At 35.4% G+C, this 112,156-nt stretch overlaps 10 protein-coding genes, 5 non-coding genes and 2 pseudogenes across 18 annotated transcripts; 8 read left to right on the forward strand and 9 right to left on the reverse strand.

The window, feature by feature from the left end:
* The first annotated feature begins 3,397 nt into the window (after nucleotides 1–3,397).
* On the forward strand, nucleotides 3,398–8,499 carry LOC145591439 (thioredoxin-like protein HCF164, chloroplastic). Its single transcript, XM_081647888.1, has 5 exons — nucleotides 3,398–3,548; nucleotides 4,476–4,682; nucleotides 5,325–5,543; nucleotides 7,677–7,780; nucleotides 7,893–8,499. Exons 2-5 carry the CDS (start codon nucleotides 4,503–4,505, stop codon nucleotides 8,173–8,175), a joined length of 786 nt encoding a protein of 261 aa, XP_081504014.1. The 5' UTR covers nucleotides 3,398–3,548; nucleotides 4,476–4,502; the 3' UTR covers nucleotides 8,176–8,499.
* A 1,649-nt stretch (nucleotides 8,500–10,148) lies between these two features.
* On the forward strand, nucleotides 10,149–13,867 carry LOC145593025 (uncharacterized; annotated as a pseudogene). Its single transcript, XR_014102520.1, has 3 exons — nucleotides 10,149–10,240; nucleotides 11,517–12,427; nucleotides 13,689–13,867. The product of XR_014102520.1 is annotated as an uncharacterized LOC145593025 (transcript).
* A 1,264-nt stretch (nucleotides 13,868–15,131) lies between these two features.
* Nucleotides 15,132–19,078, forward strand: LOC145593026 (uncharacterized). The gene is made up of 3 exons (XM_081649536.1): nucleotides 15,132–15,269; nucleotides 16,483–17,426; nucleotides 18,781–19,078. Exon 2 carries the CDS (start codon nucleotides 16,520–16,522, stop codon nucleotides 17,402–17,404), a length of 885 nt encoding a protein of 294 aa, XP_081505662.1. The 5' UTR covers nucleotides 15,132–15,269; nucleotides 16,483–16,519; the 3' UTR covers nucleotides 17,405–17,426; nucleotides 18,781–19,078.
* Nucleotides 19,079–19,459: 381 nt separating this feature from the next.
* LOC145591767 (thioredoxin H9 pseudogene) lies at nucleotides 19,460–19,879 on the reverse strand (annotated as a pseudogene).
* A 3,724-nt stretch (nucleotides 19,880–23,603) lies between these two features.
* LOC145593027 (uncharacterized) lies at nucleotides 23,604–25,702 on the forward strand. Its single transcript, XM_081649537.1, has 2 exons — nucleotides 23,604–23,738; nucleotides 25,057–25,702. The coding sequence occupies exon 2, from the start codon at nucleotides 25,103–25,105 to the stop codon at nucleotides 25,568–25,570; it is 468 nt and encodes a 155-aa protein (XP_081505663.1). The 5' UTR covers nucleotides 23,604–23,738; nucleotides 25,057–25,102; the 3' UTR covers nucleotides 25,571–25,702.
* A 1,419-nt stretch (nucleotides 25,703–27,121) lies between these two features.
* On the forward strand, nucleotides 27,122–27,208 carry TRNAM-CAU (transfer RNA methionine (anticodon CAU)). The gene is given in 2 exon segments: nucleotides 27,122–27,159; nucleotides 27,173–27,208. It is a non-coding gene; the product is annotated as a tRNA-Met (tRNA).
* A 1,393-nt stretch (nucleotides 27,209–28,601) lies between these two features.
* Nucleotides 28,602–28,724, reverse strand: LOC145593353 (small nucleolar RNA snoR98). The gene has a single exon (XR_014102696.1). It is a non-coding gene; the product is annotated as a small nucleolar RNA snoR98 (small nucleolar RNA).
* A 102-nt stretch (nucleotides 28,725–28,826) lies between these two features.
* On the reverse strand, nucleotides 28,827–28,919 carry LOC145593347 (small nucleolar RNA R24). Its single transcript, XR_014102690.1, has one exon. It is a non-coding gene; the product is annotated as a small nucleolar RNA R24 (small nucleolar RNA).
* A 125-nt stretch (nucleotides 28,920–29,044) lies between these two features.
* Nucleotides 29,045–29,122, reverse strand: LOC145593376 (small nucleolar RNA snoR138). The gene has a single exon (XR_014102714.1). It is a non-coding gene; the product is annotated as a small nucleolar RNA snoR138 (small nucleolar RNA).
* A 168-nt stretch (nucleotides 29,123–29,290) lies between these two features.
* Nucleotides 29,291–29,420, reverse strand: LOC145593359 (small nucleolar RNA U19). The gene has a single exon (XR_014102701.1). It is a non-coding gene; the product is annotated as a small nucleolar RNA U19 (small nucleolar RNA).
* A 30,293-nt stretch (nucleotides 29,421–59,713) lies between these two features.
* Nucleotides 59,714–64,318, forward strand: LOC145593028 (ferrochelatase-2, chloroplastic-like). The gene is made up of 9 exons (XM_081649538.1): nucleotides 59,714–60,057; nucleotides 60,786–61,119; nucleotides 61,219–61,362; nucleotides 61,492–61,593; nucleotides 62,155–62,258; nucleotides 62,345–62,471; nucleotides 62,596–62,748; nucleotides 62,969–63,069; nucleotides 63,846–64,318. The coding sequence occupies exons 1-9, from the start codon at nucleotides 59,972–59,974 to the stop codon at nucleotides 64,153–64,155; spliced, it is 1,461 nt and encodes a 486-aa protein (XP_081505664.1). The 5' UTR covers nucleotides 59,714–59,971; the 3' UTR covers nucleotides 64,156–64,318.
* An 8,027-nt stretch (nucleotides 64,319–72,345) lies between these two features.
* LOC145591768 (uncharacterized) lies at nucleotides 72,346–73,306 on the reverse strand. The gene is made up of 3 exons (XM_081648270.1): nucleotides 73,110–73,306; nucleotides 72,668–73,022; nucleotides 72,346–72,588 (listed from the first exon to the last, which is right to left on the reverse strand). Exons 1-3 carry the CDS (start codon nucleotides 73,304–73,306, stop codon nucleotides 72,346–72,348), a joined length of 795 nt encoding a protein of 264 aa, XP_081504396.1.
* Nucleotides 73,307–74,362: 1,056 nt separating this feature from the next.
* On the forward strand, nucleotides 74,363–75,814 carry LOC145591770 (protein FAR1-RELATED SEQUENCE 5-like). The gene is made up of 3 exons (XM_081648271.1): nucleotides 74,363–74,413; nucleotides 74,950–75,776; nucleotides 75,808–75,814. The coding sequence occupies exons 1-3, from the start codon at nucleotides 74,363–74,365 to the stop codon at nucleotides 75,812–75,814; spliced, it is 885 nt and encodes a 294-aa protein (XP_081504397.1).
* On the forward strand, nucleotides 75,788–77,694 carry LOC145593030 (uncharacterized). The gene is made up of 2 exons (XM_081649539.1): nucleotides 75,788–76,972; nucleotides 77,059–77,694. Exons 1-2 carry the CDS (start codon nucleotides 75,823–75,825, stop codon nucleotides 77,682–77,684), a joined length of 1,776 nt encoding a protein of 591 aa, XP_081505665.1. The 5' UTR covers nucleotides 75,788–75,822; the 3' UTR covers nucleotides 77,685–77,694.
* Nucleotides 77,695–81,294: 3,600 nt separating this feature from the next.
* On the reverse strand, nucleotides 81,295–88,667 carry LOC145591440 (uncharacterized). 2 transcript variants are annotated; one of them, XM_081647889.1, is made up of 7 exons: nucleotides 88,341–88,667; nucleotides 87,228–88,192; nucleotides 85,974–86,257; nucleotides 85,673–85,762; nucleotides 85,525–85,596; nucleotides 85,310–85,423; nucleotides 81,295–82,522 (listed from the first exon to the last, which is right to left on the reverse strand). In XM_081647889.1, exons 2-7 carry the CDS (start codon nucleotides 87,487–87,489, stop codon nucleotides 81,434–81,436), a joined length of 1,911 nt encoding a protein of 636 aa, XP_081504015.1. In that variant the 5' UTR covers nucleotides 87,490–88,192; nucleotides 88,341–88,667; the 3' UTR covers nucleotides 81,295–81,433. The 2 variants fall into 2 exon arrangements, with proteins under 2 accessions (XP_081504015.1, XP_081504016.1); XM_081647890.1 differs by lacking the exons at nucleotides 85,310–85,423; nucleotides 85,525–85,596; nucleotides 85,673–85,762.
* A 1,099-nt stretch (nucleotides 88,668–89,766) lies between these two features.
* Nucleotides 89,767–94,356, reverse strand: LOC145591441 (uncharacterized). Its single transcript, XM_081647891.1, has 2 exons — nucleotides 93,876–94,356; nucleotides 89,767–90,359 (listed from the first exon to the last, which is right to left on the reverse strand). Exons 1-2 carry the CDS (start codon nucleotides 94,274–94,276, stop codon nucleotides 90,125–90,127), a joined length of 636 nt encoding a protein of 211 aa, XP_081504017.1. The 5' UTR covers nucleotides 94,277–94,356; the 3' UTR covers nucleotides 89,767–90,124.
* An 840-nt stretch (nucleotides 94,357–95,196) lies between these two features.
* LOC145591442 (serine/threonine protein phosphatase 2A 55 kDa regulatory subunit B beta isoform-like) lies at nucleotides 95,197–107,393 on the reverse strand. 2 transcript variants are annotated; one of them, XM_081647892.1, is made up of 14 exons: nucleotides 106,786–107,393; nucleotides 103,768–103,871; nucleotides 103,561–103,659; nucleotides 103,337–103,456; nucleotides 102,386–102,574; nucleotides 102,083–102,174; nucleotides 101,659–101,777; nucleotides 100,674–100,797; nucleotides 100,431–100,554; nucleotides 97,593–97,661; nucleotides 97,383–97,474; nucleotides 97,212–97,289; nucleotides 96,992–97,062; nucleotides 95,197–95,925 (listed from the first exon to the last, which is right to left on the reverse strand). In XM_081647892.1, exons 1-14 carry the CDS (start codon nucleotides 106,916–106,918, stop codon nucleotides 95,789–95,791), a joined length of 1,551 nt encoding a protein of 516 aa, XP_081504018.1. In that variant the 5' UTR covers nucleotides 106,919–107,393; the 3' UTR covers nucleotides 95,197–95,788. The 2 variants fall into 2 exon arrangements, with proteins under 2 accessions (XP_081504018.1, XP_081504020.1); XM_081647894.1 differs by having other exon boundaries at nucleotides 102,389–102,574; nucleotides 106,786–107,392.
* Between the last annotated feature and the right edge of the window lie 4,763 nt (nucleotides 107,394–112,156).

Consider the following 112,156-nt stretch of genomic DNA (forward strand, 5'->3'; position numbering starts at 1 on the left):
GTTAATTTTGGTTGAAGTTGTGACTTTGATTATGAGATGTGTTTGACTTCCATGGGAGGTAGCTTGCTTTGAGGTGCCCCTTCGATTGAAGAAATTATTGATGAAATCATGAAATTCTAGAGTGAATATTGACTAAAATCTAGAAGTTATTTAGTGTAATTGAGGATTGTGGTAAATAATTGGATATGTAGTTACTCCCTCCATTGATGAATTCTTGTGATATGAGTATCATGAGAGAGAAATATGAAGCTTCATAAGGTAGCTATGGTGTTGAAAAAAAAGAGAAAAGTTACAGATGTGTTTTTCCTTTAATTTTTCCCTCTTTTTAATATTTATTGATTTTTCCTTTTTTATGTTTTTAATAAAGATATATAACTCTTATAAGTGAACGTATTTAACTTTATAAGTGAACATATAATATTTTGTAAATGAACATTTTTTTGAATAATGGTTATAAATAAACATGTAATTATTACATAATTGAACATATAATGTTTTTCAAATGAACATATAATTATTTATAGGAAAATTTTTAAATTACCACCCAAAAATGTATCCATTTTTAAAATAACCACCCGTTTAATTTTTTTATTTTATTTTACCACCTCTTAAATTAAAAAATTACTCATATTACCACCCATTGCAAAATTCTGGTGGATTTCTGGTATGTTGACCTACCCAATGGTTAGTAACGACTATGTCTAAGCATTACAATCAACCATGTCTTCACTCCACTCCCCTTTAAACCAGTTTATTAAGTACAAGACAACCTAAAACCCTGATCATCTTCTCCCTGTTACCACTAAGAGTCATTAGGTGGGGCCTACATAAGAGAAATCCGCCGGAATTTTGAAATGGATGGTAATCTGAGTAGTTTTTGAATTTAAGGGGTGGTAAAATAAAAATAAACATTTAACGGGTGGTTATTTTGAAAATGGATACATTTTTGGGTAGTAATTTAAAAATTAACCTTATTTATAATCGAACATTTTAATTGTGAACCATTATTATAGAAAAATGTATGAAATTTATATGTTTTGTACTTATTTTTTAATTAATTTGTGGGGAAATGGTAGATGTTCATGGAAAAAAATATTGATTTATTAGTTTCTTTCAAAAAAAATTCTTATCGCGATTAACATGTCTTTTTCAAATAAATTAATAGATTGAAAAAATAAACAAGTTTCTAATGATTATTATTAAAAAAAACAAGTATTTAAAGATTTAACATTTTCTTTTTTTGAAGAACGTTTATTGTTGCATTTCTAATTTGTTGTTTAGGAAATTTGTTCATCTATGTAATGATAAATGAACATTTTTTAATGTAGCTATGTTTTGGTAATTATTAGATGTTTGATTTTCTGTAATTGATTTTGATCATATGCTTTTTGGTTCATGAACATTGTATCATTTATTATTTTATTGCTAAGGTTATACGAGTATTTCTTTATTGGTTTATTACTAATTTTGTAAATGAACATTTATTATGTTGATAATGATTAATAAACAACACTTAATATTGTATGAATTATGACATACAAAGTATAACTTGTTTCTCAAATATTCTAATATATATAGTTAGTGAAGGTTTAAAATTTACAATTGTTAATGCTCAATCACCAATTCATGTTGTTAGAAATATTTAGTTTTTTGTTTATGAACATGTTGCTTTCCTAATATGAACATTATATATATACACTATCTATATACTACCTCCGGTCTAAATTACTCGCAACTTTGGAATATTTTATATATCACAAATAATACCCCAAAGTTGCGAGTAATTTGGACCGGAGGTAGTATTTTCTTTTGAAGGACGTGATTTATAGTAGTACTTAAGGAAAAAGAAAGGTTTATGTCCTTCATAAAAATCAAAATGGAATTGTATATATCACCAAAAAATGAACTATTGGGTATTAATCTAGGCCAAATTCGAACAATTCAAGATAATTGTGTTATTGGTTTGAGTTGCTTGACGACTCCATGCCTTCTTGATTTTTTTTTTTTCTGTTTGCCATCTTCATTTTTTCATGCTATTGCATGATCTAATTTAATTTATCCACGATTCATAATAGACAAAAACATATAAATCACTAGATTTGAACAAGAATATATAAGTGTTGAAATGAACCAATTTTTATCTGCATATGAACATGGATGAGTATAACAATTGACATGATCAATATGAACATCAATATGAACATCTATTAATATATAAATGAACATATATTAATTTGGAAATAATCAACTATTTTTATGGAAACGAACATTTATTAATATATAAATGAACATATATTAGTTTGAAAATGAATGTGAAAGATAATGATCAATGAAAATGAAATATATACGTGAATAAATCCTTGAAGCTATCAATATGGGATTGACCATATATATTCACATGAGAAAAAACATATATTGAAATTCAAAATTGAAATGAACATGAAATATTAGGAAGAAGATGACACAAATATAAACTTTTATCAAAATGTTAATATGTAAAATTGTGAATGACTATATACTAATATGTAATTGAACATCTTACAATAATAAAAATGAACATTCATCAAAATAATTTTCCACTCCAAACTTTGAAAAAGAATTAACATTATTATGTGAATGACAATATACTATATATAAATGCACATTTATCAAAATGAAAATGAACATTTATCAAAATGAAAATGAACATTTGTCCAAAAAAAAAAAATCACTACAAACTAATTATTAATACTACCGTTTCCTTCGCTCTGTAAAAAAAAATTAAGAATGTACTGGTTTAATTTACTAGTTTTTGGCCAAAAAAAAAAATACTAAAACAATAGTATGATACTTACAATGATACATTTACCAATGTTGATGTTTCGATTATGTTTCTAAAATACGATCGCAACAAAAAAAAATAATAATAAAACTATACTTTTTTTGTTCCAAATTTGAACAAATAACTTATTCTTTCAAATTTTGTCTTGTTTTGTTGAATTTCATAGTGATAGAAAGACTTCTTGTGATAATTTGTGATAATATTGTAATAATTTTGCCATTAAAGTTTTTGATGAGAGAGAAAATGGAAGAGAAATGATGTAAAGAGAGAATGGGTGAAGAGAGAGAATGTGCAGAGAAATTGAAATGAATAAATGAAAATGGTGGATTTTTTTTTTTTTTTTTTAAAAAAAGTATTGTAGTAGTTGATGTGTAGTAGTGAGTATTATACTATTATGCGCATCGTTTAGGAGGGGGTGTAGGTATATGTGTCTAGTCTTGGGTCAAGGGATAAACTACTAAATCTGATCTGCTTTCAACCCGATTTCATTGAACCCGACCCAAATATCCAAATTAACACCTTTAATACACATATCCTATATTCCTATGTGGACAATGTGGCAATATATTGGTCTAAGATTGGTTTGAAAGTTATTTTTACATTTGACTAACTAACAAAGTAGTGTAACAAAGAAAAAATACGGAACTTCTTCAAAAGTGGTGTAACAGAACCTCATCCACAAATCTCCAATTTTACCTCACTTCACACGTAACAGAACTGCACTACTGTGAGCTTTCTCTTCTCTCTCCTCTTGCTTACTGGATTTCTGCTTGTTTTTGTCTTCAATCTTTGATTCATTTATTGCTTATTACATATGAACTTGAATATCTCAATTGAATCCAAAAAAAAAAAATCATATGCAGCTGTTAATTCTAGTATAGAACCTAAATATTGATACCTGTGCTGAATTTGTTTGAATTTAATCGATTTACCAATTCAAATTCCAAGTTTTTAGTCGATTTTCGGTTAAGAAAGTCAATTATGATATTCCATAATTTACTTGTTTGAATGTTTGATGAAGTATAAATGTATAATTTGGTTCTTAGGGTTTTAAAATATAATTTGGTAATTGGAATGCAAATAATGCGATTTGAAGTTATCATGTATTTTAACATATAATGGAGAAAGCCAATTAAGTTTGGGTAGATTAAAAGAATATGGATAATGATTATTAGTTGTTCGTTTGTTGAACAAAGAACAGAGAGGTGTCGCAGAGTCTATGAGGAGGTATGATGTTAGTTGATTGATCATGCATTTGGGTAGTTAAAATGATTAGTGAATGTTTGTTGGATTTAAGTGTGTGAATTGTGATATTTGGAACTTAAACTGTTATATATGTAGGATAGGCAGTAAGAAATGGGGATCGAAAGTTCCAAGGAGTGCAGAATTTAGGGTTTGGTAGTGTTTGCTCTCGAATTTTAAGAAATTGGCTATTCTCTAAGTTTGCATCATAGTAACGATTGCATTAGTTTTTCTTAATATTAAACCATGCTCTTAAAATCCCATATCAACCTAAGCTTATTGGATGATGATAGTTCTATGGTTTAGTAATGTTCCACCGTAGTTAATGTTGCCAAGTGAAATGGTTAGATTCTAGGTATTGCTCATCTATTAAATTTGACACTGATATTTCAGCTTTTTTATTCTTTACCAGTGCTCGTAGGAGGCCCTGCTGCCACAGATGGCTGCTCGTGTTTCTCCGAATTTGGTCAGTGGTCAGAGATTCTCTCCTATTGGTAATTTCAAACACTCTTCTCAGATTCTCTACAAATCCCCTAGGCCATTTCTACTCAGACCGCGAAGACTGCCATCGATTGCGTGCCAAGCCGACCCTACTCCCTCAGATTCTTCTCCTGTAACGGTAGGTATGTCTGAATGCTATCTGTGTCGTTCAGCATTTATTAAGGTTGAACATTTGGGAGTTTTCTTGGCATCAACAAACAAATATTGCAGACATGTTAGAATTAATATTAGGTATAGTTTCTATTATCTCATAGATACTGATAATGCCAAATGGATTACTGTCATAAGCTGAGGTGGTTTGTAATGCTAGCAAATATAATGTTGCTGAATGATGTTTGGTATTTTTTGGCACTGTATAACTTAATTCTTCAAGTCCTGGAACCATCTAAAGCTAGTCGTAAGTTCTATTTTGGTAAATTTTAATGGAACCTTGTCCAATTTCATAATCTTACTCTTTGAGTGTTTCTTAGTTGCTAGCCAAGGTTCACTATCGATTCTTACTCATTTCACATTTACCCTTCTAAGTCATTAGCCAACTGCATCTGCATGAACGATGCTCTGGTTAAGCAATGTTTTAAACCTACAGTGGAAAGTCTGAATTATTGAAGTCTTGATCAGCCAGAAAATCAAGCACTTTCTGGCTCTTGTTCTAGTTGTGATGGAAAATTTGGAAATTTACAACCTTTTTCACATTTGACTCTGTGGCCACTGCTAGCTTATATCTAATTGTACTATTCTTGTGTATTAAAACTTTTTCCAGGAGAAGCCACCTGCTGAAACTAATTCAGTCAATGAGGAATCAGGCCAAGTTGTGACTTCTTCCACTGATGCTAGCCTTCCTGAACTTCCAACCAAAGAAGTGAACAAGAGAATAGCTGTGTTATCCACTGCTGCAGCATTAGGGCTTTTCTTATCAGCACGTTTAGATTTTGGCGTTTCATTAAGAGACCTCACTGCCATGGCACTACCTTATGAAGAGGTTTGTCTTTTCTGTTGTGTTACTTCCTTTAGTTGTCTCTAAATTTAATAACACTTTTGTGCACTATATGTGCCAAAGTAATGTTAAGCACTCCCTCCGTTTTTAAATACTTGCTCCACTTTCCTTTTTTGACCGTTTTTAAATACTTGCTCCATTTCCTTATTTGGAAAGTATTTACAATATTTAATTAATTTCTCTCACCAAGTGGACCCAACAATATTAATTCCATATTCTCTCTCCTTCAATTCTCTCCACTACTTTTAGTTTTTTTACAATTTTTTATTCTTCCACCAACCCCACTATCTCTATATTTTATTACTTTCTCCAATTTCTCCTAAAACTCCGCGCATGGAGAAATGGAACAAGTATTTAAAAACGGAGGGAGTAGATGTAAAAGCTATGTTTCGGACCTTACTAGTCATTAGAAGTATTTTTGAATATGTCTGACAACATAAACCTGTGAAAACTCTGAAGCTTTGTTTCAACTCAAGTATCTGTGTATCTGTGTCAAATGCTTGAGTTGGCAGGATAAATGAGTGATAGACCCTTCTGGCCACATTGAAAACTTGTCCCTCTTAAAACCTCGAGTTTAAGCACTCACAACCATGTCTCCATATCTCTTTAAGCTCAGTGTTTGTCTAGTTGTCATGAAAAAAATGGGAGGTGGAGGAATGTGGAGTTATTTGGTTGGGAAGAACATAGCAAGTTGCTTCCTAGGACCTTTCACTTCCCACAAAATAGAAGAAGCTGCTTGCCTAGGTCCCAAGTGGAAGTTTAGATGGGAAACATACCTTCCCATGATTAGCCAAATAGCACCTTACACCTAGGAATGTAACTGCATGGGACAAGCTTCCTAGGAAATATTACTTTTTATGTTCACCACCACTTAGAAGCTTTCGCATCAAGGTTTAAGCTCACTTTTTGAGGCATTTTACAGCTGAAGCAAGTATTAGATTCTGAATGATACTGGTCATTCCTTAATTTTTCTGCAGAATTTTATATGGATGATTCTAAAGAGAAAATGATGATTTTGACTAATGAAGCTTATGAACTAGAAACTTTAGCAGAAATTAATAAGAAGAAGAAGAAGATGAAATTGACATAAAAATCTAAAAATATAAGAAAGTGAGTACAAGCTTTCGAGAGGCTTGTTCTCTCCCTAACCAACATTCAAGAGGTTGGAGATATTCACCATAACCCCTATCCCTAATCTTCTCTTATTTATAAAGCAAGCTCACTGCTAGCTTCCTCTCCAAGCCAATCCTAACGAACTTTTTATGCCGTTACCTATGTCCCTCCCCTGAAGTCAATTCATAAGTTCATTACGAGTTTTTGTTCTTTGCCTTTTTTACATGGGCGACCGCGTGTCTTTTAAATATACTTGCTACTTGTATACTTAAAAGGCAAACAGAAAAAATAAAATCATTTTCAGTCCTAAGACTTACCCTCGTATCCAAGTCCATACATCATGGACAAAGTTTTTGCAGAATTAAACATGGAGTGGTTGTAAAAAGTTTCTATTGCCATCTCAAAATACTGGGCCACAATTGTAGTTTAAATTGTCCCTTTAATTGGCCATATTTTAAATTTAGTTTATTCCTTTATTGTATTTTCCTTTTGTACTATACCCTCAATGATACCTTAACAAATGTATTTCAAAGATATACTACATCAACATGGTGAAGTGGTGTAAATTCTAATAATGAAGAATAGTTATATTAGTTTTTAACTCAATTCCTTAAGAAAGACCCCCAATCAACGGGCATTGAGGCCATTGACAGCCTCCAAAGACCTAGGTCCTCTTGAAGGACTCTCAATAAATTAGAGTGTAGGGGGGCCACTAAGCATTTAGCAAAACTATACCATTACTGAACTTAAACTTGATGCTTTTGAATGCAATCATGCAAGTTCACGAAACAAAACTAGAAAGAGGCATGAATATCTAATACCTTCACTTAATCTTAAAGTCGAGTGCAAATGAACACTTTTTTTAATAAATTTTTGTGAATGAACTACCTCATAGCTTAAAGTCTGATGGTGAAAAAAATTGATGTTTGGCGTGTTTCACAATGTTCAATTTGGCTTTCAGTGGCTTATTATCCATTTTTGCACATGGACATTTTTGTTGTACAGGCTTTATCAAATGGAAAACCAACAGTTGTGGAGTTCTATGCGGATTGGTGTGAAGTATGTAGGGAACTAGCACCAGAGGTATACAAAGTTGAGCAACAGTACAGGTGAAATTTTTTCTTTGTTACTATTTTTCCTGAATAACCTTGATTGTTGCTCTGGTTTGTGAGTCGCTTTACTATATTTTAATGACCTTACTTTCGTAATGAATTCTCTCAGGGATCGTGTTAACTTTGTGATGCTGAATGTTGACAACACCAAGTGGGAGCAGGAGATTGATGAATTTGGTGTTGAGGGCATCCCACATTTTGCATTCTTGGACAAGGAAGGCAATGAGGAGGGGAACGTGGTTGGAAGGCTTCCTGGACAATACTTGGTGGAAAATGTGGATGCTCTAGCACGTGGTAGAGAATCTATTCCTCATGCTCGTGTTGTTGGGCAGTATTCAAATGCAGAGGCTAGAAGGGTTCACCAAGTTGCTGATCCTAGAAGTCATGGATAAATTTTGCCATGATGAATATTATTGATATTGTACTATATCATTGTACATCCATGAGGTACTATTATACAAGTGTTGTAGATTATACATCTGCTAGTTCCATTAAATGGGTATATGGGATCTGTAAAAATTTGCATTAGCAAAATAGTTTTATTTTATTAACACTTCCCTTCCACAGAAGTATACTTGGTTAGAAATGGTTGTATTAGTCTCCTCTTTCACATTCAAGGGCCCTAGGTTGTGAATGGCATCCTGTCATATGCTCATGTTGCTTGAATTATTTGCAAAAGTTGAATGTATTACAAATAACCATAGTTTCTTGCTGTTTATCGAGGCTCATACACAGCACAGTTATTCATATTCGGAATGCCATTGGATGCTGCTGTAACTCATGAGCAACCCTATGTTTTGTAGTTGTGTTATTAAAGAGTAATTGTTTACTTTCTTGTGGTGATCAGCCATAAAATTGTTCATCTTCTGGAGTAATGAACTGCTATCTGATTCGAGCTTAGGTGCAACATTCTTATAGCAGAGCATCCTGTTGCAAGTTTTTAAGAAAGCTGAAGTGTGAGTTCAGTCAAAGGGAAAGGAAGCTAAGGTTTACTTGGCAAAATTTGTTATAATTGGCTTCTTTTTGTGAATCCTAATGAGATTTCACTAACTAAATTATTCGAATTTGAACATCTACCAGTTCGTTGTATAACATGGGTGATTGTAGTAGCAACTTCACTTCCTACCTAAGAGTCCCATAAAAGGATATCTCTGTGCTTAATTGTTGTTGAAAATTTTGTATACACCTACACCTGGATATAAGGTGTACTCAAAGTTATTTTTTGCTTATTTAATGATTAAATGAACAATAATTATTAAAATTAGAGTAATTTTAAATTATACTAGTCTAGTTGATATTGGGTGAAGTTTGGGTTTGGACTTTTAGGTCAAGAGGGACTCTTTAGTTTTGATCAATGAGGTCATATTTTTTGTTATGGTCATGCATTATTATCATATTCATATAATCACACACCCAAATAGGACAAAGTGAATAAATGATCCAATAATATGTACGTATGACCCATTTGACGCAAGATACTCACCAAATATCATTTAGCTAAATTTCTAGCTCATCTAGCTCCCCAAAAAAGCTCAAACTATCAAAATTGACCCTAGACTCCTTGAGTCATATTCGCTCTACCCAAGTCATACAAGTATAATTGTACTGTAATTCTTCGTCATACATGCGCAATCAAACGCGGGTATAAGCTGTATAAGTGGTGAGGACATTATCCAAAATTAAAAATTACGACCCAACACAATAGATAAGACGGAGAATACTAGTTTTTCATGATAGCTTGCATGCACTATTGTGGGATATAATTATATCCTCCTCTCAATTTCAAGTGTCCAACCTATTACATTTATTTAATTTTTTTTTTTAAATGCCCAACCGATTCACCAAAACTTAGCTCCGACTATATCTAGATTCGACCCGGATAGCACACCTAGCTTATGGTGGGCAAGGGCGAATCTAGAATTTATTTATAGACCGGGCCAAAGTTATAAAGTATTTCAATTAATAAAGCCAAAAAAAAAATGTGCAAACAAGGGAAATTGAACCCTTGACCTTCCAAATCTATGCATCAAGTAACTAATCAACTATAAAACTTATATACTTTGCACAAGATTGTTTATATATATGTATCAAAATCTGGGCAGTGGGCATAAGGGGGGCCTTTACACGATGAGGTTCAAACCCGATACCTCTTTTAAGGGACATCAAGTTGCTTACCACTTGAATCACCTTGTTGGTGTCTCCAACCTATAACGAGTATAATTCAATGCACAAACTAATTTAGGTTATATCTCTCGAATATCAATATAATATACCCGACTCAGGGCCCATACTTTACTCATATCAAACCTATAAAATGAGCCTAAAATTGTTGTAGTAAAAAAAAACCAAAAGAGAGCCTCGTTGTTCTGCACTTGTAGTAGTGCAGTGCTCTGTTAAAACAAGGAATGCTGCTGCATTTGCCGTACTTTTTCTTCGACGCTACCACACTGCTCTTCGGTAACACTCTCTTCTCTTTTTCTCTCTCCTCTTACGTTATTCTTTGTATTTATTTATTCTCTGAAATTGCCCATTTATTTTCACGATGATGATTCAAATACCCTTTGAATTGATTTGTTCTCTGTGAATTGGGGACTATTTTTGGTTTTTCTGAAAACATGTTGTAATTTGGTTGCTTAATTCTTAATAATTCTGTACTTGTTTGGTTTTTGATGCGAAATTTTTGTTGATTGGCATTTTATAAGTTGAATTTCCCTTCTGAAGAACATTGCATGCTATGTGTTCCGATTAAATGCTGGTTAAGTTGTAGGTTTCATAAAAAATGCTGGGTTGTTGATTTGATTGAATGTTGTACATGGTTTTTTTTATTTGTTGCATTCACTGTTTTTTTTTTTTTTTTTTTTTTTTTTTTTACTATTGTTATTATTTTTCTAATGATTTAGGTTTTGCTGAGAAGCTTAATGATGCCCTTTAATCTCAGTATTAGGTTTATCAGGGTTGTTTTTAGTAATTATAAGTGCTCTGAATTGACTCTTTTCGTTGTTTGGGGTTGAATAAAGGGAAATTTTATTGGGTTGTTTGCACTTGTTATAAGGGTATACTATTGTTTGCTTAATGAAAGTTTCTTTCAAGAGCAAAATTTGACAACCCGTGTTGTTGCTATTTTTCTGTTTGAGTAAACAAGATAGAAGAGTAATCAAAATGAGTGATTGAAATTTAAAAAGAAATTTGTGTGTGTGTGCGCTCTTGATTGCTTAATGAAATCTTTCAAGAGCTAAATTTGACAACATGTGTTGGGGTGCCAATTTTCTGCTTGAGTAAAGAAGATAGAAGAGTAATCAAAAATGAAAATGTGTGATTGAAATTTGAAAAGAACTTTTTTTTTGTTTTTGTTTTTGTTTTTTTTTTTTTATTTTTTTTTTTTTATTTTGTGTGTGTGTGTTCTTGATTCCCCAAATCATTATGGGACTAAGGCTTTGTTGTTGTTATTGTTGACCTTGTTGTTGTGTGTGTTCTTGATTGTTATAGAGTATTAGGGCGAAATCTAAATGTTAAAAATTCATGGTAAAGAATGATTGTCTTGTTTTGAATGATAAGGTAGCCAGCCACTTGATTTGTAAGCTTGTTTTTTGTGCTTGAGTGGTACAGAATTCTTTTGTCAATCAAGAGCGCTTAGAAAAGTATATTTTATATGTATAGTTATGTTGATTGAATTGCTGAATTTATGTTGAAGAAAATATACTTGGGATATTAAGGATTCGAGGAATATGTGCAGGTCATATTGGTGTTTAGAGTTTAGCAAATCGATCACCATGTCTATGTCTAAAGGTTCGAAGATGGTCCAGTTTATCAATTACCGTATGCGTTTTACTATTCAGGATGAGCGTCAACTTGTGGGAATATTCATGGGTTTTGATCATCATATGAACATTGTCATTGGTGATTGTGAGGAGTTTCGGAAACTGCCTTCCACTAAGGGAAGCAAATCCAACAAAACAGACCTTAATCAGGATAGAGAACGCCGTACCCTTGGCCTTGTCATCCTTAGGGGTGAAGAGTGGATTTCCACGGCTGTTGAAGGTCCTCCTCCTCCTGACAAGTCACGTACCAAGTCCATGAGTGCCAGTACCGTACCAGGTTCTGGTCTTGGCCGAGCCGCTGGACGGGGTATTCCAACCGCACCTCTTGTTCATGCTCAGCCTGGTCTGGCTGGTCCAGTTCGCGGTGTTGGTGGTCCAGCTCCAGGCATGATGCAGCCTCAGATCTCTCGACCACCAGTCCCTGCTCCTCAGTTCTCAGCTCCTGGGATGACTTACCCAAATGCACCTGTAATGCGGCCACCTGGTCAGCAGATGCCAGGATTCCCACCTCAAAGTGGGCCACCACAGATGCCTCCGAGAGGCCCACCTCCCCCGGGGCTGTACCCTCCTGGTTCAAAGCCTGGTTTTGCTCCACCTGGGAATTTTCAAATGCCTCCTCCTCATTATGCCCAGCGTCCTGGCATGCCAGTATTACCTCCTCCAATGATGTGTGGCCCGCCACCTCATTCTAGACCCGGCATGCCACCACCTCCTGGGGGACAGGTGCCAGTCTATGGCCCTCCTCGTCCGGGGATGCCACCACCTCCAAATTCTCAACAGCCACCTCAGAATCAGCAGCAGTAATTAGACTAATGCAATGCTTTGGGTATGTTTGCTGCTATTTGATTTTAATCTGCATATGTGCTTGAATCTGCAGCAGCAACGTTTTTCCATGTGTTTGCATGAATCATTGTCTTTATGTCTGGCTAGTCAGGAATGTGCTATGAATTAACATAGCTTTGGATATAATTTACTTATTGTGCACTACCTTAGTTGCCCCTTCCCCTAATATCAATTCGAATGAAATAGGTTTGTGGAGTTAGTGCTTTGAGACTTTTATGAAGGTAACTGCTTTGTGACTCAAGAAATGACTTTTATGAGTACGATATGTCCTTTAAGACTATTCCATGATTTCCATACAGTCATATTGGCGTTCCCTAGTTGTTCAATACTCGATAGTACAAGATTGGAGTTTGGTTTTCGATGTTGTTTGCACTTGTAGACCTGACATTATTACAAATGATTTGTTTTGAATTGAAAAACTTGTGTGAAGTTTGTGAATGATAGGCATTGACACTGGATACCTGCTTAGCCTTATTTGATTTTGGTGGAGTTGGTCATTTAAGAGGCAATAGTAATATATAGAAGGTCATTTTGGTATCTTTTATTGTCGTTCATTTGGTGAAGAATATGGTTTGTGCAATGAAACCTGGGGCAGGTAATTAGTTTCTACTTTATGAAGGCGTATTGATGTATCGATCTAGCCCTTTTTGTCTAGGATATGAAGTAGGTTTGATTTTAATTGCATTAAATATACTAGTATGCTTTGTTGTTGTTGGGACTAAGGCTTTGTTGCTGCTGTTGTTGTTTGCTTTGGATGTTATCCTTGTTTAACTACTCAAGTAAATATTTATCCAATTTGTATTGGATCTTGATGTCGAAAGGTTTAATTCATTTCTCCTTGTTTCTCAAGCTCTCTTGTTTTGACCCCTTTGTATGTCAAAAGGTTTAATTCATTTCTCCTATTTACACGGCCTCACCATGTCAAATTAATGACCAGTTTTGGGTTCTCCATTCTCTTTGCCCCCAAAGTTATTATGTATTCTCATTTTCTGATGCATTTAGTCCAAGTCCCCTTTTGTTGGGTTGTTAAGCTACTTATATCAACTTTCAAGTAGGAAACTCCACTTGTTTTGCCTTAGAAGGAAAAAGTTGCGGTTAGTTTCCAAATTATGTCATTAAATTTTGAAATTGGAAAGTCCATGACAGAGAATAAATACAATTGTAAAAATGTGTAGCATTTTTTTTCTGGTGTCTGATTCTTCATAATCAGATTTTTTACATTTGTCTCGTATGTCGTCTGGCAGGTATTCTAGGACGGTGATTATGTTGCAGTATTGTGTTTTCCCTTGATCAGCTAAGTTATGGTCTGGTCCTATGATAGGAGAGGAAGTGAACTTTTTCAGAGGGTGTTACCGACTTACCGTTGCTGAGCTTGCTCATTTGGGTTTTTTTTTTTTTTTTTTTTTTTTTTTTTTTTTTTTTTTTGTGACAACAGTGACTAAATAAGCTCATTGGATATTTTAGTGTAGTGTTTTGCACCTCTAGACAGATTCGTTTTTGTAGATTTTGCTAATTTTATTTTTCTTATGAAAGAACTATTATCTATCTGTTGATTCTTGTTTATATTCTAGTAGACTGAAAACCTTGCCAACTTGTGTTTTCTGGTTACAAATTACTACCCTTTTTGAGCTCCATGTTTCTTAATGAACGAACTTCCCCCCTCTTCAAAATAACAATAATTAATACTTCGTAATAAAAGGCAAATTCATTATAATAATAAGTGAAGGTTACTTCCTAAATGGTAAGTTACTTAGCTTTTCAAAGGGTTTTCACCTCTCTATTGTTTTCTATCTACAATATACTCCCCGAAAAAAACTCAAACAATGATGAATCTTTAATTAGGTCAATCCATGTTTGAGCAAAACAAACTTGGAGAGCTATTGTCCGTCAATTCGTCATGGACACATATTACACAATTAATGATTAAGGGCCTGTTCATATTTACTGAACTGAACTGAACTGATTGGAGCTGAACTGAACTGAACTGATTGGAACTGAACTGAACTGAATTGAACTGAATTGAGCTGAAATGAATATTTTATGTGGGAGGGAAATTAAGAGCTGAACTGAACTAAACTGAACTGAACTGATTGGAACTGAACTAAACTGAACTGATTGGAACTGAACTGAACTGAAATTAAGTAAATGTGAACAGGCCCTAAGTGGTTCTATAAATTGACTCTAGTTCAAGAGTCAACCATAAGTCGCTCTCCATAAAGAATCAACTAATTCTCAACAATTTTGGTATTCAGATAGATATTGCTACTTTTGATTTTTCTCCTATGAGAGCCAATTGGAGAGTACTTAATGTACACGTCCTAATGAGTAATCATATATAAACTATGATAAGAAGAGTTTAATTTAATACAAGTACTTTCCTCGTTTCAATTTGATATTTACTTCGTATTATTTACATTCTATAATTATCGAAAAAAAATTTGTAGAGAAAGAAAGAGAAAAATAAAGTAAAATCACTAGATAATTTTCCGTCAATAATATAATTATTCCTAGAATTAAAATTTATAAATATCCATTTTGGCAAATACTTTTATTAAATTAGTCATTCTGATAAAACATCCATAAAAAAAAAAAAAAAAAAAGAGAAGATATAGACCGTTGATATTATATAGATCTGACGGATGACATTATACGCCTCCCATTAATCTTCTTTCATTCAATTTAATTTCCCTCGATTCTCACTTTCACGCTGCTCCTCTCTCTCTCTCTCTCTCTCTCTCTCTCTCTCTCTCCTCCATTGAAGCGCTCCGCCGTCCCATTGAAGTGGCTTCTTAGCTTTATCTCCTCCATTAAACCAGCCTTCTGAGGTAAGATTGATTTTCATAATCTAGGGTTTTATCAACACTATCGTTAATTTAATTTCCAGTATTGTCAGTTTAGGGTTCATATTAGTAGGGATTCTGGAACTATTGTTTATAATTACTGAAGCTATGAAATGGTACAACGAATGCTTTTGTTTCTAGGATTCTTCTGTGTGCAATTACATTGATATTCTTAATCCAGAAGTATTTTAAGTGATTTTTTAGCTTAATTTGATTCATAATTGTGTCAAATTTGATTGTTATGAGTTGCATTTTTTCGACCCTAATCTAGCCTTCTCGCTTAGTGGAAACTATTTGAGGCCATTGGAACCCGAGCTTCGGATTCGTGGCTTGTTCGCGTCAAACTCGAGTCGAGCTTGCTTAAAACCTAAACCCTAAACGATAGTACTTGACCGGGTGTTGTAAACCCAGTTTATTATGTAATTTCAGCCGTTTTCAAAATAAATAAAAAATTAAATTAACTTACAAACAATTGATACAAGCTTTGGAGTGTGAAAATAGTATTTGAGTAATGGAAGGATAATGGAAAACTAATACTTTTTAAAACAGGTTTCTAGGGTTTATCTTTGATCTCATCTAATTTAATTGTCAGTGCATTAAGTGTAGGGTTCGAAAATCTCTACTCTTGGTTCTAAATTCTAAGATTATGAAACCATCATATTCAGCGATTATTTTACCAGAAAAGAAAATTATGAGCCTAATTTGATTATTGAGTCAAATTTCCCTAAAATCATTGATTTTTTTTGAGATAATTGAATCAAATTTGGTTGCTAATGTATTGCACAACCCTTTAATGTTGGGATTGAACTATGAAATTAGACCTTTTTTCCCTCCTGACCTGCCTCAGGGATGGGCCTGATCAAAATGTGTGCTTAAGATTTGAAGAGAAGATAATTTAGTCTATGTTGCTTTCTTGAATGTGATAGTGCGCTTAATATTATAGTGTTGGCATTTAAATTTTACAATTCATGGAAAAGGTTGGTTGTCTTGTTTTGTCTGATTAGGTAACCAACCCACTTGAGATCAATTGTGAATTTGTTGTTGTTTGTGCTCGAGAGGGATTAAATACTTGTGTTAATCATGGGTACTTAGAAATGCGTATTTGTTTGTATAGTTATAGTTATGTTGATTAGATTGTTGAAATTACTTTAAAGGAATTGTTGTCCTTGGATTATAAGGGTGTGAGGCATTTGTGCAGGTCATATTGGTGTTTAGAGACTAGACAATCGATCAACATGTCGATGTCTAAGGGTTCAAAGATGCTCCAGTTTATTAATTACCGCATGCGGGTCACTATTCAAGATGGCCGTCAACTTGTGGGGAAGTTCATGGCCTTTGATCGTCACATGAATCTTGTCCTTGGCGATTGTGAGGAGTTTCGGAAGCTGCCTCCCACTAAAGGTAGCAAAACCAACAAAACAAACCCTAATGAGGAGCGAGAAGAACGCCGTACCCTTGGCCTTGTCATTCTTAGAGGTGAAGAGTTGATTTCCATGACTGTTGAAGGCCCTCCCCCTCCTGAAGAGTCACGTGCCAAGTCCATGAGTGCCTCTGCCGTGGCTGGTTCTGGTCTTGGCCGAGCTGCTGGACGGGGTATTCCAACCGCACCTCTTGTTCATGCTCAGCCTGGTCTGGCTGGTCCAGTTCGTGGTGTTGGTGGTCCAGCTCCAGGCATGATGCAGCCTCAGATCTCTCGACCACCAGTCCCTGCTCCTCAGTTCTCAGCTCCTGGGATGACTTACCCAAATGCACCTGTAATGCGGCCACCTGGTCAGCAGATGCCAGGATTCCCACCTCAAAGTGGGCCACCACAGATGCCTCCGAGAGGCCCACCTCCCCCAGGGCAGTACCCTCCCGGATCAAGACCTGGTTCAGCTCCTCCTGGGCATTATCAAATGCCTCCTCCTCAATATACCCAACGACCTGGGATGCCTGTCCCCCCTCCTCCAATGATGCGTGGTCCACCAGCTCCTCCCAGGCCTGGGATGCCAGCTCCCCCACCTCCTCGCCCAGGAATGCCACCACCTCCTGGAGGACAGGTGCCAGTCTATGGACCTCCTCGTCCGGGGATGCCACCACCTCCAAATTCTCAACAGCCACCTCAGAATCAACAGCAGTAATTAAACTACTGCCATGCTTTGGGTATGTTTGCTGCTAATTTTATTTTACTCTGCATATGTTCTTATATTAGAGATTTTTTTGAAATTTACATTATTTGCTTCTAAAATGTTTGGAATTAAGTAGTCGAATTGCTCTTGATTAGATAGTAGATATTTTTGCCAGTCTGCAATGAGGCCAATGACGAATGTAGAATATCAATCTTGATCACCAATCCACCATCATAAATGCATTTAGTTATGAACTTTTCAGAGAGTGTTATTTTTTTTGAACTTTTTTCTGTTTGCTTTGCAAGTATTTAGTCATCTAACTCTAACCAGCCAGGAATGGTATTTGTTTGTGAAGATACTAATAAACTTATCTCGGATAAACTATTGAGTGATTGCTTTGTGACTCAAGAATTGGCGTTTATGAGTAAGGTTTCTCCTGAAAGACTATCTCATCCAGTCACATTGGCTAACTTCGTTATTCAATACTCAGGAGTATGTCACTGTATCTCTACAATCAATCCATCAAAGCCTTAATCTCAATCACTGTATCTCTACAGTGGTATAAAAAATGAGTCTGATTCTAGGTATAGATTTTGCTCTTGTAAGATCTGGGTCATCTGACCTCTTTGCAATTTTTATGTTTTGCAATCAAATATTTATGCTTAGTTTGTGAAGACTATGATTGGCTTATGGAATGAATAATACTTTTACCCCAAGCCAAGGGTTTCAAAGAATTGGTATTGTTACTGGATTTCCTGTGTAGCCAGACTTTGTTTTATGGAGTTGGTCATTTGAGAGGCAATAGTATTATAGAGAAGTTCTTGCAAGGAGGATGCTGCATTGTTTTAAATGTGCTGATATTTGAGTTCTTATTAGATGAAGGTTTATTGGTGCACCTATCTTGGCCTTTTGCCTATGATGCAAAGTAGGCTTGATTTTCTTAGCAAGAAATATGTTTGTTTGCGTTGGGTGGTATCACTTGTTTAACCACACAAATAAGTATTTACCCTTTTTTTATTTGGATCTTTATTTCTATCTGGACAGGTTCAATTCATTTCTCTTAGTTTCTCTAATTCTCTTTTCAAAATTGCTTAGAGCCCTTCGTATGTTATGTGCTGTATTGGATTCTCAATTCTCTTTGCCCCCAACGCTGTTATAGGTTATCTCATTTTCTTATGCCTTTCGTATAATTCCCCTTTATTTGGGCTGTTAAGCTACCTCTTCTGGCTTCTGAGTAAGAAACTCCGCCCGTTCCTGCCTAAGAAACAAAAAAAATGTACCTATTTGTTCCATTTATTTTTTGAAATTGTACCATGCATTTGATTATTTGCCTTGATTTATCTTCATGATCTGTTTTTCATGCTCTTAACATATATTTGCATTGGCAGGTATTTTAGGATGGTGATAATGCTGTAGACATGCATTTTCCTTTGATCAGCTCAGTTCTTGCTTCGTTCCATCTATGATAGGAGAGGAAGTAAACGTTTGCGGAGGGGTGTGTTTGTTAATGAGCTTGCTCATCGGATGTCAAGTAGTGCTTTGTACCTCTAGACAGATTTTGTAGTGTAGATTTTGCTAATTGAACAAAAGAACAGTTATCTATCTGTTAATTCTTGTCTATTTTCTTGCAGACTGGAAACCTTGTCAACTTGTGTTTTCTGGTTACAAATCTCGATATTGGTTAAATGGTTACAACTTGTGTTTAGGGTTTATTTAATACTCGTTTCAGTTTAATACTAGTAGATAGTTTGCTTTTCACAGTTAGAAAATGATTCAAAAGTAACTTGTAGGGGCCTCTTAGGGAAAGTGTCTACTATTATGAAATGGAGCCTCTAAGTGAGTACGACGTATGAACTTAATGATTGCATAATACAATTACAGGCATATAGCCATTTTTTTTGCCTTGAGCTTATGCAAATGTCTATAATGAATAAGTGATATATGAATAATGCATCATCCTCGCCTGATAAATTTACCGAAATTACAAACAAACAAGCTAATGGAGCAAAAAAATGACTACTATAACATTAAGTATAGGTGAAATTACAGAGTGATATACATGATATGTTAAAATTCTTGACCATATAACTCAATGACAGAAGCTACCTTCTTTTGTAAGTCTGCTTTATTTGAACCAACCATCATATCAAGCTCCTGTCTATCCATAAAAAAGAAAAAAACTGGTGTGGCTTGAATATTAAATGCATCACTTAGGTCAGGCACATCGTCGACATCAATGCTAACGAACAAGGAAGAAGCATATTTTCGAGACAAGTCACCATAAAAGGGTGCAATTACCCTACAAGGTCCGCACCATGATGCCTTAAAACATGCTATAATAATCTTGCCTTTTAGGTTCAACGTCTCCTCCCAAGCATCAAGCGTGAGAATATGTTGCACATTTCCATTTGCGTGGAAGGAATCGTCGTCATCATCATATGATCCACATATACAACCACAACACAAGTTACTAAGGATGGATGTCATGTTTCACCTTACGAAAATCACCTTCGTTCGTTGGGGGAAGGCCAAAAATACGGAGTTATGGCCGATCCCCCGTCCCCTTTGAAAGGTTCTTTAGTTAAAAGGATGTTATCAACTACTTGTGTTGATAAAATGTAGAACCCTTTTTGAGGCAAGAATATGTTAATGAAGAAGATGGAGGATCAAAGAGAAATTTGGGGTGGAAGATGTGGAGAATAAATATTGGAAATAATGCACTATATTTGGCTTTTTTTAGATTGGATTGGATTGGATTATAGCTAGAAATTTCGAAATAATTAAGACAAATAAATTTGCCAACAAAAGCCAGCATTTTCTTCTTTATCTTTTAATCTATATTAAGGCACATTTGATTAATACTACTCTGTACAAGTCTAAATAGAAAGGTTACATAATTTGTAACTTCTCATTATCTTGATTAAAAAAAATCTTTAACATTAATCAATATTTCATCTCTTCTCAATGTATCTCTCTATTGTGTATGAAGGAGTGATTATATATTCCAACACTAATCCATCCACACCCCCTCCCTTCCTAAATATTTGTCTTCATTTACCCACAAATTACGACGCCAAAATTTAAGCATTTATATCTAAAAAACCCACATATTACCTAAAATTAATTAGCTAAGTAGGAAAATTACAAAATCTTATATGAGACTATCTCAATTATATTTCATATAGAGTGTGAAGCAATTATGTACACTTGCAAGTGAAAACTAAGATAAGCCTTTTGTTTTAAAATAGGATATAAGTTTTTACATTCTTCAAACATTTTAGGATAATGACCCTTAACTCCTTAAGGCTGTATAAAAGAAAATTAAGTAGAAAGATAAAGAATTATTATTATGTATTAGAAATCTAATTGACTCGTGAATTTTTGTCAAAAACTTCCAAATTTATACTTTCTCGATCAATTTATTTTATATTAATACCACAATGGAGAGTTATAGCATTAATTTTGGGAATCATCAACAATACCAATGAATGATATTGGAACCATCTCTTGGAGCTTTTCACTACCAATACAACAAAATTCCGAAACAGCTACATAGTTGTTTGTTTTTACAAGACAAAACAACTACATAGCTGAACCAAACTCTTCTTTAGATTTTATAAACAAATTGGTAGGATTCTTATAGTTCAAACGAATCAAACCCAACTCAAATGAACTCAAAGGTCATCTCACCAGGGCCGTAGCAATGATTTTGGGGGCCCTGTTCCAAATCGAAAAAGAGGCCCTTAATAATGTGAAAATTATATAATTATTTTCATGTGTAATTTAGGCAATACACAATTTCCCTACATATAAATTACAAATTGTGAATGCTTTTATATAACAACTAGGTTAAGTCTCGTGCCATGCACGGTAATTTTAAATACTTATCATTAGTTTAATACTACTATTTAATTATAAAAAATATTATACCTAATTGCAAAATAGGATGAAAGTTTTGTAATTACAAACAAAATAAAAAATAAAAATAAAAATTTATCACACTAAAGAAAACAGAGAGAAAAATATATGCACGACTAATAAAAATAACTATGAATTACGTTACAAAGTTATAGATAGAAAACCTATTATTGCATATATAAATAAGATATACTGTACTTATCAAATGGGAAGTGAATTATTATTGTATAGTTTATATTAAAAACTTCTCTAAGAAGCTTTGGCCAAAAAAATAAAAAAAAAAAAAACTTTTGGAGGGAAAATTTTTAACCAGGAAATGACATGTGTCAAACCTAGTTTCGCCTTTAGTATAAAGTTATAGATGATGTAACAATGAAATTGACCATATGCAATAGATGAAAAGATTATACCCAATACGGTATAATACTATCATAATTATAATAATAGTGTAACATATACAATGATTACAATTATACTAGACCCGTACAACAATCAAGATTTTAACAGATATACGATGTACAATCTAACATTCTAACCCAAAGGCCAAAGCAAAAAATAGCAGCCATCAATATAAACATGCCCTTAGAAGAATTAATAACTAGCAGACCCTTATAAAAACAAAATATTGCTTCCATTGACATTATCAAAATATATATATATATATATATATATATATATATATATATATATATAACATCAAAAATTTACCTTTAATCAATGTGCAAAGCAGTAAAATTAATTGCTTCAATTCGTTTTTGTTTGATTGTTAGATGAATAGACGATTGAAGAATGATGGAAGATAACCCACCGTTTGATAAGAATAGTTATGGAAAAATCAAAATTAATTGCTTATTGCTATGGAAGAAAAATCGTTTGAAGAAAAATCCTTGAATGGAGAAATAGGAAATACAATATTCCATGGAATTAACTGATGTAATTATGATAATACTAAATTAAATTGATGGAGGAATTTGGAAAATTGTATAAATTAATATGGAAGTTTGAATAAAAAGAGGAAAATAATGAGCGTGATCAACAAGGAGACCTAACGGATTTTTTTATTTTTTATTTTTTTAAAAAATAGAATAGATAAAAAAAAAAAAAAAAAAATGGGCCCCTTTAAATTTGGAGGCCCTGTGCAAGGGGGCACCTTGCACTTGCTCTTCTACGGGCCTGCATCTCACGCATCCACTTCAATTTTGGTCGAATTTTCCAAAGTTAGCCTAACACTGTGGATATAGCCTTTAATTTTGGACAATTTTTTACTTTTGTGAAATCGGAAATGTAACAAGTTCGGGTGTTTGCCATAGATGCCAAGACACCACAGGAGTCCATTTGTGTGGTTGAAACTGTCCACTTTGTCTTTAAATTGCCAATTTGCCCGTTTAAAACCTATATCTCCTTTCATTAACTCAAGGTCACAACGAGCCTTTACATAACCGACCCGTGCTCAAATATGGTTACAAACAACGGAAGGAAAAAGTGATTGGGGCTCTTCCCATGCACCCAACGTTACCATTTGAATAGTTGCAGTCATCCACTTTACCCGTAAATGTCCCTCTCTTAATTAACTCATCAAATTCCAACTACATTACATAATCCCAAGATATTCCCCAACATTTCTTTGTTTTTTCACCAGCGATTCCGGAGACTTTGTCCAAAAGTGTATAACTATGTATAATTATTAATTAATAACCTTTTTTTTTTTTTTTTCTTTTTTAAAAAACCCGAAAAGGAAAATGGTCATGGTACTCTTCATTGATCTCACAATATTTCGAGAGGCTATTTGACTAGTTGAAAGTTGGAACCATCCACTTAAGCCGTCAACATAGCTATTTTAGTGTACTTGTCCTTTTATTGGCTAAAGACTACCGCATGTCTTTATGTGATTGAGTAATTACTGTATATGGTTCAAAACCACATTATATGACCATGAGATATATTCCTTATGTTTCTTTTCAACATCGGATTGCAAAAGCTCCGAAATTGGTCCGAATTCGTGTATTATAATCTTCAAATTTGACTTTTGGAGAACTTTTTTTTTCCCAACAAAGGTTATCCATCGACATCATTTTTGAGGTATAAATCGAGATGAATGTTACAAAATCTCACATTAGAATAAATTTTTTCTCATCAAAAGTTAAAAACTAGTCAAAGTGAAGTATCCTATATAATTTAAATAGTATAAAAGTCAATGGGTTACCAATAAAAATAACATCCTTTCAAAAAAAAAAAAAAACTTTTTCCTGTTTTGATATTTCCTCGGTTGGAGGCTTGTAGACTTTCACTTATATTTTCCCTTATATCATACGCTGCACTTCTCTGTCACACTCACCCTCTCTCCTCCATTGAAGCGTACCGCCGTACTTTGAATTCCCCATTGAAGTGGCTTCCGACCTTTCTCGCCTCCATTAAAGCGGACTCTGAGGTAAGATGATTTTTCATATTCTAGGTTTTTTTCACACTATCGTTAATTCAATTGTCTGCATTGTCAATTAGGGTTCATGTATTTTTTAGCCTAATTTGATACTTTATTCAAATTAAACTTGCTAATGTGTTGCATATTTCGACCCTAATCGAACCCACGAACTGAACTAAAAATGTTATTGATTATCGTGCTGAGTTTGAAATTTGATGCATCTCGAATTGAGCCTGCTTAAAATCCTATTGAGCTCGAGTCGATCGGGCTTGGCTCGTAATTATAGTTCCTTAATGAATCCCTCTTAGAGGGCGTTGAGTTCGGAAAATGGAAACGGAGTGGAAATGAAACAACTAAAAGGGGGGAAAGTAATCATTTAGCTATTACCGTTTCATTTGTTTGGTTATAGAAAGAGTATTTGTTAAGAGGAGGGTAAGGGTATGTGTTACCCCGACTTTTTTAGAGGTAACAAATGAGGAGTATCCTTAGGTAATGGCAATTGTTTCCATGCCTTCAAACCAAACACACGTTAACGAAATTGGTTTAATTGAATCCGTTTCAATCCAAGAAATACACTAACCAAACGCCCCCTTAATGTTTATATATGAGGGTGGAAAAAGCTTTTGAATTTTTGAGGCAAATTTGTTGGATTTGTGTATTTGGCATATGGTTGAAGTTTTAAATTGAAATGTTGGAATTGTGTATTTGGCATTTGGGTTGAAGTTTAAAATTGAAATAACACAGAGTGTTTTTGCCAATGATTACCACAAATTCATTTCCATTTTTTTGATTTATGACTGCCAACCAAACAGATCGTTAAGGTATACTGTAGTCAAGTTGTTAGAAACCTTAGCATTTGATCATTGCGCGCTCGCTCACTTTGCTTCCTTGCAAGTCTGCATAGCTTCATTTGTTTCCAAGAGCTTTAGAGCAATATCTGAACTCTACACCGACGTGTATTTATGAACTCTGGAACTTTAGTTGTACCTGTTGTCTATACCTTTTGTATATTGTATTTTGGTAGTGTATGCTAGATTACTAGTTAAGAACAATTAGCTGGTTTGATTTATTTGTATAGCTGATGCAATTGTTGGTAGGCAAGGGAGGGGGCTGTGAAATAGTCCTTTGTAGTGTCAAAAAATGAGCTTGACTTTCCTTTCACTCTAATGAATACACATGTTGCATCGGAGACACCATTCCTAACCCCTCTTCTTTTCTCTGGATGAAATTTTAGCACTTATATGCTGTATGATGTATCATCATCTATTGCATTGCGATACTATGGTTTCTGTTTACCATTCTGCATTTAATACCTGTGGAATTTCAGGATAGTTGATTGATAATCTACTACATACAGCACCCAACTGTAGAAAATGCCTAAAAAGAAGTCTTCAAAGGCGTCCAATGCTCCAAAAGAAGAACCTGATATGCAACTAGTAAAACTATCTGCTAACTCAAAAAAGGCCGACGAAACTGATATGCCTAAAAAGAAGTCTTCAAAGGCATCCAATGCTCCAAAAAAACCTGATGCTCAACAAGAAAAACCATCTGTTGGTTCAAAGAAGGCCGATGAAATTGATAGTATCTTTGCAAGCGCAAAGAGGAAGAAGGCTGAGCAAGAGAAGGCTGAAAAAACTAGCAACACAAATGAAAAATCGAAGAAAATAAAGAAAAAGATGAAGAGGAGCCTAAAAGAAAATGAAGCTTTGAACCCTGACTCCAAGCCTAGAAGGAGAACAAATGACGGACTTGCTATTTACTCGGAAGAAGAGCTGAGACTTAACAGTCAAGATGGTGGTAACACTGGAGAATGCCCTTTTGATTGTTCTTGTTGCTTTTAAGATCATACTTCTAGGAATTTGATTTATGATTGTTCTGTTCTTAGTAGAAAATTTTCAAACAGTGTGATCCACCTTTGCATTCTGTTTGTCAAACCCAGTAGAACACATTTGACATCTGTACAAGCAATTTTGATGCAGTTTTGTTTCACAATTTTTCCTGGCTTGGCTATTGATTCAAATGCAATTTCGAAATGCTTAATAGTCGTCTTTCTCTCAAAAAAAAAAAAAAAAAAATGCTTAATAGTCGTGGATCTTTAAGGGATACATTGAAGACTAACAAACTTTGAATAGTCGTGGATTCGTAGTTCATGTTATTTTTGTAGCTCAGTTCAAGATGATGCCTATTAGTATTACACACTTGAATGTATCATGCATATGATAAATCTACATTCTTGCTTATTGAGCTACAGTTTATTATAAACAATGATGTAAAGTCCCTTGTAAATGTTATTAACCAGATATTCTTGAACTAAAATCAAGGTCGAGGTTTTTTTATATTTTTTTAACATCATTTTTTTCCGTAATCTGAGAGGGATTGACCAAAAGTCAAAAATAATATGAATCCCCTTATTGATAAAATCACGGCATTAACATGTAGTAGAGATGCATATGTGATGATTTTTTTTTTTTTTTTTTTTCACGGGGCATATGCTGTGATATAAAGGAGAGATACACTAAGAATTGTAAAGAATTAGAATTGTGAATCGCTAAACGACGCCCACAAATTTATCACATCGCCCGCATTTAATGAATGAAATTACAATGTTACCCCTAGTGCCAAACCGCCAAACAACTGCCACTACTGCCCACCTCCGCCTAATAACCACCCTCACCACTGTCCACCACCACCCAACAACCACCCCCACCACAGTCCACCGCCGCCCAATAACCACCCCCCAAATGTCGCATCTCCACTGCGGATGACTAAATAATTTTTTTTTGCCGGAAAATGCTCCAACCGCCCTAAAAAAGCGATTTGACCATGGTCAAACCGCTCAGGCAATACGGTTCGACCATGGTCAAAACGCCCAGGCTAGGCGGTTCAACCATGGTCAAACCGTATTGCCTGAGCGGTTTGACCGTGGTCAAACCGCCCAGGCAATACGGTTTGACCATGGTTGAACCGCCTAGCCTGGGCGTTTTGACCACGGTCGAACCGCCTAGCCTGGGCGGTTTGACCACGGTCAAATCGTTTTCCCTAGGCTGTTTGACCATGGTTGAACCGCCTAGACAGGACGGTTCGTCTACTTTGCCGGCGAAAAAAAATAAAGCGGTGGTGGTGGTGATTTAAAGTGGTGGATGTTGTTTTACGTCGGTGGCAGTGGCGGTGGTGGTGTTGGGTGGTGGTGGTGGTGATTTTAAGTGAGGAGAGAGAAAGAGGTTAAGTTAGAGATTGGGGGTAATAACGTAAATTCATTCATAATTTGCGGGCGATTTGAGTAATTTGCGGGCGTCGAATAACAACCCCCTTAGAATTTCAGCAATAAATTGATAATAAATTGGAGAATTGCTTTCTATATAATGCTAAAAACTAAGTACACATCAAAAAATGGGGTGGTGGCGCAGTTGGCTAGCGCGTAGGTCTCATAGCTATGTTGAGTGATCCTGAGGTCGAGAGTTCGAGCCTCTCTCACCCCATTAATGTTTTTGTTTTTCAAAAGCTATTTTTGAAAACGATCCATTCAAAATCCATCTTATATTCTTAATTACTTTGAGCCCTTGGAGAATCCAACTTTGAAAGCTATTACTCGTGCGTTTAAGACCCTCCTAAAAACTGAAGTGAGCAAGGTAATGGCACGGTCTTAAGGTCACCCTAAGGTTCTCTAGCAAAACCTTGGTACTAGCAAGAACACTGGATGGTGTCGAAAGGCCTCATCAAACCCTAAGAAAGTTAATGGTTCACAAGTATGCTGTATGCAGCAAATGAGGGATGCCCACAAAGCGGGTTTGTAAATAAACAGCTTTGCTTCACTAAGTTCAAATTAGCCCTTTGGTGAACCCAACTGAAGGCTACAATTCACAGCCCCAAAAACCTCTCATATTGAACAGAATTGTGAAAGAATAGGTAGCAGAGGCCCTCCAACTTGAGTGAGAAAAAGATGACTACAAAAGGCCTTGGACCCACAGCACACCTAGACTAGACTGTAAGTGACGAGATATGAAATAATATCGTACATTCGTACTCAATGGGAGCCAACACACAGCCATAGAGGCTCCCAACACTCAAAACACCCACCAAGCTAAGCTTGTTCCAGTGGTGAGATTGTCACCTTCCAACCTTGAGGTTGGGGGTTCAATCCCCACTAGGGACACTTTGAGGGTGGGGATCCCTTACCCTTTCCCCTCACTCTTAAAGCGCAAATTATATGCTACTCTTGAACATCTTATTATTTCAATTTATATTATTTTAGCAAAATAACACAAGGTTTTAAACAAAATAACCTAAAATTAGTATATAATACTAATTGCTCTAAAGTGTGACCGCAAATATCGGACCAAAAAAATCGTACTGATTGAGATACGGATAGGGTCTTTCTCTTTATTTTAAAATAACACTCAAAGACGATAGTCATGTGATCATCAATAGGTTCTACCGTTCTAGTGTTCTACCATGTACCAAGTTTCAGTTATGTGGCACTTAACCTAATGAGGATGTTCATTGTACTTGCACAACTGGCCACATACGAGTTTCAGCACAATGGTACTGCTTGACAGTACAGATTACAAAAGTCATAAACTATAATTTCTTATAATCAAACCTGTTACATCTATTCAAAATTTGGGTACAACAGCAAAAAAATACCAAAACATTGCTGCAAATATATCAAATGGCAAAAAAGTTCTCCTTTTATTTCATTTCAATATAGTTTAGTACAAACTACAAAGCATCAACTAGTACAATTGTATAACTGCAACAAAACTAAAAGACTTCGCCTGCTCAAGAAAGCAAGAACCAACCTTGGACCTGCATCATAAAAAAGATACAAACTAACAAAACTAAACATCAACTTAAACACAGCATTAGTAGAAGACATGTCACAGAAAAGCCAAACTCGCTAACCACAATGAATGGTGTACAAGCATTAAATCCTGCAGCTATCATTTTCGGAGAAGAAACTAATGTCAAAGGGAATAAAAACATCTGATATTGCACAATAGTCAGACATAACTATCCCTCCTCTCCAAACTCAAAATTCGATCTTTCTAGTGTTTTAAGTTCATCAAACATTACTTCAATTTGTTTAAAGTTAATAGTTTATCTCAGAAGCCAAGCGTTAACAAGAGTATTGCATCGAAGATCCGACACATAGTCGGACCATCTTATATGTTAAGGCCTCATCACTGATCATTAACAAAAGATTTCTCAATAGACAACTACCAAATACTTGTAACAAATGTCCGAAGACATCAAGGTGAAAGGAATGAGGCAATTAACACATTCCTTGTCATAAAATGATTCATTCGATTCGAGGGATATAATCCCAATTTTAATCTAAGCCTCTGTCTGAACCAAATGGTTCTTGACCAACCATTCCGTTATTCGAAGGCTAAGTATACATCTACTATAACACATAACAAAAACAAATCTTACATAACATCTCTATTTCTTTTTATTTGCAACAAAAGGGTATTTTATACGAGACACCAATCGTTGCAAATAAAAAGAAACGGAGGTAATATAACACGAAACAAATCAAGACGAGCTCGGACATTTAACATAAATGTCCAAGGCTGCTTGGAGGACAATCAATAATGAAAAACAATAGTCCCCTCAAAAAGGCCTTGGCATAATAAGGATCAAATATAACATTTGACCCAAATTAATTTATGCCCCTTAACTAAACCAATATGAAACCATAATTCATTCATAAGGCTACTCTTTAGAGGCAATAATGTCCTTATTATACCATCAATACATTCAAATTTAACACTTCTAATAAACTCTAAATTACAATAATTAAGGCAAAATTTGATTTAAATGTGGTAAATTTAGGCAAATAATTGAAGCATGAAACAATATATAATTTCAAGCAAATGACAAAAATTTGACTAGTTTTAATATTGGCTCCTAGCGGCAGTCAATTTAACCATTAAATTGGCATATGCTGCTGACTCTTTGAAGGAGCCGTGTAATAAATCTTTCTTCTTCAATCAATTTCATTCATAAAATAAAGATAACAATTAATAATTTTTCTGGGAAATTTTGGAAATTAAATATGAAATAAAAACAAGATTAATATAGCTAGTTTAAATTTGAAGGGAAATTATAGAGAAAAATAAAAGAAATTCCCTCCAATCGTGATGAATAGCATAAGTATTGGCACCGTGCAAAAGGTATATAATTATTGAACTTTAACTAATACCCGTGTCTGAAATATGCCAAATTTTTTACCCTAAATCACAATTTTTTGAATCAAAATCATAAAAAACAACGATTTGATAATTAAGAAGATACCTGAAAATCAAAGATGGGTTTTTGGTTTTGAGAAGATTATATAAATAACAATAAAATGGGGAAGTTTTGTAGAAGTTGCTGTTAATAATTGAGCAATTTAGATGCGAGATAGAAAGGAGGAAGATGAGATGAGTGGGTGTTGATAGTGAAAAACGGCGTCGAATTATATAGATGAAATTTGGGAACTGTATAAACCCTAATGCATCAAGGCCCAACTCGTTCATAATCCTCTACATTCCATTTTTTTTTTTTTTTTTTTTTTTTTTTTTTTTCCACAAATTTTCATTTTCATTTTTTTTTTTTTATAAAAAAAAATGGTCGGGGTTATTTGGTTAGGGATTACTCAGTCGATCATGGGTTACTCACTCAATTAGGAGTTACTCACTCATGGGTTACTCAGTTAGGAGTTACTTGGTTACGGTGATTTACTTTGTCGGTCAAGAATTACTCGTGTTTTAGCTGGCCACATACAAAAGTTGTTTAGAAATAACCACCTTGTTCATCTATTGTTTTTAACGTTTTTTTTTTTAAAAAAAAAAAATTTACCACATACGATTTTCAAAAATATTAACGTATTGTATGATTGAGAATTTAATTCCCATAAGAATTTATATTTCATGGGAAATAAATTCCTTAATGAAATTGAAATTCCCATAATTTTGTTTACCAAGGGATTTAGGGTATTTACTTCCCATGATTTGTGGAAAATAAAATTACCTTGAATTCTCACGTCCCCCATTTTTAATTTTCTTTTTGCGCCAACTAAATAACTACACATTTTATCAATTTACATAAATTTTTATATTTATCAATTTTCATAAATTTTCAATTCCCCATTTTACAATGTCAACCAAACAAGCTAAATATTCCCACCAAATTGCCCAAAGTCATCTATATGACGTCATTCTAGGTCAAACAATATATTTTTCCTTCATTATTATACCTTTTGTTGTTCAGGTTTTTTAATTGCAAATTCAAATTATACAATTAAAACAAAAAATTGGTAACCTAATTTATAAAATTAGGCTTAATTATATGATGGTGTTCTTCATTCCAGTAATTAATTTGAATTTGGGTCTAATTTGCATTAATTTCATATATTATGGATGGTTCCACTAACCCAATTGAACTCCCGAAGGGTATTAGGGACCATGGTAAATATTTCAGCAATTTTTATTTCCGGGCGAAAAAAGGTCAAAAAATTAAGAAATTGAAGGCTATAATCCACGCTTTATATATGAGGAAATTTTGAGGTTTCGGGGCCCGGTGGTGAAAAGCCTTGAGAACCTAACGGATACATTTCGGAGTCATATAATGTCGTTTGAAACCATATATGATCATTATATGTTGTCATAAACGTCCGCGGTAGGCTTGAGTTTACGAAATCACTGCAAGTTCTAAACAGGTAAAATGACTGTTTAAAGGCATATTGGATGGTTCCGCCTACCCAATTGGACTCCCAACGGATATTGGGGACCATGGTAAACATCTTGGCAATTCTTATTTCCGTGCGAAAAATGGTCAAAAAATTACAAAATTGAATGCTATAATCCACGCTTTTTGAGGAAATTTTGAGGTGTCAGCCTGTAAGGGCCAGGTGGCGAAAAGCCTTGAGACCCTAAGGGATACATCTCGGGTTCATATAATGTCGTTTGAAACCATATATGATCATTATATGTTGTCATAAACGTCCGTGGTAGACTTGAGTTCGTTTACGAAATCACTACAAGTTGTGAACAGGTAAAATGACCGTTTAAGGGCATATTTGATGGTTCCACCGATCCAATTGGACTCCCGGAGGGTATTAGGGATCATGGTAAACATCTTGACAATTTTTATTTCCGGGCGAAAAAAGGTCAAAAAATTACAAAATTAAAGGCTATAATCCACATTTTTTAAGGAAATTTTGTGGTGTCGGGCCCGGTGGCGAAAAGACTTGAGACCCTAAGGGATACATCTCAAGGTCATATAATGCCGTTTCAAACCATATATGATAATTATATGTTGTCATAAACGTCCGTAGTAGGCTCGAGTTTACGAAATCATTATAAGTTGTGAACAGGTAAAATGACCGTTTAAGGGCATATTGGATGGTTCCACCGACCCAGCCAATTGGACTCCCGGAAGATATTAGGGGCCATGGTAAACATCTCAGCAATATTTGTTTCCGGGAGGAAAAGGCTTAAAAATTACAAAATTGAAGGCTATAATCCAAGCTTTTTGAGGAAATTTTAAAGTGTCGGGACCCGGTGGAGAAAAGCCATGAGATCATAATGGATACATCTCGTGGTCATATAATGCCGTTGAAACTATATATGATCATTATATGTTGTCATAAACGTTTGTGGTAGGCTTGAGTATACGAAATCACTACAACTTGTAAACGGGTAAAATGACCATTTAAGGGCATATTGGATGGTTCCACCGACCCAATTGGACTCCTGGAGGGTATTAGAGACCATGGTAAACATCTCGACAATTTTTTTTCCAGGCGAAAAAAGGTGAAAAAATTACAAAATTAAAGATTATATAATCCACGCTTTTTGAGGAAATTTTGAGGTTTAGGGGCCTGGTGACAAAAAGCCTTAAGACCCTAAGGGATACATCTCAGGGTCATATAATGCTGTTTGAAACCTTATATGATCATTATAGGTTGTCATAAACGTCTGTGGTAGTTTGTGTTTACGAAATCACTACAAGTGGTGAACAGGTAAAAAGACCGTTTAAGGGCATATTGGATAGTTCCATTGACCTAATTAGACTCACGGAGGATATTAGGGACCATGATTAACATCTCAGAAATTTTTATTTCCGTGCGAAAACTGTTCAAAAAATTACAAAATTGAAGGGTATAATCCACGCTTTTTGAGGAAATTTTGAGGTTTAGGGGTCTGGTGGCGAAAAGCCTTAAGACCCTATAGGATACATCTTAGTGTTATATAATGCCGTTTGAAACCTTATATGATCTTTATATGTTGTCATAAACGTCCGTGGTAGGCTTGAGTTTACGAAATCACTACAAGTTGAGAACGGGTAAAATGACTGTTTAAGGGTATATTGGATGGTTCAACCGACCCAATTGGACTCTTGGAGGGTATTAGGGACCAAGATAAACATCTCGGCAATTATTATTTCCGAGCCGGACGAAAAAAAGTCAAAAAATTACAAAATTGAAGGCTATAATCCATCTTTTTTGAGGATTCGAGGTCTGGTGGTGAAAAGTGTTGAGACGCTAGGGGATACATCTTGGGGTCATATAATGCTGTTTGAAACCATATATGATTATTATTTGTTGTCATAAACATACGTGGTAGGGTTGACTTTACGAGATCACTACAAGTCGTGAACGGGTAAAATGACCGTTTAAGGGTATATTGGATGGTTCCACCGACCCAATTGGACTCACGGAGGGTATTGGGGACCATGATTAACATTTCGGCAATTTTTATTTCCGTGCGAAAATAGTTCAAAAAATTATAAAATTGAAGGGTATAATCCACGCTTTTTGAGGAAATTTTTAGGTTTAGGGGCCCGGTGGCGAAAAGCCTTAAGACCCTATGGGATACATCTCGGTGTCATATAATGCCGTATGAAACCTTATATGATCTTTATATGTTGTCATAAACGTCCGTGGTAGGCTTGAGTTTACGAAATCACTACAAGTTGAGAACGGGTAAAATGACTGTTTAAGGGTATATTGGATGGTTCAACCGACCCAATTGGACTCCTGGAGGGTATTAGAGACCAAGGTATACATCTCGGCAATTATTATTTCCGGGCCGGACGAAAAAAAGTCAAAAAATTACAAAATTGAAGGCTATAATCCATCTTTTTTGAAGAAATTTTGAGGATTCGAGGTCTGGTGGCGAAAAGTGTTGAGACGCTAGGGGATACATCTTGGGGTCATATAATGCTGTTTGAAACCATATATGATCATTATTTGTTGTCATAAACGTACGAGGTAGGGTTGACTTTACGAGATCACTACAAGTTGTGAACGGGTAAAATGATCGTTTAAGGGTATATTGGATGGTTCCACCAACCCAATTGGACTCTCGGAGGGTATTAGAGACTATGGTAAACATCTCGGCAATTTTTATTTCCGAGCGAAAAAAGGTCAAAAAATTACAAAATTGAAGGCTATAATCCACGCTTTTTGAGGAAATTTTGAGGTTTAGGGGCCCGGTGACAAAAAGCCTTAAGACCCTAAGGGATACATCTCGATGTCATATAATGCCGTTTGAAACCTTATATGATCTTTATATGTTGTCATAAACGTCCGTGGTAAGCTTGAGTTTACGAAATCACTTCAAGTTGTGAACGGGTAAAATGACCGTTTAAGGGCATATAGGATGGTTCCACCGACCCAATTGGACTCCCAGAGGGTATTAGGGAATATGGTAAACATCTCGGCTATTTTATTTCCGGGTGAATAAAGGTCAAAATATTACAAAATTGAAGGTCTAAGAGTCTGTTCACATTTACTTAATTTTAGTTCATTTCAGCTTCAATCAGTTCAGTTCAGTTCAGTTCAGTTCAATTCAACTCCAATCAGTTCAGTTCAGTTCAGCTCCTAATTTTCTTCTCTTTTAAAATATTCATTTCATCTTAGTTCAGTTCAGTTCAGTTTAGTTTATTTTAGTCCAGCTTCAATCAGTTCAGTTCAGTAAATGTGAATAGGCCCTAATTTGCATTAATTTCATATATTATGTCTTCAATTAGTACTAAAATTGATATTATTGTTTAAAACTTATGCTTTATTATTACTCCCTCCGTCCCCAAATGATAATCCCTTATGGGAAAAAATCACGGGAATTAAAAAACTTACATAAAAGTAGTAAAATTACATTAAAAAGATAAATTTTACATTGGGTATGTAAATTAGTAGAGAGAAAAAGTAATAAAAGTACATTGAAAAACAAAATTTACATGTGAAAGTTAAATTTTCTCGAATATTATTGCAATTGGAGGGAGTTTTGATAAAAAAAAATTGATATTAATGGTGTTTGGAAAAAAATGGGACTATCAAGGTGACTAAAAATAGGTCATAAGGGACTATCATTTAGGGACGGATGGAGTACTATGAAGAATTAGGGTTTATATGTATTTTAATAATTTTCTTAAATTCTATCGTTTTTCTAACTTATAGTTTACAATTCTAAATTAAGCATCTATATTAGTTCATTATTGAGTTAATCAATGTAAATAATGACATTTGTTTCTCTAATAAAAATAATGTAAATAATGTTAGATTTAGATAATTATATCAATTTTTTGAAAAATTTCCCAAAGAGATAAACTAAAGGAAGAACAACAAATTATAACTAATACATGTTTATTGACTTGATTATCTTCGTATGAGATTGAATTATGTTGAATTGGCTACTTAATACTTTATCCCAACTCAATATGTATGTTTGTTGTGAAAAACGCAATTGAACATTTGAAAGAGAATAACGTACAATGACGTCATGAGAGAATCGGGAATCTGGTGAAAAAAATTAATGTTTTTAGATAAAGTAGGTGGTAAAATTGAGATAAACTAAAGGAAGAACAACAAATTATAAGTTTATAACTAATACATGTTTATTGACTTGATTATCATCGTGTGAGATTGAATTATGTTGAATTTGCTACTTAATACTTTATCCTAATCAATATTCATGTTGTAAAAAATGCAATTGAACATTTGAAAGAGAACATACAATGACGTCATGAGGTAATCGGAGATCTGGTGGAAAAAAAATTAATGTTTTTGGATGTGGTAGGTGGTAAAATTCAAATAAAAATAAAATTGTTCTTGGTTATTAGTGAAATGGGAATAAGAATTGGTAATAATCGTTTTACATTTGTTTCATAATAATTACGGAGTATTCTTTCAAAAAAAAAAATAATAATTACGGAGTATAACACATTAACACTTCTTAAATTCGTTTAAAACCACTACTATTTCATTATTTCTCTCCCACTATAAATTTTATATAACTTTGTAAAAAACCTACTATTGTACATGATCTTTTTAATTAGATTGTTTATGATCAGGATCAGTGTATTAATCAGAATCAACTAGAATTTGTTAAAATCGACTACAATTGTATGAAAAATAACACAACTCAATGAACACAATAACTTCTTTTCAAAATCTGTGTCACTCTTGCGAAGATATCTTTAACTTTGTAACATCAATATTATGCGAGAAAAAAAAATATTATGTGAAGAACTATTGCTTGAAAAAATGTGCATTCGAGACGTAATACCAACTTTATGATATAGGAGTATAGGACAATAGGAGAGCCACCCCAAAAGGTAGCTCAAGGGAAGGAGAGCCCATTGTCCTACATAAATCCCACATCAACCACCCATATGACCGATATGAGACTCAAGTCCTATACCTTGCAATGGATAGTCCTAACACTTTATTATTCCTTTTTTCAATTTAGTAGGATCATATGATTCAATTTTGTCGAATTAATCCTACCCCTTTTCTCAATCTAAAGTGGAATTCTGATCATGACAACCTTAATAATAATGTCAATAACCATTTTTTTAGCTATAGTTAAGACGTAGGCTAGTCATTTTCTAGAAGAAATTCATCATCTCGAGAATACGCTATTCCACTATTTCCACTCCACCCTTTTGCCTGCTTATGAAACATCTTTTTTTGTTGGATAATTTTTGTGACTTGTGAGTATCCATACCATCATTTTTTTTTTTGAAGGTTTGGTTCCACGAATAATGGGGGCAATAATGTGTTTTATTGTTCGTCACCTATCATGGTTTACTCCCTCCGTTTGTATGATCCTACCTGCTCAGTTATTCTGCTTGCGATTAGGATCGTTCACTCGTTCAGGTGATATTGGATCGTTCGATCCTACAAGATTATAACATTGATTATCATGATATCCTTGGAGGATGGGTTCCTCCAAGATAGACAAAACTTAAAACATACAGAGTGGCAGAGTGCATATTTTAAAGAATTGTATGGAATATTTGGTAGCGATAAGGTAGGCATACAAAAAGGGAGAAAGGCAAGCAAGTTGTCGAAGCCAAAACATCTGAAACTCCTAGTTGATGTCAAAGCTGATGGCATACGCCATTAGAACTTTGGAAGAGAAAGCTACCTTGGGAGGATAAGAAGATTTGGTACCAATAGAAGTTTTGAAACTCACACTGTTTTGAATGTCCAAGGACTAAAAAGAAATACTTTTTAAAAAAATTTGAATGTCCAAGGGAAAGGCAGGGTAGTAAAGAAAAAGGAAATAAACAAAAATAAAAAAAATAAAAATAGTAGTGCTTAGAAATATACAGTATAATTTTGATAAACACAAGTTTCAAATAATTATGTACAAAATTCAATTATTTAGTAAATATCAGCATTGATAAAATAAATTAATTTCAAGGAGTACAGTGTGCATATTTCTAAAACTGGTTTAGTCCACCAAAGTCATACAGAGTACACAAGAACACAACCCATTCAACTTTTTTTCCCTCTACTCTACTTCAGTAAACACCTCGTCATTTAGACTAGCCCAAACACAACAGTAATAACCATCAACGAAAAATCAATCTAGCATCCTATATTCTTCACAAAATTTAAGCTGCCTATTATAAAACAAGCCTTAACAAGATCACTCCATGTGTAAGTCCATCTACAATAAATCACCCCTTAGTTGCAAAACATTCCCTCATTTATCAATCTACAATCAATCACAACTTTATACTCATTACACAAATACAATAATAACCATCACCATGATAATTTGGCTTCCAATAATCCACTCAAAAGCTGCCTAATATAGACTCTGTATATAATAACAATCAACAACATAATTTGGCCTCAAATAACCTATTCAAAAGCTGCCTAAAATTGTACTCCGTATAAAATAAGTCTTCACAAGATAACTCTAAGTACACAAGAATTAGTCCAATCACAAACTCCCTGATTGTGAGCAAAATATTCCCTCCAAGTCAGCTCCTCACATCATTTCCACATCATTAACACATACAAAAGAGAAAAACACCATCAAATCATTATAAATCACTATGAAATAGGCGGTTAACCCTTAGCGCATAGCTTTTATTGGTTTAGCAAACATATAGGATGAAAAATGTACCACTACATGCATAATAGGTAACAGGTGGTAAGTATTTTGGGGGAAAATATTCAACCTATAGGATGGTAAAAAATACCACTACATGCATAATAGCACACAAAAAGTACTATTTAGACAACTTATACTTTAATGATACATTACACATGCATAATGGTACATAATTGTACATTATAATGTACCACTATAGAGTCAACTTTTTCCAAAAGCTTGCCAAATTTACATTTCTGCCCTCCTATATGTTTTGTAAATACATAGGAGCTATCCGATGAGATACACTCGAAATTGGCTTCCCATATTCTTCTCAACAATTGCCTAATAGTAGTATCAATCGTCCTTACTACAAGTACTTTTAAAAAAACATTCTATAAACCACAAAATAAAGACTACTACTAGACCGCATAACTAACTCTCACAAGCCAAACAAGGGTTCAAATGGGTCATTGGACAAGGGAATGAAGCTCGTATTTTACCGGACAGGTGGATAGGACAAGGCTTGGTGACCATGAACCATACCCAAGTGGCCCCAGTTTAAGTGGGGGAGCTGATTAATGAGAATGGCATGTGGAAAGCTTCTTTAATTTGGAGACTCTTCGATAGGAATACAGCGGAGGAAGTCTTAGCCATTGCACCAGACATTAGACAAGGAGGATCAGCAGGAGTGGAGCTCTACAAAGATGGGAATCCCTCTATAAAGGCTCTATATTGGCATAGCTTGTACAGTAGGAATCCTCCTGCCTCTTAGTCAGAGGGTGTTTGGAAAACTCTATGGGGAAGTATTCCAAAGTGGAAATTGTTTTCCTGGAAAATACTTCATAATGCAATCCCGATAGCAAGCAATTTGTGGAAAAGAGGGATATTGGTATATCCTGCTTTCCCTCTCTGTGGCTTGGAAGAAGAAACAGCAGAACATCTCCTCAGAATTTTGATATATCCTAGCACATTTGGGCAGCAGCAGTGCTAGGCCTAAACCCAAACTCTGCGCATAATATTCAGAATAATGAGTGGTTAGGAAGTCTCTTGTGTAAGTTCAAAGAGGAAGATAGGAAAGATAGCTCCAAAATCATGGATTTGCAGCAACCATGTGGGCTATTTGGCTTCATAGAAATCATGTTAGATTTAAAGGAGGACTGGTAAACCCTGATGCAATAATGGATATTTAGGTGGAATGGAGAGCTATATCAACGACGGCAGTCTATTCTTGGCCTTCTCCAAGGAATCCTACAGAGAACTCCAATCATGCCCTACCCAAAGTGTGGCGGGTGGGAGTACTAACAAGCCCCCAATTACTCGTGGTTTGTGTAGATGCAGGCTGGAGATGAAGAAAGAAAAAAGGTGAATGGAAATGGGCAGTTGCTTGGACCATGAAGACAACCTACTCAGCTGATCCCACAAACTAGTATAGAGTTTTTGCTATGTGCCCCTTACAGGCAGAGTGCATAGCAATTAGTAATGCTGTTGAAGAGGTGCCCAAAGACGAGAAATCTTATTATTAAGACGGACTGTGCAGAAGCAATCAGTCCAGTCAAGTTCGATTCCAATATCCAACGACAAGTAAAGCTAATTTATAAAGCAGCCTCTAACAGGGATAGTTTCAAAGTCCCAAGGGAGCAAGTAAGGATACCTCACATCCTAGCTGGCAATGCCAGAAGGGGAATTATTTAGTTGATTCTGTTACTTAGTCCTTTGCCCAAAAAAAAAAAAAAAAAAAAAAAAAAAAGCTCTGCTAATCACTAACGAAAAACACAATTTAAAAAGGTTTTGATGATCAATAATCTATAGTAAAATAAGTCGTATCCAAAATAAATCAGTTTTAATAAAATAAAAAATAGCTAAAATTGGATTGCACGGTAATAAATTACAACTTCCCTAAACGCTCTTGTTGTCAACATAACATTCCCTTCTTCAACCTACACCCCTCATCATTTAAACCAATAAATCAAACATATTTCATAACCAATAAGGTATACTAAACTTAGTTTCCAATTGACCTCATAAGGGTTGCCTAAGATTAATGAATCCTTCACTAAATGACTCCAATCACACTCTCCAAAATATAATTTTCCATAAAACCACATAATCACCAAAACCTTATAAGAGAACTTAGACTTTGATCTGTTTTCTAAGAAAAAGAGTGATCAACAAAGAAATACTTTCAACAAAAAAAAATAAGTTTGTAAAACAAGACATATCAAGTAAAATTCAGTTTTACTCTATAAAGAGAAGTTTCAAAAAAAAAAAAAAAAAAAAAAAAAAAAAAAAAAAAAAAAATCTACTTTTTTCATTAAAAATCAGATCAAGAAAACAGACATGACTAATACCCCTATAAAAATTATGCCCTGAATATATTTTCTCCATTAGTAACCACCTCTCATCATCTATAAGCACAAACACATACATTAGTTACCCTCAAAACATGATAAACTTGGATTCCTAATTCCTCGATATAGTAAAATAGTATAAAAGATGCCTTCATAATATCACTCCAAGTCTCCAAGTACACTTCCCAACGAGTGATTTCCCTGAAAAATGCTAAAATACAAATTAATTCCCTAAATAAGTTGGTTTTAAAACTATTTCCCACAATACCGTCCACATAGGATCGGTTCCTAGGTTTGAAATTTAACAGTATAGAACCGCTAATACCAATAGAGGTTCTATCATAGAACCGCTAATACCATTAGAGGTTCTATCATAGAACCTTTACTTTAGCTCACTAGCAACTCTTTATATAGAACCGCTAATGGTATTAGAGGTTTTACATAAAGAACCGCTAATACCAATAGAGGTTCTATGCATAGAACCTCTAATACCATTAGAGGTTCTATAATAGTTAAAACCGCCAATAATATTAGCGGTTTTATGCTTGCAAATACCGAACCTTGAAACCGAGCCTACGTGGACGGTATTGTGGGAAATAGTTTTTAAACCAATGTATATAAGGAATTAGTTTATATTATTACATTATTTTGGGAAATCACCCCTTCCCAACTAGTAAATTTCACAGGCTACAAAATAAATACATCCAATAGAGCAGCAACAGAATAATTGAACCACAATTGAAGAATAAAGCTATATTCCTCTCATCTTCTAAGCATTCAAATATAAAATAAATCAAACCAAGTTCACAAGTTTTAGTCCATCAATAATAAATTACAAACGCCCTTATTACACTTCTATTCTTGACACATCATTTCCTCCATTAGTCAAAAACCTCATATAATATACACGACATATGACACAATAAAAATCATCGAATCTTCTCACATTCCTCTCAATAGTTTGCCTTAAAGAATCCTGCTTAGAACTCTTTCAAAAATAGAACTTTCCGCGAACCACATAATATACATTACCACTACAACCTCAAAACTAACCTCTTCACTAAAAAATAATAGTAAAAACTGTTGTAAAAAGAGAGCAATTATTACTTTTGATAAATTAGAAATTCCCCTATAAACTTTTATTGTCAGCAGACCACAATACCCTCCTTCGGCCTATACCTCTCTACCCATTTAGACCAATATATTAAACATGATAATAACCATCAAAGCAAAATATACATAACAAAAAAATTGCCTTACACAAATGAAACCTTCACTAAATCATAATAACTACAATTATCAGAATCTAAAATATAAAACTTAAGCATTGTTCAAAGTCACCAAATAAAGCACAGTTTTATTCTTAACAACCAGATACTCTCCACTAATAAAATTAGTATTCAGACACTACAAGTTTTAAATCAGTAAAAAAATGCTTAGTTCAATGAAAATCATTTTTCTTTTTTGCAAATGTACATTTTAATTTCTAATATAAACATCACTAAAATAATTCGGTCCATAAAATCAGGTCCATGCATTACATTCTCTTGTCATCAACTCCTTGACTCAACTACTCTCATCAGATAGACCCAATAATTACACAAACAACAAATCATCAACTCCTTTCTTCAACTACCCTCATCAGTTAATCCCAATAATCACCCAATAATAATAGTGAATTGGATCCCCATATATCTCTCTCAATAATTGACAGTTATAAATAGCCCTAAAGCTTCACATGTGTACTCCAATTATTATTATAATGAAAGCGTCTTTCAACTTCATAACGAACATAACCACTAGAACATCAAAATAAAACTGAATCAACACTTGATCTTAAAGACTTAATCATTGACTATAAAAACCATTTTATTTAAGTAAGACTGACTTTTATAGCTAAACATTACAAAGTACATTTAACAAGTACAATTCACTTAAAATAGTTTTGATCTACTAGAAGTCAAATGGCCCCTCTCCCATTACAAATTAGCTCTCAACATACTTAAAATCCCACTTTCAGTCAATACCTCTCATCAGCTCATTACCCAAACAAAATAATAACCATTAACACATGAGTTTGCTTCCTATATTCTCCTTAAAAGTTGCCTAATAAGAAATGGAGCTTAACATGATCAATCCAAGTACGCACTTTTAGTCCATTAATCCATCACATACTCCCCTATTACACTTAAGTTCTCTAACACAATATTTCGTCCTTCGATAAAAACCTCACATCAATTACCCACAAACACTAAAAACCATCAAATCATTATGAACTTGCTTTCCCTAAGCTCTTTAACTAAAATAAATTGACACAACTTCCCTCAATACACATATGCTGTCGACACATAATTTTCTACTCACAAGCTGTCTAACATGTAATAAGACTTTACAAGATCAAAATTTAGAACATTTGAAAACCCGCTACATATTCCCTTACTACACCTTTGTTCTCAAAACAACATGTTTACAACTCTCATCATTTAGCCACATAAATCACATACAATAAGACCATAAAATCATTATACGATTACTCGAAGTACTCATTTAGAATAAAACTTTCCCTAAAACCAAATATTATACATAACCACAAAAACCTGTAAGGTAAAACCAATTTCTTCATCAAAAGGAAAAAGAGAGGGAGTAAAAATTCTTAATGAATAAAATATCATAATTCTTTAGTAAAACAAGTTGCAATCGAAATAACTCTGGTAATAATAAATAAAAATTGATAAAATGAATTTTAACACATTAAAAATACATTACAAATTCCCATATCAAACATATGTTGTCAACATAACACTCCCTCCATAAGCCACACCTCTCATCACTTAGATCAACATACCAAACATAATAATAAACTTGGCTTCACATTAACTCAATTGCGTAATTACAAATGAAGTCGTCCCTAATGACTCCAAAATCTTTCAAATTAAATTTCCCATAAACTACATAATAACTCAAATAATTAGATCCTCATAAATGAAACTTTGGCCAACTTCAAAAACAGAAATTTATTTTAAGTAATTTTTAAGTTTCAACTCATAAAATATAAATAAAATAGGCATTTTTAAGTAAAATTCAGATTTACTTAGTAAATAACATTTTCATATAATATAAATTATTTTATTAGATTTCAATTCATAAAAAATGAAGAGAAGAATCAAACATCACAAACCCACCATTAAACTTATGTCCTCAAAAAAGAAACTCCCACCTTTAGCCAATAAAATCTCATTATTTATACCTAGAAGTCCTAACCCTTGAAAATTGGTGGGCTTCGATTCCTAATTCCTCGGAAAAAAAAAATAAAGAAAGAAAGAAAGCCTTTATAAGATCACTTCCATGTATACTTCCAAACTAGGACTTTTCAAATTATGACTTTGGTCATAATTTAGATTGAACAATACACGGAATAAATACCATCAAAACATGACATTGGCTTTCCAAATTCATCTCTAGAATTGACTAACATAAATAAGTCTATGCCTTCATAAGTCAACACCAAGCATTCGACGTAGAACTTTCTAAAAACAACATAATGAAGAAAACCACTGAAACCTTAATATTAATATCTAGAAGAAAAAAAAAAATTAGTAAACTCGTCTTCGGTCATCAGCTCTCATATATATTAGACTCATAACCACAACACACTAATCACCATAAACACATTTAGAATAAGGCTTCATACAAACTTCTTAAAAGCTTTCTGAACATGACTTAGCTCAAATCATTAAACTTGCTCTCTTTATTCCTCTCAAAAGTTGCCTAATACACATACGGCTTTATAAGATTACGAGAACTACTCCTTCAAATTATTACTTTCCATAAACTACATAGATAAATATAACAGCTAGAATCTCAAAATTAGTTTTTCATTAAAAAAAAAAAAAATCATAATCAGTGAAATAAATAAAACCGATAAAAAAATAGTTAGGATCATAAAATATCAATTTTTAAAGATAAAATAAAGTACAACCAAACAAATCACTCCTAAAATTACAAAATGGTTTTAAAAAATATTATGATAAATTAAAAGAAATCACTAATACCCCTGACACAATAATGACCATCAACACATTAAACATAAGGCTTCATACAAACTTCTTAAAAGCTTCCAAAGATAAAATAAACCTTTACAAGATCACTCCAAGAACTCTCTTTTTAGCCAATAAACAACCACTCAAAAACTCCCAAATTACAATTTTGTTCTGAGCATAACTTAGCTCAAATCATTAAACTTGGCTCTCCTTATTCCTCTCAAAAGTTGCCTAATACATATACCCCTTTATAAGATTATGAGAAGTACTCCTTCAAATTATTACTTTCCATAAACTACAAAGGTAAATATAAGTATATAACAGCTAGAATCTCAAAATTAGTTTTTCATTAAAAAAAAAAAGGAAAGAAAAAAGAAAAAAAATCATAATCTATGTAATAAGTAAAAACCAATAAAAAAATAGTTAGGATCATAAAATATCAACTTTTAAAGGTAAAATAAAGTATAACCAAACAAATCAATCCTAAAATTACAAAATGGTTTTAAGGATATCACTAATAACCCCGTTACACTTCTGTTTGTCAACATTATATTGTCAAAAGACCGATTCTCACGCAATATAATTACGATTAATTAACACTAATTTGGAGGTAAGCTTGAGTAATTTGATTACTAATGGAAATTGAAAGGTTACAAGATAACAATAGCTTTAGGCTATTAATCTCTAGTAGCTTTAGGCTACAACTCTCATGGGAATTCACTTAACAATCTTCTGGATCAGTGGCTACTACTCTCTACATTACAATTTATACTCAAGCACTATCATAACCTAAAACTAATAATGGTTGACCTCCAAGGCTTAAGGGAACAACAATCTTTTTGCCATTGTTACTAAAGTAGCGTATCTTCCTTTTCAAGCTTGTCTCTTTCCTTAATTAGCTTCCTTGTCAAAAGCTACTGCTCCTCTTGTTCCTCCAAATCGATTTCAGCTTCTGTCCTTTCCTCTTGGTTGCCGTTGCTGTTGACTTGCTCTTGACCATGACCCACTTTGTGAACTTGACCCATCTTGGACCTTCGGTGATAGACCTTAATGGGCTGGCCCAAATTCGGATCCATCACATTACCCACCGCCTCGAGATTCACCTTGTCCTCAAGGTGGAAAGCCGGAAAACGCTCCGCCAGGGTAGCTACATCTTTCCAAGTGGCTTCGAAGTGGGGCAGCCCGGCCATTTGATCAACACCTCAGGTTTGGCGCCCTGCCTGCTGCTCTAACTTCCAACACTTCTTCGGGGTGCACCACCAACTCCATCTCAGCTGTGAGTTGCACAGGTATGGTCGGGTTCACCGAAGTGTCCCCTATCGCGCGCTTGAGTTGCGAGATATGGAACACTGGGTGAATCTTGCAAGTGGGAGGAAGATCTAGGCGATACGCCACCTTCCCAATTCGTTCTACCACCCGAAACGGCCCATAGTAACGAGCTTCCAACTTTTCGTTAGGGCGGTTGACTAGAGACCTCTGCCGGTACGACTGGAGCTTAAGGAAAACATCGTCTCCCACCTCAAATTGCTCATCCTGCCGCTTTCTGTTCGCATGCTCCTTCATTAATTGCCGAGCCTTCAATAAATTAACCTTTAATTCATCGAGCATCTCATCTCTTTCTTTCAAAGTTTCCTCCAATTGATCCACCGGAGTCTGCCCTCGCCCCAATCGCCAGTGGGAGGGTCTCGCCTATACACCACCTTGAATAAAGTGAGTTTGGTGGATGTGTGAGGAGACGTATTATAAGCATACTCCGCCCAATGAAGCCAATAAGCCCACTTCTTGGGCTAATCGGAGACGAAGCACCGCAAGTACGACTCCAGCCCTTTGTTCACAATTTCAGTCTGGACATCTGACTGTGGATGGTATGTCGTGCTCCACTTAAGGTGGGTGCCTTGTAACCGGAAAAGCTCTCGCCAGAAAATGCTCATGAACACCCGATCCCGATCAGAGACGATTATGGAAGGAAATCCGTGCAGCCGCACCACTTCCCGGTGGTCAGCCACCTTGAGGGCACTGTACGAATGCTTCAACCCTATGAAATGGCTATACTTCGATAACCGATCCACCACCACGAGCACCGAATTAATTCCCTTAGAGAGGGGCAACCCCTCCACGAAATCCATAGATATATCCTCCCATATGGCCTCGGGGATCGGTAAGGGTTGCAACAACCCCAAAGGACTTTGCTGAACCGCCTTATTCCGTTCACAAGCTTCGCACTTCCGCACATAATCACCCACGGCTCGTCGCATTCCAATCTAGAACCAATCGGCGGCGAGGCGTAGGTAAGTTTTGACCTCCCCGTCGTGTCCGCCGGAGGCCGTGTCATGATATTCATTAAGCAGTATGGAAATGAACTTGGAGGATTTGGGTAACACAATCCGTCCCTTGAACAGTACTCGGTGCCCATCTAAATGGAAGCCTGTTGGGCTCCCTTCTCCATTCAATAGGCCCTTTCTGATTTGGCCAGCCATGTATCCTTCTCAATCTCCCCTTCCAACTCTTTCCGGTCCACAACTTGAGAATGAATCATCACACTTAGTTGCACCTTGCCTTAATCCCTTCGAGATAGAGCATCGGCAACCCGATTAGATGCTCCCGGTCGGTATTACACCTCAAAATCGAACCCTACTAGCTTTCGCATCCATTTTTGGTACTCAACCCCCACCTCTCGTTGTTGTGTGATATAGCGGAGACTTTGTTCGATCGGTTCTTACTATGAAATGCCTATCAAGGAGGTAGTGCTTCCACCTTACAATAGTCAAGCAAATTGCCATGAGCTCTTTTTCATAAATCGATTTCTCTCTAGCCCTCACTCCCTAACAACTTGCTAAAGTAGGCTATAGGCCTTCCATCTTGCATCATCACTGCTCCAACCCCAAACCCGGATGCATCGGTTTCCACCACAAAATTCTTGGTGAAATCGGGCATGGCAAGGACGGGGGCCTTCACCATGGCTCCCTTAAGACTCTCAAATGCACGTGTGGCTTCTAAAGTCCACCGAAAGCAATCTTTCTTTAATTGTGAGGTGAGTGGTGTCGCAATTTGGGCATAATTTGCCACAAACTTGCGGTAATACCCGGTTAATCCTAGGAAACCCCTAAGTTCCCTCTTGGGAGTTTCCCACTTCATGATGGCTTCAACCTTCTCTCCATCCATTGCCACACCATGGGCCGAGATAGTATGGCCAAGGTAGGCCACTTCTTTTTGCCCAAACTCACACTTCTTAAGGTTGGCATAAAGGCTATTTTCGGCCAACTTCTCTAGCACAACCCTCACATGCCCTTCATGTTCCTTCTCACTCTTGCTATAAATCAATATGTCATCAAAGAACACCAATAAAAATTTCCTCAAATTTGGCCGAAACACATCGTTCATTAACGATTGAAAAGTCGTCAGGGCATTAGTCAACCCAAAAGGCATTACTAGAAATTCGTAATGGCCCTCAAGGGTCCTAAACGCCGTCTTATGTGTGTCTTCGGGTTTCACCTGAATTTGATGGTAACCGGACTTCAAGTCCAATTTTGAGAAGATCACGCTCCATGTAGTTCACCGAGGAGCTCATCAATCACCGGAATAGGATATTTATCCGGCACCGTTTCCTTGTTCAAGGCACGATAATCGACACAAAAGCGCCAAGACCCATCCTTCTTCTTCACTAGCAAGACCGGGCTACTAAAAGGACTAGTAGATGGTCGAATGATGCCGGCATCCATCATTTCCTTGATGAGTTTTTCAATCTCATCTTTTTGTGCTTGAGGATATCGGTAAGGTCTCACACTCACGGGGTTACTTCCTCCTTTGAGAGTGATGGCATGTTCATGGTTGCGGTTTGGCGGCAACCCGGAAGGCATGTTGAACACTTCCTTAAACTCCTCAATGACTCCCCCTAGAAACCGTGGCACCTCACTTCCTTCTTGGGCCGCACCTTTTTCTTCCACCCGATTAATCTCCACGAGTACACCCCCCTCATTCTTGCAAAGAATACGTATCATGGCTTTAACAGACACTCGAGTCCTCTCTAGATTAGGATCCCCAACTATAGTGATCGGCACACCCGCCACCTCAAAGCTCATTACATGCGTTTTCCAATTTGTAGTCACTGCCCCTAGCTTCTCTAGCCATTGTACTCCAAGAATAGCATCGACATTTCCCAATCCTAATGGCAAAAACTCCTCCACTATCGTCACTACACCCCTCAAGCTCAACCTTACCCCTCGACACACGCCTCTCCCCCTTATTGTCTCACTGTTACCCAATGACACTTCAAACTCCCCTCTCTTCTCTAGTGGCACCTTAGCCTCATCCACCAACCAAAGTGACAAAAAATTGTGAGTTGCCCCCGGGTCGATCATGACTACCACTCCCCTTCCTAGGATGCTTCCCTTAAGCTTCATGGTTTTCGGGTTCGTCAACCCCACTACGGACCACAAGGATGCCTCCACCGCCTCTTCTTCCCCTCGTACTCTTCCTCCACCACCTCTTCTGGCCCTTCGGCCACCATTAAAACGCTAAACCCCTTTTTATTGCATCGATGCCCAATTCCCCACCGTTCATCGCACCGAAAGTACAACCCTTTTGCTCTTCGATCTTGTAGCTCGCATCGGTAAGCCTTCACGATTCATTCACTAACTTGGTGGAATAACTAGCACTGGGTTTGTTAAAGCTCACAGACCCTTGGGACTTATTCATTCTGGCCAGCTATTGTTTGGGCCCGGATTGGTGGGTAGCCCATTAGTGGAGATGAGTCCTCCACCCGACTTGCTACTGGATCCCCCCAAACCCGACCCGGTCGAAGTGGATCCGCTTCGCCACGGCCCAACACCTGCCTTCCCTTTACTGACCCGATCGAGCTCATCAATTTTCCCAGCCAAGTCCATGGCCCGATCCAAAGTGGCTGGGCTCAATAACCGAATTTCGGCTTTGATATTCTCCTTTAGCCCATTTATAAATTAGCCTTTCATGATTTCTTCTAGTATGTCATCGAGAGGGAAGGCCATTTCAATGAATTTCCTTCTGTATTCTTCAACTGAGGCGGTCCGGGTCACGGCCAGCCACTGCTCTTGCAGCATGCCGGAGTTGGGTGGTCGGAATTCCTTCAGCAACCTACATCGCAAGTCCGTCCAGTAGGCAAACGGCCGATGCCGATTCTCCCAATGGTACCATTGTAAGGCGGGGCCATCCATTGCAACCACCGCGGCGGTTACCCAGTCCTCATCGGAAAGTTGGTAAAAATCAAAGTACATCCTCGCTCGCATCACCCAATTATCCGGATCTTTACCCTCAAACACCGGCATTTCCAGTTTCTTATGTTTCCACCAGACCTCGCCACCACCACCTTCGTCGTTCCACCCACGTGGGTCCCTTCGCCTCCATTCTGGCATTCCAAAACCCCCATTGCCGGGAGTGCGCAACTCATTCTCGCCATGGGCTTGGCTGTTTTCGCCGTGCTCTGGTTGAACCAGTGGTGGTAGATTTCTGGGCGCCGCAGCCACGGCGGCCTTCAACTCCTCTCTGAACTACTCATTCTCTTTGGCCACCACGTGATCCTGGACCTCCTGATTGTTCCAGAAACGGTCAATCCGCCCTTCCAACTGTATCCTATCTTCTTCCTGTCGCTTCTTCTCCGCCTCAAACAACGCCGTGAAGTTGTCAATGATGGCCTTCTGAGTATACATCATGGCTTCGCTCACTGCCTCGGCCACCGCGCGCCCAATAGTGGCATCCTGGCAGAGAGCTTCTCTTCGATTGACTTCAACCGTGACTCGACTTCTTCCAGCCTTTCATCCGCTGCGTCGGCGCGCTCACTCAACAACGCCCCCCCGGCCATGACCGCCATACCAAGTTGTCAAAGATCGATTCTCACGCAATATAATTACGATTAATTAACACTAATTTGGAGGTAAGCTTGAGTAATTTGATAACTAATGGAAATTGAAAGGTTACAAGATAACAATAGCTTTAGGCTATTAATCTCTAGTAGCTTTAGGCTACAACTCTCATGGGAATTCACTTAACAATCTTCTGGATCAGTGGCTACTACTCTCTACATTACAATTTATACTTAAGCACTAACATAACCTAAAACTAATAATGTTGACCTCCAAGGCTTAGGGAACAACAATCTTTTTGCCATTGTTACTAAAGTAGTGTATCTTCCTTTTCAAGCTTGTCTCTTTCCTTAATTAGCTTCCTTGTCAAAAGCTACTGCTCCTCTTGTTCCTCCAATTCGATTTCAGCTTCTGTCCTTTCCTCTTGGTTACCGTTGCTGTTGACTTGCTCTTGACCATGACCCACTTTGTGAACTTGACCCATCTTGGACCTTCGGTGATAGACCTTAATGGGCTGGCCCAAATTCGGATCCATCACATATATTTTTCCTCTTTTCACTAGATGACTCCAGTTACACTTTAAACTTATTCAAGATTTTCAACAATCCGTTTCAGCTCATTAAAATTCAAGTGCCTGCATCACACTTCCTTTCTCAACAACATCAACATTGCCTTCCCATATTCCACATTCAATAATCAACTAATATAAACAAAAGCTTATGCCTTAACAAGTTTACTTCGAGCATTCTTCAATATAGAACTTCCCATCATTCATAAAGAACATCATTAAAAACACTTATTAAACCTTCAACAAAAAAAATAGTAATGACTAAACACCTCTTAGGTCAACGCCTCTCATGATAAACACCCATTACCCAAAATCAATGATCACCATCAATGCATAACGACTTTGGCTTCCTGTAATCTTCTTAAAAGCTGCCTTATACAAAAAAAGCATGTACTATTACTCCACTTACACTCATTTTAGACTATTAATGATCAATATAATCACAAACTCTTTTAAAGCACTTTCATCCTCAACATAACATTTCCTCCTGTATTCAGCACCTCATTATCATTTACAATCAATAAAAAAACGTCAAATCATTATAAACTTAGATTCCCATACAAATTTGGATTCCATTGTTCCCTTATGAAATTATTATGCACTTGAATTTGTTTTGATCATTAAATATCAATTTGTTTTAGTAAAAATAAAATATCAGTAAGCCCTTACAAGATTACTCCAAGTACTTCATAAAATATTAATGTTAAGTAAAACACGTATAACACTCACTCCTATAGTCAAGATCTCCCATCATTTACACCAACATATCAAACATAATAATAATAATAATAATAATAATAATAATAATAATAATAATCAACCACCCATAAGAAACTTGGCTTCTAAATAACCTCATAATTTGCGTAATATAAATGAAGTCTTCCCTTAATGACTCCAATTACTCTTTCAAATTACAATTTCCCATACACTACATAATAACTCCACTTATTAGAATCTCAAAATTTTAACTTCAACTAGCCTCAAAATCAGTAATCTGTTTAAGTAATTTCAGCTAATTAATTTTTTTAATGTGTAAAATTAAGCTCAATTTAGGAAAATTCAGATTTAACTAGTGAAAAACAGTTTCAGATAGTAGAAAATCACTATATTAGATTTTAATTCATTATATATAAAGAGAAGAAACAAACCTAACAAACACCTATGTCCTCGAAAAAGAAACTCTCACCTTTAGTCAAAAAATCTCATTATTCATACAAATAAGTCACACAATAATAACCCTTAAAATTTGGTGAGCTTGGAATTATACTTTCTCACAACAGTTAGAAAATTAAAGAAGTCTATGAGATTACTCCATGTATGCTTTCAAATTAGGACTTTTCACAAGCTATACAATAAACATGACCACCAAAACCTCAATAGAAACTCTTTCCTCAGAAGTCAGAACATCAAAATTCCGTTCAGTGTGTTTGCTTCTAATAAAAATTTAAATTCATAAAAACATCTTGCACGCATTACACTTCCTTTCTCATCAACTTTCCTCCTTCCAACCAACAATTGTCATTTAGACACAATAACCAAACGAAATAATAACCATCAAAACATAATGAAATTGTCTTCCAAACTCCTCTCTAGAATTGACAATAGATAGGTCTAGCCTTCATTTGTCTACTCCAAGCATTCATCAACATAGAAGTTCCTAAATACCACATAATGAACAAAACCATTAGAACCTCAACATTTAGTCAACTCATCTTCGGTCATCACTTCTTGTATATTAGACTCAATACCCAAACACAATAATAACCATCAACACATCATGAATTGGGCTTCCTACATACTTCTTAAAAGCTTTCAAACATATAAATAAATAACCCATTAACAATCAATCACCTAAGTCCCTAATTACAATGTTGTTCTCAGCATAACTTTGACTCCTTAAAAGCACCTCAAATCACTTTACACACACAAAACATCATAAACTTGGTTAGTTGGCTCTCTTTATTCCTCTCAATAGCTGCCCAATATATATGTGCCTTTATAACATTGTAAGAAGTACTTCAAACTATTACTTTCCATAAGGCACATAATAAACATAACAGCTAGAATCTCAAAACTAATTATTCATTACAGAAAAATCATAATGAGTAAAGATTGTTAAAAGCTAGTTTTGATCATTAAATATCAATTTGTTTTAGTAAAAATAAGTATAACCAAACAAACCAGTCCTAATATATAAACCATTATAATACATTAATATAACCACAAATACCTCTTTCACTAGGTGACTCCAATTACACTTTCAAATTAAAAATGTCTATGAACCACGTACTAAGTCCTAACTTTAGTTCATTTAATCAATAAAAATAAACATCACAAACTCCAATTAAATACAAATATCCTTAAAAAAAATTTAGAAAAAAAAAAAAAAATCCCACCTTTAGTCAACAAGTCTATATTTAATACTGGAAAGCACACATACTAATAGCACTCAAAACTTGATGAGCTTGGATTCCTAATTCCTCAGAATAGTTGGATAGTATAAAAGAAGCCTCCAAAAATCTCTCTATATATGCTTTCAAATTAATATTTTCCACAAGGTACATAACAAACATAGCTACTAAACCTACAAAGAAAACTTTGCTCCAAGAATAACAATGTTTGAAATATATAAATTTATTAATGTCCAAAAAGTTTTGCAAAAATATGTTTCAATAAACACAACCATAGTCCTTTTCAACTCATTAGAAATCAAGTGCCTCCATCACACTTCCTTTCTCAACAATTTCAACATTGCCTTCCCATATTCCACTCAATTATTACCTAATACAAACAAGCCTAGCCTTCACAAGTTTACTCCAAGCATTCTTCAAAATATAGAACTTCCATCATTCACATAAGGAACAAAACCATTAAAAAAAGATATAGTAATGACTAAACACCTCTTAGATCAACACCTCTCTAATAAACAACCATTACCCAAACATAATAATCACCATCAATGCAAAATGAATTTGGCTTCCTATAATCTTCTTAACAGCTGCCTTATACAAAATAAGCTTTTACTAAATTACTCCACATACACACATTTAAAACCATTAATGATCAATCACAAACTTCATAGCAACCCTTTTGTCCTAAACATAACATTTCCTCCTTTATTCAAAGCCTCATCATGTATAATCAATAAAAACCATCAAATCATTATAAACTTATCCCAAACAAACTTTGATACCATTATTCCCTTATCGAATCATTATGAACTTGGATTCCCTTATTCTACTCAATAGTTTTCCTAACATATACTTCCTCCAAACTTCTATTATTAAACTAATTCATCATACGCTTTCAAATTATGACTTTCCACAAGCTACATAATAAATATAGCCACTAGAATCTAAAACATACTGTTCAGTAAGAAAATTAATGTTCAGTTAATGGTAGTCACCAATAGTAAGGGAGAAAAAAAAAAAGATAAAAATCAGTTTTCTTTTGCAAAAATCTGTTTCCATTCTGAATTATCACCAAAATGAATATCAACATACTTTCTTTCTAAACACTATATTCCCTCTTTGATTTGATTACTCTATAAACACAAATGATATCATGATAAAAGCGGCTTCCCATATTTCTTTCAATGATAAACTAATAGAATTATAGAAATAGGCCAAAGAGATCACTATTTGCTCCCAGAATTCTTCAGAAGAAAGCTCTCCATCAACCACATAGCAAACACAGGCCTAAAATCTCAAAATAAACTCTAAATAAAAATTATTATATTTGAGTAAACATCTCTTCGGTCACCTACAGTCTTCTCTAAGGCCAATTAATAAAACAAAATAAAACCATATTCTGCCTTCTGTCTCCAACTTTCCACTCATGACATTAAAGATAAACCCATAAATATCTCTTCGGTCAACACATAGTGACTTTGGCTACTTACAGTCTTCTCTAAGGCCAATTAATAAAACAAAATAAAACCATATTCTGCCTTCTGTCTCCCAACTTTCCACTCATGACATAAAAGATAAACCCAAGAATATCACAGCTGAGGCCGTTACCAAAATTTTAAACACATCTTACATTCCCCTAAATTTAAGTGAATGAAAAACCAGCATTCACAAAATTGCTCGTCTCATATCCTATATACAGCATTTCACTGGCCATTACTCATACAATACACAAGACAATAAGGGCATGCACTAAATACTTCATAATTTATGTCTCCCATAATATATTGTCCTCTTTACCAGCTTACAAACCAAAAAAAATAGGTAGACGATAGCTTTACAATGCTAACCGAATCTTTCTGCTGAAAAATTGCATTAATTCTTTCTACAAAGCCTTTCTAAGACAATAGTGACAGGCCTAATATCTTTCACTCATCCCTTTATTGCAAGATTCCACAAGTATTGCAAAAGCCATGGACCTTATCACAAACGCAGTAAGCATCACCATACACCCCTAAAACTATAATTCTCAAATCTCTTAATCTCACAAAAGGCCAAAATTAATTAAGTTTCACAATCACATCCATAATTCATTAGAAAAACAAAACTTGACATCCCATGGTTCACTTTAAACTTGACTTAAACCAAATAAAGACCCCACTTTCACCTTAAATTAGCTCTTATCAAATGGTACACACATCACTTTAATTTGCATTCCTACTACAGTAATAAAGAGCATAGTCACCTTAAGTTATTTACGATTCGCTTCTCTGCTCAAGCACAGACTGCATACAACCCAAAGGGAGAAACCCAACTCAATTACGATAACGGTCTATAAAACTAACACCCAGAAATAGTCCATATTCTACATGAAAATATGAAACTTTATGAAGGTAGATTGGCCAAAACATTGAACTATATCACTTAATTATACTATATAATACTAATTAGCATAAGCATTCAAATCAAAATTATACAAACCAAACCAAAAGATTGTTACACTACTTCCCCTATACATGAAAACAAACCTACATCAAGCACACCAACACGAAAAAAAAAAAAATAATAATAATAATAATAATAATAATAATAATAATAATAATAAAAAAACGGTAAAATAGATAAATTAGAAACCCTAAATCAAATAAACATTTTTAATTTGAAAGAAAAAACCCTCGAAAAATCCTAGATTACAAAAAAAATAGAGTTAAATTACCTATAACGAAGTCGTCTTCTTCGACAATCGACACAACTTAGTCAACTCAGAGAAGAAAATATCCAGATTCGCTACGAATGACCTTGAAATTCCCGACTCAAATTACACTAATTTAACACAAATTTGTTGTCCAAAACAACAAATTGATGTTAAAAATGAAGAATTTGATCGGAAATTTCATGAAACCGGAGAGAATGTAACATAATCTAGAGAAAAGTTAAGGGTTTTGATCAGAATTGATCGCTGAAATCATTTTTAGGGTTTCAATCGAAAACTGGAAATTAGGAATTTAGGACTGAGGAGTGTATAAGGGTGGTGAATGAGTACGCGGTAAATGGTGAGATGGAAGTTTACAACGGTCATTTATTTAGGTTTGACGGTGATACAACTATACAAGTACTGTCGCGCGGAAAGTATAATACAGGGGACTCAATTCTTGCAAAATGTGGGGAAAGGGGACTCTATTTATTTTATAGAGGAAAAGGGGACTAGAGTTAAATTTCTGGTGTTAGGGGGTATTTTTCAGGTGACTTAACTCACCTTTAATCCAAGAAGAATTAAGTCCCCTCATTATTGCCTTAATTAAACCAGACAAATTCAATCCCTTCATTAACCATTTCTGCTGATTGTTTTGAAAATATAGCTGTTTGAAATTAAGAAAGTACAACAACAATACAAAAGCTTTGTTCTTGAAATTTTTTTAATGTTTGTTATCCAAAAAAAAAAATTCTTTCAATAATTTTTTAATGTTCTTCATCTCTCTGGTTTGTAGCTTATTTGTCTTGCATTTGTAGTAGAAACACACATCGTAATTTTAGTGAAGGCTTGTAGGGCCCTAAATTTTTTTTTTTTTAAAAAAAAAAAAAATATCGATAAGCCTAGTGTATATTGCAACAGAAGGTCATTAAGGAGAGTTTATAAGAAAGTCAAGCATCCTTTTATGAGATTTCTAATATGCCCAAACTATAAACAAGTGGATGGGTGTGATTATATTAGGTGGTAGGTTGGTTGACAGTCCACGTGAGTAAGAGTTAGTTTATGAGATGGTTATGATTTTAATCAAAGAGAAATGTGGAGTTAGAAGGTCGAGGATGTAATGAAGATGATGAAGAAAATAAACATTCAAAGTATTGTAATTTTATGCTTTATTTTTGTTCCAAAAAGAGGAAGGAAATCTTTTTTTTTTATTGGTCTTAAATTAAAATGTTTACCAAAAAAAAAAAAAAAAAAAACATACTCCTTTTTTGTAGTTGACCAAAGTGACTCAATTGTTTAACTAAGGGGACTCAATTCTTTCCCTCATTTAATTAGAACCCACCGAAAACCCAAACCCATTCTAGCCCAGTCCCTTTTCTCTCTATAAAATAAATAGAGTCCCCTTTCCCCACATTTTACAAGAATTGAGTCCCTTGTTTTATACTTAACTCTTTTTTACTCTATATATGCATTTTTTTATTTTTACTTTTTTTTTTTTACAATTTTACTCTATCATGCATTTTGCATTGCCTCTTGTCAATATTTTTATTGTCTTAAATATGGATAATAAGATCTATTCCCTTCACCTTTAAAAATATACTTCCTTCATCTTCAAAAAAACACAAGAATTAAGAAAACGAGAGAATGAAATACATACTACAATACATATAAACAAAGAGTAAAGTATAAAAAATGAGGGTGGACCACAAAAAATAAGTACGGAGTACTGATTATGCATGTGGGTGGAGACACAAATGTTTAGATAAAATATTAGGGTAATTTAAGTGGTTGAGTGAATGAAAATAAATGAGGGTAATTTGGTATTTTACATAGTCTAAATCTAAAATGTAAAAATATGAAATGAGAAAAACATTATGGGCAGCCAAAAAGAAAAACGAAAATCATATTGGGACCGTGAGAGAATATCTAGTATGGAGTAAAATAAGTTTAATTCAATAAAATCACTAACTTGAATAGATAATATGTAAAAATTTAATTCAGTTTGTAAAAATAATTTCAAAGTAGTTTATATAATTTTAATTCAGTAAAAATAATTTTAATTCAACAAAATAAGGTATAGTGTGAACATGGTCTAACTAAATAAACTTGTATTTTGTATTCTTTTTTTTTTTTTTTAAGAAGAAGATCATATAACGAAAACAACAAAACAACCAGGACAACGACAATCACATTATGTACCCAAAACACTAGGAAGGACCAATGTGAGCACACTTCACACGAGCTCACTTGCTAAGCTCTAGATCAAGAGACAAAGTTGGGCGTCGCTTTGAGAATACACGGTCCACACTGCAACCTACAAACACTATCACAAAACATCGATCTTACCCTGGCATTTGAAGATGAGAATGAGAAATAGTTCGTTGTTGTTGATTCAAATGAGACAAAAATCCTAATCCTTGATGGCAAAGGAGGAATTTGAAACTCAAGATCTTGAATATTGCCCACAGACAACCCTTGAAAAGTTTCCCCTTTTGGCAGACTAACTTGAAATGTTGTAGTTGTGATCAACTCGTTCAAAACATGATTTGCATTTACGTCGATTGTGGACGATCGAGAAGAAACACTCAAGACCCTTTGAGAAGAAATTGCTTGGTTCTTTAAGCCACATAAAGGAGGAACCAAAAGATTAGAGATCTAAATATGCTTTTGTGAATTTTTCACCTCTATCAAGATTTAAGTTTTACTTATTAGGACAACCTAAACCGTCATTACTAACATAAATCTTAAACAATAAAAACTAAGCACATTACCATGCATAAGACGCTGCATATTAGATGATGCAATCTGAAGAGATGAACCACAACATCCACAATAATCGATGTTGGTTCAAACCATTATCTGATTGTATTGACTCTGGACTAGACGACTCCAAATTAGAAATCTTCTCAAATGGAGAAACCCCACTAATAGGACCTTCAACATCACATTCCATGTGTATCCTCATTGGGCAACACTTCGAGAATGACCTCCATATATCTCACAAACATCTTGCTTGTCCAAAGAAGCAATTTCAGAAGAGGCACAACACAAAAGCCTCTCAACCTCCTGTAATTCCTTTAACACTGCCATATTCCTCGAATCTCTAGTAATGCTTACGAAGGTAGGATTTGGCAAATAGAAGATCATCTAACCCATTAAAAGCAAAGGTTCTCCTAAACAAGCATTAAGTATGACAGGAATCATACCTCAACACAAAACGGGACATAATTATAATTAAAGTATCAAATAGCAAAAGCCTTTAAGGACGATGAGAAACTAATTAAAACATAACACTAAACTTGCTAAATTACACTTGGAAAAAACAAGCTTAAACTTGCGTTTTTAGAACAAGGAATAACCTTCCTCCGTGAAAACTTTAGAACAAACTAACACATTATTAGAATAAGCCATGGAGTCAAGGATACGAACTACATACTTGTCATTAAACTTAGCAAGAAGATGAAACTCCGCATAAACAAGACACAAATCCATCCGTTTAACAATGAGATAAATTATACGAAAGTACAAAACATCTAAAGAGTAAACAACCCTCACCACCTGAATATTTAACGCGATAAAAGATGAAACTCCGTATTCCGTTGTATTTTCGCATACGGAGTATACACAAATACGAGTACACAAAAACACTCGTCTCATTTTATACGAGCAAAGTTGGCTTGATATACCAACCGACCTTGTCATAAAAGTCTACGTGCATTAGGTGTAGACACCCAACCACCATTGTTGAACACGTCCATCTTCTTCTCTTTTATATTCCTTCTTTCCCAAATTTCCTCCTTTATAAATTGACCAATTAATTTATTCATTGCAATATTTAATTACTCATACAAATAGAAAAGTCTCATACTTTCAAACACCCAATCCAAAATTAAAATAATCCCTAAAAAAATTTGATCTTCTAACTGCCAAATTTCAGTTTTGCGGCTTCTGGGTATTCATTGATCGCCGCCATGGATGCAACCTCGAGCTCTGCCGTGGTTTCGCAGCTGAGATTATCATCTCCCTCGCTTCGTAATTCCAAATCCAGATTCTTTGAGTGAGTTTTTGGGATTCGCCATTTTATTTTATATTCTTACGAATTGATTCGATTTTGTGATTTTTGCATGCTTGGATTAAATTGGGTATTCTTAAAATTTTAAACTTTGTTTTGAATTTAAATGGTTCGTGGGTTTGATCCACCATTTAATTAGAAAAATTCTGATGTTAATTTTAGCATTTTTGATTGATTTGTTATTGTTGCCTGTTGGCTTTTTTTTTTTTTTTTTTTTTTTTTTTCCTGGGGTTTGATAGAAATTAATATTGCATGTATTACAATTTACAATTTCTCAATTTATAACTTAGGAAGAATTTGCATGTTCAATTTACATATTTGACACTTTTTAAAATTCATTTTGTTTAAATTCTATTGGAATTGCACATTGTATAATGTAATTCGTACTCCCTTGTTTTCTCCGTATTCATATTTGTAATTCTTTCTTTCCTGCCTTTGTGGTTTCAATGCTATATTACTATCCTCGTTCGGAATTAATTGTCATGTTGATAGTGTAATTTTTAAGTAAAAATGGGGATATGAAATATGTAGACTAGAAATGTAGCAACGAAGTTGTTAAGCTAGAAAATGTAGTATCAAAATCCGGACAGGTGTGGGATTTGCCAGTGTTGTGATTACTTGTACTCGATCAAAATGGATTGGTTGGGTACATGGATTCGAGCGAATCTCATTCCTGCATCTTACACCTTGCTATTGCATTATTCTGTTGGCAGGTCATGTCCACAAATCAGAAACTACATGCCTCCTTGTAGATATACGTGTAGGAATTCGTCATCCGGCTCATATACAATCATATCTTCTGACTCAGTTGAGAGTAAAAGCAGCAGCATTAGTGGATTTTCTTATAGTCAACCAGAGAAGAGAAGTAATGTAGTGGGTAAAACATTTTGTTCTGCTGCTTTATACACAAGCACTTATGATGAGGGCTTGGCTATATCTCCCTCTCATGTTGCGGAGGAAAAGATTGGGGTGCTTCTTTTGAATCTTGGAGGACCTGATACTCTTAACGATGTTCAGCCGTTCTTGTTTAATCTATTTGCCGACCCAGTATGTTCCCTGTACTTGTTTGTTTGTTTTTTTACAGCACTAGAAGATAGATGAAATTATTAAATTTATCTAATTAGTGTCTCATAACTATTGGATTAGGACATCATTCGCCTTCCCTCGTTGTTTCGTTTTCTGCAAAGACCCCTGGCTCAGTTGATTTCTATGCTAAGAGCCCCTAAAAGCAAGGAAGGCTATGCTTCTATAGGAGGAGGTTCACCTTTACGAAAGATAACTGATGAGCAGGTGAGACAAGTTTTCTTTATGGACCGTCTACTTTCTTCTCTTCCATATCCTTGCTAAATTATTTATGTGTTTTGGGTTTTGTAATTCCAATAGTTTGCTAAGCTTATTGAATTGAACTCTGTTTTGAAGGCAAATGCACTTAAGATGGCATTAGAGGCAAAGAATAAGAATGTATCTGTCTATGTTGGCATGAGGTACTGGTACCCATTTACAGAAGAGGCGGTTCAACAGGTTCGCTTTTGTCATTGTACTCTTTCATCATTGCTATAATAAGAGCACTTGTTTCAGTAAAACCTGTCTCTATTATGGAACCCCCTTAGTTCCTTTCACGATCTGCTGTATGCTGTCTTTAGAAACTGAACTGCATTTAGTAGTATACGTACCCATAAACGTGTATTGCTTATTCTACCTTTTTGGACCACTACTTTGCCCCTTAGATTTAGGCATCAAACCAAGTGCAGGCATATATAGTGGATTATTACAGTAACAATCATGAGTTACAATATTCTGATTTGCTTTCTTATGCTGTAGAAAGTGATGCTAATTGTGGAATTTTGTGTTTGTTCATTAGTATTATTACCATTCCACTAAGGGGGAAGGTTTTGATTCTTTACATTGGATCTTTCAGTTATATAGTTTCATATTAATGAATATTATATGTTAGAGTTTGTGCTTATGTTCGAAATGATGTCTGCTCCAAGTATCTATTTCTGATTTCTGTAGCCTGTCCATCTGTCCTATGTAAAGTTATGTTGGAGCAATGCAGTTGAACATTCTTCATTTAATTTTCAGATTAAGAAAGACAAGATTACAAGACTTGTTGTCCTTCCTCTCTATCCTCAATTTTCTATATCTACAACAGGCTCTAGCCTCCGAGTTCTCCAAAACATTTTCAGGTAAACTTGTCTTCGGGATGTAATTGGGAAATTGTTTGTATACGTTTTCATACCTTATTGGCTTACAAAAATTTAAACATTGTCAGGGAAGATGCATATCTGTCTCGCGTGCCTGTAGCTATCATCCGATCTTGGTACCAGCGAGAAGGTTATATCAAGTCCATGGCTGACTTGATTGAGAAAGAGCTGCAATCCTTTTCCATGCCTGATGAGGTATGTTAGCTCTTCCATTCAAATGTATATAGTTTTATTCAAATGTACATAGTTTTTTGGTTCTGGCTATTTGATTTTGAAGCTTTTGGAATTTTAAACTGTCATTGCTGTCACCAATGTCTAGGTTATGATATTCTTCAGCGCTCATGGTGTGCCAGTAAGTTATGTTGAGGATGCTGGAGATCCATACAAAGATCAGATGGAGGATTGCATCTTCTTAATTATGAGAGAGTTGAAAGACAGAGGAATTGATAACGGACATACACTTGCTTACCAGGTTTGTTATGAGCCTGCATGGTTTCCAATCTCATTTAGTAGGTTTTTTTTATTTTTTTTTGGGTGTTTAGAGAGCCACATCTCATTTAGTAGTTTCATTGCTGCTTTCATTTCCCGTCTATGTTCTCGTGTCTATACCTCCCAATATTTATACAGAGTATTCAGATGTGTTTTTATATATTCTCTTTGCTAATTTTATTTCTCATACCCTTTTTGTTCAGAGTCGAGTTGGGCCTGTGCAATGGCTGCAACCTTATACTGATAAAGTTCTTGTTGAGCTTGGCCAAAAAGGAGTAAAGAGTCTGTTGGCTGTTCCTGTGAGGTGAGTTGCATATAATCGAGCTTACTTTTGTCTATGCTCTACCTACTATTGTTGGACATATTGTGGCGCTAACAACTTTTCATGCATAATTGAGTGCCATTATTGGATGCTGCTTACCAATGGTGAGATACCAATTTTCTGATTTTGTACAAGATTGTTTCAAGTGAACATGTAGAAATTAGATATAGTAGTAGATTCAGTATGGAGTTCACCAGTTTTTGGAGAAAGAAAAAATAGTGAGTAATACTTTAGTTGGTTGTGTTGACCATTCTCTAGTAATTAGTAATATTGAAATATGCCTGTAAAAGCACTGATGTCAGGGTCGATAAAAACTAAATTTGCTTTATACCTGTATTGTCTGATTAAAAATTTTAATTTGGATTGTTGACTGTCATCCATTGTTATTAAAATCCCGATTTAAATCTTAAAATCTTACGATTTTACGATTTATGTATGTCATACGATTCGATTTACGATTCTACCCGATTCTACATATTTCTCTTAACTAGCGAAAACATTATAAGTTTAAGACATGCCTACAACGTTATTTATAAGTATATATTGTCAATTATTGGTTGTTTAGTGGATAAACAACTATTTTCTATTAATAATTAGGCTTTAAACTTAAAATTTAAAAATTTTCAATTAAATTTGGGTATAACATCTTGATTATGCATGTCCGTAAAATCTTACGATTCTACGATTCGATTCTGAGAGGCCCTTCCGATTCAAAGTAGAATCCCGATTTTAATAACCTTGCTGTCATCTTTTTGCAGTTTTGTGAGTGAACACATTGAGACACTTGAAGAGATTGATATGGAATACAAGGAACTGGCGCTTGAATCTGGCATTGAGAATTGGGGTCGTGTTCCTGCTCTCAATTGCACTTCTTCTTTCATCAATGATCTAGCTGATGCTGTCACTGAAGCTCTACCTTCAGCAGCTGCTATCACAACCAGCACATCTGAAGAAGTCGATAGTGATCCGGTCAATTATTTTGTAAAATTGTTTTTCGGTTCATTGTTGGCCTTTGTCTTGCTTTTGTCCCCAAAGATATTCTTGGCGTTTAAGAACAACCTTTTGTAGAAATAGATGGAAGACTTACCAGATTTTGAAGCCTCACGGTATACACAAAACTGACTGCAGAGGAGAACTTAATAGGATGCTTGTATTCTTCCTTTTGAGCTCTTGCTCAACTTCCATGTTGACAAATACTCGTACTAATGCTCAAGATATTATTAATTGCTTACATGGCCGATTTTTATTTATTACAGTAAGATATATTTATTTGGCAAAATAGAAATAAAGTTGTTGAGTTGGTTACCACTTTTGACACGTCAGCAGCTGACACGCCGCGTCAGAGCCACATGGCGCAGCCACGTGGCATCACCCTAGCCCCTCGAGAAATGCGCCGTTTTTCTAAAATGGCTCTAGATTGATGATTGAGAAAGCACATGATTGAGAACGAACATCCAAGAGGATCGAGAACAGAGAACCGAATCGGATTCGGTCTCACCCTGAAAAGAAGCGGATGAATAATCCCATCGAGTAACAATTGCCAAGGCAAGCGTTACACTCCTAGATGTTCCGATGTGACTCTCTACGATGAGAATAACCATAAGGAGTTTTCCAGAAAAATAGTCCGATGGAGCTATCTAGGATGAGACTGACTATTAGGGATAGCATGATGGCCCGATAGGACTCTCTACGATGAGATTGGTCATCCCTAAGTATTTCTGCGGAAATACAAGGAAAAATGAAGATTGTTCGAAGTGTAATAGTCTTCGATGATTCTCCTAAAGCATGGAGGTCAACACCCGAGATGAGAAGAATGTTCGAAGCGCAACATTCTTTGGTAATCTTCCTAGAGCCTGGAAATTACCATTCGAGAAGATGGTTCGAGTAGCAATTATCTTCAAAGGCGCTCCCGTGTTTGAAGACGAGTAAACACATGACTTCGAGCTCTCGTGTTCAGAGACGAGTGGACACAATCACAAGGCTTCGAGCTCCAGTATTCAGAGACGAGTGAATACATCCCATGAGTATCTAAAATCGACGCACTGATGACAGATACGCGCATTTCTTTCCCTTTAACTCCTGTATTTTGTGGAACTGATGTTTTCTGCAGGTATTGGCGTTAAAAAGATTGGTCTAGGATCGCAAAAATTTCAAGACCATTCTCCGTCCCTTTCGGATTACTTTGACTATCGTTTTCGAAACGCAAGATTCTACAAACTCAGTCAAAGTGGGGGCTTCTATAAACACTTAATTTTGTGTCTCCCCAAAACCAAACCCAGTGATAAATTGCCTACTGCGATTAAATGATGTGTTGGCCAAAAGTTAAAGAGTTATGTCGAAGAGTTATGATTTCCCTAGCCTCCCCATATTTATTTCGTGCCCAAAATAGTTTTTAGAAGCCTTAAAATAATTTTATTTAATCTTTTCCGGTCCAAAAATACTGTTTTCGTGCAATTAGGCCCAAATATGTATTTTATGGCCCATTATTTCAGTCTAATTATTATTTAGTTGGATGGGGCTTGAAAAGAGCTTTTCAACGATATATAATATGTCCAAAACGGATTTACGGATTGAAGATATGGCCAAAATACTAAAACTGGGCCCAAAATCATACGGGCCCACCATGTGTCCGTACTGCCCGAAAATAATTTAATATTTTTAAAATTAATTAAAAAGATTTTCTTAAGATTTTTATTGTACTAGTTTTATATTAATAAAACCTGTTTTGATCGGAATTTCAAGAAATCTACAGATTCCAAAAGATAGTTTTTCAAAAAAAAATTGAAAAAGTTTCTGATTAGTTAATAGTTTTTCAAAAAAATATTAAATCGTAGATGATTTTTGCTTCATGTAAATCATACTTCATTCTCGTCTTGCTTATAAAAGGTCATGTTGTTAAACATATTCTTTTTATGAAAGTGCTTAACTAACATCAAAACATATTCCCTTTTCTTTGATAACATTTTGTTTTTAAATTTTTAATTTGATTAATTGCAAAAAAAAAAAAAAAAAAAAAAAAAAAAAAAAAAAAAAAAAAACTATTATATTTGGTAATATTATATTACTAGTTCTTCACCTGAACAATGTTTGGATGTATACTCACAATATTTTTTTTTATAAGTTACCACTTCGTATAATTAAGTTTGTATTTATTTGTTAGTGGATTGTGCATTATTTAATTATCAATTTACATTATTAAATTATTACCAATAGTTCTTTGTTCGAGTAATGCTCGAATTTGTATTTACATAAACAAAATTATTTTAATAAATTAATATAAGTTAATACATAGTTCCTCTTTTTTATGGTTTGTTGGCAAATTATGATTTTTTCATTTATTAAAAAAAAAAATCATTTTATAGATTAATAATGCTTGAAGATTATTATATGAATCTTAGTATTAATCGCAATTTATTATTATACGACTCTACATTTATAGTAATTTTAATTTTTTATTATTATTTATTTCGTTTATCTTGCTTATTACTAATTATTTATAAGCCAAACAAAAAAAAAATCTTTTTTTTTTTGGTTAAAAGTACTTGATATTGTTTAATTTTATTGGTTCTAGATTTTTATATTGTTATCTTGTTTATTTATTCCCAAATTTATAAAAAATTTAAAAAGTTTTTGGAGGGAATTTTTTTTTATTACGAGTGAGACATGTGCACTTTATTGATAAATATGGCGATTATTTTATATATTTATTTATGTTTTCAAATTATTATCGATAATTCTTTGCTCGATTAATGCTCGAATGTGTATTTAGATGAACAAAATTAATTTAATAAATTAATATATGTTAATACAATGTTTTTCAATTTTTATGGTTTGTTGGCAAATTATGAATTTTTATATTGGGTTAAAATCCTCTCCATTTATTATAGAAACAAATAACTTTATAGATTATTGGTTGAAGATGTATCAATATATTATTATTGGAGAATTTTTTTTGATATTTTTGTAACCTTAGTGTTAATAGTAATTTAATATTATATTACTCTATATTTTTCAGTAATTTTTAATATTTTTATCATTGATCCAAAAAAAAAGAAAAATAAAAAAATAAATGATAAAAATATTAAAAGTCAATGACATGTTATAACAGGTTATTTTTTTATTTTTCTTTTTTTTTATTAAAAGTCAATGATAAAATAATGCATAACTCATAATGAAAAGGAGATTTAGCTAGCTAGGATGAGGATGGGGATGGGGATGGGGATGGGGAAGAGGGGATAGTAGGAAGAGGCGTAGGCCAGTATTGGAGCTCGAGTCGAGTGTGGTTGTCAGACCAGTAATACATTCCGTCCTCATAGCTTCCAATCCTACAAGAGTGATTTTGATTCCGAGATCGACCCAAAGTTTTCAAGGTAGATGACTCTGTATCACACAAAATCAATTCCTCAGTAACAGTTAAGATAAAAAACACATGTTTTTTGGTGGGGTGTATATTCATCATACGAACTCCATGTAATAATGAAAGAGGCAAACTTGTTCCAGTCTTGGTCTTGTCAATGCATATATTGTTGAGACCACGAAACCTGGTCCAACAAACCTCATAATCATTATTATTGGGGTTCAACAACACTTGATTCAGATCCAGCTCTTGGTAACGGATATCTATGCTAATGTACTGATCATCACCCATTAATATATTACCGTCCTTAATAATAAAAGAAGAACAATGAACCTCGGGAAAGAATGAAATCAATCTGCCATTCCAGTCTACTAATTTTGTTCATTCAAAAGCATACGGTATTGGCAGATATCTGGCTTCAATGGTACAACCCCTTGTAACCTTGAACGGATCGAACATCCCGAAGTAGACATCGTAGCAAAAGCAGACCATACCCCTTACAGACCACACCCCTTCGTACATAAGGAGCCTTAAGCGGATGAGCTACGACACGGGGTGTACCAAGCGTATGCAGCGGAAATCTAACATCAACATCTATCCACTCACAATTTTCAGAGCAAAATACAAACACCTTCAAAGTTATAAATGGAGACTTCTCACCATATGGTCTTCGTCTGTAACCGATCAGGTATGGAACCACCACAACCCTAAACTTGTAATCATCAATATTATTATTATTATTAAAGGGATCTTCGCAAATTAGACAAGTCCAAAAACGGTGCTGGGTTAGAGGCACAGGAATAGGGGGCTGGGCAACCCAACGCTTGGTTACAGGATTGCAGATATAATGATATTTGTAATTAACATCAATGCATAATATTAAATCTTTGAATGTGGCAATACTCTTAAACGACCCCCGACTCCAATGGAAGAAAATTCAAGGAGAATTTAGGAGATCTGTAAAATACCTCATTGTGGGTGTCGATAAATGATTCATCATCATCCGTCTCGTCTTTGATTAATTTCTCCCGCCTCAATATATTAAAGGTCCACGGAAGGAGACTCTGCTGCTTCTTCTTCCTCTTGTGGTTAACGAAGTCGATCACGAATTTAGGGTTTGACAGTAGAGATAGCCAACGTTTCGATACAAATTTGCAGGTGATTACAGTTTTATAGCGCGGAAGTCGGACTAAGTATTTCACTCAATTGCTCGTCTGGTAGATCTGCAATGCTTCTTGGTACATCATTGCTCTTAGGGTTAGGGTTTTCCATGTCAGATGGATGGAATTGGAATTTGTTTTTTTTGGGAGCCTCTCAACCAATATTTATTACGGAGTATAGTCTCACTAGAAGGTTTTGTATGGGCCCGGTGTACATTAAAATTATTGTAGACCCAACTATTTAAAGGTATATTGGGAAGATTGTTTTTAAAAGGAATGTAAAGCATTAAATATCTTTTTTTTTAAAAAAAAGTTGAGTGCACAATAAGTTATTGTACACCCGGTCTATGCTAGAATTTTTATATAAACGTTTAAATTCTAACCGTAATCCCAGCCATTAAGAACTCTTTTTTCTTTTAATATAAAAAATATAGTTCAATTTCAAAGTTTTTTAACATTATTAATTCATTGAGTACTAACTTTTTTTTTTATTTACATAACGGAGTATTTACCAATATTAAATACTAAGTACATTCTAATCTAAACTAATCTAATCTCCTTATTTAAGAACACTTTTTTATGTAAGAACAACTTATATTCTAAAGTTTTTTCCATTTGTTATTTTGACACTATTCATAAGGTGGAAGAATCTTCGAAATTACTCCTAATCAATAATCATCAATAATATATATATATATATATATATATATATATATATATATATATATATATATCTAAAACAGACACCAAGAATGACACGTGTCACTTCATAGTACTGTTGTTTTCCTTCCAAAACGTCCTTTCTTTTATTATTATTATTTATTTATTATTAAGATTTTTAATTAAATAAAATTAAACTACATCAATCTTTATATAATTATCCTTTTTAATTAAAATTCTTTATTTAAAAATAATTAAACTATATCATTCCTTATATAAATACTCCGTATAAAATATTTAATTATACTCTGATTTACGAAGTGTATATATATATATATATATATACTCCCTCCGTTAATTTTTATTTGCAAGTTTGGAGCCTTGCACGGACTCCAATTCAAAATTTTTTAGGGGTTTGATTAGTATATGAGGAGCATGTGATTAAACATAGGAGAGAGAATTAAGGGGTCCAAATAAAGTGGTGGGGACCGAATTTTTTGGTGGGGAAAGTACCTGGCCAAATTTGGTAAAAGAGGGAATTTCATTTCCCTCCAAACATTTCATGGAAATTCAAAACAATTTCAAATTTAAATTTCAACAAGTTTCACTTAAGTGTTAGACATTCAACATTTAAATGGGAATATTCAGAACTTTCCCACTGTCAAGAAAGCATTAAAACCTTAGTTTTCAGAGAGAATATTCAAGATACAGACCATAGAAACCTCAAATGAAATTGTTTCACCAAAATAATTACCCAATTTACCCTTGTTAAGCCCACAAAATACACACTAACTACCCTCTAACTACTGTTAGTGCTACTACAGTTAAGATCTTCATAATTTCTTCACCATTAGCTTCAATCTTCATGTTAGAATCACCATTGATATTCACAAAAAAAGAAGGCAGCTTCACTTGTCCAAAAAACTCCATCAGCTGCCAGTGGCGGAGTCAGAAATTTCAAATCGGGGGGACAAATGAACATCGTATAGTTTAACAAAAATGTTGGAAAAAAGTTCAATACTTGAACACATAATTAGTTAAATATTAAAGTTTTACAAAATCTAAAAAACTTATTAATGAAATCTAACATCATAAACTAATTATTTCTCCTCTAATGGTACATTATTAGTATTTGCATTAGTGACAGATCTATAAATATTTATTAATGGGTTTTGACGAATTCAAACATAAGATAATATAGGTAAATAAACGCACTTGTCATGATTCAATATCATGATTCCTTATTACAACTATTTAAAATATTGTTAAAAATAATGGAAGGCAAATTATTTTAGACATATACAAAAAATTAAAGAAAATTAAAAAAGTTAAAAATGCTTAAACAGTTACAGAAAATAAAAACTACTTAAATTATTATAAAAAGACAGTAAAACTACAGGTATAGGATTTGATCCTGCGTTGCCTAGTTTAAATAGTGGGTGCTTTACCACCGCATCAACTAAGTTATTGTAGATAATATTTCACATGAAACAATACTTATCTGTTAATCGGTTATTAAGCTGATTTTTTTTTTTTTTGGAAGTGGGGGGACAGCTGTCCCCCCTTGTACCCCTCTCCCTCCGCCACTGTCAGCTGCCCTCCAACCTTCTACTCCTACCTGTCATAAAAAGTTCAGAAAAAAAGCAATGGATGATGATATGTTCTTCAATATTAATCACCTACTAATGGAGGAAGATTTATCTCCATTAGAGTATGATGACTTTGAAGATTTTTATGTAGATTCAATACTTGATGGAAATAACATGGAAGCAGAATCACTAGTAGAAAAAAGGCAATGGGCGGCGGTTCCAATAAGCATATGGGCGGCGGTTTTGAGTCGCAGCCAATTAGTTGCTGGAATGGGCGGCGGTTCCAGCACTTAACCGCCGCCCATTTGTTGAGAATGGGCAGCGGTTCAGGCACTGAACTGCCGCCCATTAGTTGAGAATGGGCAGCAGTTCAATGCCTGAACCGCCACCCATAATGCCTGTAATTTTTTTTTTTTTTTATAGCTTTTTTCATCTTAAATGATTTGGAAATATAATATATACATATAAACTTGTAAAAATGTAATACATTCATTAATATGAAGCAAGAATTTACACATCTCATCCCAAAAAAAAAATGTTATAAAATTACAGCAATAGACGGCAGCAGCAGCAACATGGCAGTAACACACACCTGCAAGTTCTAAGTTGTTGTATCTCTTTCTTTTATTAGCAACTTTTGTCCTTTCTCTACTTGCAATAATTGAGCAACTTGATTCCTTAATTGAGCATTGCGGTCTTTCTCAATTTTATGCTTGTCAGCAAGCATAATATTTTCCGGCGGCACAATAGGATAGGATACAAAATCTCAGAAAATATGTGCAAATGGAAACATAAGCTCATTACACATAATTTAATGGAAAATTTTACGTGGTGGCCTTATAGAATGGGATATTCTATTTGGTGGACAAAAAAAATAGCATAATATGTAGTGGCACTCAATATTTGCAAAAGTCTATGTTGTGCACTTATTTCATTAAATTGAGCTTAACCAACATATAATGGCTAAGCTTTTAACTCAACATAGTAAATTTACTAACCTACCCTTGATTAAAAAAAATCCCCCTGCTTCCTCCTCCCTTTACCCCTCCATAACTTTAGGCCACCTCCCCTCCTTTCCGGGCAATCCCCTGTAGCCCCACTTTGTTTTTCGGCTACCTCTACCTCCCCTCCCCTCCCCGCCATAACAACAACAACCCACGAAACCCCGACGACCAACCCATCCACCCAAAAACCTTTCGGATTTTCGACCAAACCACCCACCTAACCCTCTTTTGCGATTTCTGGTTTACCCATCCAAAATTAATTAGAAAATTGAAGTTTCTGCAGTTTTACTGGACTTGGTTTGTTTCCCATCTCTATGAAGTTTGTTGATTCTGGAAATGTGTTTGGTTCTGGAATTGATACGATTGTCTTTCTTTTGAGTGTGGGATGAAGAGAAGAATTAAGTAAACCCGAGAACAGCTGACTTAGAAGATCCACGAAGAGAGCATACCACAGGAATATTTAAACAGGGGTAATCCTAACATGAACATTACTGGGCCGGAGGACAGAGATCTGATGGGCTCATTGCTGGGCTTTTCTCCATTGAGGGTTTGTCGAGGGAGTTCATCAGGGGAAACTCGAGACAACGATATAGAGACTGGTTCATACTCCGGTCGAAGAAGAAGAAGAAGATGATGAGTCTTTCAGTAATGGCGAAGTTAAGTTGATGATCAAGACTCAACAACTCATTATGTGAAAAGTCTTCGGGGTACAAAGAAACAAGTTTAAACACCTTGTAAAAACATGGACAAGTATTAATATATAATAACGAAAAGACAAGTATCTTTTATACATGAGGTTAGATTTTATACCTTTTCTTTGTCAAAGGATGATAAATTATCCTTAGAACTTAAGCTAGCCATGTAAGTAAGTAGCTCCATGTTCTTCTCATTAAACCGATTATCAAGTTCTTGAAGATGCAAATCAATCACTTTCAAGAAAATTCCAACACGAAAATGATGTTCATTTGTAGCTTTCTCAACAGAATGCCTTGATCTTCCATGTGGAACATAATTAGCCTTCATATTGGGAACGTCAATTTTGTGTTTATTGCAAAATGAAGTTACTTTTTTTAAGAGAATATCCCAACCTTGTTCCCTCATTTCTTGTAACACTTTAGTTGTACAAGAAACAAGTCTCATGGCATTAACAATATCTTGTTCTTTTCTTTGCAAAGAAATACATAAATTATTAGTGTATCCAAAGATAGTCAACATCAAGTGAACCATGAAAATAAAATCAAATGATTCTCACGAACCCAACACAATTTGAGCTTTGAACTTATCCTCTGATGAACTATGTTTGCCAATGTGCACAAGCACCTCAACAATTGTAGGAAACAAGGAGGTAATGTTTAGAACACATTTGTAATGTGATCCCCAACGTGTATCTCCGGGTCTTTTCAAACCAACTTCTTGATTCAATCCCGAACCACTATCAATTTCCCCCATTTCTAATGCTTGAGCAAACCTTTTGAGTTTGACTTTTTCGAATCATTTCTCTTCTTTTACAAGAAGCCCCAATTACATTCAACAAGTCTGTAGTAATTTCAAACACCCAACCACAATTATCATTTTTTTTAGCAACGGCAACTAGAGTAAATTGAAGTTAATGTGCAAAACAATGAATGTAATAAGCTCTAGGAGTGTCATTCATAATCAAAGTCTTAAGCCCATTTATTTCACCTTTCATGTTGTTAGCCCCATCACATCCTTGCCCTGTAATTTTTTGATGGACTCAAGTTGTATTCCATAAGCAAAGAGATTATTGCATTTTTTTAAAGATAAAGCGGTAGTATCACCAACATGAACAATGCCTAAAAATCTTTCCATTACCGCTCCACTTTTTCTATCAACAAAACGCAAAACAAGAGCAAATTGTTCTTTTTGGGACACATCACTTGACTCATCCGCCAATATTGCAAAGTAATCATCACCAATCTCTTCTATTATACGCCTAGTTGTTTCTTTTGCACAACAAGTTTTAATGTCCATTTGAATCTTAAGAGAAGTCAATACACAGTTTTTAGGAGCATTTTCTAGAGTATGATTTTTAACTTCCTCCACTTTTCCCCTTAGCCATTTCAAAAGTTCAAGGAAATTACCCCGATTGTATAACTCCTCACTTTAACATGTCCACAAAATGTCAAACCTTGCCCCAAAAGAAATCTCAAACATGTTAATGATGCTTTCAAACGAATATGATATTTTTTATAGGTTATGACTTTCAAAAAATTATTACTGTTGATTAGTCTTATTACTGTTGATTAGTCTTATTACCCTCTTCAACTCTATTTGTTATCTTCCATCCCTTTCATAACTCTAACTCTCAAAACCGAGCTAAAGTAAACTCTACCACCACCGAACACCGCCACGGTTACCAGCATCAACACCACCGCCAGCACCACCAACACCCAACACCACTACCACCACTATCACCACCACCACCACCACCACCACCACCACCGCCACCACCACCAGCACCACCACTATCGCGCACCCGGTTACATGTCGGAGGCGGAAAGCAGGGTGTCCACCCCGCCGGACCCACTTGGTGAGGTAAATTTTTAATTTTTCTCGCCGAAAATGTACAAAACCGCCCGAAAAAACCGGTTTGACCATGGTCAAAACGCCCAGGAAAAGCGATTTGACCATGGTCAAACCGCCTAGGACAACCGGTTTACCGTGGTCAAACCGCTTTTTCTGGGCGTTTTGACCATGGTCAAACCGCTTTTTCTGGGCGTTTTGACCATGGTCAAACCGCTTTTCCTGGGCGTTTTGACCATGGTCAAACCGGTTTTCTAGGGCGGTTTTGTATTTTTTTTTTTAAAAAACTCTTTGCTTTAATTACTATTATTATTATTATTATTTCTATTATTATTATTATTACTATTATTATTATTACTATTATTATTATTATTTCTAATATTTTTATTATTATTATTTCTATTATTATTGTTATTATTTCTACTACTATTATTGTTATTTTTATGATAAGTAGAATTAAGTTGTGATCATTGTTGTGATTATTATGTTTTTTATTTCCATTATTATCATGGTTATTATGCTAAATTTCATGTTATTTCTTTGTTTAGGCGTCATTGCCGGATTATGGGGGTGATGGAGTTGACTACAGTGCAGTCTTTATAACGTCAACGATGTTCCCAACTTTTGAAGAGGCCTTTGAATGGGCTCAAAACATCTCTATTGGTTGCGGCTTTTTCCTTACAAAGTCTTCGTATAAGACACAACGAGATGGTCGGCCGGTCAAGTATCTGAAGTGCGATCGTGCCCATAGAAATACAGCCGAAGACAGGGATATGGAGAATGCTGTACGAAAAAACACAAAAAGAAAGGGTATCAAATGTCCTTTTCGGATCAAGATCACATGTGTGGTAGATGATCTTGGGTGGCAAATAATTCCTGTATCTGGTTTGCATGGCATGCACAACCACCCTATGATGGTTTATCGAGAGGGTCATAGACAAGTGAGTGGTTTAAGTCCGGCTGCGAAGCAATTGGTTCGACAAATGAGTTCAGCATGTGCAAAACCTAGTAACATAATGGCAGCTGTGAAAGATGCGTATCCCAATGAGAACCCTAACATGAGGCACATCTATAATTTCAGAAGTCGTTTAAGGGTTGATGATAGTGAAGGGAGAGATGTCGTAAACCAGTTTCTTCACTTGGCCAACGAGCACAAGTACGTTAGTTGGGTAGCTGCTGACCCCGACACACGTGTTGTCACCCATGCCTTTATGGCACATCCAGAGATGGCGAATATGTTGCGGACTTATCCACATGTCATAGGGATGGATTCCACATACAAGACAAACAGGTACAACATGGCGTTCTTCGAGATTGTTGGGGTCACACCGACAAACCAAAACTTTTTGATCGGGTATGCTTTAATGAAGACAAAGTCTTATGAGAGTTACAAGTGGGTGTTGGAGAAATTGAAGCTGTATATGGGTTTTGAAGTGACTCCTACTGCGATTCTAACTGATCGAGAGTTGGGACTGTTGAAGGCGGTGAAAGAGGTATTCCCAGACACAGCTCACTTGTTATGTAGATGGCATATCAACAAAGATGTGTTGGCCAAGGTATATCATTTGTGTAAGAAAGATATGGTGTTAGCTGAGAAATTTAGAAATGGGAGGTGGTCAAAACTCATGAATGCAACAACTGAGGCTGAGTATGAATTTGAGTTGCGTCAAATGAGGGATACTTGGGGAAGATCATGGCGTACCGTTGTGGATTATGTGGAAAAAACTTGGCTTGTACACAAGGAGAAGTTTATCTTGGCATGGACGAATCAGGTGTTGCACTTTGGCAACGTGAACACGTGTAGGGTGGAGAGCCAACATTCTGTGCTTAAACAATGGCTCGGTAGTTCCAGAGGGTCGTTGGATTCAATATTCAGTCGTGTGCACCGCGCCACAGAGGGTCTGCTTATTGGAATTCGTCATCATTTGGAGGACTCCAGACGACGAATTGGAGTGGAGTATAGGGGCATGCCGTTGCACAATCTCAGTGGCCATATGTCCTTCCACGGTCTCAAAATTCTGAAGCATGAGGTGACCAGGATGAGAGAGTTATCTGATGATGTGTACGAGCGATGTGGTTGTGCGTTGTTGATGACACACGGCCTACCATGTGCTTGTACCATATATACCTCGATTCAGGGTGGCACGGGTTTATATTTGGATCAGGTCCATCCTTTTTGGAAGACTCTCGTCATTGGGGATGGTGTAGGCATTCATACTTTTGCTGATGAGTCGGAACAGGACACTGCACAATTTAGATCCCTAGTTGATGAGGTTCTACAACGCGACCCCGGTTTTGTGCGGAGTGTGAACCGAGTGTTGTTTGCGGAGCTTCACCCTGAAGAAGGAGATTACGAAGAACCTGAGATAAACGAGACAACCAGGGGTCGACCACAAGGCCAGCAGTGGTCTTCGTCTACTAGACGGGATGCAAGTGGGTTCGAGCACATTCCGAGCAGTCGTAGTCGTGGTCGTGGTCGTGGGCGAAGTCGTGGTAGAAGCAGGGGTCGTTCTACATCCAGCTCCGGTCGTGGAATATCAAATGAATCTGTAAACATGAGGACGCCACCTGGTATAAATTGTTATTATTATTAATATTTTTGTACATTACGTAATGAATGGCGAATTGTAATTAATGCGTTGATGATGTATTTACAGGTAATCAGATGAACATCGACGAGTTTTTGTACGTCGATTGGTTTCCAAATGTCATGTTGCCGTATTTGGAAGGATGGGTAGACCCTATCGGTGATGGCAACTGCGGATTTCGTTGTGTTGCAGAATTCTTTTGGGGTAACCAGGAGGAATGGATATTGGCCAGGACTGTGATTGCGAATGAGATAACCAGGCATCCTAACGTCTACTCTCACATTTACGGTGATCAATTGGAAAATGAGGTTCGTCGTATCACGTGGACTGGTGGTAGGTGCACAGGCGACCATTGGATGGCAGTGTTTCAAGACTTGTTCCCGATCGCAAATCTGTTCAACGCTGTCATTATGCTATTCGGTACAGGCATTGATGGTGTAGGTGTGTATCCATGCATCACTGTGTTACCGTGGAGTGCCCCGTCCACTTCCACGGGCCCGAGTAGGGAGCTTGCACTACTAACGGTGGGGAACTATCACTACGTGCGGTTGCAAATGTCTCCTAATTTCCCTGTTCCCCCAATAGCCGGATTTTGGTATGACGTTCGTGAATTTAGCGTCCAAGATTGGGACCAACGATATGCAAGTAGGATAGCAACATGGCATAATATTAATAGAAATTCTACTTGTAATTAAAAACGCAATTTAAATTCCAGTTTTAATTAGTTTTTAATTACAATTTTAGTTATAATTAAAAATTACATTAAATTCTATTACATTCTCATCATTGCATCCCACGCCGCAATAAGCTCCTGGGCCTCAACCACTGTTGGGGTGACCTCACCGCCCGTGTCTGCAATGAATCGCCGAATCACATGCATGGAACGACCCATCCACTGCAAAATACAAAGCAAATAATCATAACGTATAATATTTTGTACAATAATAAAATAATACAATGATGCACTTCATAAAATACTTACGTAATCAGTGTTCGTCCTCTCTGGAACTGCCGGAGGGGCTAGTTCCGCAGTATCGCAGATAAGCCGAGGATGGGAGTACGTAAAAAACCATGGCAAATAGTCAGGTGAGCATGTGGGAATCTCATCTAGTAGAGGTGGATGGACATGCAAGCCGAGACAGCAGCTCCCAGGACCGAACTTCTTCCATAAGACCTGACCCCGAAAAGTGACGCTGTACGACCGGACATTAGCAGGTCTATACGCCTCGTCAGGGACAAAACCAGGGAGCGGTATCCCCTGCACGTGACCAAGTTGCCGTAAGACCCTGTCTGGGTTATACGGCTCGACGATGTCCCGACACTGTATACAGCCCATGTAAGTGGTCCTCGGGACGTCCTGCGCAGGGGTGAGAGAGTAGGGCCGCCAGTTAACCTGCATATGCAATAACAATAAGAATGTTACGTTACATGACAACACGTTAAACAATATTACACATTTAATAAAACAATAACCATACCTCAGCATCAGTCATCTGATCAAGTCGGGCCCGAAATGATGCGAGTCGGTGCTCATCCCTGGACTGTGCTCTAGTATCCCACATCGAGGCACGAGCCTCACCAGGCTGTACCACCAAAGCTCCCTAACATGGCCGAAAGGATGGGAAGTACTCATATATCCATGCCTGGAGAAGCGTGAGACAACCACCAATGGCCTTACACTCAACACGGGAGGCGATACCCAACTGACGATAAAGGAAAGCAAGTGCAGCTGACCCCCAAGAGTAACGGTCAAGATCGTCAGTAGACTTCTTCAACTCCAAAATGCAGGAGGGAAGAAGGCGGTTACCACTCTTGTCAACGAATAAGGTGCTACCGAAGAGTGTAACAAAGAAAGCCATGAACTGAACGTCGGGAACCCGATCCAACAACTTGCACCGCTCATAAATGGTAGTCACCGCAACAGCACCGTTTTCCCAAACTGCTCTTGGTTTCACCAACAGCTCATCCCTACTCAACCCCAGCAACTCCTGAAAATCAGCCTGAAGAGACGCACTGTCGCTGACCATGTCCACCAAGTCCCCGTCAACGGGGATCCCAAGAATGTAAGCGACGTCGTGTAGCATGATGGTCATCTCACCAAAAGGGAGGTGAAAAGTGTTCGTATCCGGCTGCCACCGTTCAACGAACGCAGAGATCAGAGGCCAATCAATGTGGGAATGCATGATAGACGGCAAGTGTCGTAGTCCAGTGACACTAACGCGCTCACGTAAATCAGCACTCAACTCTGTCTCCCACTCCTGCAGCGACTTGCACCACTGAATCCTACTGTGGCACCTCAACGGCTCACGATCTTGTCCGACCCAAATACGTGACGCAATATGAGCCGCGTAGCTGGGAATAAGACTCCCATCAACTGGACCCCCTGGCATCGCCTCCTGAACAAGCCAAGTAGTATCCGCGTCTCGAGCAGCACGAGACCTACGAGTACGGCCAGTGCTCGTACTCGCACTACTAGAAGCCACAAACCTCCCTCCTCTACCTTGCATGACGAAAACCCCTGATGGCGCCTCCTCGTGCTCGCCTCCTGCGGAAGTCGAGGCATCCTCCATGTAGTCATGATCAGGATCATAATCGTACATGTCATCATCCGCCGCTCGAGAAGCTGCCCTCTCCCTCCTAACAGAAGCATCAACACCTCGAGATCGTGTATGTCGAGGACCTGATCCTTCGACATGTGTGAACTCGATGTTTAACCTCCTCATGTTTCGTGGCTGTCATTTAATTAATAAATGTAATTGGTATACGATTCAATAAATTTAATATATATAGAAATATAAATGCAATTACTGTTTTTTATCTAATTTCCTAAATATAATGCTATTAATATATAAACTAAAATTTACCAAATATATTAATTAAACTCAACGTAAAATATAAAACTATACTAGTTGATTATCTAAACATACACCTAATTATTTTAAAATTCAAATACACAAATACATTATTTTATTTCTAAACATAAATTTAATAAAGCTACACATATAAAAAAACAAACATATACAATATCATTTTTTTCCTAAACATATAATTAATAAAGCTAAACATATACGAACATATTATTTAATTTCTTATACATAAAACGTGAACTTAAATTAAACAAATATATATAATTAATATTTTTTTAAATTATACATAAAACGTGAACTTCAAATAAATATTTTTTTTTACTAAACAAATATTAAAATTAATCTAAACAATTAATAAACAAATATATTATTAGTATAAATTTAAATTAAAAAAAAATAATAATTTAAATTCCAGTGCTCAAACCGCTCAAGATATCCGGTTTGACCATGGTCAAACCGCCCAGTGAAAACGGTTGACCGTGGCCAAACCGGATATCCTGGGCGGTTTGACCATGGTCAAAACGCCCATGAAATCCGTTTCGACCACGGTCAAACCGCCCAGGGAATCCGGTTTGGCCACGGTCAACCGTTTTCACTGGGCGGTTTGACCATGGTCAAACCGGATATCTTGAGCGGTTTGACCATGGGTAAACCGCCTATTTTGGGCGATTCGGTCAAGCGTTAAAAAAAAACCGAACCTGCTCCTCCGGCACGCCGTCTTCCTCCCTCGATCGTCCGACGTTCTTCGTCCTCGGCATCTTGGCGGTTCTCCGGTGGTGTTTTTGGGTGCTTGTGGTGGTGGTGGTAAGGGGGTTGGGTGTTGGTGAAAGTGGTGGTGGTTTTTTGTTTTTTTGGTTTGAAGGGAGTTGAAGAGAATGGTTTAGGGTAGAGTGGTTCAAGGGTAGAGTGGTAATTTCGTTGTAATTTTGCGGGCGTTTTGAGTAATTTGCGGGCGTCAAATAGCAGTTCATTTGACAATAAATAGATATTTTTTTTTAATGGTTTAATTTGTTTCTCAAAAGAAACCAAACCAATCAAAATACATTTTTATTTTTTAGGGGCTTTCATCAGATCTTACCAACGGTAAGCCTTAGAGATAACAAATCGAGAATGTGTCAAATTATTATATGTATTTGAATTCTTAATCCCATATGGCTTTAATCAATGAAAATTAGTGATCTTTTAGACTTCTTAAAAAAATAATAATAAATAAATAAACGTGATAATGTCACAAAATTAGTGATTCAAACAACAGAGGCATCTGTACTTGGTGATTATGTTGCCCCGACTACATGATCGGGTACATTGTGATGACATTTCCCCAAACACATGATCAGGTACATTGTGATGGCATCCCATTTCATTGCAATAGCAGAGGCATCTGTACCAAAATACTCAATTTAACACTGGAGACTTGAATAGATAAATGATGAAGGAATTCCAAACAAGTTATAAGATTACCATATAGAAGAAACTAACATAACCATCCAAAATTTTACAAAACAGCAAATGTATTTAGTTTCTAACCTACAACAGGCACAAACTGTAACTACTTATCAACACCTCTCATACAAATACTAGCTCTGAGGTGATGCTTTGGCAGCTCCATTAGGCTGAGCAGCAGACTGGGAAGCAGGAGCAGGTGGTGCAGCAGCCACCTCATTATCATCAGCTGGATAGGCAGCAGGCTGGGAATAAGCACCACTATAATACGGCTGCTGTCCATAGCTTGGTTGGGTTACAGGTGGTGCACCATAGGCTTGGGGATAAGCACCAGGCTGAGCAGTTCCAGCTCCATAAGTAGCAGCAGCACCTGGTACAGCTGATGGTTGTGAGGGTGGATATCCAGGCTGACCAGCAGCAGGTGGCGCATACCCCCCTACCTGAGATGGTGATTGCTGAGGCTGACCATACACTGATGGGTTTGGTGGTGTTTTCTGGCCCTGTGGTGGCCCATAGCCAGGGTATGCACCTGTCTGGGGTACAGATGGAGTCCCATAACCGGGTTGTGAGGTTGGTGGAGCACCATAACCAGGCTGAGTTGGGTATGCAGGATTAGGACTAGGCTGGCCCCCAATGTATCCCTGTTGTGGTTGCCCAGATGACGGTGTTTGAGCAGTCTCACCTTGGGTACCATAGGCAGGAGGGTGACCATCTTGAGTTGGAGGGTTAGCCGCATTTCCATAGCCAGGAGTAGAGCCATAACCCTGGCGCTGATCATACCCAGACTGAGGATTAGCAGTCGGTTGGCCATATCCTTGGTATCCAGTCGCATATCCTTCTTGAGAGTATCCTTGTTGGCTATACCCACCAGGAGTTGGTGGCTGACTGTAGTTGTAACCAGTGCTACCAGTTTGGGACCCATTAGGTGGTTGCTGCTGCTGCTGAGTTTGGGGTTGCTGCTGCCCATAATAATCATATCCAGTTCCTTGAGGCTGCTGAGTTTGAGAAGCACTTGACTGGTCCCAGTTTTGTGGAGGATAGCCAGGGTAAGGTTGTTGATTGTATTGAGATGATGCACCAGGATAAGCTCCAGGCTGCTGCATGTAACCATAACCGGCAGGTTGCTGCATTTGAGGGGGTTGAGGAGCCCAGTTTGTAGGAGGCCGTGCTTGGTAGCCTTGCTGAGAATATCCTCCAGTCATTGCTGGATTTCTAAGGCGATTCTGCAAGGAATTTATGTTCTCATATGAACCTAGATAACATCTAGCAGCTACTAATAGCATGTGCCAAACATGGATATGCATATATAGACAATAGTCCCCCAATAACAACATATATACGCCATGTAAAGCAATGTCAAGAATATTAATAATTGCAAGGCAGAATATATCAGAGCAATATGGTTTAAGCACAACAGTTATTTAGCTAGAAACAAAATAAAGCAATGTAGACATTTGAAATCCAATAGATTGCAAGCTATATAGCATGTACCTACTCAAGGAGTCAGAATTCATGATTAAGAGGGGGTTTAGACGCCTACATACCGTACTGGTTTGTAGAAGTATTGACTTACTCCAGCGGGTGCCCAACCACTCCCTATTCAAAGTGCAAGGGTACAAGCAATATACAAACTGTAGAAGTGCTAACATATGAACTAACCTAAATAAAGTACTAAAATATAAATTATCAAATTATGTAAGGAATGAGCCAACAGTTTAAAGGTTATGCAAAAGGCAGAAAAATATTATAGCAGTAACAATAATATTTGCAGATTTATATGAGGATTGAACTCATGGTTTAAACAACTCACAGCCAAAGAAAGGCAATGAGACTGATAAGAAATACTTGCGTAAAGACAACATTGGATATGATTTCAAATACTGGCTGTCAGCAGATTCACAAATCAACAATAACGTTGCTTGCATGCTCACAAGCTACTCAGCTTCAACAAAACCTCCGTTTTTATTTAGATGAATCCTTTCATTTCTCACACTTTGCAATCCATATCTTCAATAGTTAACAACTTAAAGTGTCAATAACTTAAAAATTCTGGAGTATACGATTTGATATTTGGAAAATCAAATATATATAAAAAAATAAAATTAATCTAATACACCTCACATTACTATGTTTTTCCTCACGGATACGACAAAAGCAATAATGTTGCCTGCATACTCATGAAATCTTAAATTATCAATAAGTTAAAATTTGACTTTTGGAGAGTATAGATTAAGACAAATCAAACAAGACCTAACGTGACCTATGTTTTGCCTCGTGAAAAAATCATCAGAAAATGAGATTGCAAATTTAGTGAATAGTGAAATTTTCAAAAAAAAATTATCTTAAAAAGCAGAGGAAGTAAATGAAATATACCAAGAGCCCCCCACACCCCCCCCCCCCCCAAAAAAAAAAAAAAAAAAAAAAGAACCCATGAAAATTAAACAGCAGAATCTTCAATTAAATTTTTTTTTTTCCTTCCTATTTGACAGCCGAGCAGAAGAAGCATCAATTTTTATACCGTTCATTCACTTATAGTTGGGAGTACCCAAAGAAAGGAGTGGGAGCTGCACAATCTTAAAGCAGTGAAGAGCAATGGGGATTAAATATGTACAGATTAAAGCTCGTGATTTAAGTAGCCACTAACACTGAACACAATGTACAGAAAAGCCAGTCAACATCAAAGACAACAATATTCATCTGGCTGCTGAATACCATGCAAAACTCTAAGAGATTGCCTTTAAAAAAAAAAAAAAAAAAAAAAAAAAAAAAACTAGCAACTCAAATATAAATGACATTATTGTCATGCATAGGAAGAAATACCATACCAGCGTTAGGCGGCAAGAACACCAACACAGCAAAATCCATGTTGGTGTCACAAAATAATCCTACCCAGCAACACCTTCTAGTAAAAGTCAGTCAAGTAAAACAGAACAACCACTTCAAAGGCTAGCACATGCTTAATCTATATCAAGATGATTTACCACAGCATAACCAATGTAATAGTTTATCTCAAGCATACAGGACCAACATTGGATACTCTATTAAATGAATTTGTGGGTGACAATGTGAAACCGGTACTTCATTGCTCATCTCATGTACCAGATGTCCAATATATCAATATAGAGCTAAAACACGACTTACAAACACGAGAGATAACTTCCTCGGAATGTGTTTTATCACGCAGCCTTCCAGTTATCTTGTGGTGGTAAATGGCAAAATTATTCTTGACATCAATCTGTCTCACAACATTCTATATACAATATAGTACAAAACCTTGGAGCATAGCTAAAAAAGATAAGTCATATCTACTTTGAGATAATTGAATTTTCGATCAATTACTTCCCCTCCTATAATCCTTTCAAAACACACCAACCATCCACCAAAACCGCAAAAAAGGTGTAAGCACTCACTCCATGACAAGAACTTCAATTACCTGACAACCCAATTGATACTTATACAACACCAAACTTGTCCATCAAAAACACAATGGCTATATAGCACAGCAAAGAGATTAATTATTTATATATAGAAAAAGGCAAAGAGATCCAACATTCATTAAAGAGACAATGGGTTTTCCCTGTTAATAGAAGTAAGCAGATGAAAATGGATGCTGAATAAGCAACTGAGTATATAAGATGAGCATTAATCATCTATGCTCTCCATAGAGATATTATAAAGGTCACAAAAAAAACAAAAAAAAAAAAAAAAAAAAAAAAAAATGTTAGGAAACCTACTATCCTAGCTTTATCGCATATAGAAGCCAAAGCAAATATCTACAATACTGCAAACAGTCAAATTATCAATAAACCATAACAGCAGAAATTTGCAAGCAGTTACAAGAAACAAAAGTTGAACATGAACTCAATCTCTAGAGTCTAGACCAGCCTAGAAACGAAAAATACCAGCATAAGCATTTAATTCGTGGTACTCAAATGATTAAAGTCCTCCCCAAAGGTCATATGATTAAAAGGAAGATACTTCACCACAAAAGAAAGCATAATCACACATACCTCAATGACCTCATTGACCATTTGTTTTGCAATCTCAATTTGCTCACTTGTACCATCAATCTGCACAGTTCTTTCCATAGGTGCATCACCAGGGGGCAGATGCAACGGAATAACCTGCAATAGTATGAAAAAATTAAACATCAAAGACAGATACAAGAAAAGAGATTAAAAGTAGCAAATAACAGAAAATTGACAAATTGGTGCCCGCTACAAACCTGCACTCTTGCTCCAGACCTGGTTTGGATATTTTTTATGGTCTCACCTCCTTTACCAATAACCAACCCAACCTGAAAAATTGAAATACTTAGAACTATTGTCAACCAAGAAAAATTCTCTAAAATTTCTTTATAGACACAGTCATACCTTGTTATTTGGGACCTTCAAAACATATGGTTCAGACCCTGATGATCCTGGCATTCTCCTTGAAACAGATCCAGGACCTCCAGCATCAGCCTGATTAAACATCATTGTAGATCTTTCAATAAGAAATGGCTATTAATTTAGAAAACAAAATCAGAAAAGCAGTACTACTGATAGCACATGACCAAAAAGGACAGCTATGCAAGAGTCATTACATTAGAGTTGCTAACTGTTGACTATCAATTGTAAAGTGTTACCCCGTAACAAAAATAGAAAATACTAATTTAGAAATCAAAAGACATACCTCAGCAAGAACCTCGTAAATTAGCTGCTCAGCTTTTGCAATTTGATCTGGATTTCCCATCAGGTCAACAGTCCTGTGTGGTAAATTTGGGTCATGTTCTGAATCTCTAGTCACCTGAATCCTTGCTCCGGATTGAATTTGGAGGTTCTTGATGGTATCACCCGCTTTGCCAATGATAACACCAACTCGTCCATTGGGTATTTCAATCTTTTTGCAATCAGAGCTACCAGAGTAGCCGTGAGCAGCACCACCAACCTGAATATTTGTCGATAAAGGCTTCTGATCTACAAGATAGAGAACAGGTGTCAACAAACTAATTCAACCATATAAAAGCTTTATATGATCAGACAAAAGACACATACCCAAACTTGAATTTCATTGCACAAAGAGATCAAAACCATTCACAAGTTCATATCAAAAAGAGGAAACATTTAAACATTAATCTATCCACAGTTAGATTACACTGGCAAGTGGCAACAAGATTGAGCCACACATATTCTATATTTCCTCAAATATTTCCTGATAGGCTATCCCTACTAATCTGGTTCTCCAAAATATCATGTATAATAGATGGGTTAAGACAAAGCTGACTAGCTACTATGGGTATTATAGCATACACATAGACTCCCCCAGGGCCACAACCTGAGGTTAGTACAGAATCATGCTCGACTTTAATGTCTGAAATCCACAATCAAGGCATCAATTCTAACGAACATACCAAACAATTTCTTCTTGCAAAACCAGGAAAAAAAGATTGTTGAAATTCCAAAAGAATTTCTCAAAAATTAAAGTCAGCAGAACAAAAGTAAGGGTTCAATCCTATAGTTATCTGTTATCCTTGTAAATTCTTCACCTGTCATCGTGGCAAGCAGCATAGAATTTTTCTAGTGCCTAAAAAACAACAAATTTTTTAACATTGGAATGTATTTACAAAACAAGGCATGTATATTATCCAACAAATTAATTTAACAAAGCCTTATGCAATCTTAGTTTACACAAACGGCATATCAACAATCTATGCAGAAACACAAGAAATTAAAACAAATAAGCATAATTCCGAATAATTGATAGTGGCGAAAACAAATCAGTAATAACAATTATAACAAAAACATAAATTTAGCCTTTTATTAATGTTCCATGAAATTAAATCACCAAACCCTAAATTGTAATCATCCAACAAACCAAACAGATTCAAACAATAACCACATCAACGATCAATCTTGGAAACGGAACAAAGAAGGAGAACATGAATACCTGACAAAACATTAGCGTTGGAACCATAACCACCATTATCAAACTTCGAACGCTTAGCCTCAGCATTGAAAGCGAGAGAAGCAAGTTCTTGAATCTTCTGTTTAGCAAGCTGAAAATCCTCCAATGGCGGCGGAACGTTACCGTAAGGTGCGGCAGCGGGAGGAGGGCCATCGGAGAAACCAGTAGGACGACGTTGACGCGGTGGAGAGGTATCTTCATCGTATTTTCTCTTGTGAGAGTCGTATTGAGCATCGTCCGCCATTGATGTAGAAGCTCGAAGGTTTTGGAGGAGAGAGAAAGTGAGAGAGAGGGTTGAAGTGAGGAGAGAGAGAAACCCTAATTTGAAGCAGATAGGTTATTTGTGATTTTGGGAGAAACTGCGGATTGTCGCTTTTATGGTACAAGGGTGATATAGTCCTAATAATATCTTTGTGCTTCGTAATTATATATGGGGAGTACTAAATGTAGGTGGCATTTTGCCTAAATGTAGAATAAAATAATTTTTTATAAAATATTATATTCCAATTTTACCCTTGGTAAATTTAAACCCTTCCACTCCTAACTACTTCCAATTCGTATATAATCATCCCTATAATCTACCATCTAATTGCAAACAAATCAAATTGTAGCGTATTTAACTTTTTACATGTTTGATATCTAATTTTGTATGGATTCTAAGATATGTATATTTGTGCTAGTTTTTTTCCCGCAAAATCTTATCACTCGATGAACAGTTGCACAACTATTTCCAACTTATACGAGATATCTATGGGGATTAACACAAAGTACCGGCCGGTTCGAATTTCTGTGGCCACAGTGGGGTACCGGTTCGATTTTCCGAAGCCTCATAGGGGGTACCGGTTCAAAGTTCCGAGGCCTCATAGGGGGTACCGGTTTGAACTTCCGGGGCCTAATGGGGGGTACCGGTTCCAAATTTCGAGGCCTAATCAATCAAAAACGTATGTCTGCGAAATGAATTCATGATGTCAGACTACATGAGATCAAGTCAATTCTTGACATTAGCTACTACACAATACATACTTCAAATTCATATTAAGATATTAAATTATGTTCTAGTATATTCAAATTTGTTTTAAAAATCATGGCACTTACTTCCGTCTTCTCCCGCCGATAATTGTCTTCAACTACCGGTACTAATATCCGATAGGTGATAGTAATTACTGAATGAAGGAACAAGTACATGGCCAAAGTTATTGATTCCTTTGGCCTTGGCCAGCAGTCAACTTGGGCTGCCGGATGGAGATCGAAGACGGTAGGTCGGTAGCAGTACCCTCTTGATTCTCTTTTTTCCAGTTTTCAAGTATCGAAAAGAACAAGATTAATAATTATATAGATGATATGGAGAACCACACACATATCATAAAACTACTGTGAACCATGAGTGTACGTTGACTTGTCGTAGAACATAAATTATTTCTTAAATGGGGAAGAAGCTCACTGTTGATTAGTTGCATTTATGGTTTGATGATACTCCTTAGCAGCAGGTACAGGAAGAAATAGATTGGGGGTTATTAGTATTTTAAGGGTAATTTGGTCATTTGAGTTTAATAAGTTTTTTTTTTATCTTTTCTGCATTTAGGTTATTTTGTACTGCATTTAGTACTTGTGTTATATATTTATATCTACGCTGATATAGTCATATAGTCCTAATAATTCCGGAGATTAGAAAGATCTTTTCGGGCCGAAGAGTTGCGAGTGGCAAACATGTTACGGCGTATGGTAGGTCGGGTTTGTGATCAAATCGATAGTAATGCTGAAAAATCTCTCTTCTATGATTAACGGGTCCATTTTTTTGGGCTATAAAGTTGAAAGTTAACCAATATGTTAAGGAGTAGTAATACTACGTATATTATGTTAAGTTGGGTTAGCAATTGAGTCAATAATATGGATATTAAAAAATCTCTTGACCTGTTTGTTGATTGTTGTTATATAGAGTTGGTCGATGTGTAATCAACTTGTTTTATAAAATCTAGATTATCTTACACTATTAGCGTTTTCTTACATTTAAAACAAATACTTTCTATTAAGCAAAAGTTGTCTTTTAAATGTTGTGCTAATTACATTTTCAATGAATAAAATTATGAATACGATTATTCAATGGTTAATTTGTCCAAAATTTATAATAAAAATTCAATTCCTCAAAAAAAAAATTCAAATGTACAACAAAAAAAAGGGTGTAAAATTACTTTCATTACTTTAAACTAGTTTTCTTTACATTTTAAATCTAAATTTCACCATGTCTTCTTCACATATTGTTCAAGTATGCAGTATAACCCATCTTCCTCTCTTTTAGAGAAGGACTCATCCAACAACCTTTTACAAAGTACATATACCATTAGTATTACGAAAACCATTATCATTATACTCCGTATGTGATTAGAACTTCGCACTAAAGTTAATATGCCAATAGTTAACTGGGTGACTTTCTCCTTACAAAGATAGCTACCATTGCAACAAATCTTAAAATTCTATCCAACAAAACAAAAGCTACGAAAAAAAATTATGTAAACAATATACATACTACAATACAAAGCTACAAAACCTTTATTAGAGAATGAAGAGATCGAATGCCGAGGTTTTTCTTCATCGTTCCCAAGGTACAAAACCAAAAGATAGCTTCACTTAGCCATAAAACAAAAAACATTTCAGAATTTTACTTGAAAATCTGTTAAACCTGAAGGAACTATAAAAGCGAGTAATCCTCTCATCAGTTACAATAATAAACCACAACCAGGATTCACAGTTCAGAGCAATTTCAAGGGACATCCTTCAGATATCATGAAATGACCCTTGACCATATTACAATCCATCATAATACACATATTATTTTCTTGCCATATTGTAGCCACGTCGAAGGAATAGAAGCAGAATGAGCTTCACTTGGTCCACCAATGAAGGAAATCCTTGCGCCTGCTAATCTTCTTCTGTAGCTGCAAAAGTCCATAAAGCAAGGCCTCAGCTGTTGGTGGACAACCTGGGACATAGATATCCACTGGAACAATCCGGTCACAACCTCGGACAACAGCATATGAATAGTGGTAGTATCCACCTCCATTTGCACAGCTTCCCATAGATATAACCCACCTTGGCTCAGGCATCTGGTCATAAACCCTGAAATTATGTGAAGACACAGAAGTTGTCAGAACTTGCACGAGGGGAACTCTAGCCTCTAGTCAGTACTCAGTAGCCAATTCAATAAAGAAAATTCTAGACATCCAATTTAACTCAACTCTTCACCAAAAGCCAAAGGAGTAACAGGACGTAAGCACAGAAAAAATGAAAGAACAGGGAAAGAGAGCAGATACTGTGCCAATTGCCAAAACTAGAATTTTGGCAATGGTGGATATCAATAATCAGACTATATTTCCTAAAATCTATGGCATCTATATATAGAATTCCTCCACACAAATTTCACAGAAAATGTGGCTTCCATTACAAATATGCAAGGTTAGAACTACCAATCTCCATCACAATCATTGACAATTAATTTAGAACACCAAAGCATATTAAGCTTTCAGCAACTACTATCCCAAACATGCACCCTAAGACCCTTTACTACTATCCCAAACATGCAAACTTCAATCTCAAAGAAAGGGCAGTCAGAAAACTAAAGATTACGTCATTAACACTAAACTACTGAAGGGTGAAATAACATGGCAGAGGACAACAAAAGAATGCCCTTTACTAGATGAAACTCACGAAAGTAGGACAGAAAAAAAAAAAATCCACAAGATCTTGCAGCGTTATAGTTAAGCGGAAGGCATGTTAGGATACATAACAAGCTGTGTGTGACATGAGGGACTTACTGATCTCTTAATCCTGCTTAATATCACCTTTACCCAAATAGTCTACTTTCAGGAAATTTTTAGAAAGGAAGTTACAATCTCTTAATCCAGCTTCTGACCTGCCTCACTTCCTTGATTAACCTTATCACCAACTAGTTCAGAATTACTTGTGTGTTTAAGCAAGTAACTTATCATTATCAACCCTCAAACCCAGCTCAGACTACACAACCTGCCTCACTTCCTTGATTAACCTTATCACCAACTAGTTCAGAAGTACTTGTGTGTTTAAGCAAGTAACTTATCATTATCAACCCTCAAACCCAGCTCAGACTACACAACCTATTGAGTTCTTTCAAGAAAAGTTAGAAAACTACACACTACCATTACTACAAGCAAAAGGAACACTAAACAGTTCCTCAATCATAAATAACGCTAACTTATAAGTTTCACCGTAAAGCCCCATCCAGAGGAGAGAGAAATCATTCTGGCTCGGCAACTATGACACTCAACTAGCATCAATTACAACATAGAGGCCTTTCTGCTTTGTATCATGCACTAGTGACACCTAACTAGTTCCCAAAAATCCAGTTTAGAAAACACAACACGCACACAATCACATATAGAGTGAGCAAAAATGGAAATGACACTATAAGAAAGCACAAGGAGTGTGGTACAAAAACAAGCCCTGGATGGAAAATACACAGCTTATGAAGGGGAAATGAATATGGCAAGGGACTAGTGTATAAAAAGGCAAGCCTGGACGATTAGGGTGGGACGTTTTTTTTGCTCTAAAAGAGGCGCATTCAAAGAGGCACACATAAGCAAGGTTTAATATTGTGTGCTCACTTCAAAGAGGCACACCGAAGTGCGCCCAAGGCATGCAGCAGGACCCTCATCACCTCATTGTGACTTGAGCTTCTTTATACAACTTCATAGGACAAACAATCAATATGCACCAAAATTCTGGCCTGGCCTTGTACGTATTTTTGGAGGAAAAATAATAGACTTGGTTAAGACAGCTCTCTTTAAAAACACAAAGTCAGCCTTTTTCAATAGGAAGAAAACATCATCAATTTCAGCATATATTCATAATTGCAGCCTTGCAGGAGCTAGATTATCCAACCCACAACAGAAATTCAACAAATGAATAACAAGCCAACATAAATAATAATTGTGAATATTGCCTGTAGAAGGTTTAAGAGGTTTTCATATGACAAAAGGGTTCTCCTAATTCCAACATGTCAACACCAATAGAGGCACCAACCTCATCAATTCACCATCAAAGATACCTATAATGACAACCCCAAACTTAAATCATCCCAACCACTTGCTAAAACAAAGATGAAGAATTCATCCTATAATGAAATAATAGAAAAATCAAAGATCCAAACACCACACAGCTTGAGCTATTTGGCACAGGCAACTAATGTTCAGAAACTCCAAAACACAGCCAGAGGAATGACCTAACAAGGCCTATTGCAATAAGAGAAGGGAAAGATGCAGAAAAGGTTATATTCCTCAATGTACAACCTTCCATCAAAGGTCAGAGAATAAGGGTCTGAAATTCTGAATTATATCTGCCTGGTTAATTATTCAACGATAAAAACTACCATCTCATCTTAACAGCCACAAACAGAGACTCCATAAAGTTCATTGTCAAAAATGTTTGGCAGATAAAGAAACGCAACGCATCACATAAGGTCCACCCCATATTTTGCCAAAGGACTATATAATAGATATACGAAATGATAACCAAAAAAAAAAAAAAAAAAAAAAAAAAGCAAGTACCAACCTTGCTTAAAAGAACTATACAGCATGCAAGGAACCTATCCCTAATATCTCCCCAAGTCCTAAAGAGTTTTCTAGCTAGTTCCAGAGCATCCATCAACATAGCTCAGTTGAGCATAACTTGTTCCGCTACCTACAGGCTATACACAATATAAAATTATCCTCCCTCCATAGGACCACAAATAATTGCAACCATATTCTGAACTGTTTTAAAGCCTTAAAGCCATGCAAAAAATCTCACTTCTTCAATTTAATCACCATAATACTGTAGATTGCAATTTCAATCACCATTGTCCAAACAACAAAAGAATCCACAATAAACAAAGAAATTGGTATTTATAAAAGGGAAACATCCAAGTAAAATATCTTTTGCTCGAATATATAGTAACAGTGAAGGCAACATGTCAATATAATCCCATATAAAGCAACAACTATAATACTTCAACATAAACATATTCTCCCTTGCAATGCACTAATCCAAAACGCTAAATCACTTTCTCATAAACAAACTAGTCCATCAAAATCATACCCAACTCATCAAAGCACCACAATGTTGGCAATTTTTTTTCACTCGACTCCATGAACAATCAGCTCTTATCCAAAAACATGGTCCTCGTCTCGATTTCAGAATCATTAACAACATACATAATCAAAAACCCGCTGAATAATACATCCCAATCAAACAATTGATCATTGAATACCGCCTTCTCCTCCTCAATTCCCCTTAATTCTCCAAAATTAACAAACTTGGTTGCACAAAGAAATTGTCATAATCTTATTCCAATTCTCATAATCCCCAATAACCAAAAATAAAATTACCAGATACCCAATTGAAAAAATATTCCCCAAAACAAGCTGACTCTCTAGAATCTCTAAAACAACCCAAAAAATCACAAAACCCTAAATCACCTTATTACACAAACCCCAAACAAAATCAAAACCCTAAAATCCCAATACAAAACCAACCACCCCAACAAAAACAATCAAACAAATCATTCAAAAAAACCCTGGACACAATCAAAATCAAACCCAAAAGAAAAAGAAGAAGACATACTTGCGAAGAGCAGGAGCCATCTTATTAGTAAGAGTACCAGCAACAATCATACAATCAGATTGACGAGGACTAGGCCTAAAGATAATCCCAAAGCGATCCAGATCGTAACGAGCAGCACCAGTATGCATCATCTCAACAGCACAACAAGCAAGCCCAAAAGTCATGGGCCAAATGGACCCACGACGGGCCCAGTTCATGAGGTCATCAACCTTGGAGATGACGTACTCCGCGGCCTTAGGGAGGGCGGGAGGTGGGGCTCTGGAGTAGGTGGTGGGTTGAGTGGTGGATGAGGCGGAGGAGAGAGAAGGGTGGGTGGTGTGGAAGGCGGAGGAGAAATGGGGGAGGGTTTTAAGGGTGGTTGTGGTTGTGCGGGTTGCTGCGGCTCGAGCTAGGAGCGCCATTGTTGAGGAGGAGAGAGAAAGAGAGATGGGAGAAATGGGGGAGGAGAGAGAAAGTGAGTTGTTTAAATTAGGAGATGGGGAAATTGGGTCGGTTAATTTGTTTTCCCTGGAGAATGGGAAATTTGGATTATCAGGTTATGTGGGTCGGTTAATTTGGAAATTTGAGTTCACGGGTCGTTCGTTCAATTCATTTATATAATCGGGTTATGTGTGTTGTTTTGTCGTTTTGCGTTGAAATTTTCAACTCAAATCTAACCCGTTTAATTTCGTGTCGGGTTTGTGTCGACCAAATTATGTGAACTGGTCGAAAATTCTTGACCCAAACCCACCAATTTTGAGTCGGGTTCATATCGAGTTAGTGTAGTGTCAGCTTTTGACAAATCCTACCGGACATATTCCTTGTAAGTTTTGAATACAAAATACGAGTAAGTTTAATCAAGTTGGAGTGACTTCAAAATAAGTGAAAAATCAGGTAATAAAACATGCTCTTAAATGAATTTATAGTAGTAGATGTTTTTATTGATTAACCAATTCAAAGCAAATAGATTCCAAGTAGTGATACTATAAATGAAAATTACATCCTTAAAGATGTGTTTTATTCACCTAATTTTCACGCTATGTAATTGTGCATTGAACTTGATTATCTTGTACGGAAGCTGCCCACGCGTTGCAAAATTTTAGAGTATGTATAGTTTACACGATACATCTAACCATATGCATCATCAAAGTAGTTGAATATACTAATCTTCATAAAGAATGCCCGCTCCAACAGCCACAAAAATATATCGATGTAAAACTTTATTAGCCACAAGAACATATGCTTGAACCAGTGGATCTCTCTTGTTCATCCTACTTACGCATGCATGTTGACCCAAAATCTTTGCTTACTTTAATACGAGTACAAGAAAATCACAAAAAGCTAAAGAAAACAAAAGAGGTATAGAAGAAATTAAATGAGAAAGTACAATAGAGTAATAATTATCACAAACTCTACAAGTTTAGAAAAGAAAAACGTTAGTACTTTAAATATCATTATACAACAGCAAATTTAGGAACAAAAGGCATAACAAAAGAATTGGTTAGCTGGTAAAATGACTATAATAACAGTAAATAACATTTTGCAGAAATCCTAAAACGCGCTAATAATTCAATAATAACAATAATACAAAGGGCGGATGGTATTGATGTGAATGATGAACCTTAAGAGCTCCATAATAGCGAAATCTGCAGTTGAAGTTTGATCTCATGTCCACAAGCATCATCACTGCCAAAAGAGACATTCTTGTCGTATCTACTGTTAAAAAAACTTTCTTGTAACTTGTAACTTTTTCTTTTTCTTTTTCATCTGACCTAACAGCAGAGGAAAACCATTTCGGGCAATCCTGCTTCTAACATACTGCAATCTACAGAATTCTTCATTCCGGGATTGTTCGTGATCACCATAAAAAAAATCTTCTAGTTCAAGATGAACAACTTTATTTTGCAGAAGCACATTGCGCTACAAGAATATCTCTAGGCATAATACATATACAGGCTGTTAGCAGCAGCACATGCAATTGAGTTTTCGGTGGGGTGCCACGCTAAATGAAGCAACTTCATGTTGAAATCAAAAGCATTTCCATTTGCATCGCTTCCAGGACTCTCCGATCCTAACCAAAGAGAAGCAAAGCATACATTATTAGAAAACAGCACTTTCACAGGACAAGCTGAACAATTATAATTTGAAAGGGCTTGATTTGAATCTCTGCAGCCCAGAACTGTCAGCTTATTTTTACAAAAAGAACAAGAAAAGAAGGTGCGTTATATCACCGCACAATCTATTGACAGCTGACAATGAATGATATTCAAACCAGGGAAGGAATTTTGACCATACCCATCTAGTGTCTGTACTGTCTACATCTAACCTTGATAAAAAGTGAGCACATCAAAAGTTCTTTTTAGGGGCAACCATGATCTTAGATGCATCAAGCGTGGTAATCCAGCTCGTATAATGAATGGGCTGAGCTTGAATCTCACTAACGTTTGGTTCAACTAATTATGATGCTATATAAACTTCTAAACCTTTAACATTACTAATACATTTTTTTTTTTTTTTTGGGGGGGGAGGTGGGGAGGAAAATCTTTCTAGGAAACCAAGGAAGTTCCCAAGGGGAAGGTAACTTTTACTGGATGTTCATGTGACTATTATCTCAGGGTAGAGGGAGTATAAGCTAAGTTTGAGCTTCATAGTCACATAGACATAGTTCCCAATTCAGAATTCTATGGAGTTGTGCGAAGAATTGCAGCCCCACTATAGAGGCACAATAAGATACTTATGAAGAAGCCTTAACTTTAATCTGTTTCACAGGATCATGGTGTCTGCTTATTTGCTTAAATAAAGGTCTACATATAGTAAGCTTCATTAATAGCTCCTGTAACTAAATAGTAGCATGTGACAATTATTCTCGATGTGTGTGTCTTAATGATAACACAATTAAACTACACAGTACTAAAAAAGTGTCAAATATGTACAGAACTGCCTATGACAATGGTTGTATTCACCATCTCTGCTAAATGGGACCAACAAAGTGGTTGTATCAACCACCTCTAGTCCTCTACTATATGAGACTTCAAGCCACTGGGAAATATATATAACCAACAGGTTTTCACAAGTTATTTCAGCAAAACTTAATCCCCAATCTAGAGTTTCTAGGAACAATATATGTCAATACATACCTTGCCTCGCACCACGTGTAAAGGTGCCAGTTCTTGAGGGTCTATGGTTTGTACTGGCTGGAAGTTGCTTCCTGAAAATAACGAGATTTACCCGGTGAGAAAAATGGCAAACAGCAACAAAAAAAAGTGATTGACTTGGCAATTGAAGCAAATTGCAGAAGTTTATTCATTGTGTCTAAAAAGAACATGGTGAAAATATTTTTAGGAATCAGACTTTTACCTCATGGGGTTTTTGCTGGCTTCCAAGGTTGAGGCTTCTGTGCTGCCCGAAGAGCAGCCAAAAACACGAAACAAATTGCTGGTAGTGGAGAATATTTTTAGCATCAAAATGGCATCAATACAATAAAGCATTAAAATGAAGGGCAGTATGCCATGCAATGAAATTGATCACCTGTAAGAACCAGTTGCGGCTCGCAATCCATCTCCACTCAGACAACACTCAAATTTGTCAAAAATGGAATCATTTTCATACAAATCACAGAGCTGATAACATAAACAAATTGAACCCAGCAAGATTAGCAAACTAATTAAAGGCAGACAAATAGGAAGTTTAACATGTTTGACTAACACGAAATTGAACAAGACTGATACAAGAACTAACCCTTGGTCTCAAATGTTCGTGAACCTGGAAAGTTGCAACAGGCCCAGAATCCATGTTTATATCCCATAGCTGGAAAAAAAAAAACAAAAAAAAAGGATAGATGAAAGAAGTCTTAAGCTAATAAAATCTGTTCAGGGTTGATCATTAAACTAATCTTTTTACTTTTATTATTAGGAAAAACAGAGTTCAATATACTTGAAACAAAGTAATGTCTCTAAAGAGAACCAGGAAACAGGAATCCTTCCTAACAAATAATATTAATAATAAAAATACAAAAAAAAAAAAAAAAAAAAAAAGGGAAATTTTCTTTGGTAAACTCTAACTTTTTAATTTTCTCAGTGGTAAACATTAAAAAAATCTTATTATCCTTGGTAAACTTAAATTTTTTATATTAAGTCAACTATAACATTAATGATTAATTTTAACTAAACATTTTAACTATAGTTAGTTTTTTTTTTATATATATATATTTTTTTTACATTTATTTTAGAAATATTTTTTTAAAATAAAAATCCCCTATTCCCCAACAATCAGCCACTTCTCCCTCCCCCGCCCCCACCCACGTCGGCGCACCAGCCGCCTAGCCCTCCTTCACCGGAAATCAACACCCTAACCACCAGCCCCTTCCCCGGAATCAACACCCTCAGCCCCAAAATCCCCTCCTCGAAATCTCTAATTCTCAATCTCTCCTCCCTAAACGAAATCAGATAATTAGGGTTTCGGGATGAAGATCGAAAATCATGGGTTTCTTCAATTTTCCAAGCTTTAGGGCTTGATTTCTCTCGATTTTAGGGTTTGATTTTACTCAATTTTAGGGTATTTTGCTCGATTTTAGGGTTTGAAGGAGGCATTTTTTGCCGGTAAAGAGGGGGTCACCGTCGGTGGGAAGAGAGTGCTCGTTAGAGGAGAAAGAGAGGAGGGGATCACCGACAGTGGGAGGAGAGTGTTCGGTCATAGGAGAGAGAGGTAAGGTCGTGGGCGGTGGTTTAATTTGGGCGTTTGGGGTTTTGTGTTGCGGTGGTGGTCTGGGCGGTGGTTTGGTTGTTGGGGTTGTGTTGCGATCTTGGCATGGGCGGTGATCTAGGCGGTGGTTTGGGTGTTGGGGTTCTGTGTTGCGGTCGTGGCATGGGCGGTGATCCGGGCGGTGGTTTGGGTGTTGGGGTTCTGGGTTGCGGTGGTGGCATGGGTGGTAGTCTGGGTGGTCTGGCAGAAAGAGATTGGGTTTTTTTTTAAAAAAAATTTAATTATTAAAAAATAAAAGAAATTAACCATGGTTAGTGAGTTTATATTAAAATAGCTATTATCATTGGTAATAAAAACTTCAAGTTTACCAAGGTTAATAAGATTTTTTAATGTTTACCATTAAATTAAAAAGTTCAAGTTTACCATAGAGAATTTCCCAAAAAAAAAAAAAAAAAAAAAAAAAAAAAAGGGTGGATCAATTGTGCAACAGATCAGTCAAAGTGATTCGAAGAAAAATCCCTACTTAGTTTAAACAGAAGTAATAATAGAAACTCGACACCATATTCTGCCATTTCTACCTTTTTGCGGTTTCATAATCAGGCTGGGTCAACAAAAACCACAAAATAGCAAGAAAAAGCATTATGAACCAAAAATATATGCTACTTACCCTCAAAACCAAACACAAATCAGACAAAGGAGATACACTAAAAAGTTCATCAATGCCACTTCTAGCTTCATGGTCAATAACATTCAAAGGCATTTGATGGCTTTATAATTTTTTAGGTATCCTAGCTTCAATTGAGAAGAGACCAAAATAGTATTCTACCTTGTTCTACTATTTTGGCTAATTCATGCTTCTTAAGACATCCTAATTTAACAGGTATCAACTATAAAAGTAATGCACACATGGTTGTTAGGATTCTGGTCCAGATCTTATGATCCTATGATTCTACAATCCAGAATCAAGTCACTGATCCGGATCTTAAGAAGGATTTTAATGTTTGTAGGATTGGTAAAAACTTGTAGTGGTCGGATCTTAATACGATTTCACGATTTTCAGATCCAACATAAAATGATAACTTAAGACGATAAACCATTTTTACATTTTTATTTTTTAACAGTATAGTTCAAATTCACATATCATTAGACTTATTATATTATTGTTGGCTGGAAATAAGACAAATTCAGCTCAGATCTTCAAACCAGTTTTACTAAACCCCCTACCACCTGGATCCAAAGATAAAATTTGGATCCAACCCTGGGAGAGAGTCTAATTACTCTAAATATAAGACAGCAAATGAAAAAAAAAAAAATTGATACTTCATATATTATAAGAGTCGCGCATAGACAAAGTCAGGATTCTCAAATCAAGACAAAGTCAGGATTTTTAGATCAAGACGAAGGACTTAGCACTGTAAAGTAGGCAGATTGTAAAATACAGCATTTAGCTTATATACCAGCCCTGGCAACTGGGAGAGACCATCATCCTTGTACCTCATTCTGTTAGCAAGCAATCCTTCAAAAAATCCTACTTTATGTGCATGTTATAAATTCCACAAAAGTAGCATATAACGTTTAATTTGGGAGAGAGGTCTCACATACACAGGCTTATTAATTGTGTACTTTACAAAAATTCTCACCAGATTCACACAGATTTTTCCTGAGCATTTTATAACATGGTTGGTACTAGTTGTATGATATCAATTAATCAATTTATTCTCCTACGCAACTTTCCCAACATAGGAGCATACCCAAAACTAAACCACAAAACTCAGGCAAATTTTTTTTCTTAAGAAATAAGATGCTGTGAAACATGTAATGCTAAGGAAAATTACTAGTCAGCCTAAAGGAATGAAGAAGTAGAAAAATATGGACCTTCAGAGACATATAGTCACGACTGAGCATGTATCTACCATCTTTTGCAAATTTGACATCTGAAATTGAAGCAATTATCTCAGTGAAAAAAGATCTTGAACCAGGAGTCTCCTGCACCTCAAACCTGTACGCGTTGGATAAAAAGTTTATATAGTGATGATTATGATGATATTTTTATATTTTGATAATTCAGAGCAGCTAATTTATATAGTGACGATTATGAAGAATTGAAATATCTCTCACAGCTTGCTATGACTATCGCATAAAGCAGACTGCCGTAGGTCAATTAGTCGGATAGAACCCTTTGAGCTACTATAGGCTAACGTGTTGCAGTGGGTAGGGTGAAATTCTGCTGAAGTTATCACCTCTGCAAGAATAAGCTCAAGCATATCAGTTCCAGAATATAGCATTGAAAGTCATGCGTATCTTCAAAGTAAGAAAACATTTCTTTTATTAATCAGAATTATTCATCCGCAGAAATGTTCCAACTATAGGATGGTTGGAGGTAGGCAAGTTCCTAAATGGACATTTAAAAAAAAAAATAGTAAGCATAAAAAGATTTTTCATATTTCCCACAGTCAAGTGCAGGAAACCATTTCCTAGTTGCCACAATGTCCCTCCTTGCTATATTAATTTCACTTTTCTTACTTTAAAAAAAATAAATAAAATAAATAAATGATTGCTTGAAAAGCTAGAGTACAAGAATCTTAATTGTTCTTTTGTAGAAAACGTAGATAAAATTACGAAGAATAATTCATATACTAATACTCTGTAAATGCAAAGCAGGAAAAAGGCTTTCTCAAAAAAAAAAAAAAAAAAAAAAAAAAAAAGCAGGAAAAAGGCAACAAAAACAAAATCAACAATCCCGGGAGGATCCCACTATATTTAGTGTCTTGGAAAGAGAATATAAATACAGCTTAACCCCTTACCAATATAAACTGGTTGTACAAAGCAGAGGGAACTTACTAATAGAAAGAGAACACTTAAAGACTGCATAAACTGATTGCCTTCGGTTCATAAATAAATACTTCATATATATAATATATTAAGTAGCATGTTTACTAATCATCTTACAATCCCAAGTAATCTCTATTATAAAGTGGAGAAAGAATAGCTCATTGGAAAGGAAAAAAAAAATCTTGTTTAATCCATCCTTAAAGAGAAGTTTAAAAGAGAAAGAAAATGCAATTAGGCATGCAACAACGCTTGAGAATGGTGAGATTTCTACCAGTTAGATCCTCCATGTTTGCAGGCTTAACATCAACAATATTGAAACTTTGACTGCTAATTTCCAAGTTCCAGAGATTTATGCGGAGGTCATCAGCCGAAATAAAGGTCTCTCCATCACTAAAAAGAGAAAGAAGAAAAAGTGATGTTCCTGAATTTGAAGTAAACAAAGTAACATAAAGTTTATAAACCAAATTACTTGAGGCAACAGGCACCAAATAATAGAGTTTAGTGCTTAAAATCCTATTAAACCTAATCAAGAAGGATGAAATGCTTCCAAGTTCAAACAGAGGTGTAACATGGATCCAGGCCTTTGGGAGTGATTAAGATTAACGACCATAACATTAATAACTATAAATATGTAAACAAAATTTATCTGTTGTAATCCTCAAAGTGGCATTCATTAAAAAAAAAAAAACACAAACCTGTTATTTGAAATAGAATTGATGTGATAGTCGTGGGCATGACCATATACTCTTCTACAACTTGCCGTAAGACTTGTTTCTTGACTAGTAACCTGGACATGAACTTGAGAATTGGTAAGCCAAATAAAAAATAGCTTGCCAGGTTAATATAGTCATAGTGACTCCTTAATTAATGCATTTTTCTTATAAATATTACAAGAGTCTATTATAGATTAATTTTCAAAAAGATAAGTGCAAATCCTGTATTAGCAATCACTTTATTTTAAACAAGAATCAAATCTGCCTAATACATTAAAATACAACTACCGTGGGTAAGCGTAGTGATGCAACGCCTCCAGACGGGAACGAAAAGTCAGTGCTCAAACAATTAGTTGGTTTGACATTAAATCCTCCATTTGGAATGCCTTTGGAACCTGTCGAAGAGCTACTTCGTTCAATCTTTGATGGATCCACATTCACACTGCACACTTTCTTGATTTTCTTCTCTTGGACCTTTCTCAAAGAGACAACTACAGGTTAGAGGAATACAATGTTCTGGTCACGTGCATGATTGGTGTGACAATATGTTACACTCACACGGTGCCATTATGCAGCTTTAATTTTAAGAAAAATTGGTATCCAAAAGAATATAAAAATAATGCACATCATATAAATATTACCATACACAAGATTAAATCATCAAACTACATCCCAACACCAAAGTTGTTCAAGATGAGTAGGCATTAGTAGTTTAGTACTTTAGATGACAAGATGCTCATAAATTATAACTCTTTATTAGAGATATACATCCTTTACAAGGACAATTACAGTTGATTGCAGGTCAGAACACCTCAGTACCACAGTTTTCATGTACAACCAGTAATTGGCAACTGGAAACCAATTAGTCTTCTTTGTTACCATCCAATCTAGTTTTAAAGTATTGACTGACTTAATAGGTAGATCAGGCCCATTTATATCAAATAGTAACTCTCCTGAAGATATCTCGAAATTTTTACATACCCCACAGTAAGTCAGTAACCACAAATAATCTAAGATTGCTACACTTTTCTATTCTAACATCATAATGATTCTTACATCAAGTACACTTCACATGGACACGAGACACAAAAAAAGAGAAAATAAAAAAAAAAAAATTAAATTCAGCTAATATCTTCATCCACAGAAAGTGCCTAGTTTTGAATTCGATAGTAATCTGGTAATAGACAAATCCTATAATAAACTGCAAAGAGATTTAGCAAGCAAGTGTTACCATACCTTCCAGAATTTGATGGTTTTGTCATTAGTGGAAAGAAGAAATAGTGCGCCATTAGCCATCTGACACCATCTGATCTTATTAATTTTCTCCTCAATCTCTAAACTCTTTAGGTAGTCAAACTGAAACCAAAAGGTAAATATGTGGGCTTTTCCTGCAAAATTAAGGACAAAAAGGAAGAGAAACAAACATCAACTATGACAGCCGATTCAATGAAGATACATACCTCTGGTTCATGGCTCTGAAACTCAGTCTGATAGCGAAACTCAGGATGCCTACTAGGTGAACAATCCATCTTTTCAAGATCTCTTCTAGGTCCACCATGCTACATATCATATGATCACATTATATATAGGTTATAGGCCTCAACATGTGATTATACTAGAAACAAAGAAAGTTACTTTGTGAATCAAACAAGCATGACTGCACTTACACCCTTTCTGTCGGTTCTCTCAAACAAAACAACCCGACCCCCACGATCTCCAGTAGCAAGGTGGTCCCCAGTCTTGTCAAATTCAATAGCTGATATAATGTCAACTGCAAGGAGAAAATTACATGTAAATTAGATCCACTGAGCAGACAATATCACAATATCATTAAGAATTTAAGATGATGTATCCTGAGTCTACCACAGTCAAGCATGGGAAGCCTCTATATGGTCAATTCTTATGTTTCAATTTAAATCTAAATGAGATGCTGCCAGCCTATGCCACGAATTGCACCACAACAACTTTGCACAATTGCATCTCTTTTCTTGCAAATTTATCCAACAATATACGAGTAATGACCAATATAAAACAAGCAGCTCAGCAGCTGCCACCTAGCATAGGCAAAGTCTCCACTCTATCATGCTTAGGTAAGCCTTAGCCTTATATAAAATCATTTATTGATGATTACTCGCAGGGTATATTTCTTAGCAGAGAAGTCCGAAGTCTTGCAAAAGTTCATGGAGTTCAGAAGTTTAGTAGAAAATGAGCCTTCTTTTTCTTTTAAAAAAGTAAAGGCAAATAAAACTATGTTTGAGGACAGACTCTGGAAGAGAATACACCACCAAGATCAGCACATTCTCAATTAGATGCCATATTTGTCACCTTATGGCAACAAAATCATAAGATACACTAGGTGAATGGTGTCGAATCTATAAACCTCAACCAATCATATATACATCAGAAAATTTCACAGCTCAGCTGAGTATGCAATTCATATGTATGCTTTTACATTATCAGTAATCCTGTAGTGTGCTGATAGAACAGTTCAGCAAACAGTAATGTCCATTTTACATTATTGCCATCGTAGAGTCTGAAGGTAGCAAGTTCCATATCATTATTGTAACAAGCATAGGATAAGATAGACAGCAGAAGGAACATCCAAAGTCTGCATAACTAAGTGCTTAACAATGCATAAGAAACTATAGACTCCAAACATGATTACCATCCAGATTATTTTAAACTCCATATTTCCCTTTACAAATGTCCATCTCTTGATTCATGGATCTTCTTGTAGGTTAACCCAAGATATTTATCCACCTAATAGGCAACCATATACCAATTTCAGGGAAATATATTATGTGAAGGGGGCAATAGAAGTCAAATGACATAAGAAAAAGTTTATCTTTAAAGGATAGCTCAAAAGAAGGATTAGGCCTCTTTTCCTTTATTAAGGTATTGAAAGAGAACCTACCTCGCATGCTAAGACCTTACATCTTAATAAACTTTCTTAATTTTCCCTCCCTTTGGTTTAATTTGAGTCCTAATTGTTCTTCCATCACTTGTCACCAGACACTGCACATTATGCATTCTTCTAGTTATATATCCGGTAAGAATACTAGGACCTCAACAACATACTCTTCAAAATAACGGCAGTGAAGATAGATTTTAATACCTAAAAAATTGAATTGTTTCTGAATTTGAACCGAGGAAATTATGATAATGCCAAAAGTTGAAATTGGTAATTCCCTGTATGTTTCTTCTTTGTTCAAATGGGATCAGTGAGTCTTTTGAATAGCTTGGTGTGCAGCAGCAGAGAGAAATATATATATACTTCTTTAATTTTTCTGAACAATACAAATCAATGAACCATCCACTGAAAATGTCTGAATAGCAAAGCCAATAACCTATTCTTAAAACAGATAGACTCCCCTCCCACCCTAACTGATATTGTTGATACCATTAAGCAGAGCAATTTGTAGAGCTCCTCTCCACTCTTTTCTACATAGATGCACATCACGATTCTCATGAATTTTCCACTTCCTATGAATATATTGGAATAGTAATAGCTTTTAGTATTTGACTTATTACAGTTATACCAGAAGACAAACTATGTGCTTTTGATGTTCCCACATAAATTTTTATCATGGATTGATCCTATGAAGTGAACTCAGTATCAGAATGAACATAACTCATACTTCTATAAAAATAAACATATCATTTATGAATCACTTCTTGATTTGGAGATAACAGGATCTCAGGGTTCACTCTATCTGTATACTCCATAACAAATAGCCAAAAGCACTGACATGCTCATTAATTCATAACACTTGTCACAGCATCTTAGCAACTATAAGCACCTGGATAATCAAGGTCAGTTAGGAAAATAGACGCATATTTCAAGGTGAATGCACAAAAGCCTAAACAGCCTTCTTACTGCAATAGCAGGCTGCAGAACAATGGCATAACTAGACATCTTTGGGGGGCGATCACACATAAATCTATGCTTAAAGAAAGTTTTCGCCGACCTCTAGTCCTCCACAGTCCACACCATGATTCGTTTTCCTAATAAGTATTTTGACTAATCCACCAGAAAATTGATGTTAAAATGCTAGATTTGCAGTTAATTCATAGGCAAAACAACAACCAGGGTTGATCAATGATGTGTGAAGGTCCAATGAAGAAAAAAATCAGTCTCCTCAAATCAGCATTTTCCATATCTTCCAGTGTTACCCAAGCTAAAATCTCGCCCAGATATAGGTGGATAAGTGCAGTTTAGGGGAAATTGTGAACCCAGACTCTTCCCCCATGAGAGACATTAGATCCTCACATTAATTTTACATCCAAAGTTCTAATCCATAAACAACAAATACACCATAATTGTCACCAAATCCATATCACGGCCCTTTTAAAAGAATAATGATTCACATACACTAATTTAATCTAGTGGATTACAACTAGCTTAGTTGGTATAATACAGAAGACCAGGAATCGAATCTCATCTACATCATTCCATTCCCTTTGCGACCAAGATACACATAAGAAAAAAAATACTAATCCAATGTCAAACATCAAACATATATGTTTCTAGACAGCTTTACAGTCTACATTCAACTACAAACACAGTGAAAATGCTAAAATCACATAAAACATGAAATAAAAGTTACAAAATCACAAAAATGACAAACACCCAATTATGAGTTTTACCATTAAATGATTAAAATAAGATTAAAGATCTAATATACCTTCCTGAATCTCTTCACCAGCAGTTCTCTCCCCAAATACTTGAGAGAACTTCCAATCCAACGGCGGCTGCGGCAACCCCATTCCTATATCGGCGCCGCCACCGCCACCGCCACCACCACCGCCACCCTTCATTCTTAGATAAATTTTCTGATCAGATTCACGATCAAAATCAACCAATTAAATAAAGGGTATTGCATGAATAAGCTGATCAAATCCCTTGATTCATGATAAATTAGAAACTTCCATTCAACTTCCAATCTTTTTCTTTAATCTCTGCTCAAATGGGTTCAAACTAAAATACCCAATAGCCTAAAGAGAGAGATAATCAGATTCTTGATTTTTGCACAAAAACAGAGAATAGAGTTTAATGGGGTTATCTCATTTTTTTTTTTTCCCTTCTTTTTTCCTTTATTTTTCTGGGTTTTTCACAATCTCAATGATGAACGATCTCAAAGGATTGAAAGATTCCCAAAAGCTACAGACACAGATGGACACACACACACTCTCTCTCTCTCTCTCTCTCTCTCTCTCTCTCTCTGAGTTTCTCTCTCTAAATATATAGGTATGTAAGTATGTTGCGGGGTCTTTGTTAGTGTGAGAGAGTAGTGTAACCTGGTTTTGACAAAAAGTAAGGGAGTGAACGAACCAAAAAAAATTAAAATAGTTTGGAGATATAAGTGATGGGTTCCTTTATGATTTGATGTTACACCTTCATGTTGTTTCGATCTTGTTTAGCAATCAGTTGTTTGTTTTCTTAAACTTGTTAGTAGTAATGAAAGTGTATGGGTAGTTAACTAAATAATGTATTCATTGAAACGATTTCAATAAGTGTCTATAAAGTTACATTTTTATTCTAAACTATAAATCACAACGGGAGTCAAGTGAATAGTGCAAAAAATGCTAATAGGGTACTTAAAAAGGAAAGGGAGTTAAATAAGTATTTAAAATACTTGCTAAAGTTGTATTATTTTGGAACTACGTGTCAAAATCACGCATCGATCAGTATAATTAGTAAAGTAATTATTTTAATTTAATATTTCTAAATTTAGTTATATACTTATGTGATCCAACTCTCCTAGAACGTTCTATAAAAATATTTTGAAATAATCAAACATGTTCTTCATATTATATAGTAGCTTATCATTGTCTTGGAAAATTACGGGAAAGATAACAATGAAAATTTGGGACAGAGCCAAACAATTGACACAAATTTGCAATTTGATTAATTCTTTTTAAGCAAGTTCATCACCGCGTCAATAATGTTCTTTTTTTTAATAAAAAACTAGATTAGGCTCGTGCGATGCACGATTTTAACAATAATTTACGATTTAACAATATTTTTTTGCTTATTTGTGTGTAAATAATTTAAGAAAAATATAATAAATTGATAAATTAATAAAGAATGGACACCCCAATTCATATAATTTGTATAAAATATATGGAGTAGGAGAAAAAAATAATGTTTATAAGAACCCGACCTTCCTTTATTTCTCCAATGGAATTTGCATAATTAGTCAATTCAAATATAAAATCTATTAGAAAAATATATAATTAATTTAACATTTTCAAATTTTTATTTATATTGAAAAAAAAATAATGATGTCATTATTAGTTTTGGAGGGAAAATTTTTTATAAGAAGTTGACATGTGGAAAGTAATGACATCAGCGGTAATTACTTTAGTTATATTTATAGACGTAGTACTACTAGTCACATACTATATAAATTGTAATGCAAATTGTAGAAGTCTATAAGATATGAAGCTATTGATTAAAAAAAAAAAAAAAAAGTTGTCAATAAACAAGATAGAAACCTAAAAGAGTACTGTCGTATATATTTGGATGCTTGACTATGGAGTACATTAATATGTTTAATGCTTTGTTTGGTTCAACTTCATTGTTTTGTATGTGTGAAATTATATTGTCTTGTACAAATAAATAATAAATAAATAAATAATAATAATATTAAAAAAGTAAGAGCATCTCCAATAATAAGCTACTAGGCCTTGTAACTTGCTTTGCCACATCAAATTTTAAGCTATAAGAGCATCTCCAATGGTAAACTACAATACTTTGTAGCTTACCTTGTCACATCAAATATTCAAGCTAATATATTTTGTAGCTACAAAGTGCTCCAATGGTTAATTGTAGTATATTGTAGCTTGGAAGAAATACAAATAATTAAAATATTTTTTATTATACACATGTCATATGTTTACTGGGTGATATTATCTTTGAAAAATCAAGCAACGTCGCTTAATCTAGCTACATCAATTTCCCACTCCAATGGTAAATACATGCTTGTAATTTTAATTAATTTGCAAGCAAGTCCCTATTTGTATACCATTGGAGATGCTCTAACACTTTTTGGCTACAAAGTGTTCCAATGATGAGCTACAATGGCCTTGTAGCTTGCAAAAAATAAAATATATATAAAAGAAAAATAATAGTTATACACTTGTCATAATATGAATATGAATGGAGTTTACTTGTCTTTATTCTAATCAAGCAACGTAGCTTGTTTGGGCTACAATAGCTTACATGTTGTTAAAAAAATTTTGTTCTCCAATGGTAAGCATGTAAATAAAGTGCTAGACATTTTATTTATATTGCAAGCAAGTCCTTAATATGAAACCATTGAAGTTGTTCTAATATTTCTTAAATTCTTTGAAAACTAAAATACTTTTTTTAAGATAAGATAGTTCAGTATTATATGAACTTTTTTTTTTTGAATAGCAAAAATATTTCATTAATTAAAAGTCATATGACATCTACAATATAGATTCGATGTTAACAAATACATAAGATATTGAATCAAATAAAATTTTCCTTCATAAAAACTACGATCGTCGAGTAAATCTTGCACTGTGAAACATCTCCCGCTTATATCGCTGGAAAATACAGCTTTGTTGGAGAGACAATCTAACGATCCTTTGTAGCCGTGAGCATGTTTTTCTTCTAATTCATATGTCTGCATTCAAAAACTTGATAACTTTTTCACCAAAAAAATAATTTCACGACAATCCATTAGATCTAATATCATGGATTCAAAACTAATAAATTTATCCCCCGAAAAGAGGAGATAAACCTTGTCTTTCGAAGAAGGTCGAAAAACCCTTGTCTTTCGAAGGAGATCGGAAACCCTTCTTTGAAGTAAACTAAAATAAATTAAGTCAAACAGGGCCTATATTTTTTATTTATCATTACCAAATAAGGTTTTTGTATATTTAAGGATTATATGTAAATATATAATACACTCTCGATCTAATTTTATGTTCAAGATTTGGTGCACATTTTACGGTGCACATTTTTATTATTAATATCTCTAATTCTTTGTAATAGAGTAAGGTCTTATTTAGGTTTATCTTATTTTTGCTTATTTGATATGATTTGATGTGGTCTGATTTGAATGTCAAATTTGACCAAACTTTGACCTTAAATATACAATAATCTATACAGAAAAAATATATCAAGTGGGGTCTTGTTAGATTCGTAATAATGTTTATTTTATTAATATGTGATTTTCATAATTTTTTTCATTACGAAATTAAAGCTATTTAGCGATAAAAAACTGCACATAAAACGATGATTTGAACTTATTTTTTCTTATCTGATCTGAACTTATTTTTTCTGTTTGATATGTACTTATTTTTTCTAAAATAAGTAAAAATAAGGTGAATTAAACAAGACCTAAGGGCCTGTTCACATTTACTGAACTGAAATGATTGGATCTGAACTGAACTGAACTGAATATTTATGAGAGAAGGAAATTAGGAGCTAAATCGAACTGAGCTGATTGGAGCTGAACTGAAATGAAATTAAGCTGAAGTGAACAAGCCTTGAGTATATGAAATTTAAAATAATTATATTCTATATTATTAAAAACACTTATTGAGACAACTCAACCAAAATTCTACGCGATCGTAAATAGTCGCAAAAGCATCTAAATAAAAACGTCAAGAAGAAAAGTTGGGAGTAATTGTTTCTTTTTGTTTTTTTCAGACAAATAATTACTTGTATACAAGTATTACTTAAGACGTTCTACTGATAACTAATTAGAGTCATCTACACAAATTCTTATATGTGGTCATCCATATACTAACTTTCACTTTTTAGTAGATAGTGTGGCCACTTCACATTTAAGCAGTTAATTGAATAATGGGATTTACGACAATAATCAAATGGGGTTATTGTTACGGCCGGGAGAGGGGCTACTCCAATGGAAAAAGGAGTCATGTACAATTATGACAAAGGTGCGTGTAGCAGCACAACCTTACGAGGGTGCACTCAACATCACAAACTATGCAGTTAGGTGCACATAACAACATAAATGACATTGACAAATTTAAGTTTCTTCGAAAATGAAATCTTAAATATTTTTAATGCTTTTTTGTTTAAATATATTTTTGATTAATTCTATTATTTCACTTAATTTTCCATCACATGTAATTAAGTAAACCATTAAATTGAATTATTTCAAAAAGTTATCGCCATTATTTTCTATCGTTTGTTTTTTCAATTACTTTTTTTTACATCTCATGTGATGATTGACTTAGTTTCCTCTTCCATTATAATTAATTTTTTCCCTTTAAATTATTCTCTCTCAACCTCCACAATTTAAGTGTTGTACATCAAAAACAAGAAAATCAATTTGGCATATCCTAAAATCCAATTTTAAAATTATTTTTTAAATTAAGTATTTAAAATCATTTCTTGGGGTTTGGTATTAGAAAGTTACCTATGTTTCCTGAAATCTTGTAAAATAAAGGTATTGAAATGATTTTTTTTTTTTTTTTAATTTATCAATTTAGTATTTAACTTTTTTTTTAATGGATTTAGTATTTAACTAAGGGCCTGTTCACATTTACTTAATTTCAGTTCAGTTCAGTTCAGTTCAGCTCCAATCAGTTCAGTTCAGTTCCAATCAGTTCAGTTCAGTTCAGTTCAGTTCAGTTCCAATCAGTTCAGTTCAGTTCAGTTCAGCTCTTAATTTCCCTCTCACATAAAATATTCATTTCAGCTCAATTCAGTTCAGTTCAGTTCAGTTCAGTTCCAATCAGTTCAGTTCAGTTCAGTTCACCTCCAATTAGTTCAGTTCAGCTCAGTTTAGTAAATATGAACAGGCCCTAAGTAGAAAGGGAAAGGAAACTAAGTCAATCATGTGAGATCGATATTAGAAAAAGTAATTGGAGAAGCGAACAAAGGAAAATAATAGCACAATCTTTTTTGAAGGAATCCGCAAAATAAAATGGTGGAGGTTAAGAAATGCTTACATGAAAAAAAATAAATAGAAGGTAAGGCTAATTTAGTCACGCATGATAGAAAATCATATTAGTTTAAATAATGTTTAAACAATTACATAAAATAATAAA

The sequence above is a fragment of the Chenopodium album genome, chromosome 18 (genome assembly GCF_948465745.1).
Source record: "Chenopodium album chromosome 18, dcCheAlbu1.1, whole genome shotgun sequence".
In the NCBI taxonomy this organism is placed as follows: Eukaryota; Viridiplantae; Streptophyta; class Magnoliopsida; order Caryophyllales; family Amaranthaceae; genus Chenopodium; species Chenopodium album.

Bases quoted from the DNA above. Each gene is read 5' to 3' on its own strand.
- LOC145591441 (XM_081647891.1), bottom strand. From the start codon at position 94,276: ATGGCGCTCCTAGCTCGAGCCGCAGCAACCCGCACAACCACAACCACC. The intron at 90,360-93,875 runs GTATGTCTTCTT...ACATAATTTCAG, and splicing joins ATGGCTCCTGCTCTTCGCAA to GGTTTATGACCAGATGCCTG.
- LOC145593028 (XM_081649538.1), top strand. From the start codon at position 59,972: ATGGATGCAACCTCGAGCTCTGCCGTGGTTTCGCAGCTGAGATTATCA. The intron at 61,363-61,491 runs GTGAGACAAGTT...TCTGTTTTGAAG, and splicing joins GAAAGATAACTGATGAGCAG to GCAAATGCACTTAAGATGGC. The intron at 63,070-63,845 runs GTGAGTTGCATA...ATCTTTTTGCAG, and splicing joins CTGTTGGCTGTTCCTGTGAG to TTTTGTGAGTGAACACATTG.
- LOC145593030 (XM_081649539.1), top strand. From the start codon at position 75,823: ATGGGTTTTGAAGTGACTCCTACTGCGATTCTAACTGATCGAGAGTTG. The intron at 76,973-77,058 runs GTATAAATTGTT...ATGTATTTACAG, and splicing joins AAACATGAGGACGCCACCTG to GTAATCAGATGAACATCGAC.
- LOC145591439 (XM_081647888.1), top strand. From the start codon at position 4,503: ATGGCTGCTCGTGTTTCTCCGAATTTGGTCAGTGGTCAGAGATTCTCT. The intron at 4,683-5,324 runs GTAGGTATGTCT...AACTTTTTCCAG, and splicing joins CAGATTCTTCTCCTGTAACG to GAGAAGCCACCTGCTGAAAC. The intron at 5,544-7,676 runs GTTTGTCTTTTC...TTTGTTGTACAG, and splicing joins TGGCACTACCTTATGAAGAG to GCTTTATCAAATGGAAAACC.
- LOC145593027 (XM_081649537.1), top strand. From the start codon at position 25,103: ATGCCTAAAAAGAAGTCTTCAAAGGCGTCCAATGCTCCAAAAGAAGAA.
- LOC145591768 (XM_081648270.1), bottom strand. From the start codon at position 73,306: ATGGGGGAAATTGATAGTGGTTCGGGATTGAATCAAGAAGTTGGTTTG. The intron at 73,023-73,109 runs GTGAGAATCATT...TTCTTTGCAAAG, and splicing joins GCTCAAATTGTGTTGGGTTC to AAAAGAACAAGATATTGTTA. The intron at 72,589-72,667 runs GTATAAAATCTA...TGTTTTTACAAG, and splicing joins CATCCTTTGACAAAGAAAAG to GTGTTTAAACTTGTTTCTTT.
- LOC145591770 (XM_081648271.1), top strand. From the start codon at position 74,363: ATGTCGGAGGCGGAAAGCAGGGTGTCCACCCCGCCGGACCCACTTGGT. The intron at 74,414-74,949 runs GTAAATTTTTAA...TTCTTTGTTTAG, and splicing joins CGCCGGACCCACTTGGTGAG to GCGTCATTGCCGGATTATGG.
- LOC145593026 (XM_081649536.1), top strand. From the start codon at position 16,520: ATGTCGATGTCTAAGGGTTCAAAGATGCTCCAGTTTATTAATTACCGC.
- LOC145591440 (XM_081647889.1), bottom strand. From the start codon at position 87,489: ATGGCGGACGATGCTCAATACGACTCTCACAAGAGAAAATACGATGAA. The intron at 86,258-87,227 runs GTATTCATGTTC...TCTATCTTGTAG, and splicing joins CAACGCTAATGTTTTGTCAG to ATCAGAAGCCTTTATCGACA. The intron at 85,597-85,672 runs GTATGACTGTGT...TCAATTTTTCAG, and splicing joins TGAAGGTCCCAAATAACAAG to GTTGGGTTGGTTATTGGTAA.
- LOC145591442 (XM_081647892.1), bottom strand. From the start codon at position 106,918: ATGAAGGGTGGCGGTGGTGGTGGCGGTGGCGGTGGCGGCGCCGATATA. The intron at 101,778-102,082 runs GTTTGTGTTTTT...TTCTCTTTTTAG, and splicing joins AATTCTATTTCAAATAACAG to TGATGGAGAGACCTTTATTT. The intron at 95,926-96,991 runs GTATGTATTGAC...CTCTTTGGTTAG, and splicing joins TACACGTGGTGCGAGGCAAG to GATCGGAGAGTCCTGGAAGC.